The sequence below is a fragment of the Furipterus horrens genome, unplaced genomic scaffold (genome assembly GCF_987537825.1).
Source record: "Furipterus horrens unplaced genomic scaffold, mFurHor1.1.pri manual_scaffold_12, whole genome shotgun sequence".
Classification (NCBI taxonomy): domain Eukaryota; kingdom Metazoa; phylum Chordata; class Mammalia; order Chiroptera; family Furipteridae; genus Furipterus; species Furipterus horrens.
In genome coordinates this window covers 51,796,351-51,934,649 of record NW_028327182.1, presented here as the reverse complement: position 1 = coordinate 51,934,649, position 138,299 = coordinate 51,796,351, and the positions used below count along the sequence as shown (strand labels likewise).

Sequence of the window (138,299 nt, the reverse complement as noted above, 5' to 3'; positions counted from 1 at the left end):
GCAAAAGCCTCCTTTTAACTGACAGCTAAGTGTATGTTGTCCAAAGTATCAGGGCAACTATACAACCTACTTAAAGAATTTAAGAGTACCCCTGTAGTAGGTTGGAGTGTCATCCCATATACCAAAAAAGGTTGCGCGTTCAATTCCTGGTCAGGACACATACTTAGGTTAGAGCTCGATCCCTGGTTGAGGTGGGTATGCGGGGCAACTGATTGGTGTTTCTCACTTCAATGTTTCCCTCTCTCTAAAAATTATAGTAATTTAAGAGTAATAAGACTAATTTGACAATAGAGGAAACAATTCATCGGCTATTATAAAGTACAAAATATCACTAAACATTTTTTTTCTTTAATTTACAGTTGTCCCAATTTTTGCCTGTTGCTCTCTACTGCCCTGCCCACGCCCCTCCCCCTGCAGTCAATTCCCACCTTGTCCACTTGCATGGGTCATTTATACTAGTTCCTTGACTAGATAATCACTAAATGTTAATGCTGTCCTGTTTACATGAGATAAAGATGCCCTATCTCCCAAAGAGTAAAAACACTTAATTTCCTTGTTAAGAATTCAGATGAAAACAAAAGTACATAACCTTATCTTAGAACTGCTCTCTAGCATACTTTATATCTGCCATGGAACAAGATATTTCTTTGAAAGCCCAGAGTGTCTTTATCCCAGTCCTTTAATTTGGTTTGTTACAGAGCGAAAGGGGGTTCTTTCACGTGGGGCCTTGGTGTAAAACCCAACAACTAGTGTTGAGGAAAACAGGTCTTTATTTACAATATTCCAACCCGGGGAGGACAGTGAGCACTTCAGCTCAGAGCCCTGTTTTCCCTTGGGACCCAGCACTTCCCTTGCTCCCCAAAAAGCTCGAAGCCAAAAACATACCCAGAAGTTCCCCATCCCTTATCTGTTAGCTGTCTCCTTCAGGATCTGGGGTACGATGTCATCAGCCTCCGTATAACAGTCCAGGAAAACGTGTCATGTTGCACTGGATCACGCATGGTTCTATCTGCCCTTTCAAAGCCGCATGGACTTCTCTGCCGTCCTTGCAAACCATGTGGATCTCCTTTCCTCCTCTCAAAGCTGCATGGAGATCTCTTCTCAAAACCGCATGGAGAACCCAGCTAAAATGTCTGCGACCTATTTTTAAATCCCTGTCTGCGTCCTGTGATGCAGTGAGTGTGGTAACTGGTTCTGGCCATTCACAGAACCTTGCACAGGCTCTGTATGCTCTTTCTGTACCATTCTATGGTCCAAAACACCTCCCATCTTCTTGGGTCCTTGGAAGAACCAAAGCTATTTGTGTAACAAAGACACTAGCCACTAGCCACAGGCATGTGAAGGCATCTTAAAAGCTGTTTACTTTCCCCATTCCCCAACCCACAGGCTCCGGGGATTTTTGGAGACCCCCATTCTGTAACAGGTTGAAAGGAGAAGACAAAGAAGATGGGAAAAAAAGATGTCAACAAAATTTAAAGTAGAGAAGAATCACTCTAGTTATGAGAAGAGTCAGGCTGCAAGTATAGGTAATGGCTGTCTAATTCTTAATTGACAGTTAATTCGTGATTGAAATTGCTAAAGGTATCCAGAAATGACAATATTTCTCTGTAAATCTTAACCTCTGCCATGAGGACTAATAGTAGATAGGTCCGGGGAGAGGGAGTGCTTTTGTGTTCCCATTTTTAAAAAAATATACATTTACAATAGCTTTTCATGGAGAATTTTTTTTTTTTAATGGAATACAAGAAAGGGACCTATTTGACATCTGTTTTATTTTTTATTTTGTATACTGCAAGTTCCCAAGCAACTTAAATTTGCAAACACAGCTATGGATACACTATTTGCTTTATAGTAGTTACCTGGAAATTTAGGTCTCTTGTTTTTTTATTTTCCCTCTCCACTTAATCAATCATGCATAACTAGTAACATTTATGGTTATAGTTTTATTTACAATTTTTAAAAACTGTGACTGATGGTTTGTAGCCTCTAGTCTGAAGCAAGAGGAGTGGCCAGGAAATGGTAATTTTGAATGTGGGAGGGAAGATACTCACCAGGTTTTCTACCATAAAGCAGTTTCCTGCCTCTAGGTTGACAGGAATGTTAGATGGCAAGACCAAGAATTCAAGATGATTGGTGGCCAGATTTTTGAGGACAGGGATGGTGATTTATTTAGTTTAATCTTAGATTTTTTGAGTACTCAATGGCTTATATTACCCACTGTTATTTTAGACTATCTTAGGCTTCAGAGAGAGGCTTTTTTTCTATAAACTTGATCCTCTAGTTGATCTCTTAAACCAAGAACACCTGCTACAGCCAAGACCTGCTCTTGTGGAGGTGCATTTCTTAAGCCAAAACACTCAGGTTTTTTTTCAGGGTGTTTGGTTCTTGCAGCAAAATAATTGAGATGCTAACTGGATTACAGTGTTTATAGAGCAATCGTCAGCACCAACCTGGAGTAGTAATTCTTGCCCTCCTCAGATGACCTTACTTCCACTGCCTTCACAAAGACCTTACCATGACCTAATTTCGCAGTGAGGCTCAGACAGCATTACTGATAACAAAACTGTGGTCAGGTATTTTGTACTTTGAAGCATCTCTCTTCTATACCAGTTCCTGATGTTTCCCCTCAAAACTGAAAGTTTCTCATGCCTGAAACTCTTCTTGGAAAAAAATGATGATTCAAAATAATGTTTTGTGGTAACTAGTAGAGTTGGGTAGAATGACCAGATAACTATTGTCCAAACTGGGATACTTTTCAGAGTGAAAAAGGGTATTGTTATTATGTGGGACAAGAGGAATAAACCAAACTGTCCAGGAAAAACTTGGACTGTGGTACCTAAAGTTGTAGGAGGAAATAACTTTATATACGATCCATTCATTGCTAGTGTATTTGGCTTAGGAATGAATTTTTTACTAATTTATTATCCCCAGGAGATTCTTTTAGTGGGTGGCATAGGGAAGGTTCAATAGTTTGTCCTGATCTCATACTTCATGTGTATTTATTTTTTCAGGCCTTATTATTTGACTACTGATTTTTCTCCATCCCACTTTATTTTTAAACACCATTAAGACGGATATATCCCATGGCAAATCTGTTTTCCTTTTACATCTTTGGACTCTTAGACATCTAAAAATATTGGGATATTTGTCAGTTTGTTAAGGATAGTTGCTCCTGAGTCAGTTACTAACTTTTTCCCTCTATTGTTCTTAGTTGGACCCTAAGACTAATTTCCACTCTGCTGTCAGGGACCCCCTCCCCCTTAAATATATCTTAATGCTGTCTCACCATTATTTTACTAACTGCGAAAGTTGGGTTGAATTTTCAGAACGAAAAAAAGTCGCATATGTTCTTTACCTACAGTACTTAAAATTACTTTGGGAGGGGGAGTAAAGGTAGACATTATTTTGGGATATTTTCTTCAACAGTAAGCCCTCAGGAACGACGGGCCTTTGTCCCTCCCACAACACACCCCTTGGTCTTGCAACTGGAGAACACTGGGCAGTATATTCTTAACTTTTTATATTTTATAAATATAAAAAGAGGTTGAATGTCATTTTGGGAAAAGACAGCCAGATGAATTAATAGGCTGATTGTGAAGAAAAATAAGACCCTCTCATCTCAAGTGGTTTTAAGATACCTCTATGCATAACTTCATTTTCATTGGTGGGACACTAACATATTGGGTTGGCCAAAAAGTTTGTTCAGTTTTTTCCAGACAATGGCTCTAGTAGTGCTTAGTTGTCTTTAACTTTATTAGAAACAATTTTTGTTAGATTGTATTGTGACAGCTGTCATATCAGCATACTTTTAAAAAAATGGTGAAAAACAAAAGGTGAATTTTTGTGCAGCCATTTTAACATTGAAGATGGAAGAACATACGCAACATTTTCAGTGTGTTATATTATGCTTTATTGTTTCAAGAAAGAGGAAAACACAACTGAAATGCAGAAGAAAAATTTGTGCAGTGTATGGACAAGGTGCTGTAGCTGACCAAATGTGTCAAAAGTGGTTTGCGAAGTTTCTTGGTACTATTGACATTTTGGCCAAATAATTTGTTGCTGTGGAACTGTCTTACGCATTGGAAGAGGTTTAGCAGCACCCCTGGCCCCTACCCACTAGAAGCCAATAGGGGGAGATACCCAACCTATTCAAAATATCCAAATCAATAAAGTTATTGGTGAAAATGAAAAATGTGTTGTTTATTTTTTTAAAAGATTTTACTTATTTACTTTCAGAGGGGAAGGAAGGGAGAGAAAGAGGGAGAGAAAGATCAATGTGGAAAAGATAAATCAATCAGTTGCCTCTCACACACCCCCAACTAGGGACCTGGCCTGCAACTCAGGCATGTGCCTGGACTGGGAATCAAACTGATGACCTTTGGGTTTGCAGGCTGGCTTTCAATCCACTGAACCACATTAGCCAGGGCTGTGTTTTTTATTTTATGGACAAAACTAAACCAACTTTTTGGCCAACTCAAAACATAGAGGGGAAATTACCAGTTTTTTGTTATTTTGAATTATTGACATCTTTGGGGATCTCTTTTGAAAAAGGGATCCTAAGGAAACCTAAGGAAAAATGGGAGTATTGATTTTAAGAAGATAAAAAAGATATACTGGAAATACTAAATGCTCTTTAAAAACTATGCACTTGGAGAAAATAATTATAATCTTGAAAAACAAGATTAGAAACTTAGGATATTCTTGCATATACACAGCATCAAGTGGCTTCCCCTTTGTTATTAAAATGTTGTAGAAATACTACAAATCTTTTTCATCTTAATGTGAGAATGGTATTATTTAAACTTCCAAAATAGATATCCCAAAACCAGAAGCTATTTTTAAAATTAAAAAAAGCTTTTCATCCCCAAATAGTATTCTTTGCCATTACAGTTCAGATTTTTTTCCATCCCAGTTTTTTTATTTTTTAATTTTTGCTTTTTTTTTTTTTGTATAGTACCAATTTCAAAGTAGAGACATACCTGAATGAAGTGACATTATTGGGATTTCAGATGACTGGATGAAACCTGTGGCCTTAAAAGACCCACCTTAAATGACTGCCAAATAGCAATCATTTTTATATCTTGCTCACTCCCTGGTCTGACTCTGTCCATTCAGATGTGATTTGAAGGTGGAAAGTAGAGGAATAAGCCTAATTGCTCCTAGGAGTCTGGTGTGTCATCCAGCCATTCAGTATATTCTACTAATGTAATTTACTACTCAAAGGTCTTGTTAACCTAGCATGTTGCTCAGTAATTACCTCTCAAGTTCAAAGTACTAGAAATATGTAACTTGCATGTTGCAGATGTGGTGACATTATCAAGCTCACATTATGGTTACAGGATTCTAGACCATAGAATTCTGGTAGAATTTAGTTTGTCTCATTTTTCCTTTTTAAACTGTGTCAAATGGAAAAGTGTAGTTGTCTTTTAAGTTTTTAAAATACGTTTTGATTTTCTATTTCTCATTGGTTTCTTCTATCCTTTTCTGGTGCCTTGAAATATCATTTTTCAATCTGGCTTTATAGGGAATTAAGTGCTTCGGCTCAGTGATTTCTTGCGAAGTGCATTCCAGTTTGTTATAACCTACCATATACTATTTGTATCTTAATTTTATGAGATGTTCTGTAAGTTTTTCCCTTTGAAAAATGTTTCTATGCTATACAATCAAGATCTGGGGCTTGGGGGTAGATGGAATGATTTACTAAGGTTAAAAATTTACTATATCAGACATAATCATTTCTTGATATGTACTTTGTAGTTTAATTCTTACATTTTATTATTGAATTGCTTTGCCAACAATGAGCTTCTAAATGTGAGCTACAATAAACCACTCTATTTCAATCATAATTAAAGGAGGCTTGGGATATATCCCTATGGCTCTTTTTACCCCATAAAACTGCTGCCTGAAACTAATTTAAGTTAGCCTCTTCACATCTCATAGACAAATGGTGGGAGGACACAAAGACATAAAATATTCTTGACGATAAAGAAGGAGCAATACAGCTATATCTATGCAAATACATTATGTTGACATTATTAAAGCCAATATACAACCAATCTGCAAAGTTCAAATACATTTTTCTTGAATTATGTGGATTAGTTCTACCAAGTTTCCTAGGAAATAGAAAGTTTTGTCATTTCAACTCCAGAGGCCTTTTGACCCCATATTTTGCTTTTCAACATTATACAGTTATTGGGTAAAAACTGACAATAGCCCTGGCTGGTGTGGCTCAGTGGATTGAGCACTGGACTGTGAACTGAAAGGCCACCAGTTCGGTTTTCTGTCAGGGCACGTGCCTGGGTTGCAAGCCAGGTCCCCAGTTGGTGGCATGTGAGAGACGACAGATTGATGTTCCTCTCACACATGATGTTTCTCTCGCTCTCTTTTGCCCTCCCTCCTCTCTCTGAAAATAAATAAAATCTTTTTTAAAATCTGAGAATAAAATTGTTTTTAAAACACTTGACAATAAATTCTTCTTGATATTTTGTATCTGCAAAATTTACCTGAAGAAAATGCATTTGATAGGAGTATATCACAAAAGAAAGTGGGTAGTATCAGTGCTGATAATGGGTAAATTAGATCTAGGGGGAAAATTGTAAATGTATAAAGTGTTCATTAAATGATTAATTAAAACAATATTTAATATGTTTAATAGTTTGACCAAATTGCTCTAAAAAATAGTTTTTCAATGAAAATTCATCAGTGTTAGTTATATTCCTAAATGTAGAATTAAAATGACTTTGGAAATCATAGCAAGGTATCTATTTTCACTACCTTGAAATTACTGATTTGGATTTATAAATGAAGTGTCAAAAATATCTGATCAAAATGGTATGATACCTTTATGTGAGGTTATAAGTCAGATTTATGTGTTTAGTTTTATAGTTATTAAAGGGATGCTTTATACTTAAACATTTTTTGATATGTGTCCTTAGATATGTTTCTATAAAACCTGGTAACCGAAAATTGGCCAATGGAACTAATGTCCTTGGCTTCCTGATTGACACTTTATTAATGGAAGGCTTCTATCTGGTTAGCACTAGAATAGTATCCTCTGAAGAAAAAACTAAATGATATAGCTTTGAAAGGATAAAAAGGCCCGAAGCTCTCACCATGAACAAAGCAGCGAAACCAGAGGCTGCCATCATGCCAGAGCAATCTCAGAAAAAGAAATGAGTTTTTTGTTGTCTTTTAGAATAAAGAGAAATTGCCACTTTCTTGTATGGAGATTCCATATTGAAGGCATACATGTTAGTCAAATATGTACTAACTTTTTGGCTTTGTCTCCTACCGTGCCACCTGTGGGCAATCATACCTCAACACCCACTCTTAACTGCTTTCTACTTTCTGAACAGGATTGTGCACTTGATGCTTTGACACATATTCTACTTTCAGTGCCTTTTTCTATTTCTCTTTATCATGAAACTATACAGCTTTCAAGAATGGGATCTGGAATCATGGTGATTGATTTCTAATCCCAAATCAAGCACTTACTAGCTCTATGACTGGGACAAGCCATTTAACCTATTTGTGCCTCAACTTCTCCATCTATCAAATGGAGAAAAATATATGTGTTAAAGGATATATGAGGATTAAAGGAGATAATATACTCAACACATTTCCTGGCATGTGGTAGGTATTCAGTAACAATTAATTATTGATGTTGATGAAGAAGATGGAGCCCTTTACTTTGTATAGACTTATATGCCATCATAAATTATTTTTTTTACTTGAATATGAGCTCAACCCAGTCAATAGTGTTAACATTACCATGTGTTAAGTCCTGTGCTAAATATTTAGTGAAAGGAATAATATCTTTGTTACTAATTAGTACCTATATTTGGTGAAAAGCTTTTGAATAACCTCTACTAACATTTAAAATACATATATACTTTGACTTTAGTGTTTCCTCTTGTAGGAATTCTTATGTATGTGTCATTTTAAACAAGATAAAGGAACCATTAAGTCAAAGAGCACCAAGTACTTTGTACTTAGTAGGGTTAAAAAACAACATTGAGTGGAAACAGTTGAACACCATTTTAAAAAGTATAATTAACTCGTTCAAAAACATCTGTTAAACATTTGTTGGGCACCTATGCTAAGTTTTCAGGTTTAAAAATGAGTACGAAAGGAAACCTTATTCTTAAGGAGCTCACATTCAATTGAGAACATACATAACAGCAACAGATTAGAAATAAAGTCAAAGTTCATCAGTAGGAATGGATAAAGTATGGTTCATACAATGAAATACTATGCAGCCCTTAAAATTGGGGCAGCAGTTTACAAACTGATAAAAGATTGTCAGATATTGTTAAGGGGAAAAAAGCAAGGTGCAAAAAAATGTCTTAAGTGAAAAATACTTATTTTCATTTAACAATTTCCATTTGTGAAAAAAAAATTCATTTTCCTATATACCCATGGAATTTTCAGCAAAAATATGGGTCACCTGTGGAGAGGGAACTTGGTGAGTGGGGTTTAGGTATGGGAGAAAAAATTTTCACAAGAGCAGGTAGATGTATTATATATCAAAAAAAAAGAAAAAAAAGAAAAAAAGGGAGAGCCATAACTGAAAGATTGTGTGTGTGTGTCTGCACATGCACTCGCACGTGCAAAGTGGACTGCTTCGGCATAGTATGGCCTATTATCTCAAATACAAATTTTACTCTACCAGCCTTCCTCTGAAAACCCTTCACTTAATAAAGAAATTGCATTCCAGACATTTCTAGTAATTTCTTATAAATTTGTATACTAGGTTGTAAGGAAGATTTTTTTAAAAAATTTCCTAATCTTCAAAAGATTGTGTATAACCTAAAAGTGCAGAATACTTTAAGATTAGAAATGTTAAAGGTAGCAATAGAACATAATGACCCAAATAAGAAAATAAGTTTTCTGAAGAAGTGTTTTTCAAGAATATTTTATTAGACTTCCGGCCAAGATGGAGGCTTAGACGGACACGCTAGGTCTCCCTCTACAACTAGAGAGGAATACAACTACTTCAAAACAAAGGATAACTAGAAATTCCAGAAAATAAAACTACACGGAAGCCCAACATATGAAGTTATAAACCAGCGGTGCCATTTGGGCAGGTAAGAGTTAAAGAGGACAGCGCTGTTTGCGGTCAGCGGCAGGGCAGCGAAAAAGCCCCGCGGCAGTCAAGCCCCTGGCAGTGCGCGACCACAGCGCTGCGGAAAGCAGCCACCGCATCGCCTTGAACAGTGAGGCCCAGGGGGGCGGGAGGACAGATCCCGGTCTCCTAGCTGAATAACTGTGTGAATCCATCTTGGACCCCCGCCCCCAAAGAAAGCACCACAGGGCTGCGAAATAGGTCGCGGACAGGCACCGGTCGCTGAATTGTGACGCGTACACAGGCACTGCCCCCTACAGCAGGCCCAAGAAAACAAAAAGCATCTGTCAAAATGAGGCAGACGACTATAGAAATCCCGGTGGCACAGCTCATCAGGCAACAGATAGAGAACCTGACAGATGAACAGATAAGAAACCTGTCAGAGGCTCAGTTCTGGGCCATTGTTATCAGGTGGCTTACAGAATTCACAAAAGAGCAGGAAAAAGATAAGAAAGAAGCGAAAAACATTCATAACGAAAGGAACAAAACCGCATACGAGACAGATGGTGAGGAAAAAAAATCCAGAGTTCATTTCAACAAACTGGAATATGGAGAAGGAACAAGCAGTCAACCAATGCAGAGAGAGGAAATGGGAAGCAACAATGAGAGGATCAGAAACCTCTGGGACAGCTATAAAAGGCCCAACATAAGAATCATTGGTTTGCCAGAGAGTGAGGAAGATGAACTAGAACTTGAAAAATTGAGTGAAAATATAATAAAGGAGAACTTCCCAGACTTGGGGAAGGGAATAGACTTGCAGGTCCAGGAAGCAAGAAGAGTTCCCAAGAGACTGGACCCAGGGAGAACCACTCCAAGACACATTATAATCAAAATGTCAAAAATTAAAGATAAAGAGAGAATCTTAAAAGCAGCAAGAGAGAAGAAAAGAATTATGTACAAAGGGGTCCCAATTAGACTATCAGCAGACTTCTCAAGGGAGACCCTACAGGCAAGAAGGGACTGGTAAGAAATATTCAAAGTAATGAAAATCCAAAACCTACAACCACGAATACTCTATCTAGCGAAACTGTCATTCAGAATAGAAGGACAGAGAAAGTGTTTCCAGGACAAAATAAAACTGAGTTCATTAGATCCAAACCACTGTTATATGAGATGTTAAAGGGACTGGTTTAAAAAACAGAAGCTAGGGAGATGAAACAAAGGCAAACTAAACAGGCAACGAGAGTGGAAAAGGAACTGTGGGTACGGGAAGCATATTGGGGGGAGGTCAACAGGGAGGGGGAGTGGGGAGAGGGAGGGAGATGATATAGGAATTGGGGATCATGGTAGGAGGGAATGAAATAGACGAAGAGAGGTTGGGAGGAACTGTATGCACAACTAATGGACATAATCTAAAAGGGGGGGACAACTGGAGGGAGGGGGGCCACCGGGTGGAGGGGAGCAGAGGGAAGGGAAATTGGCACAAATGTAATATTTTAATCAATAAAACACATTAAATCTGAAAAAAAAAAGAGAATATTTTATTATGTTACAGTATTCCCAAAATATTTTTCCCCTTTGCTCCCTTCTGCCCACCCCCTCCCTTAGTTCATGTCCATGGGTCGTGCATATAAGCTTTTGGTTTCACCCTTTCCTATATTATTATTAACATTCCCCTATTTTGTACCAAACAATTATGTTTCTTAATCCCTATACCATTTCACCATTTCTCCTCTTCCCCTCCCAGCTGATAATCCTCCAAATGATCCCCATACCTATGATTCTGTTCCTATTCTGGTTTGCTTAGTTGGATTTTGTTCTTATTTTTTAGATTCAGTTATTGATAGTTGTGAGTATGTTGTCAGTTTAGTGTTCATAGTTTTGATTTTCTTTTTCTTAAATAAGTCCCTTTAACATTTCATATAATAAGAGCTTAGTGATGAATGAACTCTTTTAGCTTTACCTTGTCTGGGAAGCACTTCATCTGTCCTTCCATTCTAAATGATAGCTTTGCTGGATAGAGTAATCTTGGTTGTAGGTCCTTGTTTTCATCACTTTGAATACTTCTTGCCAGTCCCTTCTTGCCTACAAAGTTTCTTTTGAGAAATCAGCTGAGAGTCTTATAGGCACCCCTTTGTAGGCAACTCTCTGCTTTTCTCTTGCTGCTTTGAAGATTCTTCCTCTTGAACCTTTGGCATTTTAATTATAATGTGTCTTGGTCGTGGTCCTTTTTGGGTTTAGCTTCTTTGGGACTGTCTGTGCTTCCTGGACTTGTATGTCTATTTCCTTTACTAACTTTTGGAAGTTTTCCTTCATTATTTTTTCACATAAGCTTTCAATTTCTTGCTCTTCCTCTTCTTCTGGCAGCCCTATGATTCGGATGTTGGCACATTTAAAGTTGTCCCAGAGAAACAAGATGGCGGAGAAGTAAGTGGAAGCTACACTAACCTCCTCCCAGAACTAGTCTGGATTTACAACTTAATTTTGGAGAAATCATCTGGAATAACCAACCGAACACTAGCTGGAGAGAAGTCTTATAACCATGGAGAGACAGGAAAGGCCGCTACATCACAACATGACCGGTAGGGAGTGCGGAGACGCGGAAGGCCTGGCTGGGCTCACACGGATGGCAGCCGAAGGGACAGAGAAACAGCTCAGCAGCCGGGGATTCCCCCTGAGAAGGGCAGGGTCTAAACCCCCAGTTGAGCTCCCCAGCCTACAGCAACAGAGTGGAAAGTAAAATAGTATCCAGCTGAGGAAAGCGAAAAGCCACAGGGTTTCTTGCTAGTCGGAGAGAAACAGCTGTAGAAAAAGAGCTCTTAAGCGGATCACATACGAAAATATTTTGGCCCCCACTTACCCTGGGCTCGAGCAGAGAGAAGGCAGAGAGGACTGGAGACGCTTGAGGAGAGTTTGGTGTGGTGCCTTTGAGGGGAGAACTGGGGGAGCAGGTGACCGGGTCCCAGTGCTGATTCATACCCAGTGCTGCAGGCACACTATTCCCTCCACTCCAAGTAGCATCAGCCTGTGGGGAAGCAAAAGCCCAGCCTACAGGAATTAAGCTCTCACACCCAGGGTCCTTAAGCCTGACGGCTAATCACAGATTGAATAGATTTAACAACTAAAGAAGCCAGACAAAGGCAGTAGATCCCTGGAAGTCTCCAACAGGCTCCCTAGGCCCAGACTGGTACAGGATCTGACGCCACCAGGGGCAGATCCAGGAAGTGCAGATCATTCTAAGAAGCACCAACAAACAATAGGAGTCACAAAAATGGGGAGACAGAGAACCCCCCATCGAAAGGAAAGATAGAATCCCCAGAAAGAGTGCTAAATGAAATAGAGGAGAGCAAAATATCAGATATGGAATTCAAAACACGGCTTATGGAGAAGCTCAATGAGCTCAGCAGAAAGTACAAAAAACTCCAGAAAAACTACAAGGAACTTACTGAGAATTACACCAGCATGAAAAAGGACATGGAAGCTATCAACAAGAGCCAGGAGGAAATGAAGAATACGATCTCTGAATTGAAGAACACAGTAGAAGGAATTAAAAGCAGGCTAGAGGAAGCAGAAGATCAAATCAGCAAGCTGGAGGACAACTTAGACAAAAACTCCCAGACAGTGCAACAAAATGAAAAAAGATTGAATAAGACTGAAGAGGCTCTAAGAGAGCTGCAGGATAACATGAAATATAATAATATCCGTATCATAGGAATTCCAGAAGGAGAAGAAGAAGAGCAAGGGATAGAAAACCTCTTTGAAAAACTAATGACAGAAAACTTCCCTCACATGAGGAGAGAATCACGAAAGTCCAGGAAGCAGAGAGGGTCCCAATGAAGAGGAATCCCAACAGGCCCACTTCAAGACACATCATAATTAAAATGGCAACATTCAAAGACAAAGAGAGAATCCTAAAAGCAGCAAGAGAGAGACAACTAATAACATACAAGGGAGCTCCAATAAGGCTATCATCAGATTTCTCAGCAGAAACACTACAAGCCAGAAGGGAATGGCAAAAAATATTCCAAGCAATGAAAAACAAAGGCCTACAACCAAGAATACTCTACGCAGCAAGGCTCTCATTCAAAATGGAAGGTGAAATAAGGAGTTTCCAAGACAAAAGAAGGCTAAAAGAATACATCTCCACCACACCAGCATTGCAAGAGATGCTAAAGGGTCTGCTTTAAGAAGAAGAAGAAACAGAGAGGAACACGAGTACAAAGGGGGAAAATGACAATGAATAAGTACTGAAAGAAAGAAGGAACTTCTACCATTTGCAACAACATTTGCAACTAGAGAGAATTATGCTTAGCGAAATAAGCCAGGCAACGAAAGAAAAATACCTTATGCTATCCCCTATTACGGGAAACTAATGAACAGCACAAACAAATGAGCAAAATTGAACCAGAGGTATGTAAACAAGGAATAAACTAACAGTAACAAAGGGGGAGATGGGAGGGAGATAAGGGGGTAAGAAGGGGAAAGATCTAGTCAAAAAACATGTATAAATGACCCATGGACATGGAGAACTGGGTGGGGACTGACTGTGGAAGAAGAGGGGGCAGGGTGCAGGGAAGCAAGAAGGGGAAAAAAGTGGGACAACTGTAATGGAAAAACAAACAAAAAAAACTTTTATTGGGGGAAAAAAGAAAATATAAAGAATGGAAATGCAAGTTCAGTGAATATTAGAAGGACAAGGATTTTCCTTCACACTGTATATTTTTCTCCCTATCTGATCCCTCCAGAGTTTGTCATTCTAGAGAAGTAAGTAATGACATAGGTTTCTTTGCATAAAACTAATAAGACCAGTTGTTAATAGAGGTTTTTTTTTTTAACTAAGACTTTTACTGGAATGTCATGCCTGAAGGAGACATGCTTGGGCTTTGGTTGTTACCAAAAAGCCCTGAGGAACTGGGATTGACTTTCAAAAGTAATAAAAGTCCACGGGATAAAAGGCCTGGTACTTTGGATGGATGCCCGGTCCATGGCAATCTTTCCAGGGGAGGAATGGAGGTTTGTTTTCCTGAAAACTGGCTTGATGGGACCTTAAGGCACAATGGAAAACCAGAAGGACTTGGAAAAGACAGGTGTTTACAGGCAAGGCTGAATGCCAGGTATGTGGTTCTGCTTCTGGGCCTTGAAGGGCAGACTGAAGGTCACCCTAAATGTTCCTTGCGTAAGTTCCAGCAAAGCGGAACTAAAGATCGTAAGTGATCATTTTCTGCTCTTGTTGTGTTTATGCAAATGAACAGGATAAATTAAAAATGGACTTAATGCAGTCCCTTTAATGACAAGGAGGGTAATCCTAGGGAGAAAAATCACAATTCAAGGAAAATCACAATGCTCAGTGGTGGACTGTAAAGTAGTGCAGCTAACCATCTTTAAGGTTTCTTTTCATTTGAAAGTTAAACTATCTCTGTGGCATTATCAAGGATGTTTAATTTACAGGCAAGAAGAATATCAAGTGCCTTGCAACTGGATGTCTTTCCGATAAGACAGTCCTACAGATTTAGAGACGTGTATGTGGGTTATGTTATATAAATTAACATGTGTTTTCTGTTTTCAAAGGGCATAAGCCTACGATCTCATTACCTGAGTGATTGCCTGTACGTATAGGCCTCACATAATCCTGTCTGCATCGCTGCCTCTTGAGACTCAATGGTTTGACTGAACTAAGTGGCTGGGTTGGTGAAGAATGGGGTGGTCTGTGGGCTTCATTTTAAAACGGGTTTCTCTTGGGGGGGACCAAGATGGCCGCGGAGTAGGAACAGTGTTCTCAGCTCGCTCCTGTTAAGGAGACAATCCAGGAGGAACAAACTCGGGGAGGAATGACTGAGTGAGTGGGAATATCTGATAACGTGAACGGGGAGGAGATCGTGGGAGCAGCGTGGAGGGGGGTGGAGGGGTTTATCACAAACTGCAGGCTGAGTCATTCTGAGACTCCGTGCATTTGCAGTATCAAGCCGGAGAGCTCACTAGCTGGGAGTGAATTCTTGTAGGGAGTTAGGGAGAGGATTTGGCCGAAAAAGCCAGAGGAGGGAGAGAACAGTGAACAACCAGGACTGGGAGAAACTGTGTGACCTGAGTCTAGAGAGAAACATCCTCAGCTGCAACCTCCGACGGAAAGCTCGGCACCCCGGGCGTGCCCAGCACTTGCGCTAGGGCCCTACAGAACAAAGGAGCAGTTTTGGGGCAAGGAGACGGGCCGCACAGAAAAGCTGCTGCGGAACTCCGGACCGGGGGAGAACTGTGTTCTTGAAATCAGTGTTTGCTCTTTAGTCGCGCTAGAATCCCACAGAACAAAAGGCAGGTTTGGGGCTAAGAGAGAAATAGGACGTGCAGGGTGTGTAAGTAGGGAAGAGAGCGGAGGCGGAGGTTCTGGAGGGGAGACGGTTTTAGGGCAAGGAGAAGGGCCCGCAGGGAAGGGCTGCTGCGGAGCTCCAGACCGGCAGAGAGCTCCGGGGAAGGAGAGTGCTGCGCTGACCGACCACACTAGAGTCCCACAGAACAAAGGGACGGTGCTGTGGCAGGAAGAAAGATAGAGCGCGCAGGCTGATAGACAGGGAAGCCAGCGGAAGCGGTAGCTCGGAATAGAGAAAGTTTTGGGGCAAGGAGAAGAGCACAGGCAGGAAAGCCACTGCAAAGCTCCAGACTAGGGGAGAGGCCCTGGGCAGGAAAGGGCCACTGGGCCCGGCACTTTGACCGACTGTGCCAGAGTCCTGCAGAACAAAAGGACGATCTTGAGACAGGGAGAGAGATAGGGTGCGCAGGCATATAGACAGGGAAGAGAGCAGAAGCTGTAGCCTGGGAATAGAGACAGGACCGGAGGCAGGGCGGGGATTGCTGGCAGGCACAGGCTGGACCAACAGGGGGAAGGAGTAGCTGGACAAGCCTGAGGAGGGCTGAGGCTGCCTCAGGAGGGGACAACTAAACGCAGCTCACAGCAGAGCGGTGGTAGGCCCATGAAAAAAAGACTAGCAACCCCAGAATCAAGCAGAACCCTCCCACAGCCAGCCAACCAACCAGAAAAGATTTGAAACTCATGGAATTTTGAATAGGAGCAGACTCAGGAAGGAAGCAAGGAAAAACCAAAAAACAAACAAACCAAAAATACCCAGAGACTGTGCATAAAAGTTGAATTGAGTCAAAATCCTCATTCTTTTATCTCTCACTCTCTAACTACCCCTACCGTCAGTCCCTTCTTATTCTCACTCCTTTTCTCCCCTCCTCTTCCCTCCCTTCTCTCCCCTTAGCATTCTCCCCTGCATCCTATTCTCAGTTAATTTTATAATTTTAAGTTCTCTCCCGTTCTCACCCTCTCCTTTCTCTGCGCTACGCACCTTCAACTTTATTAAATTTCTTTCTTTATTTTGTCCCCCTTCAGTCTACATTCATTTTTTCTTTCATCTCTTGTCCTTATTTTCCTTCTCTCCCTATACATAATCTCTCTCTCTCCCTATTACACTTTATATTCTAATCTCTTAATATTCAAATTATAATTCTAATCTATCCCCCTCTCCCTTTACTCTCCCATTCTTACCCCTTCTCTTTTTCTACCCCACCCCCCCACTTCTTTCCCTACCTCTTGTATTTCTCTCCTTCATCCTATCTTTTGCCAACTCTTCAATTTCAATCCTCCCCTCCCTAATATCTCCTCTTCCTCCTGATTTCCTTCCCTCCTCTGAGCTCTTTTCCTCCCAAATCCTCTTGCTTTCCTATCTCCTATTCCTCTCTCTCTATATTCACCTTTTCTCTCTATCTTGCAACTTTATATCATGTTTTAATCTCCTAATCTTTTTTATAACATATAATTTAAAAAAGAATTTTAATCCAGTCCCCTCTCTTCTACCTCCCCTTCTTCTTTTGTTCTCTCTCCTACCCTTCTCTTCTCTACTTTCTCTCTCTCTCTCCTCTCTCCCTTCCTGTCTTGCTATTTTCTACTCTGTATTTTTATCCTTAAAAAATTCTCTCTCAATCTATTTCCTACCTTCTAACCTCCCCAGCCCTCTCTTTCAATTTCTGGCTGTCTGTCTACCTGGATGTCTGTTGTGTCTACCCTACCTCCCACGCTAATCATATAGTATATACTGATTATATAATCCTAATACTATACACTTCCACTTTCTCTCTCCACACTGTAACCCTCCCCTCCTTTTCAAACAGACAGTGTAAGTGTTAATTGCTCTCTTACATAACCTTGATCCCAATTGCTAATATTAATACTCTATCAACTTCCAGCTCAAAAATTACCCTTCCTTCATTTAAAACAACTCCTTTCTGTTTCTCCTACGAAATAAGAGTCCCAGTATCTCCACAAGTATATTAACACGGGCTCATTTGCAGCCTATAGTGGGATTTTATTTGGGGGAGACATTGGAGGGTGTGGGTTTCTTGCCTGGGTTGTGTAATTATGTTTTAGCAGCACCTTCACAAAAGATCTCAAGACAAGGTGGGCAGAGTGACTCTCAATCAACTAACCAGAGAAAAAGATCCACCGAAAAGTAGCTGAAATACAACCAGACAGATTAAAGAAATATCATCAAGGACAACACAGACCGAGATCCAGAAGGGCGGAGGAGTAAGTGGAAGCTACACTAACCCCCTCCCAGGACCAGCCAGTGCTGACTCAGCCCCAGTACAGCAGACAGACCATCCCCCTCCAAGTGGTGTCATACTAAGGGGAAATAAAAGCCCTGCCTACAGGAATTAAGTTGCCACACCCACGGTCCTTAAGCCTGACGGCTGATCACAGATTGAGTATAGTAACAACTAAAGAAGAGAGACAAAGGCAGTAGATCCCTGGAAGTCTCCAACAGGCTGCCTAGGGCCAGTCTGGTACATGATCTGACGCTACCAGAGGCAGATCCAGGAAGAACTGATCATTCTAAGAAGCACCAACAAACAAAAGGAATCACAAAAATGGGGAGACAGAGAAACAACCCCCCATCAAAAGGAAAGGTAGAATCCCCAGAAAGAGTGCTAAATGAAATAGAGGGGAGCAAAATATCAGATACAGAATTTAAAACATGGATTATGGAGAAGCTAAATGAGCTCAGCGGAAACTACAAAGAACTCCAGAAAAACTACAGTGAACTCCAGAAGAACTATAAGGAACTTACTGAGAATTATACCAGCATCAAAAAGGACATGGAAGCTATCAATAAGAGCCAGGAGGAAATGAAGAATACAATCTCTGAATTGAAGAACACAGTAGAAGGAATTAAAAGCAGGCTAGAGGAAGCAGAAGATCGGATCAGCGAGCTGGAGGACAACGTACACAAAAACTCCCAGACAATGCAACAAAATGAAAAAAGACTGAACAAGACTGAAGAGGTTCTAAGACAGCTGCAGGACAACATGAAACGTAACAATATCCGTATCATTGGAATTCCAGAAGGAGAAGAAGAAGAGCAAGGGATAGAAAACCTCTTTGAAAAACTAATGACAGAAAACTTCCCTCACATGAGGAGAGAGAGTCACGCAAATCCAGGAGGCACAGAGGGTCCCAATGAAGATGAACCCCAACAGGCCCACCTCAAGACACATCATAATTAAAATGGCAACATCCAAAGACAAAGAGAGAATCCTAAAAGCAGCAAGAGGGAAACAACTAATAACACACAAGGGAGCTCCAATAAGGCTATCCTCAGATTTCTCCGCAGAAACACTACAAGCCAGAAGGGAATGGCAAAAAATATTCCAAGCAATGAAAAACAAAGGCCTACAACCAAGAATACTCTACCCAGCAAGGCTCTCATTCAAAATGGAAGGCGAAATAAGGAGTTTCTCAGACAAAGGAAGACTAAAAGAATACATCTCCACCAAACCAGCAATGCAAGAGATGCTAAAGGGTCTGCTCTCAGAAGATAAAGAAACAGAGAGAAACAGAGAAGAACACGAGTACAAAGGGGGAAAATGACAATGAATAAGTACTTATCAGTAATAACCTTAAACGTAAATGGATTAAACGCTCCAATTAAAAGACATAGGGTAGCTGAATGGATTAGAAAGAATGACCCACATATATGCTGTCTACAAGAGACCCACCTTAGAACAAAAGATCTACACAGACTGAAAGTAAAGGGATGGAAAAATGTATTCCAAGCAAATGGACATTAAAAAAAAGCCGGGGTAGCAATACTTATATCAGACAAAACAGATTTCACAGCAAAGTCCATAAAAAGAGACAAAGAAGGGCATTTCATAATACTTAAGGGAAAAATCCATCAAGAAGATATAACCCTTATAAATATATATGCACCCAACTTAGGAGCACCCAAATATGTAAGGAAAATTTTGAAAGACTCCAAGAAAGATATAGGCAGCAACACACTCATCGTAGGGGACTTTAACACCCCATTGTCAACAATGGACAGATCTTCAAAGCAAAGAAACACCAAAGATATTGAGGCACTGAAGAACACTTTAGATCAAATGGACTTAGTCGATATATATAGAAGTTTACACCCCAAAGAAGCAAAATATACATATTTCTCAAGTGCACATGGAACATTTTCAAAGATAGACCACATGGTAGGATACAAAACAAGCCTCAATAAATTCAAGAAAATTGAAATTATATCAAGCATCTTCTCAGATCACAATGCCTTAAAATTGGAAATCAACCTCAAGGAAAAAACTCAAAAACATTCAAACTCATGGAGAATGAATAACATGCTATTAAATAATGAATGGGTTAACAATGACATCAAGGAAGAAATCAAAAAGTTCCTGGAAACCAATGATAATGAACACACAACAACCCAAAACCTATGGGATACAGCGAAAGCAGTCTTAAGAGGAAAGTTCATAGCAATACAAGCCTACCTAAAAAAGCTAGAAGAATCTCTAATAAAAAATTTAACCCTACAGCTACAAGAACTAGAGGAAGAACAACAAGCAAAACCCAGATCAAGTAGAAGGAAGGAAATCATCAAGATCAGAGCAGAATTAAATGACATAGAGTCTAAAGTAACAATTCAAAAGATCAACAAGAGTAGGAGCTGGTTCTTTGAAAAGATAAACAAAATTGACAAGCCTTTAGCCAGGCTCATCAAGAAAAAAAGAGAATCCAAATAAATAAAATCAGAAATGAAAGAGGAGAAATCACAACTGATACCACAGAAATACAAAGAATTATAAGAAATTATTACGAACAACTGTATGGCAAGAAATTTGACAACCTAGAGGAAATGGACAGATTCCTGGAAAACTATAGTCTGCCCAAACTGAATCAAGAAGAAGCAGAAAGTCTGAATAGACCAATAACAGCTAGCGAAATTGAAGCAGTAATCAAAAAACTCCCAACACACAAAAGCCCAGGACCAGATGGCTTCACAAGTGAATTCTACAAAACATTTAGGAAAGAACTAACTCCTATCCTCCTCAGACTATTCCAAAAGATACAAGAAGAGGGAAGACTCCCAAACTCATTCTATGAAGCCAGTATAACCCTAATTCCAAAACCAGGTCAAGACGCAACAAAGAAAGAAAACTACAGACCAATATCGCTGATGAACATAGATGCTAAAATCCTCAACAAAATATTGGCAAACCGGATCCAGCAACACATTAGAAAGATCATACACCACGATCAAGTAGGATTCACCCCAGGGATGCAAGGATGGTTTAATATTCGCAAATCAATAAACGTGATACACCACATAAACAAAATGAAAGACAAAAACCACATGATCATATCAATAGATGCGGAAAAAGCATCTGATAAAGTACAACACCCATTTATGATAAAAACTCTCAGCAAAATGCGAATAGAGGGAGCATACCTCAACATAATAAAGGCCATATATGAGAAACCTTAAGCCAACATCATACTCAATGGGCAAAAACTGAGAGCATTCCCCCTGAGATCAGGAACAAGACAAGGATGTCCGCTCTCTCCACTCCTATTCAACATAGTCTTGGAAGTTCTAGCCACAGCAATCAGACAAGAAAGAGAAATAAAAGGCATCCAAATTGGAAAAGAGGAAGTAAAACTGTCATTATTTGCAGATGACATGATAGTGTACATAGAAAATCCTTTAGACTCCACAAAAAAACTACTCAATCTAATAAGTGAATTCGGCAAAATAGCAGGATACAAAGTCAATATTAAGAAATCGAAGGCATTTTTATACACCAACAATAAAAACTCAGAGATGGAAACTGAAAGAAAAATCCCATTTACCATAGCAACAAGAAAAATAAAATACCTAGGAATAAACTTAACCAAAGAGGTAAAAGACCTGTACACAGAAAACTACATAACACTGAAGAAAGAAATTAAAGAAGATACAAATAAATGGAAGCGTATACCATGCTCATGGATGGGAAGAATCAACATCATTAAAATGTCCATACTACCCAAAGCAATTTATAGATTCAATGCAATCCCTATTAAAATACCAGCAACATATTTCACAGACCTAGAACAAATACTTCAAAAATTTATATGGAACCAAAAAAGAGCCCGAATAGCCACAGCAATTTTGAGGCAGAACACAGTAGGAGGAATCACAATACCCGATATCAAACTATACTACAAGGCCACGGTAATCAAAACAGTCTGGTACTGGCATAAAAACAGACATATAGATCAATGGAACAGAATAGAGAGCCCAGAAATAAGCCCAGGTTCATATGGTCAACTAATATTTGACAAAGGGGGAAAGAACATCAAATGGAGTGAAAAGAGCCTCTTCAACAAATGGTGTTGGGAGAACTGGACAGGGACATGCAAAAAAATGAAACTAGACCACCAGCTCACACCATACACCAGAATAAACTCAAAATGGATCAAAGACTTAAATGTAAGCAGTGACACCATAAAGGTCCTAGAGGAAAAAATAGGCAGGAAAATTTCAGATATCCCACGTAGCAACATTTTCACTGATATATCTCCTAAGGCAAGGGAAATAAAGGAAAGAATAAACAAATGGGACTACATCAAACTAAAAAGTTTCTGCTCAGCTAAAGAAAACATCAGCAAGATGCAACGGAAACCAACCATATGGGAAAATATATTCGCCAATGACATCTCAGACAAGGGATTGATCTCCAAAATATATAAAGAACTCATACGACTCAACACCAAGAAGACAGACAACCTAATTAAAAAATGGGCAAAGGACCTGAACAAACACTTCTCCAAAGAAGACATACAGAGGGCCCATAGACATATGAAAGTATGCTCAACATCACTAGCCATCAGAGAGATGCAAATTAAAACCACAATGAGATACCACCTCACACCAGTCAAAACGGCAATCATCAACAAATCAACAAACAACTTGTGCTGGAGAGGATGCGGAGAAACAGGAACCCTGGTGCATTGCTGGTGGGAATGCAGATTGGTGCAGCCACTGTGGAAAACAGTTTGGAATTTCCTTAAAAAACTAAAAATGGAACTGCCTTTTGAACCAGCAATTCCATTGCTAGGATTATATCCAAAAAATCCCGAAACACCAATTCAAAAGAACCTATGCACTCCAATGTTCATAGCAGCACTATTTACAATAGCCAAGTGCTGGAAACAACCTAAATGCCCATCTGTAGATGAGTGGATCAAAAAACTGTGGTACATTTACACAATGGAATTCTATGTAGCAGAAAGAAAGAAGGAACTTCTCCCATTTGCAACAACATGGATGGAACTAGAGAAAATTATGCTTAGTGAAATAAGCCAGGCAACAAAAGAAAAATACCTTATGCTGTCACCTATTACAGGAAACTAATGAACAACACAAATGAGCAAAATTGAACCAGAGGTATGTAAACAAGAAGTAGACTAACAGTAACAAGGGGAGCGGGGGGGAGGAAAAGAAAGGTGTAAGGGGATGGGTCGAGTTAAAAAATATATATATATATGAATGACCCACAGACAGGTGCAACTGAGTGGGGACTAAATGTGGGGGAGGGGAGGGACAGGGTGCAGGGAAACAAGAGGGGTAAAAAAGTGAGACAACTGTAATGGAAAAACAAACAAAAATTTTTTAGTGGGGGAAAAATGAAAATATGAAGAATGGAAATGCCAGTTCAGTGAATATTAGGACAAAGATTTTCCTTCACGTTGTATATTTTTCTCCCTATTTGATCCCTCCAGAGTTTGGCATTCTAAACAAGTAAGTAATGACATAAGTTCCTTTGCATAGAACTAATAAGACCAGTTGTCAACAGAGGTTCTTTTTTTATGACCAAGTCTTTGACTGGAATGTCAAGCCTAAAGGAAACATACTTGGGCTCAGATTGTTACCAGAAAGCCCTGAGGAACTGGGAATGACTTTCAAAGGTAATAAAAGCCCGTGAGATAAAAGGCCTGGTACCATGGTTGGTTGTGCGGTCCACAGCAATCTTTCCAGGGAAGGAACGAAGGTTGTTTTCCTGAAAGATGGCTAGAAGGGACCTTAAGGCACAAGGAAAGACCAGAAAGACTTGGAAAAAACAGGTGTGTATAGGCAAGGATGAATGCCAGATACGTGGCACAGCTTCTGTGCCCTGAAGAACAGACTGAAGGTCACCCCAAATATTCCTTGGGTAAGTTCCAGCAAAGCAGAACTAAAGATCATAAGTGATCATTTGCTGCTCTTGTTATGTTTATGCAAACGAACAGGATAAATTAAAAATGGACTTAATGTAGTCCCTTTAAAGACAAGGAGGGTAACCTTAGGGAGAAAAATTATTATTCAAGGAAAATCACAATGATCAGTAGTAGAGTATAAAACAGGGCAACTAACCGTCTTAAAAGTTTCTTCTCCAGATTTAGAGACTTGTTTGCGGGTTATGTTACATAAATTAACACGTGTTTTTTGTTTTCAAAGGACATAAGCCTATGATCGCATTACCTGAGTGATTATCTGTACGCATAAGCCTCACTTAATCCTCTCTGCAGCGCTGCCTCCTGAGACTCAACGGTTTGGCTGAACTAAATGGCTGGGTTGGGGAAGAATGGGGTGGTCTGTGGGCTTCACTTTAAAACGGGTTTCTCTTTTCTATCCTAATGGCTTGGACAGAAAAGGCCCAGAGGTCTGAGAGGGGGAAAAACCTAAACTATTTACCTCAGCCCAAACTAAGTATAATGGGCAAAAGGGTTTTGGACAGGCAAGATGTGCCTAGCACACCTTCTTACAAAGAAGCCTTTTTTTTTTTTTTTCCCTAATATGGAACATTGAAAAATTAATCCCTGCCTTTTGTCATCTAGTAGTTATGGATTGAATGATGTCTTTTAACCCTTTTCACCAAATCTGTTGCCCCCAGAACACAACAAGGACACCAGCCTGTTAAACCAAGCACGCCATTGACCGGAGACAGCCAACTGACCTGGAGTCTGCACGATCCTTCCCCATGTGGGAAGGCCACCCTCCCCTCCACACCCCCACTCTTATTAGGGTTTTCTGAACCCAAGGGTAGGTAGGACGATGACCATGTCCAGCTTGAAGCAGCTAGAGGAGCTTGAGACCTTCGCCCATTGTCCTTTACAAGATTACAAAGGGTCCTAATATTTGAGAGGGGGGGGATAGTTAATTTTTACAAACCAGGGGTATGGACTTGGGGGGGATTGCTGGGGGAGGGGGGTGCTGGGTGGAGGGGAACAAGGGGGAGAAAATTGGAACTGTTGTAACAATATAATCAATAAAAAACATTAAAAAATAAATAAATAAAAAATAAAAGTTTATTCAGCCAAAAAAAAACAAAACGGGTTTCTCTTTTCTATCCTAATGGCTTGGACAGAAAGAGACCAGAGGCTTGAGAGGGGAGAAACCTAAAATATTTCCCTCAGTCAAAACTAAGTATAATGGGCAAAAGGGTTTTGGACAGGTGAGATATGCCTGGCACACCTTCCTCCAAAGAAGCCCTTCTTTTCCCTAATGTGGGACATTGAAAAATTAATCCCTGTCTTTTGTCATCTAGTAGTTATGGATTGAATGATGTCCTTTAACCCTGTTGCTAAATCTGTTGCCTTCAGAATACAACAAGGATGCCAGCCTGTTAAATCAAGCATGCCATTATCCGGGGACAGCCAGCTGACCTGGAGTCTGCACGATCCTTCCCCATGTGGGAAGGCCACCCTCCCCTCCACACCCCCACTCTTAATAGGGATTTCTGGACCCAAGGGTACATAGGACAACGACCATATCCAGCTTGGAGCAGCTAGAGGAGCTCGAGACCTTCGCCCGTTGTCCTTTATAAGATTATAAAGGGTCTTAAGTCTGAGAGGGAAGGATTGTTATTTTTTATTGTTAAAATAATTAATTAATTGTCCTAAAAAAAAGAAGAAGAAGAATATATGAAAGGGTGAGGCAGGAGAGCTTGTATGTATGACCCATGGGCATGGACTGGGGGGGGTGATTGTTGGGGGAGGGGGGTGCTGGGCAGAGGGGAGCAAAGGGGAAAATACTGGAACTATTTTAACAATATAGTCAATAAAATATACTTAAAAAAAAAAAAAGAAACCAAAAAAAAAAAAAAAAAAGAAAAGGATCATCAAGCTCCTCACTCCCCAAATCAGCCCTAGAGTGGCACTGTACTACTTCTAGGTACTGAGCTAGCTGCTCAACACATAAGATCCCATTTAACAGGCATCAGAGACCTGCAATGTGGGAATGATTAGCCCATTCCAGATGGGATCACCGAGGTTAGGTAACTTGTCCAAAGTTACACATGTAAGGCCAGAATTGGAACATCACATTATCATTCAGAGGAATACTGAGTTGAGGTCATAAGAGTAAGTCTGGAGTCAGACACCTGGTTCAAAGACCATTCTTACCACTTACAACCTACATAACCTTAAGCAAGGGATTTAACCTCTCCAGGCTTCCATATCCTCATCTGTATAATGGAGATTAACAATAATACTGATCTCATAGTATTATTGTGACAATTAAATCTTAAAATATGTTAACACTGTTAACTAAATGCCTGGCACATTTCAAGTTTTCAGTAAATGGAATATCTTGTTATTAAAACAATAAAACAAAAAATAAAGTTGTCCCAGAGGTTCCTAAGCTGCTCCTCATTTTTTTCAATTTTTGTTTTTTCGTTTCTACTGGTTGACTGTTTTTTTCTTACTTATGTTCCAAATCATTGATTTGAACCCCAGTTTCCTTCCCTTCACATTTATTTTGTGTGGATTTTCCTTCGTTTCATTTAGCATAGCCTTCACTTCTTCCCTTCTGCATTTGCCATACTCAAGCATATCTGTCAAGGCTGTGAGCATCTTTATCACTAGTGTTTTGAACTCTACATCTGTTAGGTTGGCTATCTCCTCGTAGCTTAGTTCTCCCACTGAAACCTTGATCTGTTCCATCTTTTGGGCCATACTTCTTTGTCTCCTTATCTTGACAGGTTCCTGTGTTTGTTTGCCTCTGTGTCTTATGTAGAGTTGTTGCACCTGTTACATTGTAAGGGGTGGAGCCTTAGGTATCTGTCAGTATGCGCCAACTGTTTGACCACATTGTGAAGCTGTATGTGGTGGAAAGGTCAGAGAAGGAACAATGCCACTTGCTCAGCACTCTCCCCTTTTCCAGGCACTTATCCCACTTCCATATGGGACTGGCACCTCTCTACCTGTTGCCCTGGCCGTCTTTCCCAGAGCAGGTAGGTCTGTGGATGGTCTAGGACTGTGGGAGCCCTTTAAACAAACAGACTCTGCTGGGAGCCGGGCACTTTCTTCTTCCGTCCCAACCCCCACTGGTTTGCACAGTGAGAAGCAGTGAGGCTTTACTTTCCCTGGTGCTGGGACTGTGAGCTGCGTGGTCTGGTCTGGGGCTGGGAACGCTCCCCAGGTGTCTCCCTCCTGACTTTTTAAAACATGTGACTGTGCTTTCTGCTGGCCTGTAGCTGCCACCACCACACCGCATCCTCTTGCCCCGACTCTGCCCCTCATACCTGTCTGGATGAGTATTTCTTCTTTATATCTTTGTTTGTTGGACTTCCATGCAGCTCGATTTTCTGGAACTTCTGGTTGTCTCTAGTTTTGAGGTAATTGTATTCCTTCTTAGTTGTGGAGAGAGGTGCAGCATGTCTGTCTACACTTCCATCTTGGCCAGAAGTTATTCTCTTTTTGCAGAAGAGGCAACTTAGATGTTTTAGTGTGTCATCTTAGTTTGGGGGATGATGTGTTTGGTCTGGTTCCCTTGCTAGCACCATATTCTAAGGCACAATATTTTTATCTGCTAAGTTTTTGGCATACATGTGATTAAACTAGTAGGGTATAATTGGCATGGTATAATTAACAGTGTTTAAATAATTCTCTGTAGTGCTTTGCTGGTAAAATTATTAAAAACTGGTAACTGGTTAAAAATACTGAAACAAAAATATTGTAACAGGAAATGTTTAAACTACATATACATAACATTCATTTATTCAATAAATATGTATTGACATCTGCTGTGTGCCAAATACTATCTGGACATTGGAAATACTGCAAGGAACAAAACAATGCCTTCCCTTATAGAGCTTACTATAAATATAATTCATAACACTGACAATAGGTTTAAATTAAAATAACTTAAGCCTTTTATTAGTTTACAAAAGTCATGCATTCACAATGTAGAGATTTTTAGGATACAGACTGCCACACTTAAAAAGTATTCATTATAGCCTGGCTGAGTGGCTCAGTTGGTTGGAGCCTAGGTTGTGGGTTAGATCTTTGGTCGAGGCATATATGGGAGGCAACCAATTGATGTTTCTCCCTCTTTCTCTTTCTCTCCCACCCCCCAAACCAATAAATATATTCTGGGGTGAGGATTTTTAAAAAATTAATTATTAAGGGAAGTTTACTTTCAGAGTGGATTGAGTTTTTTATTTTAGTAAATATTTTAGAGATTATCTCATCTGGAGACACATGTCAAGATCATCTCAGTAAGCCTCTGGTGTTCATTCTAAAATAGTCAGACTTTGTGACTGAGATATAAAGACATGCAAAAAATTGAGTCTTGTTTAACTACTTAACTCTTACCTTCTTGAATGAAGTGATTTATGAATTTTATTTTCAATTATAAGAAAATAATGGCAGAAGTTTGTCTTGACCAATTATGCTGAAAACTTTATCAAATCATATACACCTGTCAGTCTATCTCATATACACAAGTAGGAATCATCACAATTACATGTTAATGTTTGTCAGTCTTAACTGACAAACCACCAATATTCTCCCACTTGTGTTTGTTTCAGCTTCTATCATCCACAGTTTCATTTCTGGTAAGACTAAAAGATTTTAGCTTATTCTTGAACCTCAGTAATTTACCTTATAAGCACTTAAAAGTTCTTCCTACAAAGATTTTCTGAAAAGGAGCTCTTGTGTTGAATTTTACTCTTTGATTTAACATACAAGTCATAAGTAGAAAGAGTTCTTAGGTTATGGTAAATCAGAATTAATTTGGGCTGCTTTGAAAATATATCTGAAATCAGGAGCCCCAAGTAGTATAAAATGTTCAAGGGAAAGCAGTTTGAGAAATATATGGTTTAGGGTAAAATAGCTGTTTCCAATGTCTTTTATACTGTTTACATCTGGCAAACTTCAGCTTTGCTTTGTAAGTTTTTGTATTAGTTTTCTATCGTAAATAACAGAAATGGTCACATCATCAGAGACCTTGCTGGGATAATAAAAGACTTGCTAAGAACACTCCAAGTCAAGTCTTCCTGTGTTAAGGAAGTTGACTTTGTAACAGCAAGTTTAGCAATGTAGAAGCCACCAAGGGGAAATTTTAAAAAAGAAATTTAGGAAATTTCATTATCTTCCTGGAGCCAAAGAAGCCATGGAAGAGAACAATGTGACATTTAACTTCGTATTTGAAACAAAACATCACTACCAACTTTGCCACAGAACTACTACACCTTAAGAAATATTAGTTCTTCCAACAAGACCTACTAGAAATAAAGTTATATACAAATTTCATCAAAAAATTCATCACCTCATAATAATTAAGCTTAGAAAATGCCTTAACATTTATCTAAACCATGAGATAGATCCAACCACAAATGTCTTTAAATGGATAAAAAGCTAACATCTTAGATGGTAAGCATGGCATGGAATAAAAAAGCAATAACATGCAGCAAAATAATTAGGACTTGGCTCTCAAAACTAAAATATGCCTAAAACTTGTCTAACCAGAGAAAGATTCTAGGTAGGCAAAATTCTGCACCTTCAGATTTCATACCAGTACCTTGTTTAAAAGTGTCTTTTTACTCTATCAGTTGAGTAAAACATACCAAATATGAAGTGCTTCTATTTCATGTTACTCTTTCATGAATTTCTCTGGGTTACCAAGTTGGAGGCCAAATAGGACAGGTTTGTCTTACCTTTCTTGCAATAAGAGACCCCAAGGAAGTTTGGCTACAATGTCTGAAATTCCACAAGTTCTTCTAAGATGAGGGCTAGGGCTGTGCTTTATATTGGACTTTACATTCTCCCCCAGTCCTGGACATCCAAAAGTCCAAACTGAACTGATCTGAAAAGTCTGGAACACTATAGTCTTAGTGAACAGGCACTTGGAAAAATAAGAATTACAGCAGATTCAAAGAAGGATGAGGATAGTTAATGTAAAGAGTCTGAAAGACTTGATTCAAGTTAAAGACTACAGTAATACCACAGTATTTTTCTATTAGATGTTTACTTGGGTGATTACAAAATGAGATGAAAATATAGATGTATATAGAAATATTAACTAGTTGAAAGTTACACAAAATTATACATTTAATAGTAAAACAGCCTAGCCAAAAATGGAATACACATAATTTGCTAATAAAAATGCAGTGCTTAAAAGTGCTTAGTATTTAAAGAAATATTAAAGAAATACAAGTTCAGAATGAATGTTACATGACTATGATCAATATTAAATCTTGACTTACCTCCATAATATAGTTATGAAAGAAAATTTAGTAGAAGTCAGTATATCAGGCATGTATTTAGATGTAACTAGGATGGAAATATTAGATGTAACTAGGATGGAAATATAGAAAAATAAATGTTCCCATTTCTGGATAAGCTGATTTGAAGTCATAGGTTCACTGAACTTGGATTAATCAAATGGTTCAAAGATTGAGATGAACTGGTTTACAAGATCCTGGTATATCCAGAAGACATATTACTGAATTTTTAAAGGCTATTTGGAAGCACAGATTAACATTTTAGATTTCCTTACATATCATTAAAATAGAACATATTAAAAATCAATTAAAGATAAAGAATAATATGGTAGTTCCATTTAATGAAATATGGCTTGACTTTCTAAATAGGAATCCTACAAAACAACATTTAGCTCCTAGAAAACCAAAATATTTGCTTTCAAGTTATTTTAAAAAATTGTTTTTTTATTTGGTCACTTTTTAAACTGCCTACAATTTAAGCAGTATTGAATTCCTTTGGCTAATACTTTTCTTCAGAAGCAAACCCAGTTTAGGGTGGGAAAGAGAAAAAGTTTCAGACCTCTTAGAATCTTCTTCATTTCCTCTTAACTGTGTTTCTCCATCAAAAACAAGTATTTAAATAAGGAATCTCAATTATCTAAACCATTTTTGGCCAACTTCTGGAATTTCTTGTTATACCTCCTTTGAAATGCCACAGTTGCACTCTTGAAAAACTTGTCTTTCTGGTTTTCAAATTTGTTTATTATTACAACTCTTTAGCCAGAATGCGAGGTCTTTGTGCTATACTGTTTCTTGAAACTAAAGACCAGTACATTTCCCACAATTCAATTACTTGCCCTTCCATTTGAGATATTAAAGCCATATCAATTTTACAGAGTTTTAACTGACTGAATTATTTGGAGTTTAAATTCTCAGTTTCATTCATTAAGTCTAATACTGGGAAAGATCTTTGTTTTATTAATGGAAATACAGGTTAAGATTCAAGAATAATAACACATTTTAGTCATTGACCTTCATAGCTAATACAAAAGTAGGGATTTTCTTACAAGCACAAACGTGAGATATGACACTTCAAGGGAAAAAGGGGGAGTTTTAATTCAGTTTTGGAAATGTTTAAGATTACATACCTAACCAAATAATCTATTTACATAAACGTGTTTATATATTTCTTTTTAAAAGAAAGAGATCTACTGACCATAATAAACAGTTTCAGTTAGCTTGTTTAACCTTATCTGCTTTATGTGGATACTGACAAATTTACTTCTTCAGAGTGACTTTTACATAGAATTCCAGTTCTACATATTCAGTAACCTTTATTTTAATTAAAGCATTTCAAACAAAATGCCTGTGTATTACCTTAAATTCAGTATTACAGAAATGGGACAAAGCATCTTTCCTTCTCAAACCAGCTTCTCTTAACTGTCCACTTCCAATAATACCATGATTGTCTAGTACAGAAAATGTATTTTTGACACCACTCTTTTATCCAACTCATCATGATGTTCTACAATTTTCCCTTTTGAAATATCTTTATTCATTCTTTTCCATTCTCATGGCCACTATTCTGTTCAAGATTTCTTCATTCATAGATTGCCACATGTCTAGTTTCCTTGCCACTAGACTTTATTTCTTAGAATCCTTCTATATATAGTACTGACATTTAATTTTTTAAAAATCCATTTCTTTGTTAACTTCCACTATGTTGTTTCAAGAGGCTGAATTATGCTTCCTCCCTATTTCTTGCTATATCAAAACTAAAGTCCTCTAATTGGTTTCCTAGGCAAAAATCCAATAACGATTTTAATCAAGTTATCCAAATTAAAGGTCCCAAGTTACTGCACTGTATTTTGCTTTAAATTCTGACCCACAAACCAGTCCACTATTTGAAAACTCACTGTATCTTAACTTACAAGCATACAGGCCACAAGTTTCAAAATGAAGATTTTTTTTTTTTTAATTGAGCCAGCAGAGACCATTTCTAATCCCTCTATAATTTCCCTAAGTTACTTACATTTTTGTGTGGAGGGGATCATCTCATGTGGTATTTATTGCCCTTTGCTAGAGAGGTCTGTTGTCAGGCAATCTGTTTAGTACAGACAATGTCTATTTGCAGCTGCCAGTCTTTCTCCATGTGGTCTAGGTACCCCTGGTTCAGTCAGTTCTCACCTTTATTTTTTGGGGGGAGAGCAGGGGACGATGTCAAAATATATGCCTAGAAAACAGATTGTAAAGTAAATCAATATAGGAAAAGCTTTGCCATACGAACCATTATTGGTTGAATTCCTGACTTTAGGCTAGATGTTAGGCATAATTTATACCTAGATTCTGGAAAACAGACATGTCCTATAGATTTTACATAAGAGCTCAGTGTACATAAAAATAAATCCTTATCACATTATCAATATGACTTAAATGTCCTAGTAGAAAACAAATGCTGAATATTTGATTCACAATTCTCTTTGCCTTTTTAGATTCATAAAGCTTTTCTGGTGTTATTTAGTCTCTTATAAAATTTTCCACAGTTTATAAACCTACTCAATAAGGTAGCTTCAGTAAGCAGAGGGATTCAGAAGCATACCGTTTTCTTTAGAGACTCACTTTAAAGAACTGCAGCTGATACTCAATGCATTTGTTTTTATGAATATGGTGATGGTATCTCTTGAAAAGTATTTTTTAATAGGACTTTTCATTCTACTACTATCTCCCATCTCCTCAGACACATAAATAAAGGCCAAGAGAAAACAAACTATACTTCCTTGGAAAGCTTTAAATGATCAGTTAGATCATTAACAATCCTCAAAAGGGCTATTAAAATTTCACAGGCCTTCCAACTATTTGTACCCTACTCATAGGTTTCTGACTTAAAAAAAAAAATAAAAAAAGTAAAAAGACACTGTAAGGTAGCTAAAATTTGAGGCATGAATTTAATAGGTAGCACAGAATGAGAAGAGTCTCAATAAGTAGTAAATGGTGGAGAACCCCTAGACTACCAGGAAAGAGCCTAGACATTACATTAATCTAGCTGGCATTTAGCATTTCCAGAATGTATTAATTTATCATAAAGGCGTTACTAATGATTTTGAGCAATGAGTTGCCATCTACCAAGAACTGCTATGTTAGCCTTGCAGAGTATACAATTAAAAATAAGATGGTCCCTGCCCATTCTGAATCAGGTATAGAAGCACAAAAAAGAAATGATATTTGTGGCTGAAGAGGAAAATTTCATGCAGGGGGACAGATAGCTTAAGAAGATTTAGACAGTTGAAAATGAGAGAGAGGATATTCTAGGAGTAAATAACTTGAGCTAAGGCTGAATGCAAATTAGAATGGTATGGAAAGGAGTACTTCTATTTGGCTTAGCAGTACTTTGGTATTAATTCACAATCATTTCCCTAGTGGTAGTCAATCTTAGTAGGGCAAAAATGTCCCAACAGTAGATTTTTTCTATGCAACCCTTTCCTCTCAAGATTTTCTGAGTTAAAAGCCATAGATCCTCTAATGTTTAGGGTAAAATTGCTTAATTTAAGCCTAAATTTGCTTCTAATATTTCTTACAAATTGTGTTTTTTCCTTCAAACTATTACACCTTGGCTCTCAAAGGGCTCCAGGCAATCCAAGTACAACAGTCCGTCTCTATATCATGGTTCACTTATCGTGGCCTCACTGTATTGTGGGATTTTAAAAAATATTATATTTAATTTATTTATCGTGGATTTTTCACTGTATTGTGGGATTTTGCGGTACTGTATACGTATGTTGTTAAAGTTATGTAGGTTTAAGAGTGTAGAATATGTTTAAGAACATAAGTAGTGTTTATAAAAGTGTGAAAAAGGTTAATAAGGGGCTGGGAACGGTTTATAACTGTATGGGAAGGGTTTATAAAGCCTTAAAATATATATAAATACTAAAAAAATATGTAAGGTTCCTACTTCGCGGATTTTCCCTATGGGGGTGGGGGTCTAGAATGTAATACCCGCGACAAGTGAGGGAATACTGTCCTTGTTTTCTTCTTTTAGAAATTAGGGCAGCTTATGTAAAGGAAGGAAAATAATCTCAAACATGGTTTCACTACCTATTCCCCAATTCAAATTCTGCTTTCAATTTAGTGTTTCTACTTAACTCTTTCCTACCTGATTATGACTTGGTTCATGTTTTCTGCACTTGAAAGTCTACAATTCCTTCATTTGACTGAATTAATCTCATCTAGTCTTTAAACCCGGCTCATCTTCCACCTCCTCTAAGTCTCTGATGAGTCAAAGTCCACATTTCCTTTAAGCTATTGCACTTCAAGTCAGCAAGACAGACTTTACATTTCACTATTCTGTAGTTGTTTGTTGTATATGAGTATAATGTTCACATTTAGACTAAAAGTTCGCTGCTGACAGGGCCTTTTTTTTAGACTGTAGCGAAATACTGGACATAGAATAGGCTTTTAATAAAAGATTATCTCACTTAAAAATGCAAACAAAAATTTTAAGGCATTTTAAAGTAGTATTTAATAACTATTTTTGATGAAATATTTATAGAACTTGAAATCTCAAATTATCACTTCAGATTTTCACACTATTCAAAAACAGATTTGCGTGAGTAAAACTGTCCCACTCTACCACATGTATGTAATGTAACTGTGACACAAAGAGTAGCCATTCTTGATAATCTAACCCTGTCTGATCCAATTTCTGGCAGTGGAAGAGATTACAGGTAATAAACTTGCTTACAACCAATAGATTAAAATGGAAAGATTTGTAACTCAAATCCTTTACAGTGTACATCTTTTCAGTGTGTTGTCAAATCATGAATACAATATGATTTTGTTCAGTTTGAAATAAATTGAAATTTTGCTTAAAAGTAGAATTCTTCAAATTGAATTCTTAACCTGAATTACTCTATTTGAGAGGAAAATATATTGAAATTAGTTCTAGGAAATATTCTAAGTTTAAGACTGAAAATTTCAGTTAACTAAATCTAGTACTCCATATTGTTCCATTAATTCAATTAAATGTTTTATCTGATAAACCTTTAAAAATTTATTATTTTTCATTTATAGTAAGTGCCTCTCCTCCAAGTTCCAGTGGGGTTGTTCTTTTTATTGATCTTGCCTCATACTGTCAAGGTATCCTTCTGATAACGGGTAGGAAAAACAAACCTAAATTTTTTTTCTGTAACAGTAAAGTTAATCGCATACTTTCCAGAGTTTTAAGATGATATTGAGGTTTCCACATAAATCTACAAGATTTTACTTTTCTCTTTGCTGAAATGGATATACTGGATGGGGCATAAAGGTTTACAGCGAATAAGCAAGTTTATTATTGTATTATCATAATTTTCCATACGAACAACTGTAAACCTACTTTTTCTCCACCCTGTATTGAAAGCTGTTCTAGGATTATAAAAATTTGGGACAAGCACTGACTGGTGTGGCTCAGTGGGTTGGATGTTGTCCCACAAACTGGAAGGCAGGTTTGAGTCCTGGTCAGGGCACATGCCTGGGTTGTGGGTGAGGTCCCCAGGTTAGGGCATGTGAAAGGCAACCAACTGATTGATGTTTCCCTCTTTCACCCTCCCTTCCTCTCTGAAATAAAAAAAATAAAAATAAAATCTTTAAAATGACCCTTTAAAAATTTGGGATAAGACAACCAAATTCAACCTCTTAAATCTGAGGCCTGAAGAGACAGCAACTTGGTTAAGGTCACACAACTAACCAGTAGGAGAGCCAATTTTTAAATATATGACCACACTTAACTGTTTATATTGTCATTCCTCTGTAAAAGTAACCAATCTACCAGAAGAGTTCTTTAGCATAATATTCACAAATATGAATTTTATTTTACTGCATTATAACCTTTTGTTCTGCTTCATTTCATGGTCTTCTAAACCAGTGGGAAAATTTTAGCTTTTCTTCCATGCTTGCTATCTTAATAAAATGTATGTTGAAGACATGGAAGAGATTCATATCAGAGGAAAGTGCATTTGAACAAAGTAACTTAACTGAATAAAACAATAGCTGTACATGCATTACTGAATGAGTGTGACATGATGGAAGTTTCATTGCCTGAGACTTTAAAAATGAGGACAAAATAACAGACAATAATTTAGATTCTTATGTCTAGAATCATCAAATTAATCTAATGGACATATTTTTAAAATCTTTTAAATTTATTGATTTTAGAGAAAGGGAGAGAACCATCAATTTGTTGTTCCACTTATTTATGCATTCACTGGTTGATTCTTTTATGTGCCCTGACCCAGGACTGAATCCGCAACCATGGTGCATTGGGGCCATGCTCCAACCAACTCAACTACACAGCCAGGGCCTCTAACTGACGTTTTCACTTCTAATTTATATTACTTACTTGGCTTTCCATATTATTCTTAATTCTTGCATGAATTCTTGAACGAATCCTAATTCTAAGTTATTTCTTTAGGCATGCTTTTATTAGAATTATTTCTTTTCCATAGGAGAAAACAGCAAAACAAGAAGCATGGTCTAAAGAATTTTTTCTAAAAAATTATTTTTACTGTTTCTATGAGAACTTTAATTCTTTCAACTATGATAAATTAAATATAAAACATTAAATATTAAAAGTAAACACTTTGAAAACAGAGAAGACTAAAATTATGTTACTGATTACAGAATTCTAAAAATTATGACTTATCTTTTAAACCACCATGTTAATTAGTTATTAATTCATTCAATAATTTAAATGTTTATTCGATATCTGCTGTGTCAGAGGTTTTAATTTTAATATTGTCCTTGTATATGTAAGAAAAATTTATTTGAAATTGTATATCAAATACCATAAACTATAAAATTATATTGTACAAATGAATTAAAATTATGAAAACTTAAATAGCATTTCACATAGAGTATCATACTAAAACAGGAAATGAAACAAGAAGAAAAGTAAACATCCAAAAAAAAAAAAAAAAAGGAATTTTTCAACCTCTTTAGACCTCTCCAAGGCGAATATTTATGCAGGTCTGGATTGGAGATGAGATTTTAAGACAATTTTATTATTTGCATGCTTCCTTTCACAGGTCTCTAGATTTACTCAAATGAACAATTGTCTACCTAAAGCTAAGTGTTGGCACTGTGCTATGTGTTGCATTTTAGAATCCTGATGTCAAAATCCTATTCTAATGCAACAATATCTCAGGCTTTTTCCTTATCTGGCAGTGAATAATTTAGAAAACCTCTTAAAAATAAAAATAATTTTATAGAAGTAGATAAGTCAGGTAAGTTATCAAGGAATATACTTAATTATAAAACACCCAAATATTTTACCGACAGGCAGTCATGTCAAATTTGGGAGGAATTACCTGACAACCTCCTCGGTTCCCACGCCACCCCCTCCCCCCCCGCTTGCTTGCAGCTGTCTGGGAATTTCCCATGATAGTGGGGTACCATCAACCCACGCTCCTTTTGGCCTTGATCAGCCCTAGACTCACAGCTGCAAGATAACTGAATTCAACAGTTTCTTTTTTCTTTCCCCTATAAAACAGCCCCCTCTTTCCCTAGGACCCTGGTGTCAGGGCCATTCGCGGCAGGGCTTCCATCCCGCTTGCTAATTCCCTCAAATAAACTTTTCTCCTCGCTGTGTCCTCATGGTTCTCTGAGCGACACCGTTCTTACATTATGATGCCGAAACCCCCGAAACCGGGGATTCGGACTCGGGCCCAATCAGGACCCCTTAGTCAGACTCGGGCCCCAGCCGGCCCCAATCCTCAGACCCGCAGTTGCTCAGACTTCCATAGGTCGGTGGCTCGAGCTTCCCCTCTAGCTTGCTGACCCCCTGCCTCCTTTTTCCTCCAACTGCCATCTACTCCCAGTCAACACCGGCCCTCAGATTTATAGGTGAGTTCTCTGCCTCCGTTTTCTCCAGTGGTTCTGTTTCCTGGTCTAATGCAAGACCATTCTGGGCAATCTGGCCCTAAATCTGAGCGCTCTGTCGGAACCACTCTCGGAAACCTTTGACTCCTTGGGGTCAATCCGGACCCCTCTCTCCAGAGCCTGATGAATCGCAGGGATGCCCAGAATAAATCAGCACCTTTCCTCTTGGCCTTTGGCTCTCCACCCTCTGGTCAAAATGGGGACACTCGTCTTAACGTTTCCGGAAACGTTGTCTTGAACTCGCCCTCCCCCTCTCCTTCCTTCTCAGGCCCATGATAACCATAACTATCGCCATGGGAATCGGCCAGTCCCTCCCACCCAAAAATATCCCTCTTGGGTGGTTAGCCCGTAATCTCAGACCTCTCCAGCTAAATGGAGAAGTCAAGGCACTGTCGCGTAGCCCCAATATCCTCTAAATAACCAAAGTCAGTAGCCAAAAAGAATGGCGCACTTAACTTCGAAGTTCTCAGACCTCCGTAACTTTCTCTAGCAGTTAAGACAGGCGGTCAAAAAAGTTTCCCTATGCTCAGACTTTCTAAACTCTTCAGACCACTCTCTCTGCAAACAGCTCACTGTCCAGCAATTTTGTCTTAAAAAAAGAAAAAACCCACCTTCCTCTCGACCTTCTACACCCCCTTTAACCCCTTCTCCTTCCTTACACACACACACACACACACACACACACACACACAAATTAGTTACTCACAATGAAACGCCGAAACAGATTTTTAGCAATAACCAAGACATTTATTCACGGACCTGAAGCTTTAGGTGCAGCCAAGGACCAAGGGGCTGCCTAGCTGCACTTCCCCATTTCCCAAGATTTAGTAATGAATGTCCTCCTCCCCTCAGACTTCAGATGTCCTTTGTTCTCAGAGGCGTTCGTGCTGAGCCGCGGAATGCCTCTTTTTTAATGCTAGCATTATTAACTCTACTTCGAAAAAAAAAACCCTCTAATTACATTTGCCCTTTACTGCTAAATATTTTTCCAATGGTCTAAAGGCTTCTTACATTTAAACACTAACACTCCCGCGCTGCCCCACCCCGGCTCGCGTGGGAGCCGCCAGGCGCTTGGCGCCAGAAGCGAGAGCCCCTTAGGAATCGCCTCCCCACCACCCCCCTGCTCCTGTCTCCCCTGTCAACATGGCGGCCGAGGGAGAACTCAAGTGCGCTGTTTCGCCTTCCCCCGCCCCGGCGCGCCTCCCCTGGCCCCCAGTGCCGAATCTCCGTGGTCGTGCCACCCCCTAGGCTGGTGCGCAGTAACCCCCTCCCCGCTCTGTCAAGCGTCCAAAGTCGCTGCCTGCCTCGCGTGTCCAGGCCCCTGCCCGCGGAAGAAACCTCCTCCCCACTGCCTTCAAAACCTCCTTTGCCTAACTCCTCAGAGTTCCCAGCCATTCAAAACTCTGGACCCCGCCTCCCTCCACCAGCTTCCGCCCTCCCTGCTGGGTGGGGAGAGGTAGAGGGAGGGGCTCGCTGGCCCCGGGTGCGGTGCGCAGCCACGCTGCTGCTGGGCCGGTTGGAATTGAGGTCAGGCCCTAACGCCAGAGGCCGGTCCGGAACTCCCAACCCCACAGGCAGCCAGGCTGCCTCCCCGCCCCCGCCACGGTGTTACTCTTCATCCCTCCTCCTCCACGTCCGCATCTCCCACCTTCACCGCCGCCACCTTCTCCAGGCAATCCCCGAGGCCCATCCCTACCTCCCCTTCCCCAAATTCCTCCCAACCTCCTATCAGCACCACCCCTCTAGTCTCCACTCCCCACTATAGCCACCATCACTCATATTATAGGTCCTGCCACTCTCTGCATCCCCTTCAGACATGTCAACAACATCCACATTCAGCCTCACTCCTGAGGTGCATTCAACCCTTCCCTTCTCTACAACCACACCCTAGACTTAGCCTTCATACAATATAATAGCCGACCAAAAACTCCTACTCATCCTTATATATTAGCCCAAATTCTCAATCACACCAACATTTCAAATTTTCTACCTCCCTATCCTTTCACACCTGAGATCCACCCTCCAAAGCCAGGTCAATTCAATCCTACCTATCTCATCCACTGATCATAAAAAATTCGCCATTACGGCAGAAGACTATATCGATCTTAAAACCCTTACACCTAAAGCTCTCACTCCCCAGTGCTGTGGCCCACATCTAGTCCTCTTAACCACCCCCAACAAAATACACTTATTCAAATCGCCTTCCAAATATAAAACCGGCAAGAAAAGAGGGAGGAGCCACAAAAATGGAAATACAAGCACTTTATTTTCCTGGCTAATGCCCTAAAAAATGCCTCCAAGGAAAAAAATTAAAATAAGCCTAAAAGCAAAGCCTCCACCATCAGGCAGCCTCCAGGCCCGTTTCCGGTGCAGTCAGGAGGAACATTGGACAAAGCTCTGTCCAAACCCCCGTTTAACTCCTCCTGGTTGCTGCCCTTTCTGTCAAAAGATAGGTCATTGGAAGGTAGACTGTCCATTGACCTCTAACTGAGGGACTAGCCCGCCTACCCCGGCAATGGATCTGGATGCTGGCCTTAAGGTTCCAGACCTCCTTGAACTTTCCACCGCCTGACAGGACCCGGGTTCGAAAGCCATGCCCTTCACCATCATAGCTGCAAAACTCAGGATAAACGTACTGGTGGCTGGTAATCTTGTCTCCTTTATCCTTAATATGGGACCTACATATTCTGTCCTGCCTGAATTTTGGGGGCTCCTAACTCCCTCTGCCATATCAGTTATAAAAATAGATGGCAAGGTGACCCAACCCCTAAGTACCCCTCCCCTAACCTATCTCATTAAACATCAGGCATTCATTCCACCCCTCTCATTCTTCTAATTCTTCTATCCCACACACTCCCTTGACATCCTAACAGTGGTTAATCACGATGTCTGGGACACAATCTTCCGTTGCCTCTCACCATGCTCTGGGCTCTGTAACCTTAAAAAAATACCCCCCACTCTACCATCCTAGACCTCAGAAATACCTCCTTCACTATCCCACTCTCTCCAGCCTCCCAAGACCTCTTTGCCTTCACCTAGACCAACCCAACCACAAAAATAACCCAGCAACTGACGTAGACGGTCCTGCCTCAAGGGTTTTAAAATAATCCCCACCACTTCAGTTAAGCCCTAGCAGCCGACTTACAGCAACTTGACCTTTCCCTAAGTGTCTTCCTACAGCACGTAGATGATCTCCTCCTCTGTAGTCCATCTAAAAACCTTTCTCATCTCCATACTGCCCAGCTCCTAAACTTTCTTGCCAGTCGAAGATACTGAGTGCCACAAGGCAAAGGCCAATTCTCTCAAACTCAGGTCACATATCTCGGACTCTCTATCACCCCTACTTATAAACACCTAACTCCAGAAAGACAGGACCTAATAACGACCTTCCCCCTGCCCCATACTAAATAATAACTCCTATCGTTTTTAGGCCTCGCCAATTTTTTCAAAACTTGGATACCTAATTTTAAATACCTAGTCAAGCCATTATATCAAGCGACAGCTAGAGACTTGTCTAAACCCCTAGAAAACTCTAGTACCCTCCTTAAACCTATCACCACACTCAAAATAGCACTCAGCCAAGCCCCAGCCTTAGCCCTCCCAAACCCAAATAAACCTTTCCTCCTATACACTGACACAAAAGACGGCTTTACTCTCTAGCTGTTAGAACAGCAATATAAACCAGACCAACAGGTTATAGCCTATCTTTCCAAACCATCAATTCTCCCTTCCTAGGGTAGCCAGCCTGCCTCTGTGCCTTAGCAGAGACAGCAATTCTCAGTCAAAAAACCCTTAAGTTAGTCCCCTTTGCCTAGGTAATAATCCACTCCTCTTATACTATTTCCAGCCTACTAACACACCAGGCCATTGCTGCAGCCTCCTCTTCCCAAATTCAGTTCTTACATGCCCAACTACTTCAAAATCCTCAAATCTCCCTACATAAATCAGCTCTCCCCCTCAACCCTGCCTCATTACTTCCTTTCTCCTACTCCCACACCCATACCCATCAATATACTCAACATCTCTCCTTTTGACACCCCTTCCTCAATATACAAGACACCCCTCTACCCCACAAAAAAATTCTAGTTTATACATAAAAGTTCCTACAAGGTCGGCCCCAAAAGAGCATAATATACCATCACTACCCTCACCTCCATCATTAAGTCAGAATACTTGCCCTTCGGTACCTCTTCCCAATAGGCATAACTTATTACCCTAACGTAGGCCTTGGTCCTTACAAAAATCGTCATGTCGCTATATACACTAACTCTATGCCTATCACATCATACATTCACACATAAAAAACACATTGACATTATTGCCCAAGCTAGGGAACAGGCATACAGAAAATCCTAATTTAAAACCATCCTCTCATACTTCTCCTCTCCCTTCAAAGGGATCCTAATGCCTCTCATAACCCCACTGCTTCTCCCTCTATTATTCCTTGCCCTTGGCCCTTACTTCCTCAAACTGCTAGTTAACTTTATTCAGAAAATGGCCCAATCCATGACAGTCTCTACCGTCCATAACGTACTCTTAAGATCTTTCAGATATCTTAAGATCTTTCAGATATCAACCCGTAGCAAGAGATGACCCCGAGCTGGCATTCAATCCCCTTCCATAGTTCTAACTCAGCAGGAAGTCATTAGAGAAAAAGAATAGACGACCCCTCTCCCAACCGGTCTCTGCCACTCACCCCCCCCCCAAAAACCACACCCCATCCCTTGCCTCCTTTTATTAAAACAAAAAGGCTAGAATGACAGCCTTGGTTCCCTCACCGTTCCCCCACCCCTGCTTGCTTGCAGCTGTCTGGGAGTTTCCCATGATAGTGGGGTACATCAACCCAAGGTCTGCTTGGCCTAGATCAGTCCTAGACTCACAGCTGCAAGATAACGACTGAATTCAATAGTTTCTTTTTTCTTCCCCTTATAAAAGAGCCACCTCCTTCCCAAGGACCCTGGAGTCGGGCCATTCACAGCACGGCTTCCACCCACTTGCTAATTCCCTCAAATAAACTTCTTTTCTTCCGCTTGCTGAGTCCTCATGGTTCTCTGAGCGACACCGTTCTTACATTACCTATGAAGAGCAACAGAGGCCACTATGTGAAATTGATCCAAGAGGCAGGGTATTAAGGCTAGAGATTCAGTTCATTTGAGAATATCTTTGGGTCCCCCAAACAAAAGTAGAGCCCAGAAACCAGATGATTCCCCAATGCAGCACAAAGCATCTGAATGCCATGGATAAAGCATAAAAAACAGCCATTAAATAATTTTAACACTTTTAAAAGTATTCAATACTTTAAAAAAGTCCTAATTATGAGATGGTTGCAAACCTAACCGGAATTCTTACCTCCACAGTGCTTTTGCATAACTTCTCAGGAAAAACCATCTAGGAACCCATTTCACTCTGCTGGAGACAATTTTTCTTAAGACTTATTTCAGATATATTGTCAAAGTTTCTCAATAAGATATGAAATATGCTGTGAAATTTTTTATTCCTTTACTAGTGAATCATCTCATGAAAAATAAAGGGCCCTTATACTTATTTCATATATAAAACTTTATATTACCTTTCAAGTACTATTTCATATTCCTCATTCCTTTTGATCCTTCAAAATAGTTGTGATATAGGTGAGCTATATAGATTTAATTAAGCTTGGGAGAATTCCACTGAAAAGTAAGATCTAATTTCTGGCTAGCTGATCAATGAGTTGTTTTGAGCAGCCATATAAAAATTGGTATCATATGTATTCTATAATAAGGAAGTCAACATACTACTAAGTGCTGTGTGAGGTCATCAGCTACATCAGTCACCAAAGGAGCTAAGAACAGTCTCTAGGCTCAAGTCTATTAGGCTTACAGATTGATAGTAAAATAATCATCATCATCATCAAAATAATTAAATATATCATTAGCAATAATAAAACTATTACAGGGGTGATAATACAGAAAAAGGAGTTAATTTTGTGTGTGTATATACAGTGAGTGGGAGGAAGCTCAGCTTCTGAGGTAATACTGAAAATATTTCTGAAAGACCCTACTGCCTGGAACTGCTCTATGAGATAGAATGAAGTTAATGATTATTAGGCCTTTTGAGAAGTCCCATTCTAATACTAAAACAAACAAAACCAAAAAAACCCAAATGTAGCTGATAGTATAATCTCCAAAATAAGTGTACAATATAGATGTATTATGCAGTTTGTCTGAAGACTTTTAGTTACAAAAGGTCCAATTTCCCTTAGATTTTGATGAGCTTCCAAAGAGAGACAGTGTACTTAAGTGTGATGACAATGTTTAATAAGCCTATCTTTAAGACATTCTTAGGAAGTTATCACTATTGTTTTGAGCATTTTATGGCTTAATATTTGTTAATTTTGTCTCCCCTATCTCTTGTTGGCTCTAGGATAGAGGATGTAGATAATTACCAAGGGCATGAGATCTGCAATCAAACCATCTGCGCTTAAATTCTGACTCCACTTAATAGTTTTACAAGATTAAGTATGCTATTTTCCTATGACTCAGTTTCCTTACCTGTAAGAATAATGATGTACCTCCCTCATAAGGTGGTTATGAGAATTAAATGAGTTATTAAATATCTGGCAAAGGATTAAAAAAAATCAATGTGTTGGTTATTTCTTTCACTAATAACAGCACCTAAGGCTTGAGTGTTGGTATATACACTTTAAAAAATTGTCAACAATCTACGGGATAGGTATTTTGACCACTCAAAATATGTAAAAGCTTATTGATTTATTTCACAGAGCGTGAAATAAACATTAACACGTGTCAGGGCTGATGTTCATTATTGTATTTACTATTCTCTTATATCAAGAATCTCATATAGCCCTGGCAAGCATGGCTAACTAAGTTGCTTGGGCATCATTCTGCAAACAAAAAGGTCGCGGGTTTGATTTCTAGTCGGCACATGCCTGGATTGCGGGTTTGGTTCCGGGTCAGGACACATGCAAAAGGTAACTGATTCTCCTCCTCTTTCCAGAATCAACAAAAGAAAAAAAAAATTTAATCTCATATAATTTAGAAGAGAATCAGAGTAGTCTAAAAAGTACTTGAACCATAAAATCTAAGACACCTGCATTAAAAGATGTCAGCCAAGTCATAACATTGTTTTATCAAGTCTTAACAATGATTTGAGCTCAAAAGATTGGTAAAGATATACAGAATGATTATTTCCTATATATTTGATGCCAGAACCAACTAGATCTTGATAATGCGGTCTAATGCACCCATCCAGTTGGTATAAAACTCTTGTTTAAGTGTTCATATTTGCATTCCTGAAACTCGATCTCCCCAGTTTTGTCACCCAGTGCAATAAAGAATAAATATGTCTCAAGATTGTCTTTTTTCAATTACACCTTATTTAAATACCTCATATCTTTTCAATTCTCTGTTCACCCTCCAGTTAGTTCACATCCACACTACATGTGGCGTGACATGTGCCATACACACCAAGACTTCCAATGAACAACAGTTTTGGGGAACAAAGTATTTATTAATATATAGCAGTAAGTTACTTGAATAAATGAATTTTCATGCTAGTTTTCAATCTGTCACATTTCACCTAAACTCTACATTAAATCTATCTAATTTGGCTATCCAGAGTCCAAGACCATCTGGTATGGTTAAAAATAAGATTATAGTGAAGGATTATTTTCTTTTTAAGAATGTGTTTTCTTAATGAATACAGGAAATATAAAATCACCACAAATTTTTCCTGAAGAATATAGCTATGTAGAAATTTGTAGAAAGTCACCAATTTTTACAGCTCACAATTTCTTGAGTTTTAGACACAAACACATCTAAGAATCACCTATTCAAAAGTGGTACAATAACTATGATGGAATTATCATAATACCTACTTGGGTATTTTTCCAAATGATGCAATCAATACTCACTAAAATGCTGACAAAAGTGGAATAACAGGGTCTGAATTGAAATCTGTACCATAGTCCTGTTTTGATCACAAACACAGCTCCCCTCAGTCATATTTTTAAGACTCCCAACTAATACATTTTCTTTATTCTAGTAGCCAAGTTTTCAGATTCAAAAATTACCTTTCCAAATTAAACTACTAATTCTTAAGAGTTTTAAATTATAAAATACTAATGTTACAGAATGGGGGCCTCTAAAAATCCACAGAGCCTGCGGGTTGGGGGATGGGGAAAGGAAACAGCTTTTAAGATGCCTTCACATGCCTGTGGCTAGTGTCTTAGTTACGCAAATGGCTTTGGTTCTTCCAAGGCCCAAAGAAGATGGGAGGGGTTTTAGACCATAGAATGGTACAGAAAGACCATACAGAGCCTGTGCAAGGTTCTGTGAATGGTCAGAACTGGTTACCATGCCCATTGTGTCACAGGGCACAGGGATTTAAAAATAAGCGGCAGACATTTTAGGGAGAGAACACCATGAGGCTTTGAAAGGAAAGGGAGAACCCCATGCGGTTTACAAGGAGGCTGGGAACTCCATGCAGTTCTGCATTAAAAGCTGGAGGGCACCACGACACAGGCAAAACCTCCCCAATCAGGATCAAATGATTGGGAGCTGCTGGTAAAGCTAAACTGTGTCTGAGAAGTAGGAAAACTGTATCTCCGACTTTTCTAAAACTAGCCTGGTTTGGTAGGGGGAGGCAAAACTATGTGTTTGTGGGTATTTTAAAGAAAATAAGACTTAATGGCAGAAATATGCAAATAATCTAAATCTATATAACTATTAAATAAACAATTCCTTTTCTTTTCATCCAACTCTGGTATTGAGAGTTATGCTTCTGGTGGCGGGCAATCGGGCTCCTAATAACTGAACAGCCCGTGGGTTTTGTTACATTAGCACAAAAGAAAGGCAGGTTGAGACATACCATTTTGCTTACATTCTAAATGGGTCACTGTAACAGGTCATGCGCTGTTAATTCATATTTGTGTCATGTTTACATTTTGATAACCATAGCCATGTTTGAACTGAAATGTCCATAATTATTCACAAATGATTTTTGTATATTAAGTGTGAATTCTACACTTTCAGAAGAGCTTAGCTTTTTGATTAATGTAATGACTGGGATACAATAGAGAAAATAAACTCATAATATATTGATCTTAGTCTCTCTTGAGCAAATTTTGAGCAGTACACATAATTCAGTAGTTATTCTTGCTCTCCTATTTAAAAACCCTTCAGTGACTTCGCTGGCATCAGAATGCTTCTCAACTATGGAAAGGTACTCATGCGGATGACATGCAAGTTTGGTAGAGGAAGCCACAAGGTAAACAACAGGCATATTCTTGTATTCTCAAGCTTACTAAAATATCCTGAGAAATTTTACAGTTAAATATTATGGAACAAATTTCGCAATTCATGGTATTTTTATATTTTAGATAAATATAAAGAAAAATTTTCTTAGCCAGATAATATTCTGTATCTCTTCTCCAGAGGGAAATGTTCTTCTAGTCCCTGGTATAGTTATACATTGGATTAAGAAAAGAAAACTTGCTAATCCAACTATATAACTAGAAGGGAATAATTTAAGCCTAAAAATAGTAGTTGCCATTGTGATTTTTAAATAATTTTTTTTTGCTTCTTCCGAGGTTTCCATGTATTACTTTTATGCTAGGAAAAAATTAAAACCACCTTTTTAAGCAGAAAAAATCCTTAATTTTTAGATCTAAAAGTCAGTTTCACTGCTATTAAATATAACTATAAATCAGATTTTTCTTTAGATAATTTATAGTTTCAAATTAAAATATTCATTTACTACTCCCTTTCTTGTACTCAAAGTATCTGGGAAAAAAGGCTTTGGGGGCTGGAAGAATGGGGAAATGACAGCAAAAACCTCTCAACAAACTCAAGAATTCCTTTTTAGTACTCTTTTGAGAGAACACAGAGTAGATTGCTCCCCTGAAGCATATTTTTAAATGATTTTATTTTTGAAATATCTAATTTTTAAATTATCTATTCAGTTCTTCCCATGATAGTTAATCCTTCATTATCGTTTCCACAGTTCCTGAACCAAGTAAGATTTCCATTTACATACTTGTTTTTATAAATATTTCTCAAGGATTTCTCACTCTCCTTTAAAAAAATAAACTCCTTCACAAAAATCATACATACATGCTTATAAATGATACACCCCCCTTCACTCCAGTGAGATTTATCTCACACCCATAGTAAACCAGTTATAATAACAATTCAGCAAATGTATCCTTCTGATTAGTCTGTTCATATTATTAGGTAACTTTTTCACCTAATCATGAACCACTTTCCAGTTCATTAAATATAATAATTAGAAACTAATCAGCATTTTGTTAGAAACTTAACTTTTCCAATTTTTCAATATTATAAACGCTATAATGAACATATGGACTACTTCTTAAAAGAACATATTTACTAATTGCTTTTACAATATGAGACAATTGAAATAGATAATTCACTATTCTTTTAATGTGCTAAAATCCTAAAAAATGTATTATGGCTGGTTCTTACTAGGTGATAACGTTTCTTCATGTAACAGGAAGAATCTTTGGGCTGATATTTAGGCTGGTGTTTTGAAATTCTGAATGTCTTAGTCCACCTGCTTTTTCTTCATTCTGTTCCTGAAATTTAAAATTTTTGTTTCTTTTGTAAATACATTTTAAAGGTTAATATGTATGAATAAATGCGGCGCAATTAACGATTAAGTGTTATGTTCCTCAGGTGTGTTAAGTTAGAGAAAAAGGTTAAAAAATAGGGATAAAAATTGTTCATGCCATGGGAAGGAGGAATCATGCCAGACTGTTGAAGTCAGGAGACAGAACATAGACTAGAGGTCTGGCCTGATTTTTCAAAATGTACAGAAATTAGTTGGGGGAGAATTGGGACAGCATAAAGAAAGGCACAGAGATAGTAAAATGGATATATCAGAACTAGTTCACTTGAAGAAAAATGGAAAAACTTTAGAAAAGAAGGTTGTGGCAAGATCATGAGGTACAAGCTAAGGTGTCTGGAATTTTATCCAATAAAAAGCAGTATTTTTAGGAAGGTTATAAATTAGTGGGATATACTGTAGCAGATGAAACAATAACAGGCAAAGAATTCCTCAGCTAAGATGATGCAAAATAGGAATAAGCAAGAAACAATGAAGTACTTAACTATGGCAGCAATTCCAAAAACAGAGGTGTCAAAGACAATGTTTGGGTAAATGACAAACATGAACAAGTTCTGAGTGTCCCTTGGAGCCATTAACTTTGATTAAATTGGTCAAATGGAAAACTATTTCAGAATCATCAAAGTACAATTTGCAAAAACCAGATGATCACACATGTATCTATTAACCAACCATTCAAACACTGTTAATGTTCTAAATGGGCTCAAAAAAGATTATTAACCTCGAGTCCAATTCATAAAAATATTCTATTCTTTATAACGATCAATAGGCTTAGGCGTAAACAATTTTATGACAAATTAAATGTGTAAATAAACGAAAACTTTAAACAGCAATAAGATCTTGCCTCTACGAACTGTTGGATCCTATAAGCTATGATTCTCCCTTGTGTAATTGATCATAATCACCCAGACCTCCTTTCAGTTCCTTTAACACACCAAAAATGCTTCAGTTTCAAGGTCTTTGTAGTTGCTATATCATATGCCTGAAAGGTTTTTCTCCCAGATACCTAATGGTTTGCTCCCTTATTGTTTAGGTCTTTGTTCAAATGTCATCTCTATGAGGTATTTTCTCATCAGAATATTTAAAAACTATCTATCCTGCCTACAAAACACTTTTATACCATCCTTTGGTTTATATTTTTCCATAAAACGTATCATCATCTGATATGCCAAATATGGTACCTATCAGTTTTGTCTATTTTGTTATCCACACCGCACTTCCAAGATTGGAAGCTTCAGGAGGGTTGGAATTGTTTTGTTCACTGCTGTTCCTCAACACCTATACAGAACAAATAAATTTGTACATTTCTCTCTCTATATAAATGTTCCAAATCTATTTCTTTTTTTCTTTAAAGTCTTCACCTATTTTTATTTAGTCTTAGGTCCTTTTTTAATGTTTTATTGATTATGCTGTTACAGATGCCCCAATTTCTTTTCCCTCTGCTCCCCTACACCCAGTGACCCCCTCCCTACATTTGTCCTCCCCCTGACTTAGTCCATTCCCATTGATTGTGCATATAGTTCTTCTCAACATCCTCCTGTCTACTCCATTCCCTCCTACTATGCTTCCTTCCCCGCTCACCTCCCCCCAATAAGTTCCCCATACCTATAATTCTTTTCCCACTCTCATTGCCTACTTAGTTTGCCTTTGTTTCAATTTCCTAGTTTCTGTTGGTTATTGTGAAACAGTTTTCATTTTAATATTCATAGTTTTGATCCTCCTTCTAACCAGTCTCTTTAACATCTCATATAACAGTGGTTTGGATCTAATGAACTCCTCCAGTTTTACTTTGTCCTGGAAGCACTTTCTCTGCCCTTCTACGGTGAATGACAGCTTTGCTGGATAGAGTAATCGTGGTTGTATGTTTCTGCTTTTCATTACTTTGAGTATTTCTTGCCAGTCCCTTCTTGCCTGCAGTTTCTCTTGAGAAATCAGCTGATAGTCTAATCGGGACCCCTTTGTACATAATTCTCTTATTCTCTATTTCTGCTTTTAAAATTCTCTTTATCCTTAACTTTTGACATTTTGATTATAATGTGTCTTGTGGTTCTCCCTGGGTCGTTTTTTTGGAACTCTGTGCTTCCTGGACCTGTAAGTCTATTTCCTTCCCCAAGTTAGGGAAGTTCTGCTTCATTATTTTCCACATAATTTTTCCATTTCTAGTTCTTCTTCACTTTCTGGCAACCCTATGATTTGGATGTTGGCCTGCTTATAGATGTTGCAGAGGTTTCTGAGACTCCCCTCATTTTCCTCACTTTCCATTTCCTTTTTCTGCACTGGTTGACTGTTTCTTTCCTATGTTCCGATTTATTGATTTGATCCCCAGTTTTCTTTCCCTCGCCACTAATTTCATGTGTTCTTGTTCATTTCAGCAGGAGTAGCCTTCATTCCTTCCCCGTCTTATTTAAGATCTGCTATTAGGTCTGTAAGCATTTTTATAACCAAAGCTCTTAACTGTGCCTCAGAAAGATTTCCTATCTACTGCTTGGTTATATTAGATATTTGCTGTCTGGTCAGCTGCCTCACTGGCATCTCTATCATGATCTGTGCCATCCTGACAGTTTTGTGTTTACCTTTGCTTCCTGGGCAGGGCTGTCACATCTCCTTTGCTATAGGGTATGGAGCCCCGTGCACTCCTCACAACTGGGTGACCCTTCTCACCACGCTGTGGTGTTTTCTATGGGGGTGGGAGTCCAAGGTGGTTTCCCCCCATTGACTCTCCACTGAGAGACCAGGAGCCTCCTCCTCTGTCCCCACCCCCTCTAGGTCTACAGGCCAAGGCAATAGGGGTCTGCCTTCCCTGGCATTGGAATCACAAGCTGATGGGTCTGCTCTGCAGCCAGGGGTGCTCCCCAGGTGCTTCTCACCTCCTCTTAAATGTGGGTGTCTGTGCTTACCTCTCTCCCTCCACTGTCGCCACTGCTGCATTGCCAGCACAGCTGGACCTCTCCACCCCGACTTTGCCTCTCCTACCCATCTGGATGAGCACCACTTCTTTATAACTTCATACATTGGATTTCCATTTATTTTCTGGAACTTCTGGTTATTTCTGGTTTTGCAGTAGTTGTATTCCTTCTTAGTTGTGGAGGGAGACAGAGCGTGTCAGTCTAGGCCTCCATCTTGGCCAGAAGTATAATGTGTGTTTTTGCCTTTGTACTATTCTGGTATTTCAAATCTCAAATCTTATCATCCCCTTCTCCTACTCCATTCTTATCTTTCTCCATCCCTATCCTTCTTTCATTTTAAATTCAAATATTTCCCTATCTTACTCTGGTTTTCACTCCTCACTGTTAGTATTCCTTCTCCCTCTATCATGTCAAAATCACATCCTTTCCCCAAGACATCTCTTGAGCTTCTCTTTCTTTTTTTTTTACCACTTACTCCCATCCCACCTATATTAGTCTTAGCTGATAGGTTACTGACAGTGCTGTGGCGAAACTTTTTCTCTAATTGGGTGCTTATTTTTTCCTTCTCATTCGTCTTCCTTATTTGTGTGTGTGTGTGTGTGTGTGTTTGTTCTCTCACATATGTATGGTACAACTTCTGTTTAAACCTAATACTAAATGTTTCCCTCTATTAATTCTTTCTGCCTTCCTCCCTTCCTTTTTAATATATGGCATAAATTTTACTTTCTTTCTCTCATTGCCTTGTCCCCACTCCCTACTATTATATCTCCTTTTCCTAGCTTCTCAAAAATCATTTTTCTTTCAGTTGACTCTTGTTTTTCATTTCTTATAATAGTCTTAATCTCTACACATCCTTATTAATACGGGTTCATTTGTAGTTGATACAGTGATTGAGGGTGGGGAAATTCTTTGTGAGTGTGCGATTCTTGCATGGACTGGTAGCTGTCTTTTAGCAGCAGCTCAACAACTGTTTACAAAACAGGAGGGTAGAGTCACTCTGTCAGCTAGCTGGAAGAAAGGACCAAACAAAGAGCAACACAGCAACAAACAGAGTGTCTAAATAAATGGCATAAAGGGCATCCCAAGAGCATCAAGTTCAGGAGATCAAGGAATCTGCACCACTGAATCCCACATGATTCCTACCTCAGAAGGTCACTCCACAAAGGCAGGAAATTAAAGTAAGAAGCAAAAACAAACAAGAAGAGCCACCTAAAATGGGAAGACAAAGAAACAATATCCCATCAAAAGGAAAGGGGGAATTCCCAGAAGGAGAGACAGATTAAATAGAGGCAAGCAAATTATTAGACATGGTAATAAGGAAGCTCAATTAATTCAACATACTGAGAGAAACTACAACGAACTCCAGGGGAACTACAAAGAACTCCGGGGAAGCTACAAAAAACTTACTTCAAAATACACAAGCATTAAAAAAGACATAGAACCTATCAATAAGAACCAGGAAGAAATGAAACACAATTTCTGAACTAAAGAACACAGCAGAAGGAATAAAAAGCAGAGGAAGCAGAGGATGGAATCAGTGAGCTAGAGGACAATGGATAAAAAATTTCCAAGAAAGTGCAACAAAATGAAAAAAGGTTAAAAAAGAATAAAGAGGTTTTAGGAGAGCTGCAGGACAACATGAAATGTAATAATATCCATATTATAGCGATACTAGGAGAAGAGGTGAAAGAATAGAAAACCTGGCTGAAAAAGTAATGACAGAAAGCTTCCTGAACACGATGAGAGAAAACGTCTCACAAGTAGAGGAAGCACAGAAGATGAACCCAAGAAGGCCCACTCCAAGGTACACCATAATTAAAATGAGACAACATTCAAAGACAGAATCCTAATGGCAGCAAAAGAAAAACAGCAAATAACATACAAGGAAGCTCTAATAAGACTATCAGCTGACTTCTCAATGGAAACACTACAAGCCAGACAGAATGGCAAAAATATTCCAAACAATGAAAAACAAAGACCTACAACCAAGACTACTCTACCTAGCAAGGCTCTCATTCAAAATGGAAGGTGAAATAATGAATTTCCCAAAGGAAGTCTAAGAGAATACATCTCCACCAAACCAGCATTGCAAGAGATGCTAAAGAGAATGGTTTACGATGGAGAGAGAAAGAGAGAGAGAATACATGTACAAAGGGAAAAAAAATCACAATGAATAAGTATTTATCAAAAATAACCTTAAAGGTAAATGATTTAAATGCTACAAAAAAAGGCTTAGGTGGCTCAATGGGTAAGAAAAAAGGACCCACATATATGCTGTCTACAAGAGACCCACATCAGGACAAAAGATCTATACAGACTGGAAGTGAATAGATGGAAAAAAGTACTTCAAGCAAATGGACATGAAAAAAAATAACTGGGGTAGCAATATTTATAACAGACAAAATAGATATCACAGCAAAGGCCATAATATGTACATTTCATAATCTTTAAGGGAAAATCCATCAAGAAGATATAACCCCGATAAACATATATGCATCCAACATACGAGCACTCAAATATATAAGGAAAATATTGAAAGACTTTAAGAAGGATGTTGACAGAAACACACTCATAGTAGGGGACTTTTAACACCCCATTGTCAACAATGCACAGATCTTCAAAGCAAAGAAACACCGAGGATATCGAGACATTGAACAACACTCTAAATGAAATGGAATGAATTGATATATATATATATATATAAAACTTTTCACACCATAAAGCAAAATATACTTTTTTTCCAAGAGCACACGGAACATTTTAAAAGAAAGACAACATGGTAGGACATAAAACAAGCCTAAACAAATTTAAGAAAATTGAAATTATATCAAGCATTTTCTCAGATCACAACAGCTTGAAACTGGAAACCAACTTCAAGGAAAAAACTCAAAGACATTCAAATTCATGGAGAATGAATAACATGCTATTAAATAATGAATGGGTTAACACTGACATCAAGGAAGAAATTAAGAACTTTCTGGAAACAAATGATAATGAACATACAACAGCCCAAGATCTATGATACACAATGAAGGCAGTCCTGAGAAGGAGGTTCATAGCAATACAGGCCTACCTGAAAAGGATGGAAGACTCTCAAAAAAACAATCTAACCCTAAAGCTACAAGAACTAGAGGAACAACAACAAACAAAGCCCAGAGCGAGTAGAAGGAAGGAAATCATCAATATCAGAGCAGAATTCAATGACATAGAGACTAAACAAACAATTCCAAAGAGCAATAAAAGCAGTAGCTGGTTCTTTGAAAAGATAAACAGAACTGAGAAGCCTTTAAGCAGGCTTATCAAGAAAAAGAGAGGACCCAAATAAAATCAGAAACAAAAGAGGAGAAACCACAACTAATGCCACAGAAATACAAAAGATTGTAAGAAATGACTATGAACAACTATATGAAAAGGAAACTGACAACCTAGAGAAAATGGACAAATTTCTGGAAACATGTCATCTCTCAGAACTGAATCAAGAAGAAGCACAAAGCCTGAATAAACTGCTAACAAAGTGTGACACTGAAGCAGTAATCAAAAAACTCCCGGCACACAAAAGCCCTGGACCGGATGGCTTCACAGGTGAATTTTACAAAACATTTAGGGAAGAACTAACTCCTATCCTTCTCAGACCATTCCAAAAAATCCAAGAAGAGGAAAGACTCCCAAACCCATTCTATGAGGCCATTATTATCCTACTTCCAAAACCAGGTGAAGACATAACAAAGAAAGAAAACTACAGGCCAATATCACTGATGAACATATGCTAAAATCCTCAAAAAAAACACTAGCAACCTGGACCCACAATGCATTAAAGATCATAAACCACAATCAAGTGGAATTCATCCTAGGGATTCGAGGATGGTTTAATATTCACAAACCAATAAATGTAATACACCACATAAAATCAAAGACAAAATCACATGATCCTCATAATAGATGCTAAAAAAGCATTTGATAAAGTTGAGCACCCATTTATGATGTAAACACTCAGCAAAATGAGAACAGAGGGAGCATACCTCAACATAATAAAGGCCATATATGAGAAACCTGAAGTGAACATCACACTTAATGGGCAAAAACTAAAGCTTTCACCCTAAGATCAGAAATAAGACAAGGATGTCCACTCTCTCCACTTCTATTCAACATAGTTTTGGAATTTCTAGCCATAGCAATCAGAAAAGAAAAAGAAAGAAAAGGTATCCAAATTGGAAAAGAGGAAATAAAACTGTCATTATTTGCAGATGACATGATAGTGTACAGAGAAAAGCCTACAGACTCCATGAAAAACTACTTGACTTAATAAATGAATTTTGCAAAATAGCAGGGTACAAAGTCAATATTCAGAAATTGAAGGCATTTCTGTACACCAACAATGAAATATCAGAGAGAAACCAGAAAAAAATTCCCATTTAGTATAGCCACAAGAAAAAGAAATTACCGTATTTTTCGCTCCATAAGATGTACTTTTCCCCCCCAAAGTGTGGGGGATATCTGTGCATCTTATGAAGTGAATATTGCGTCACAAATCGTGATGAGTGTTACCTGACCTGTTAGTGGTGGTGACAGCTGTTAGAAGAGGAATCAGTTGGCCCATGCGAAACCCCTTGGGACACTTAAATGTCCCACTTTACAGCTGATTCTCAGGGCGCCTGGTCAGTTGCTGTCCACCTCTGCCTATCACCTGGGACCTGGGAGAGTACAAAGAGCTGCCTGACACTCCCAGCTATAACTGCTGACCTGTTGAATCAGCTGATGCTAATAATGGGTATGAGACACAGTGCCAGTAGCCAATTGTCTTTGACACTGGGTGGGGTCTGTATCAGTAGAACTGCCTCCAATCAACAATCACTGTGTCTTAAGCTCTGCCAATCATGAGAGGCAGATGGGTGGGGCTGAATTAACATGTTCTTGGCTAGCTACTGGCTTCGTTAGATGCTTCAGCTGTCTCGTCTACCTCCATACTATTTCCACTGCACACCAGATTTCTGTATGAGGAGGCCAGCAGTAACTGGTGAGCAGCCATAAATGCTAAAGTTTGTAGTATATAAAGGGATCACTATTCTAGTAGTAACACAGGCACCGAGTGGATTAAGGGGTATTACTAGCCGTAACAGGCACTGGGGGTAGTCCACGAGAACCTGTAACTAGGATAGTGATACTCTCAGAAACTGTTACAACTAGTGATACCTCTTAACTCCCTCAATGGCTGTTATTAAAGGCCCCCATAAATTCTTACCCTAGCGATGATGAATTCTTGGGGTTCCTGGAAAACTAGAAGAGTACCTGAACCTTAAAGCATCTCTTCATTTTTTAATGACAGTGATGATGGTTCTTAACACCGCTGTTGACTGCTGTTCACTTTACGTGGTTGAAATATTATTGTTATATATTAAATATTTTAGTACACCATTTGGTTCAGAATATTTTTTTCTTGTTTCCCTCCTCTAAACCCAGGTGTGTCTTATGGTCAGGTGAGTCTTACAGTGCAAAAAATACAGTACTTCGGAATAAACTTAACCAAGGAGGTAAAAGAGCTGTACTAGGAAAACTACAGAACACTGAAGAAAGAAATTAAGTAAGATACAAATAAATAGAAGCATATACCATGTTCATGAATGGGAAGAATCAACATCATTAAAATGTCCATACTATCCAAAGCAATTTATAGATTCAACTCAATCCCTATTAAAATACCAATGGCATATTTCACAGATCTAGAACAAATACAATCAAAAAGTTATATGTAATCAAAAAAGATCCCGAATAGCTGCAGCAACCTTGAGGAATAAGAACACAGTAGGAGGAATCTCAATACCTGATATTAAACTATACTACAAGGCCACTGTAATCAAAACAGTCTGGTTCTGGCATAAAAACAGACACATGGATAAAAGGAACAGAATAGAGAGCCCAGAAATAAATCCAGGTCTATATGGTCCACTAATATTTGATAAAGGAGGAAGGAACATAAAATGGAGTGAAAATAGCCTCTTCAACAAATGGTGCTGGGAAAACTACACAGGGACTGCAAAAAAAAAAAAAAAAAAAAAAAAAAAGAAAGAAAGAAAAAACTAGACCACCAACTTACACCATACACCAGAATAAACTCATGGATCAAAGACTTAAATCTAAGCAGTGACACCATAAAACATTCTAGAGGAAAACATAGGCATTAAAATTTCAGATATTCCATGCACCAATGTTTTTACCGATATATTTCCTAGGCAAGGGAATTAGAGGGAAGAAAAAACAAATGGGAGTACATCAAACCAAAGAGTTTCTGCTCAGCCAAAGAAAACATCGGCAAGAAGAAAAGGGAACCAACCATTTGGGGAAAACATACTTGCCAATGATCCCTCAGACAAGGGAATGATCTCCAAAATATATAAAGAACTTATATGACTCAACACCAAGAAGAGACAATCCAATTAAAAAATGGGCAAAGGACCTAACAAACATTTCTCCAAAAAGGACATAGAGAGGACCTACAGGCATATGAAAGAATGTTCAACATCACTTAGCCATCAGAGAGATGCAAACTAAAACCACAATGAGATATCACCTCACACCGGCAAGAATAGCCATCATAAACAAGTCAGCAAAGAACAAGTGCTGATGAGGATGGGGAAAAGGAAGCCCATGGCACAGTAGGTGGGAATGCAGACTGGTGCAACCACTACGGAAAACAGTATGGAATTTCCTCAAGAAAGTAAAAATGGAACTGCCTTTTGATCCAGCGATTCATGGCTAGGATTATACCCTAAGCACCCTGAAACACCAATTCAAAAGAACCTATGCACCCTTATGTTCATAGCAGCACTACTTACAATAGCCAAGTGCTAGAAACAGCCTAAGTGCCCATCTGTAGATGAGCGGTTCAAAAAACTGTGGTACATTTACACAATGGAATACTATGCAGCAGAAAGAAAGAATTCCTACCATCTGCGACAACATGGATGGAACTACTGAGTATAGTGAAATAAGCCAGGCAGCAAAATACAAATACCATATGATATCACCTAATACAAGAAACTAATGAACAACACAAACAAAAGAGCAAAATAGAACCAGAAGCATGTGAACAAGGAGCAGACTTACAGTGACCAGGAGGTAGAGGGGAGGAGGAAAGGGGAGAAAGAAGGGGAAGGGTCTAGTCAAGGAACTAGTATAAATGATCCATGAACATGGACAATGGGGTGGGGATTGACAGTGGGAGAAGGGGTGGGCAGGGTGGGGGAAGCAATGGGGGAAAATGTGGGACAACCGTAATAGAAAAACAATAAATTTAAAAAAATAAATAAAATAAAGACTACCAGCTGATCTCTCAAAAGAAACTTTGCAGGCATGAAGGGAGTGGTAAGAGGTATTCAAAGTGATGAAGAGAAAGGACCTACAACTAAGACTACAATATCCAGCAAAGCTATCATTTAGGATGAAAGGGCAGATAAAGTGCTTCCCAGACAAGGTGAAGATGAAGGAATTCCTCATCACCAAGCCATTATTATATGAAATGTTAAAGGGACTTATTTAAGAAAAAGAGGATCAAAACTATGAACACTAAAATGACAACTCACAACTATCAACAACTAAATCTAAAAATATAAAAATAAACTAAAGTAGCAACCAAAACAGGAAAAGAATCATAGGTATTGGGATCATTTAGAGGGATATCATCTGGGAGGGGGAAGAGGGAGAGAGGGGGCAATGGTGCAGGAATTAAGAAGCAATAATTGGTAGGTTCAAATTAGACAGGGGGATGTTAAGAATAGTACAGGAAAGGGTGAAGCCAAAGAACTTATATGCATGACCCATGGGATTGCTGGAGGGAAGGGGGATACTGGGTGGAGGAGAACAAAAGGAAAAGAAATTGGGACAACTATAACAGCATAATCAATAAAATATACTTAAAAAAAAAAAAAAGAAACAATGGACCTAAACTTTCTTGACATATACTACCAAAAAATAAATATTCTAACTTCATTGCTTCAGGCTAAAATGGTATTTTAAACTCTTCACATGGGAACTTAAAAAAAAATTACTCTGTAGTTTAATACAATATGAATTAAGTCCAGAAAAAAGCTTTAGTGATACCATATGAACTTATATCCTTCAAAATGTTACTTTCATAAAAATAAGCGTTGCCAAAGATTATAAAATAATAATATATGGAAGGAAGCAAACTCTGGGTTAAAGTTCTAGCACTTTCTAAAAACATTTAACAAATAATCCATGCTAGTGGTTAATTTATAAAACAAAGATATATGGAATACTTTTAATAACAACTTAATTTGAGGAACACAGTATAAAAGTAGCTTAAATTTTTTTCCTCAGCAAAATGCCTCACACAAAAATCTAACCCTATAGCATAAGATAAACATAAATAATGACAAGATTCTCTAGGCAGTTTTCACTTTTTTTGAAACACAAAAGTCCAATCATAAGAAAATAATATCAGATTATTCAAAAATCCCACTGAATTGAGGGGACTTATGCTCATCAATATGCTAATCTAAGTGTATTACTCATGAAGTTTTTGCATAAATTGCATTATTAACTATAAAAAAATAGACCCAGAGATATTAAAAATGTTTAATTTAATTTCAGTATAATTAGGCAAAAACAAACAAATAAAAAAAACCCAGTTACTAACTTGTCACATTGTACAGTAATTTTAACAGAAATGGTTTGAACTTATTTTGCCAACATTTTCTTCACTGCATATAGCCTAAAAAAGAAAAGACATCAGAAATCCATGAGATATATTTTGTAAATAAACAAGTTAGAACATAAACTCTTAAATTTTCTGGTGAGAGTTAGTTCTGCATTAAAGGGGCTCAAGTTTCTGTTTTATTGCTATAAACTATAAAATTCTCTTGATAAGAGGTAAGAAAGTAAGTTTTAGCTGGAAATGTACTGATGAGAGTCTATTATTTTTTCTCCCAGATACGCAAGTGATATGTCTAAATATTTACTAGAGCCAAATCTATCTCAAACCTTTCGGCCATTAATTTTTCTCCCTTTTGTTAATACTCAGTGAGAAAGAACACTTAGAACAAAACTTCTTCCATGGATAAGGGATAGTAATATCCACCTCCAAAAAGAAAAGAAATTCAATTAGAATGTCAACTTGTAAATAAGCACATTAAGTTAGAGATCATACTTTATAAAAATATAATCTTGCTAACGCAATTATGACTAACCTGGGCTTGTAGTGATAATACTTAGTGGCTTAAAACACCTATAATTCTATAACCACCAAAGAATACATAAATGTTTACTGTTAAATATAGAATTTAGTCTATGGCCAAATTTTCAAATCTATCAAATATCAACATTTCTGATCTTAAGAGACTTGCATTTGAATATAGGATGCAAATAGAATTGCTGAATGAAATATTCCTCTCTGCCTCCTGCACACTTGCCTACCTCTGAGTTAATGCCAAACTCAAACTATATTCCAAATAACAGATTTAAGATGCTCAATATTTGAATTATTTTACTTAACATCAATGTAAAAAGAAACCTGGATAAAGATTAGGATTTTTTTCCCCAAAGATGGAAAAAATGAAAACAATATATAACCACATATAACTATTTCTTCCCTGTAAAATAAATGGCCAAATTAAGATTAATGTTTTATTTTACTATTTGTTCTTTACATGTTTCAAAATTACATAAAGATGAAAGTATATTAACTTTTATAAATAAAACTTTAGTCCTATTGAGTTACCTTATGAGTTTCATCAGGTCTAACTGGCTATTTCCTCCTTTCTAATAAAAGACTGTAAAGAAGCTGCATACTATTACAATAAATTTAAATGCAATACTGTCTTATCTTCCCAGTATTTTAATTTTTCTTTAATGTATTCTCAGGATTAAGACACAAAAGTTTTCTTTTAGCTATAACAGCCTCCAATGGTCCTTCTTCACACCTGGAGCACCTAGATATAAAGATTCACCTGGTAAATGTAAAATCCAAGTTTTCCCTGTCATTTAGAAGGCCAATTAGGCTGATTAAAATTTCCAAAAATTTGACTTCAAATACATTTAGAAAAACAAAAACAAAACAGAAAAAGAAGGAATCTAATTCCTGGGTTGCTCTGAAAAATATTGAACAAGCTATTAATATGTCATTCATTCAGTAACTATTTCTAAGCATCTATGTGTTAGATTCCAGAATATGTTTACTGAAACCAAAAACTATCGTATATTTGTTATGGTCTTTCATAAAATGGTTGAAATCTAAAAAAATGAAACAAGAGCTTAATGAATGATTTTTAAAAGTACCAAGCAATAGTATTTCCATGTAAAAGCGGACATTTAATTCTAACTATATGTTGTATTGATTGCTTCTTCATTTGGGGGGAAAAAATTTGCTGAAAAAAACGTGAGATTGTTCCAAAAAATGAGAGCTTTATCTTATATTTTCTTTACCTTAAAATTAGAATTTAAATAGAAGACCTTTAAATACAATTCCTTAAATTACATCTGATATACTCTAACCATTTCTAAAATCGACGATTATAATTGGAAATGATTCCTTTAGAACTGTTTTTATTTTGTAGATGTTTCTGCTTAGTTATTACAGAAAAGGGTAAGATATTCCTGGCAGGAAATGTAACATACTTGTCTTACCTTGAACATTAATTTTTAGTTGAATGACTTAATAAAACACCAACAAATAAGAAATAAAAGGTAAAAAAAAATTTTCCTTCACATTTTAATTAAAATTTTTGACTGCTTGCATCTATAAAATTAATAACTATAATAATTTTTGGTCTTACTCTGAAGTTAAACGTTAGGTTATAAAAAAGCAAACTAGACGTTCATATTTTCAATTTGTCATCAAAAATCTTTGGCTAAAAAATTTTAAATGTTTTTAATAAAAAAACAAGAAAAAATATGAGAGCATCAAGTTAGAAGGCATAGGATTAAGATACTAATTTGTATCAAATTACTTAATTTGAGTTTGTTTCCTGAGTTACCCAAGGAATAGGATGGTCATCTGTAAGATTTTTCCTACCTTTAAAATTATATTTAAGTGCATTTTGAGACACAGGATTTCAGGAACTTAATTCATGTGTTTCACTACCTTTCCCCTTCCAAGGAAATATTTAGTAACAATACTAAATAGTCTTCTAAGTTCTCTTCAAAATGTGTATTTTATAATGTTCATTTAACTGTGATATGCAAATACTTTAAATTTCATTTTACTAGAGAAACAAAGGGAAAATGAACATTTCTGTTGAATCATAAGTAAAAATCTGATTATTTACATCAAGCATAAATGTGCATTAAGATAGATTTGATACATAAACTCTTTCAATAAACTCTTAATGGCATTCAACAATTATTAAATTGCAATTATACTATTTTAATATACACAACATATCTGAAAAGTTAGTACTTATTTTAATAGAATCATACTAAACAGGGTTATGAATAATACTGAAAATATATTATCAGTAAAACAGAAAGTATATTAGTAATATTAATAAATATTAAAATACAACTGTAGAACATGGCCAACCTTACTTCAGCAGCACAGTTAATACTGGAGATAATTTTAGAATCTTAACGCCAATATTTACGTGCTGCTAAGGCACTGTTGACATCACTATCATAAGAGCTATGAATAAAAATTCATTTTCTTCAGAAGATCAGATCCTTGTATTTTTGAGGCAGCACAATATGGCCTGCACCTTTTCAAAACTCACAAACCATTATGTGCTGCTACTTTACTCCAAGGTTTTATTTTTATAAACACACATTATCACCTACAAATTTTTTCTTTTAGAAAAAAAGTGGATAAAGCCATCAAAAACTCATATTTAAAGACTCTTAACAATGACACAGTATACACAATAGTTGTTTCTTAAAAGCTTTTAAGTTACATAATAATTTATTTCTACATCAAAAATTTAAGAAAAGCCTACTATGTGCCAATCACATTATTATAAGTCAGGAAGACAGAAATGCAGAATATGAGGAAAAGAAAAGCAGTTTTTCCTGTGTCAATAAGTCAATACAGTTAAATATTTAAGCACACTTTTGAATGTATTAAATATATTGTTTTTCCTTTTATAAAAAGTAAATACATAAAATTTGGTCTTTACCTTGGTAAAAGCATAAATTACAAACAGCATTTTTTAAAATTCCTTAAAGTACAGCTTTCAAAAGACATCTTCATTAAGAAGGTAAGACTTTATGTCAACGGAAAAAAAAGACATGTAAGAGCTCAGTTTCAATAAACTTAAGCTAGCAAAATGAAAATATACTCTAAAGAAGTCACATGAAATATATTAATACTAAAGTAAAAATATACAAAAGACCTAAAATAAAAGCAATTTTCTTAGATAAGACGTTTAAAAATGCAAATATTTTACCCTCAACATTTATCTCCCTATTAGAATAGTTATTCATTCTGTCAAAATTGGATATCACTTTATGTAAGAAGTAATTTTAGAATATGAAGCCTTGGAAAGATGAGTTAACTTTGTACACCCAGGAACACCGTGGCTCTTGATCTTCCTATCCCCTACCAGTCTCCGGTCTTCACCAGGCAAAGAAATATACTCCTAAACAGTTTCCATTTGTTCAGCTTTGGGAATGAAATTATTTCTCTCTCTAAAAGATACCAGAAAACTGCCACCACTCTAGGTCAAGTCTTGACAACCTCTGTTGCCCCAATTTTTTCACCATTAAAATAGCTATGCGAAAGCTAGAATACTTCTACTACAGAATAAGATTATGTGCAATGAAATGTGTCCCTTCTAATATCTAATTGTTTCTACAAGCACAACTGTCATATTGTCTATTTTAATTTTTTGTGAATATTTTCTCTATTACTAAAAATATATGCTGCTAATCTATCTGAGCAACATGTATTTCACATATTACTCTATTAGTGTCTTACTTTTCTACACAATTTTCAATGTGTAACCAAAATTAAAGTTTGCAATAACATGAAAATACTTAATACTTCTTTGTATTTACTGATTACATTAAGAAACTGTCCTTACTATTTTCTCCACTTTAAACTCACTTTCCAGACAAAAACCACACTCATCTTTCAGATAAAAATGTAAGTATGGAATTTTAAATGTACAGAAATTATATATATACACACATCTTTAACAAATGCTTTATTGAACACCCAGGCACTGTCCCAGTTGTTACACTAATTGATACACTAATGTACCAGACAAAATCCTGTCCAACAAAAAAATTAAAATTATTTAAAACAAAAAAAATCATGAAACAAATAAAACAACTGTTCAAGATTACTTATTGTTCTCTGATCCTGCACAGTAGGTGTATATATTAAATGATTACTTCAAAATTAAGATGAAATCAATTGGGTCATTTCAATTCCAATCCTTCCTTTTAGCTAAGTTTATATATTTTAAACTAAACCAAGTGTACTTACTTGAAAGAAATAAACGTGAATAGTGCAAAATACAAAGTTTTTTAAACCTTTAAAAAAACTTCAGTGAAAAATGTCATTATCTTTCTTAAAATTGTAAATATTCCTATCATAAATGTCACCATTTTAAAGTGTACAGTTCTATGTAATTAACACCATTTGGTCTCCAGAAACTTTTTATCCACACCAACTGAAATTATACCCATTAAATACTAACTACGCACTGCCCCAGCCCAGCAACCTCTGAAACCATCTTTCTTCCTGTTTTTATAAATTTGCCTATTCTAGGCACCTCATATAAATGGAATCATACAGTATTTGTCCTTTTTCATTGGCTTATTTTGCTTAGCATAATTCTTTCAAGATCCATCCATGTTGATGCATGTATTAGATTCCCCTTTTTATGGCTGAGTAGTATTGTGTGTATGTACTATATACTGTTTATCCATTTATCTATGTGCAGCCATTTAGGTTGTTTTGATCTTCTGGTTATTATAATTAATGCTATGAACATGGTATACAAATCTGAGTACTGCTTTCAATTCTTGTGTCTTCAACAGTAGCTGTACCATTTTACACTTCCATTAGCAATGCACAAGGATTCAAATTTCTTCACCTTTGCCAACACTTATTTTCTCTTCGTTTCTTGATAATAGACATCCTAATGGGTGTGAAGTGATACCACTGTGGTTTTGATTTCCATATACCAAATGATTAGTAATACTGAGCATCTTTTCTTGTGTTTATTAGCTATTTGTATAACTTCTTTGGAGAAATGTATATTACAGTCCTTTATTATTATTTTTTAACTGGGTTGTTACTGAGTTACATAACCAGTTCTTTATATATTTGTGTATTAATCCCTTACATATGATTTGCAAATATTTTCTGCCATTCTGCAGGCTATTTTTTCACTCTGTTGAATATCCTTTTATGCACAAGTTTTAAATTTTGATGAAATCCACCATTATCTTTTTGTTGTTATTGTTGCCTGTGCTTTTGGTATCATACCTAAGGAATCATTGCCAAGTCCAATGTCATAAAGTTTTCCCCTTATGTTTTACTCTAAGAGTTTTAGTTTTAGTCCTTATGTTTAGGTCTTTGATGCATTTTGTGTTAATTTTTATATACGATATAAATGTTCAACTTTATTCTTTTGCATGTGAATGAATATCCAGTTTTTCTAACATCATTTGTTGAAAATATTGTTCTTTTCCCAGTGAATGGTCTTGGCACAATTGTCAAAAATCATCTAAACTATATATATACAAGGGTTTATTTCTGGGGCCTCTAGTCTGGTCCATTGGTTTGTATGTGACTTTATGCCAATACCATATAGTTTGAAGACCACGGCTTTGTATTGTTTCAAAATCAGGAAGTATGAGATCTCCAGCATTGATCTTTCTCAAGACTGTGTTGGCTATCTGATGACCTGTGAGATTCCATGTGAATTAGAATGGGTTTTCTATTTCCACAAAAAATGTCATTGGGATTTTGATGGGGATTGCATTGAACGTGTACAGCACTTTGCATAATAATCTCATCTTAACAATATTAAGAATCCTAATACATGTGTGTGTGATGTCTTTCCATTTATTTGTGTTTTCTTTAACTTTCAGCAATGTTTTGTAGTTGGCAGTGTATAAATTTTTCATCATCTCGGTTAATTTTATTGATAAGCATTTCATTCTTTTTATGTTACTATAAATGAAATTGTTTTACTATTTTCCTTTTTGGATTGTTTATGGTTAGTGCATAGAAATGCAACTAATTTTTGAGTGCTGGTTTTGTATCCTGCAACTTTGCTGAATTTGCTTATTAGCGGTGAGTTGTGTGTGTGTGTGTGAATGATGTCATCTGTGAACAGAAAAACATTTATTTCATAAATCTTTTATATCTAAAATTGGTTCAACATCTGTCTGGCAACGTTGGTCCATTCACTCTCATTCTTCTGAAAAAATACCAGACAGGTGGCTCCTCTCCCTTCAAATATCTTCCCTTTTACTCTCCCTTTCACTCAGAAAACAGAAGCTATCCAAGGAGAACTTCTGCCAATTTCCACTACATCTATTTCTACATATATCGATGTCCATATAACTCTTCCTTCTCTGTATTATGGATAATCACTGTTCAAAGACCAATCCTTTCTCTTGTACATCAGGTTTTATCCTCTCTTGCTTACTGAAGGATATTCCTCCAGCACGCTCCCCTTTATATTTACCTTTCCCCTTTACTGGATCATTCCTATTGGCAAATGTGCTGTAATTTCTCTAATCTCAATTTCATCTCTTAAAGATTGTTACTTTCTGTGGCAATACATATTATAATTTTATCACCAATATTTTAATAAACACCCTCAGGTGAAGATTTTTTTCTCATTTTTATTTCTATTTTTCACTACCTGAGATAATTAAAAATAACCACTTTCTATTTGAAAGCCTGATAAATTTAAACTAGTAGAAAAATTTATTCCAATAATATAAAAAAATTTATTTATTTTCATAAAATACAGAAATTCTTGATTTAAATTATAAATGGAAAGATTCCAACTGAGCAACCCCAGCCAGATAAGAGAAGGCACATTTCTTTTTACATGGCATAAAAATATTTCTACTACTTTGTTGTTTAGCTATATCCTTTATGTGTCACTATATTACTTTAGATTTTTCAAGTATTAGCCATTCTTTAATATCTTTTTGCAAAGACCTAAATTATGGGGCCAAACCAAACACCATGATAAGTCAATGTACATGGTAATTTTTTCATTACCTTATTAAGAAACTAAAAGCTTTATGAAATTTTCAATATATAAAATTAACAGGCAACAGATTAAAATGTGCTTTTACTTCTGTCTTTTGGATACAAATGATTAAATTAAAAAATTATATAAAATACAGAAGATACATTTAAAATTTAGTGTTGAGATGAGGCATGCAATGAAATATTCAGATATAATAAAAAAAACCTGTCTTATAGTCCAATAAACCTAGTTTTTAAGTGAATATAAAGTTCCACTGTTTCTATATGCCCTTGATATTTTTCTGATGGAGAAATTAATGAACGAATGGTTACTTAGAACCTGTGTGTAAAGTGGATTTCAATTTAGACAATTTATCCTACAAAAGTTAAGAGCTATTTACCCCAAGAAAATGTTATCATTTTGTAATTAGATTCTGTAACAATAGTTTCCTTATATACATAGATTCTCTAACAATAGTTTCCTTATATACAAAGTCAAACTACTTAGAAGATAAACATTCATATTTTTGTGATTTTGAATTTTTGACTTTACTCTGTAGATATGAATAAATTACAAATATACCATAATGTCAACCAAGAAATACAATAAAAAGGTTAAGAACATAAATAAATATGCAATTTATCTTAACATTTTTTTCTTATTAGATACATTCTATTTTTGCACTCAAACTATGGTTACTTGTCCATTTATAAGTACTTTTGAATATAAACAATTATTCTCAGTACTGAGTACTGTGCTGAGTAGATATTTGATTTCATTATTTCATACTTATCCTCCACTCAAACTGGACTAGCTAGCTATTCCTGGTATGGCCCAGGCCACTTCTCCACTCTTATGTCTTAGTCCAAAGGAAATAGTGCTTCCATGCCTAAAATCTCTGCTTCTAAGTTTGCTGACTAAAAGAAAAGCCACTTTCCTAACTAGATATGGAAACAGCCTTAATGGCTAGGTATAGAACCAATAGACTGGCTGGTTTAGCTCAGTGGATTGAGCGTCGGCCTGCGAGCTAAGTGTCGCTGGTTCGATCTTCCAGTCAGGGTACATCAGAGAAGGAAAACTCTGACTCCAAAAAACCTCCGCTGCCTTGCGGCATACCTCTTCAGGGGAAAGGCTAAGGGAGTAAACCCCGACAGAAAATCCGGAGCCGGAGTCCCTAAGGCGGTTTGACGTTGTAGTCAACACCGGCAACTCCTGCGGCGCACCTGAACCCAAGCTGTATCGACTCCGTCTTTCCCTTGGACCCTTCAGCTGCGAAGAGAGGGGGGGTCTGCTGCATGGGCAACAGCAGACCCTCCATATTACCCTGCCCAGGCTCTGTAGCTTCAGCGTCATCGCATGATGTCGATTCAACACGGGAGGAGACAGATACCATGTCACTCCCGAGTCGGACTGCACAGCCATTCTCGGCGGTGCAGATAGACTCTTGGGAAGCTACACCATCGTCTCTCGAGACGGACGGCTGCCGACTGCCGACTGACTGAGAACCAATAGAATAGAGCTATTAAAAATCAGAACACTGCCCTGGCTGGTGTGGCTTAGTGGATTGGGAGCTGGCCTGTGAACCGAATGGTCGCTGGTTTGATTCCCAGTCGGCACATGCCTGGGTTGCAGGCCAGGTTCCCCGTTGGGAGCATGCAAGAGTCAACCAATCTATATATCTCTTGCAAATCCTCGTTTTCATCCCTCTTTTTCTCCCTCCTCCCCCTCTAAAAATAAATTTTAAAAAACCAGAAAACAAAACCATTTAGTTATTGTCTTTTATCTTTACACAACAGTCTTACTTCCGAGTCCGGTATTTTATATTCTGGCCTGTGGGCTCTTAATAATCTCTACTGGCTTTGTTTGTTTGTTTATTTATTTATTTTTAGAGAGAGGGGAAAGGAGAAAGAGAGGGAAAGAAACATCACTGTGTGATTGCCTCTCACTCGCGCCCCCAACTGGGGACCTGACATGCAACATACTCAAGTGTCCTGACTGGGAATCGAACCACAGACACTTGGCTCACAGGCCAATGCTCAATCCACTGAGCCACAGTAGCCAGGGCTTTCTACTGGCTTTTGATATATAAATTTTTCATTCTGATGATCTTCTAAGAAAAGTCATTTTGAAAGGTGAGACAAAATAAATGTTCTGCTTAAGAAGTCAAGTTAAACATGAATCTGAGTAAATGAGAATCTTTAAGTATCTTTAGTTTTCTTTCCATATTAGACAACAGATATAACAAAAATTTTTAAATAGAATAAAAAAGATATACATTTTATATAAATTAATGTTTTTTCCCACCTCACCCCCTTGTAATCAATTTGCAACTCTAATTTTGTGTCCATTACATTTTTGTTTAGGCAAATTTTTATCTTTCACTGCTCTAATTTCAGTTCATCTAGCTTACATAAAGCATTAGTGTATTTAAGAATATTAAAAATCCTAGGCATGTCTCCTAAGTTCTAAAACCATTCTGAGTACAACAGAATTCAATGGTCAATTTCTGCATTTCTAACTTTATCAATATAAGTAGCAGAAATAACTTATTGAGGCAGCAATGATACAGAACAGTGTATTAATAAAGCAAGAAGACCAATGATGGAACCCTGATCTTGGGTATTATTTCATTACATGAGCCTCGTTTCCTCTTTGTAAAATATTATAGGTCTATTAATGTCTACTTCATAGCCCTAGTGTTAAGATTGTACAAGATGAAGCTTTTATGAGCATATCTAGCAGTGAATAGGTATTCAATAAATGCCTACTGAATCTCAACTTATAGTAGGATTTGAAACACACTTCTGACAAAGTTAGGATTTCAGTGGATTGTAATTCAACATGAACAGTAATGATGACAAAGATAGTTTGTGAAATCAAATTGCATTAATAGAAGTATCTTATTCATAAGAGATGCACTGTATTTTGTAGCTCAAACCACATCAAGTATATTGGATTCAGTTCTTCCATACAACATTCTAAAATAAATACTGACAAAATGTAGCAGATCTAAAGTGCAATACCTAAGCTACTAATGGCCAGAATTCATACCATGAGAACCAGTGGAAGGATTTGGGTATGTTTGGCCAAGAGAAAGATATAAAATCAATTTTTAGTTCTGACCACATGACTCAGTTTGTTGGAGTGTTCTCCATGTACCAAAAGGTTGTGGATTTGATCTCTGGTGCAGGAGCACATGGGAGGCAGACGATGGAGGTTTCTCTCTCTCTAAAATCTTTAAAACATATACTTGATTGAGAATTTAAAAGATATAAAATCTTTTTTAGAATATATAAGGCCAAAAAACAAAATTCTATACTAAACTGAAACATACTCTCTTATGAGAATTTTATCCTCTATCAATTATTACTGACAAATATAATTTATAACATTAAGGAAAAAGTTTATTATGGTTCTAATTCTAATATCCCGAGAGCTAAAATAAAATGAATACAGATCAATTAAAAAATTATTTTTAGAAAAATTCAATGTATTTTACTAAGTTGTCTTATTAAGGATTTGGAGGACAAACTGCCAATTTTAAGTTCTGACTCTAGAGCAGCAAATACTAGGGGCATAAAGGAACAATTTGAAGAGCCAAACTAAGGAAAATAAAACTGAAAAAAAAATAATAATTTTTAAATTTTTTGATTGCTTTCTATTACAGTTGTCCCAATTTTTCCCCTTTGCCCTCCCCCATCAAGCCTACCCAACCGCATCCACACTACTGTCCATGTCCATGGGTCATTCATATATGTTCTTTGAAACAAAATAATTTTAATGAATTTATTGGGTATAACAAGAAGAGTGAAACTGACAGTCTAAGCAAAAAGGTGTGATTGCTGAAATCTGGACATATATATTTATTTCAATTCTGCATTCAGTTTATTCCTGTTTTTACATGGAGATAACTTTGAAAACTCAAATATTTCAGACAAATCAGTGACAAAGGTCAAGACTACATTGTATAATTTATTGATGCTACCTACTGTATTTATGCTTAGAATTTGAAATCCCCATTATACCAGATTTCATTATATTTGTTTCTTTTCCTACTTAAATGAAGACCTGTGCTATTAAATTTTCCTAAGAAAACATACAAAGTAACTTCATAAATAAAAAAATTCTCTATCATTCTTCTTTGAATCATCACTCCTGAACTGAGTTATTCAGATTGAGAAAACAAATCCATCACCTTTCTATAATTTTGTGGTTATAATTTTACTGAAACACAGCCTTGTCTTAAACATAAAAACTCAGATTTAACTCAATCATTCTGTTAAACACACACATGTCAAATATATAAGACTTTGCGGTCAGGAACACCTGCTATTTGTTTAAGCACTGTCAAATCCTCAAAAATAGCAGTTATCTGAACAATGACCAAAAAATGGCTGTAGTATATTTTAAACTTTCTCTATGTTCACAAACTATAGAACAATATACAGCTGAAGAGTCTAGATTTGATATATTTACTAATTAATATCAATTGATCATATCAGTAAGTTTGCAAAGCCTTCTTTACCACCAAATGCTGACAGCACCTAGCACCCTTAAATCTTGGTGCTTTGGATTATAACACTCTCTACTACTAATCCAAGTGCCAAAAGAGCAATTCGTACTTTCTTTTTTGGCACACATCTTTCTCCCAGCAACATTCACATTCTAGAACTACTCAAAATAATGAAAATATCCCCATGAGTGGCACAGGAAGACAGTAACTTACACAAGAGTAAATTTCCATGAGAAATAAATTAAAAATAGAAAACTTCAGCTATTAGTGATGCATACCAAAAAATTAATTTTCATTGAAAACAACATAATTTTATATCATTTGTCATATCAATTACTTACTGCCCTACTGACTATAATGTTATTTTATTTGCAGTACTTTCAGTCACTCCTACATTTACACTATTTTTAATTCAAGAACAGACAATATTTTCTATAGTGGTATGATTATGATTACACGCCATTGCTGTTCTATTGCTGATTTAACATTCTAAAACTTATCTTGATAACCAGTCTGAGAGATATAATTTTTGTCATTTCCTTTTACTAGCCTAGCTCTTGAGAGCAGACAAATTTACTAAGTCTCCTAAATTACAAAGTAATTTGTTCCATCGTTTTTTGTTTACAGGATTACTAATACTAATAGCAATAAATGATGAATTTTCTGCTTTATCTTCTGTTTCCTAGTTATAAAGTCAATTTTTAAAGTTTTGTTGTTGATGAAATATAGAAGCAATGAAACAATGATCTTAATTGATCACAATGCAACTAAATATGTTATTTTGTTTAGCACTAAATGATATATTTATTTTAAAATCACATAGCAAAATTATATAATTTGTCTATGTACCAAAAAAATGCAATGAAAAAATCAAAACATAGCTCAAAAAAGAAAAGGAGGGAAAAAGGAAAAGAAATTACTGTTTTTGAACGTTTTGTTAAGCAGTAAAAGTTTAAGAGCTTTAAATTAAAAAAACTTAAAAACCATCATTAACAAATCGACAAACAAGTGCTGGTGAGGATGTGGAGAAAAGAGAACCCTACTGCACTGTAGGTGGGAATGCAGACTGGTGCAGCTACTATGGAGAACAATATGGAATTTTCACAATAAACTAAAAATGAAACTGCCTTTTGACCCAGCGATTCCACTGCTAGGATTATACTCAAAGAATCCTGAAACACCAATTAAAATGAACTTATGCACCCCTATGTTCATAACAGTGCTATTTACAATAACCAAGTGCTGGAAACAGCCTAAGTGCCCATCTACAGATGAGTGGATCAAAAACTAGTACATTTACACAATGGAATATGTACTTTGCAGCAGAAAGAAAGGAAAGGAACTGCTGCTACCTTTTGTGACAACATGGATGGAACTTGGGAGTATTCGTCGTCGTCGTCGGCAGCCGTCCGTCTCGAGAGACGATGGTGTAACTTCTTAAGAGTCTATCTGCACCGCCGAGAATGGCTGTGCAGTCCGACTCGGGAGTGACACGGTATCTGTCTCCTCCCGTGTTGAATCGACATCTTGCGATGTCGCTGGAGTGTCCTCTCCAGTGAAGCTGAAGCTACAGAGCCTGGGCAGGGTGATATGGAGGGTCTGCTGTTGCCCATGCAGCAGACCCCCCCTCTCTTCGCAGCTGAAGGATCCAAGGGAAAGACGGAGTCAATACAGCTTGGCTTCAGGTGCGCCGCAGGAGTTGCCGGTGTTGACTACAACGTCAAACCGCCTTAGGGACTCCGGCTCCGGATTTTCTGTCGGGGTTTACTCCCCTAGCCTTTCCCCTGAAGAGGTATGCCGCAAGGCAGCGGAGGTTTTTTGGAATCAGAGTTTTCCTTCTCTGTTGGGAGTATTATGTTTAGTGAAATAAGCCAGGCAGCGAAAGTCAACTACAATATGATCTTACCTAATAAAACAAACTAATGCAAAATAGAACCAGAGGCATGTAAGCAAGGAACATACAGTGACCAGAGGGGAGGGGGAAGGAGGAAAAGTGGGAAAAGAAGGCAAAAGGTCTAGTCAAGGAACTAGTATAAATGACCCATAAACATGGATAACAGGGTGGAGACTGACTGTGGGAGTTTGGGGAGGTGGGCGGGGCAGGGAGAGCAATGGGGGGCGGGGGGAATGGGACAACTGTAATAGGAAAAAAATAAAATAAGAACTTAAAAAATATTTTGTCTCTACTCAATTTGTGTAAATGAACCCAAAACACTGCCATTATTTAATTTTGAAAGCATCAAATATATATATGAAACACCAATACTTAACAACTTCTGGAACATCTACATTCCATAAGTGAATAACTTTAGAAGAGGGTATATACATACAATCATACAGAATCACTGACTACTATCACCATGTCCTACTTTTGCATCTTTTTTTTTTAAATGGTTTTTATTGATTATATTGTTACAACAGTTCCAATTTTCTCCCCCTTGCTCCCCTCCACCCAGCACCCCCCTCCCCCCCTACTTTTGCATCTTAAAGGGAACTCAAGGCACATTACCTAAGACACCAGAAAGCATTCCAACTACAAAATATTGCAAATGACCTGTTTAAAAGATCCTGGAGAGTATCCAATAAAGGCCATTTGCTTAGAAATTTGGAAAGAAAATTAAATGAGGTTAAGAATGTGACTTTGTTAGAAGTTAAATGATACCTATTTCTTTTTGAAAAATGGACTGCCTTCCAGTCTATAGTAAAAGTGCAATACCAATTGAAGACTTCTTTTTCTAAGTCTTTTAACGTTGGAGAAAAGTTGAGCTGGCTTCTGAGGGACCAATTAAGAAACCTAAGCACAGATTATATAAGATTCTTTGGGAATCTGCGAATGTTTCCATTTTAGTTTTCCAGTGAAAAAATTAGAGAAAGAAGTGACCTGTGACATTTGGCTACTAGTCTTCAAACTGGCTCATAATTAAAAGTTTTCAATATTTAATTTATTTCAACCTTAAAAACTACTTATTGAGTTCAATGGCTAATCACCTGTAATCTTAAGGTCACTCTTCAACACACATTATTTACTGAGTCACTAATGCAACGGTATGAGATAATGTAAGAAAAGTATCTGAAGAAACGTCAAGTTTCTTTTATTTAGAAATGTAGAATTAGCTCAAGAAATGGACAGAAATGAATCCTTTTGGTATAGCGTTTCAGATACTTTTAGGGAAATAAGTACCTTGTGTAGTTACCATGACCCACCTGGATTTGAGAATGTTTGAGGGGTATAATATTAATTTCAGCTAACCTGCTAGAATTATTCCCTTAGAATTTACTAATTTCTCAAAAGTTAAATGAATTAGGGTAAAACTGAAAAGAGGTGTGATTGTGTATATATAAAAGGAAGGAAAAGGGATTGCCTTCCTGAAGTTTAAAGAAGAGCTAAATTTTAAGCACTTACAAAGAAGTCTGACGTGTAACCTAGTGAAAAAATAATAATTAATGAAAAAAACAATTTCTTAAGTGGAGAGGATACTTCCAACTTATAAAACCATAATATAATTGTCAATGAATGTCAATAATGATGATAATGAGAAAAGACCATTCATTACTTACTTGTAAATTCCACTGAAGGAAAAAGGTTTAAAATTGTAATTCTCAGATTTAGAGACGCTAGGGCCTGGCTGTAAAATTCTTTCCCAAATAGAAAACTTACCTATGGCAATGGCATTATTCTGCCCTAATTGGATTAAATAAATACCAGACTTCAATGTGTAGAGTAGGTAATGGGAGTTTAGAAAGTTGTCATTCTAGGATGGTTAAAATAATTAAAAAATCAGAAATAAAGCAAAAAATGACATCAACAGTAACTTTTTATAGCAATACAGTATTCCCACTTATTGCGGGTATTACATACTAGAACCACCCCCCGCCCCCGCGATAGGTGAAAATCCACGAAGTAGGGAACCTTACATCTATCTTAGTACTTATATATATTTTAAGGCTTTATAAACCCTTCCCACACACTTATAAACCATTCCCAGTCCTTATTAACGTTTCCCATTCCCTTATTAACCTTTTCCACACTTTTATAAACACTACTTATATTCTTAAACATATTCTACACTCTTAAACCTATGTAACTTTAACAATATACATATACAGTACTGCAAAATCCCGCGATATAGTGAAAAATCCGTGGTAAATAATTAAATATAATATTTTTAAAAATCCCACGATACAGTGAGGTCGTGATAAGTGAACCGCAATATAGAGAGGGACTACTGTAGTAGGGAGACTATGAGTTAATACTTACACGGTAAGAATTGCTAAACTAGGTATGGGCTGTCTTATTATGGTCTTCATTTTGTCATTATTAAACCTAGGAAAGATAGAAATGAAGACTTTAATAATCTGTTCTCATTATATAAATTAGAAAAATTTCAACTGAGGTTGACAATCAGTTTTCTGATCCCTATGAAGCACAGAAAAATTACAATAATAAAATCTAGCATTAGCATTTATATATTTCAGTCCGGAGTATTCTCATTCATTTTTAAAACTCACTTTTCTGTTACTATTATCTTCTTGAAATTCAAGTCATTTATGTAAGTGTAAATAAAACTCATACTTCAATGTCTAACTTGAAATACACTGAGAACATAATATAACTGCAGATATTTTAAGATAAATTCAAGATCATTCCTCATGACTAATCTCTCACACACACCATTCATACACACAGACATGTATGCTACTGCAAAATCTAAAAATCCACATATTGCCCAATTTCAAGAACTAGTACGAATACAAAGCTTAAAGTGGAATTTAAAATGCATAAAGAAATGTTTAAAATGTTATAATCTATGACAAAAACAAAAGAAAATAGTTGTAAAATTGCCTGACTTCAAGAGTAAATGAAAGAGTAGTGGTAAGAGAAGTTAATTTCATGGTTGCTCTTTATTTAGAAGAGTAGGAAGGATTAAAAACCAATAGGCAAAAAAAAATTACATTTTATCTTTAATAATAAAAATACTTTAAAATATCCTAGAAACCTAAGTTGGTTAAAAGTTTTGATTTCTGTGGAACATATTATGAAGTCTGTCCAGAAGGTATCCAGCCATCTACTATGAAAAAGAGACAATTATTGAAGATATAAAAGAAACATTGTCCATAGGACAATGATGCCTCAGTCCCTTTCAAAGTAGGCACCCTGGGACCTCACACAGTTCTCCCAATTGCTATCAGCTGCCCCGCTGATGCCACCATATTTTCCTGAATCTCATCAATGGTTTGAAATCTCTTCCCTTTCAGAGGTGATTTTAATTTTGGGAAAAGTCAGAAGTCACACGGCGCCAATTCTAGCTGTAGGGGGGGCTGAGTCACCTGGCTGATTTGATGTTTCCCCAAAAAACTCTGAATGAGATATAATGTATGAGCAGGTGTATAGTCTTGATGAAGCTGCCAATCACCAGCTGCCCATAGCTGCAACCTTCTGAATCATCCGAATAGTTACTGTGGAAGAATGTTCAAGCTTTACATAAAATTTGATGCAGAATGTTTGTTCTACTTGCTCAGCTATTTTGAATGCAATGGCCACACAGTACACATGCTCACTCAACAGCTTCACTGGCTAGTACAGTGAAGTTATCATTGTTCACAAATGTGCATTCCAGTCCAAAATCCTTGGCTGCCACGTTACATTGATGTTGTGCAAACAGTTCTTGTTATATTAACAATGGCTGGACTTTTTCTGGACAGACATCATAAAAGTGGTAGTTCTTTTTTTTAATCCTCATCCAAGGATACTTTCATGGATTTTAGAGAGAGAGACAGGAAGAGGGACAGAGATGGAGGGAGAGAAAAACATCTGTGTATCTGTGTGTGTGTGTGTGTGTGTGTGTGTGTGTGTGTGAGAGAGACAGACAGACAGACAAAAACAACAATGTGAGAAAACCGATCAGTTCCTACAACCTAGGTGTACCCTGACCATGTTGAACCTGAAAATCTTTTGGTGGGTGGCAGGATGCTCCAATGAACTGAGCCACCTGGCCAGGGCTAAGCTGTAGTTCTTACATGAACAGTTAAGCACTTACTACAAGTCATAGAATAGAAAGAAGAAATTAAACCCATCCACGCTCTTAGGAAACATTCATTCCAATTATACATCTTATTGTAAAATATCTTCACCAAAGAAGGACATTTTTTTCATTAATTTGGGAAAAAAATCAATATTTTAAATCCAATGAAAAACCAATACTAAAATAATCCTATCCTTAGCCCTCCAATCCAGCTGTATTTAATTCTAATATTCTGCCATGCTTTTATAAGAAGAAAAAAAGACTACATATATCGAGTCCCATTCTCCTCTCTCCTGATATACAATCACAATCCTAAATTTGGTATTTATTTCCTGTGCATTTTTTAACATTATTTCTACAAATTCAAGTATTTAAAACAATATATATCATTGCTTTCAAGATTTATATAAATGTTACTGTACCATATATATTTTACATAAACGTTCTATTGCATGTAACCTCCTGCAACTTATTTTTGTCATTCATCCATAATGATACACACAGCTGTCACTTAAATAGCAGTATAACAAACAAAGAATGCATCATATGACTATGTCACAATTTGCTATTCTTCTGTTGCTTAACTTTACACAGCTCTCAATTCTTTCCCTATTAAAAGTAAAAGTAAACAAAACTGTTTGACACGTCGTAGTTTATCTAGGACATCTAGGAATGTAATTGTTGGGTTCAAGTTTGTGTATATTATCAACCTTACTAGAATTCTGTCAAATACTCCCACAAATAGCATAACAAAAGTTCCCCTTTCTCCAATATTTGAAACTACATTTAAGAAAAATATCTACTATCTAGATGAAAATTTAAAAAATTACTAAGTGGTCAATTCATCAAGTGTAGGTATACTGAAAGTTCTAAAGAAACAGAGCAGGCAAAAATTTTGTCCCGGGTATCTGAACAAAAATAAAGCTTGCATAATACGGTTTTCCTAATATGACTGATAATACCAAGATTTAATTTAGGATGACTGCAGTAGAAATGACATGATTCATAATCAGTTATTGAGCTTAGACATACCATGACCAAAAAGGAAATAAAAGCAGAAAGTGTAAATGGTTCATTGGTGTGAAGAATCCTCCCTCATTTAATTTTGGGCAGTGCTTCTCACAGGTGGTGCTTTCTATTAAAAAAAAAAAAAAAAAAAAAAACATAGCTAGGAAAAAATACAAATTCCTGAACCCCAGGCTCTAGATTCTGATTTAGCAGGTCCAGAAAAATGTTTTATTGTAGGTTATTCTGGTACAGGTAGTTCACAGACACTTTACACGGTAATTAAAATCACTGGTAAAAATGAGGTACTTTTAATATTAAGGATTATGTAACTCAGTTTTGTTAAGGGTCATTTAACAATAATTATTATCTGTTCAATTCATCAACGTATTAAAGAAAACACTTCGGTATTAAGGAAAAAAGCTGTGGTTACTTTTTAAAAGAAATGCTATTACAAATGTCAGACTTTAAATTAAGACATCGTCGGCAGCCATCCGTCTCGAGAGACGATGGTGTAGCTTCTTAAGAGTCTATCTGCACCGCCGAGAATGGTTGTGCAGTCCGACTCGGGAGTGACACGGTATCTGTCTCCTCCCGTGTTGAATCGACATCTTGCGATGACGCTGGAGTGTCCTCTCCAGTGAAGCTGAAGCTACAGAGCCTGGGCAGGGTGATATGGAGGGTCTGCTGTTGCCCATGCAGCAGACCCCCCCTCTCTTCGCAGCTGAAGGGTCCAAGGGAAAGACGGAGTCAATACAGCTTGGCTTCAGGTGCGCCGCAGGAGTTGCCGGTGTTGACTACAACGTCAAACCGCCTTAGGGACTCCGGCTCCGGATTTTCTGTCGGGGTTTACTCCCTTAGCCTTTCCCCTGAAGAGGTATGCCGCAAGGCAGCGGAGGTTTTTTGGAGTCGGAGTTTTCCTTCTCTGATGTGCCCTGACTGGAAGATCGAACCAGCGACACTTAGCTCGCAGGCCGACGCTCAATCCACTGAGCCAAACCAGCCAGGGTTAAATTAAGACATATGCTAAAATAAAAATATCATTTGTAGGTCCCAGCATGAATGCTACAAATGGTATCAGAACTTTAACAGAAATCCAATATTCACTTCCCTGTAATATGGGCTCAGAATATGCCCCCAAGGTAAAAGAAACATTCATTTGTGGACATAGTCAACTTTTCTTTCTTCAATATATTACCTACCTTGTGTTGTCAGCAACTAATTATTAATTTTTCCCAGTCTACTAGCTTAAAAGTGAAAAACATGAAACATCATACATACTTTCAGAATACAGGTTTCCATTCAGAGGAAATAAACTGAATTTTTTTTTACACTAACTAAAATCAGAGTAAATAGTAAAAAATAATGAGTCTAAAAATAAGTATCTACTGTTCTCTTTATGCTCTTTTGGAAAGTATCTTCTCATCAAAGACCTATATATAGGTCACAGTGACAGTTGGGCCCTTCCTACCTAGTCTGTAAAAACTGATGGGTGCAGGCATTTTTGGCCACCATCATTGCATATTTGATGCTATTATGTACAACAGCCAAGTAGCAGCAGCAATCTCCAAGCCCCTGTTCCCAGTTTAAGGGACAAGAACAAAGGGTTGTGGTGATACAGTACTTGTTTTTTCACTGTTGCTGCTGCTGAGCAACAAACGGAAAAGCTATACAACTAATAAGAAAAAGCGAGATGCGAAGAGAGAAGACAAAATTGGTGTATTGATTAGAAAGAGAACCTATAAACATAGGGAAATAAATGACTGACAGATTTGTTGATCAGCAACTCCTAGTTTAGATTTAACTGCTCAATTATCAAAATTCTCAGTTTTTATCAAGGTTCAGGGTAAATTCATAAAGAGTATTATCCCTAGCTGTTCTTCTGAAGAATAAGAAAAGTATCTAAACTTTAATCAAGAAATGAAATTACATTTTACTTATAAAAGGCTCCACGCTCCCAGGTTCCAAATATCTCATCACCACCATATATGTAGGACATTAGAAACTAACAAAGAAATAAGATTTTAGCCCATAACGTTTTTTAAAAAATTCCAACTATTAAAAAATTTCTACATATAATTTAACTACTTAAAATGTGTAATGCAAAGCTAAAACAGTACATAATTATCAGTTGATGATAACAGAAATAGAAATTGTTGTCAAATTACCTTTAAATTTAAATGTGATGCTATTTATGAACTTAAGACTTTACATTTAACAGCAATTCTTATCTTAACATCTAGGGAAATTTGATTCTGAAAAATATTTTAAAAGTCTGAAAAATTAGAAAACCTATAAAATTTTTAATACATGCTAGAAATGGCTGATAAATTTTAAAAGTATTTGGTCAAGAAGGATATGTTTGAGATTAAGATAAAAGTATAAAATACAGTAATGTTTAGAATTCAGATAATACTTTGTAAAAAAAAGAAATAAAACCACCTTTTATTTTTCTCAAAATTGAAAATTTAATTTTCTGCTTAGCAGCTCAATAAAAAATAAACAATATTACTAATAAAAAAATTCTGATGGCACATGATAACTTAATATATGTATTTAGTATAGTTATACAAAAAGCAGCAAATATCAAAGGATTTTCAAAAATTTAGACATTTACAAACTAATGAATAAACTAATTAGTAGGTTAATCAGTATCAGCAGTTACATTTGAAACATGCTGCATGTTTCTGTTCCAAGTGACTCTAACCATGAAAATAGGAAAGTAAAACTAAGCCAATTATATGTTAATGAAATATCAAGTATGGTTTGTGTTGCTGAGAACTTAGTCCTCACATTAAATATAGCCTTTTGAAAATGCTAATCAGAAAATGTAATTTTGATGCATCAGGTCTTATTTGAAAAAAAAAAAATTAAGGATGTATTTGCTAGTCAAAAAAAAAAAATATACACAACAAAACGACTTCAAATAAACATTTAATAAACTTATTAAGAAAGATAATTGTACTACTCTTCAATGAATCCTCGACAACACTATAAAATCTTATTAAAGGAAGTTGTTATAACTGACAAATTGCATAAAACAGAAGTTGTCCTTATAAATTAGCATTATACATCACATTAATAATTTCAAGTCCCTTCATACACAGATATGTTAAATTACCTCTATTTCAGTTTATTCAAATATTTTCCCCCCACCTAATGATCACTATTTCAATAAAATAGGAACATTGACAGCATAACTGTATTTTAGGAACAATTAAGGATTTTTCATTAAAATGAATGTTAACCCTAAAAATGCATTTAACCAAAAAACAGATATTGCAAAAATAAGATATAAATTTATCACTAAAAATGTAACAATAAATCCTTTCTCTCAAAATCTTACATAATGAACTACATATCAAGGCTTAGTTAGATATAGATAAGCAGGTTTGCAAATTTACAACAGCCAAATCCTTATAAAATGTCCCTTGAGAAGATAAAAGATAACCAATCATACTTTGCAGTTATGGCCCTTACTAATTTGCCCCTAAAATAATACATACTACAAATTAGGCTAAAGTTTCTCACCCTGTAAGAACTGACCAAATACAAGAAAACTGTTAATATCTGCATTGATTCTTTTAGATGTTAAATAACTTACCAAAACAAAAAAACCCAAAAATTAGGAAGTTTATATGTCAGTATAGAGGAAACTTTATGATACTAAAAATTTTTGTCCAAACAATAAGTTTTGACAACTTCAAACACAAATCACAAACTCCCTAAATTAGGAACAACTCTGTGAATTTATGTCTTTATCTACAATAAATGCAAAAGCGGTCTCTCTTCACCCATTTAATTAAATTAAGTAAGGCTGTGTGTAAAGATACCTGGTTTGAAAGTGATAAACTGAACGAGGATTTTTTTTTTTCAAACACTCAGAAACCATATATTTTTCTTTTCATCTTAATGTTTTCTAACTTGGGAAACACTGGTTAAATTAGAAGGAAGCAAATTTTATTCTTTCTATTCAAACTAAGCTAACAAAGAAATAAGCTGCTTTTAAAAATAACATTCTCAATCAAAGAAGTCATTCTAATACCTTGTATTTATTTCAAACAATCATCTACAGTATGATGACATCACCACCTGACTTCACCTTTAAATGGATTTCCATTAAATTTTAACATTTTATTGAACTTAACTGTTAATAGATTTGCATTCCTGGATTATCTATCTAATACCTACTCATACAGAAACATCTAATGCTGTATTAGTTTTTTTAGTATTTAGATACATATTTCAACATTCAGAAATTCTTAGATACATATCTGAGAATCTTCTTTTAAAATACTTTAACATTGTTTAAAGACATGTCTAAAGATAAAAGCAGTTCTATGACTGTGATAAATACTCTTCACTCTTAAGACTAAATTACACTTGATGAAATCAAACCTTTGTAATTTTTTATATTTTAAGTATAAAAAGAAAATATTTTAGGTGAAAAAATATTCAAAGAAAAAGTTTAGTACATTTTATTTTAGTAAACCTCACTTTATCAAGCAGTTTTTTTAAAAAATCACGTATTATGGTTATCATGTGAATAATAATTTATTATGCAAATATTAACCAAGTAAAACTTAGCAGTAGTGTTCAAGAAGTTGATTTTCATTATATCAGATTACCATTTAGAAAACAATCAAGAATTTTATTAGCTAAGTATCTGAAATTTTTAGAAAAGATTTAATTTATTTATTCTTAGAGAAGGGAAGGAAGGGAGAAAGTGAGGGAGCAAAACATTGATGTGCACAAAATGCATTGATGGTTGTCTCTCATAGCCAGTTGGGGACCTGACAACACGACCCAGGCATGTGCCCTAACCAGGACCCAAAACGGAGACCTTCCGGTTTGCATGCCAGCAGTCAATCCAGAGCCACACCAGCCAGGGCTGAAATTTTTAACTAAAACTATACAAATCAAAGTGGTTCTGTTATAAAGTTTTGTGGAAGAAGACAAAAAGTCACTAGAAATTTTGGCATTCTACAATTTGTTTTTTAAATGTTTGCAGCTTTTGATATGAACTGTTTAAATATTTTACTTGGAGTACCTATGAGTAAGATACTAGTTTCTACTTAAAGTAGGTTTTTCAGTTTCAACCAAAATGCCACTTTGTTAGGATACTACTTGGAATACTTTAAATGGCCTTAAAATATTCTCATTAATTTTATCTAATTTTGTAGGTTCTCTACCACTATACCTGTCACACAGCCAAGCACTAAATTACATTTGATTTAAACCTTCCATTTTATAAAATTCAAAGTACACTATTTATTTTACATAACACTATAACAGCCTTACCAAAAAGAAAAAAGAAAGAAAAATCCCTATATATACTTATTTTTAGACGAAATAAATTCAGTTGGAGGTGGACCTAATAAAAGATAACATTAACTATATTTTTAAAATCTGGAGTTTTAATAAACAAAAGTCTTCAACCATGGCCACTTCACGGAATGATTTCTGTATTAATAAATCTTAATTGATTCTTAGCTCACCTAAAACTTCTAGCTTTGACAACTGTCTAGGCCAATTGCAAAAATATAAAATTGCATGCTTTTAAAATTCATTAGTATACCTTAATCTCCTAACATGTTCCAATGCATTATGTGAGTGTTCAGTCAAAGAAGTTAGGTTGTTCTCCAGAATTGGCTCTCTTCTAAAGGTCAAAATCTGAAATAAAAATGTCATGCATTATAGCATGAAGACACTCAACAGATTTCCTTCTACCTCTTGCAGTTCCACAGTAACACAAAGGTAAGGTCTTCAAAATGACCTCAATCTTGCCTATGTTAAAAAACAAACACACTAACTTGAAAATAATGTTAAATAGAAATAACTTGATTAGAAACACCTGTGATATGCTCTGTCATTTGAAGCCTCTTCAAATAAATCAGATTAATATGCTTCTGCCTTCATATCTCTTTAGGGTATTCATTTTCAAAGCAGTGTAGGGGTATGCAAGTCTGTGTGTATTTATGGGTGTTAGAGAACTGGTAAAGGGGACTCATAATGAAAATATCAGGTATAGTTTGTGTTTCTAAAAGTCATAAAACCCAATTTAAAAAAATACTCAAGGGATGGAGAGAAACTTTTAACTACCTTTCTCCCCAAATAATCAAATTTTTAATGACAGAAATTACCATTATTTTCAGCTTTGGTCTTCTGCCGTGCCTAAGTGAACAATAATATTGATATTTCCAAATATTTTAAGACATTACAATTCTAACAGAACAAAATTTAGAATTTACTCTTTAAACTAACTAATATATAATGAACAGATGATTATTGGGCCAATTTTTTTTTAATGTTTCCAAGCACAAGTGATGTAACCAAATGTACATAAGTGGCTTTTAAATTTGTTTCACCAGTATCTTACTGATTTTGTGGCAATCAACTATATAAAAATATTAAATTGTTCAACTACCAAAGATTTATAGTGTGCTATATGTGAACCATAATGCTCTGAATTTTCCAGTTTTACTTAAAAATAGCTTAGGAAAAGAAATGGAAACCAAATAAACCCTCTTCCACCAAATATTTGTTTGTTTAATGGCAAAAACCACACACCTACAAACACCAGTTCAAATACCATAACATTTTTAAAAATTAAAATAATACCTACAGTCTTCCTCAAAGACATAAAGTTTTCTATACATAAGCACTCTAAAAATTAAGGTATCCTAACTTTAAAAATCACAAAAGAAAAATAGACACCAATATGTACTCTATGCCAAATGTTAAAATTTTCAATAATAGAAACACAAAATATACTAGATAATAACGAACAAAATGAGTAAAAATACAAGACAAATATTAAACCAAATGATAAAAAAAGATGATGTAAAAAAACCTTGAAATAGTAAAACTCAAATCCATTACAAAATAGCTTATTATTTATACTTAGAACTCACAAGTCTTTCCAGTGCAAGTATTCTTTAGTGACATAAAACAGGATTAACCAAAAGTATACTAAACTTCTTTTAATTTAATAAAAGTATTTAGAAAAAAATTTCATGTATATTTAACATTTGAAACTTCCTAAAAGGAAGATCTTTTAAAGCATCTCTAGGATACTCAAGAAAGGGAAAAAAGGCAAAAGAAAATCATTTCCCCAGCAGAAAGCAGTATTTTTAGTAAGGCATTAGGCATTTGTATATGCAAATAATCAGATAAATATATAAACATATATTAGTAATTGATATTCTAAAACTGGTGTTACTCTTACAATAGTAAGACAATCAACTCTATAGCTCCGATAGTCACTTGTAAAAAATGCAAAACAGCTTAATCTCATTTCTGACACTTATTTTAAAGAAAGTAGTCATTTATTATTGACTTCCTTTGGTCTTAAGAGAGGGGCTACCAAATATCAGCATGTCATAGTTTTAGTTCTAATTACATACCCAAATCAGTCACCTGGCATACAGTATTTTTAAGTTTGCTGAGTAATAAAAAATAAAAGAACAAAACTGCATGTACACTAATATTCTAAAATATGACAATTCTTTCTAAGATATATTTCCTAGTTATAATCACATCAATAATAGGTTTTTTTTTTAAAAAAAGGGTTAAAAATCAATGTGGGGTCATTAAGCTTCATTTGAAAAAGAAAAGAGACACAAACCAATTTTAGGCCAGTAATTTTTTAAATGAGAGACATTTATGTAGACTAAAATTTCAAAATAGTGTATAAATTCATACTCCAATCAATATTTTTTAATTGGAGAAAGTTTATGTATCATGTAGAAGAAATACCTAACATAATCTTCTGGCTATATTTTTTCTTTTTGTAAACTCAAATCAACTAATCAACATTTCTCATTAAAGTAGTTTGTTAAATTTCGAACTGTTCCTACATACACAAGTCTTGATGATACAAAGAATCCAGAATATGGATTTTGAAATTTCCATCCTTAGCTCTAGTTCATGATAAACATTAAAAATGATATTACTCTGATTAGAAAAAATACAGGGTCACATACAAACACCTGAGGCTACATTAATACAGGTGACAGCATTTAAATACAGTCTAAAATTGCACTTTTATTTAGATTTTTAAAAATTGTAAAAAGGACAAATGAAAATGAATACTACCAGAAAGATTGATATCTCTCTAGTTCCCTCTCCCCCACAATATGTAAACACAGCTTTAAAAAGAGTTGAGTTACTGTAGCAACATCTTTCCCCACCATTGTTTTCCCGCGGTATTATGACTTTTCTAGTCTGTATAGTATAATAGAAAATAGAATTATATACATAATAATGATATGCATCTGTTAGAATTCATACCTATACACCCATAAATCTAAAACCAAAATCTTCCTCTTATCTACCGTCACATAAAAGGTAAGATATTTTTTAATGCTGTGGATTTTATTTAGGTGCTAGCCAGCTAGTTCTCAAGATTTAGGTGTAGTATTTCAAATAAAGGAATACTTCACTTCTTTTAAAAATGGCTTGTAAGCAAAAACAATCCTTAACCCATCATGCCCAAAACAAACAAACAAAAACCATACACAAAGCATTAAAAAAAGTATGTTTAAATTTAACCAGCCTGGTGGAATTTGAAAGCCTTTCCCTACCCTCAAAACCCTCCATATCACATAATAATATGAATGAAAATTAAAACAGAAAAACAAAACACAACAGTGAACAAAAAACAAAAACCCACACTAGTTCAGGTATCATAGGCAAAAAATACATTTAAAATAGAAAAGAGGTTTCCTACAATTTCATCAAATCAAATTTTATTAAAAAATTATTAGTATTTTCTATAACATTTTCACGATGATTAAAATAAAACAGCTTTGAAAAAAAGATAATGAACACAGGTTCTCTAATTGCAAGTCTTGTTAGAACGGCCCCAAAAAGGATCATTTATAAACTTAGTTATCCCACTTATTAATGTAAGTTATTACTACAGTCCTGCAGAGATTTATGTCTTAGTATCCTTTCATTTCAATATTTCCTATGTGAGAATACAAAGTTTCAAAATTTCAACTACTATTCATAAAAGGACATAAATTTTTATTAAATTAAAAAAAATTTTTTTAAAGGATCAACAGCTATCTTGTTTATCAGTGAGTTATCGATTTTCTTTGAAAACCACACCGGACTTTTATCAAGATGCCACGTAAATGGAATGACAAGCTTGGTAATAAATTGAAATACACTGACAGCTGTCTCAAAGAAGTTAAACAGAAATCAACTTAAAACCAACCAAATAAAACACACTGTGTACACTGTTGTATGCAATCTGTTCTTCATAATATATTTATACAAGGAATGAAATCATATATACGCACCCGTGTGTACTTACCTGCTGTATTGTGTAAATTAAGCAACATACATTTCTTGTAAATAAGGATTTAAGCCCACTGCAATGGCTGAATTAGTAAAAATGTATATATTTTAAATCAGATGTGAAGTTTTAAAAATGTATCCAATTTTTGTCAAAAAAAGTGGAAAAGCACTTTCTTAACATTAAGAATATTAGTTTCTTTTTTCCAAAAGAAACAATTCTCCCGCAATCTGCATTTAATAAATATATGTAGCTTAAGATGAAAAATGTCTGTCAAAAGAATAAAAAAATCTAAATGTTTCACTTAGTTTTTAACCAACAGAGAACAGGGCAAATATATAAAAGTCTCGTGATTTCTGCCATCAGAACGCTGTTTTGAGAAAATTGCCTCCTTAATTTTATTTTTAATATAAATTTCAGAATTACTCTAAGTTCCTTTATGAAATAAATGTTAAACATCAGCTTTTTTTTAACAATCCGTATTAACATTTTGTAATTATTTCCGTGGTTCTCTAAAAATATAATTTTTCGTAAAGTCGAGTATTATAATCTAGTGTTTAACATTCAAAGCCTCCAGTCCGCTTTCTTCCAGCCAATCAAGGGATTACAAGTCCAGTGTTTTGAGAGCTCCGTTAGACACAATTTGAAAAACATCACATTACGCTCTCCTGTTCTCTTCGGGGAAAGATTGCAAAATGAGGGTAAGTCCCCTGGTCTTTACAGAAATAAGTAATGAATCGTTACATCAATTCGGGGAGACTTCACACAGACTACCCTGAACAGTGTGTGACTGCTGTTCTCCTGAAGCCTTATTCCTCTTTGCGAACAATTGAATGGCTGTTGCAAAAACCATCTCCTGTGTGTTCGAAACACAGAGCCGTGAGCCCCACACGCAAAACATCGCGTCTGCAAAGGGTTAATCTAGTGGCGCCTTCACGGCAGAAAAGGATTCCAGATCCAACATATTTATAAAGGTCAAAATCTGTAAAGTATTATTAAAGGTCACTGGCTCAAATCATTCGAGTTGTCGAGTAAGAATTGGTGGAAACTGGGAGCAAATAAATAAATAAATAAATAAATCGATCACTTTAGTAAAAGACAAATATATCCCTCCTCCCACCGTCTGAATTAAGAGTTCCCAAGAAAAGGTGAGGGTTGCAAAATTACCGCTAAAATGTCCAGGTAAAGACTTTTCAGAAGGAAAACATCAATACTGTTTCATCGATTGTTTTTTTCCTGGGGACATATTTCAAAGGCTGGAGAAGAAAAGTCTTCTAAAAGTGCGACTCCGGGGTAATCGCAAAGAGAAAGAAAATTGCAAACTCAAAGCCCTCTTTCATCTCACCAAAGATCTCCCCCGCCCCCCAAGAAAGGACAACATCGGGTGAGCAAATGACAAAAATCACAAGCAAAAAGCCAAAGTCCAGAATCTTTCCTAGGAGCCCGCGAAAACCTCAGAAGCCTACCCCCGCCCTATCTGGCCCAAATTGTTAAACTGATCAATGCTACCCCGACCCTGACCGAGGCGTTCAAAGCCAGAGGGGGGCATAGCGAAACTCTCTTTCCTAGGGCACCTCACAGTTTAGCTTCAAAGACAGCGTACTGGGCTGGGTCCCGTACTCTGGGTCCTCAGTTTCCGCCGACCTTAACTTTCTTGATACAAGAAGACCGCCGCGCGCAGAACCAGAAAACTGCTATAAGAATGGCCCGGTTCGGCAATGGGGGAGGAGGTGCTCATCCTCCTCCTCCTCCTGTCACGGCGCCGCGGCCTGCGGTGCCTCACTGCACCCCGTCCGGGTCCTCTGGGGTCCTGCTGACAGATCCGCTGGGCGGCGGCTGCTCTGCTGCAGCCCGTCGGCGTCCCGCTCAAACTGCAACTCCCCTCCCCCCACACCCCTGCCTCTCCGCGTTCCCGCCACATTCTGCCCGCCACCACCCACTCAGAGACACGTAGTTACCCCCAATACTAGCTCCTCACACTTTTCGCGATTAAAATGAGGGCGGACCCAGTGACCAGCTCCCTGCACCCCACCCACCGCCTGCCGGTCCAACCACTGCCACCTCCCGAGTCCCGTTCTGCTACTTCGGTCTCTTACCGACTGCGCCAACCGTGGCGAAGCTCCGCGAAGTGTCCTTTCTCAAAGTAATTTTTGGCGATTTTTTTAGTGACTTTTCGGTGGAGTACTAGTGGCAATATACTCTCCGTCGGCTTATCGCATCTCTCCTGCTAAATTGATGGGATCAGGCATCACTCGAAAATGGCGCCGAAAGCGCTGAGGCTCCTCATTCAAATTCGTTATAGCCAACCCCGCCGCCCCAGCGCATGCCGGGAACGCGGGCAGCCTTCACAGCTGTCAATATCGCCTCCAACCACCCACTTCCTCTGGCTTTCCAGACAATTGTACGCACGCGCTGACTCCTCCCCTCGGCCACTCCTTGCACATGCGCAGAGTTATTACTGTTCTCTGCTGTCCCATTGCTTTTTTGGTGGCAGTCTTTCTACCTCTTTTGCTTGCGCGTGCGTGCAGGTTCTTCTTTACTCAGCCTGGGATGTAGAGGGACAGTGGGGACTGAGCCAGAAGGTCCATAGATGATATATCTGTCGGTGGGCATTTAATCTACTGTTTGAGGAAAACAGATAAGGTGCAGTTTAAGCGAAAAAAAAGACAACTTACTGCCAGTGTTTTACAACAATGTGTCTCCGAGACCATCTGTATTGTATGGATACGCGTCTACTTAAAACAGCCTGCCTGTGTGCAGAGCTCTCGCTATATGTCAACTCTTTACAGGAGCTATCGCATTTAAGCCTCAACTTTGTGAGGTAGGTACTACTACTATTCTCAGTTTGCAGACCGGGAAACAAGGCTCAGAGACTAAGTAATTTGCCTAAAGGAGCACAGGTAGCAAGCACGTGATGAGTACGCGTCTGTCAGATTATGGAACCCAGGCATTCCCCTGCTGTGTGATCCAACCTGAGCACCTGCGGCTTAGCCACCGTGTGTGTACCCTCGCGCGCAGCCTGCCTGCTTGGAGTTAAGGAGTACTTATATTCGCCCGAGTACTTCCCGGTCCTCTTGGGAAGGAGCTCTCATAGAACCCAGTTTCTCCCACCATCCTATTTGTGCTTAAGATTCTCTCGGTTTGGGAGAGGTGACTGGGTGAATGAGCAGTCTTTGGGTGTCACTTAGGGCGATTTTTTTCAAAAGCGTATTAAGTGAACTGAATCTAGCAAAGGTGGGTTTCCGTTGTGCGACACACTGATAAAGTAATACCTAGTTACCATGTATTGTCTGTGATAGGCACGGTGCTAAATAAACGATTTGTGGATTGACCCTGTTTATATCTCACAACAGCCCTAAGAAGTAGGTATTATCCTTATTTTAAACACGAGGACACCCGAGACTCAGATAAAGAAACTTGCCCCAAAGTCTTACAACTAAGTGTAGAAACACAAAACCTAGGCAAATCTATGCCCACCTTCAAAAATGGGGCGCTATGATAGGGCTAAATAAATGATAAAATGATAAAAACCATTTTCAATAGTTCGTTTGCTTGGTAGAGTTATCCTATCTGCCAACAGGCTAGTTATGATGGAAAGAAAAGTTTTAAAACTGCTATTGATCCTAAATAATTAATTTAAAGATTATTTTTGATTGCTTACCTTTTTCCTGATTCCAAGTTATAATAAAGTTTCTAAAGAACCCAACAGTTTAAAATATGGGTATTGCTGTTGTTTTTTTTTCCTTCTAGTTTATGTTGCAAAACAATATGTGATGGACCATAACCATTTAAGTATATGAAGACATACATCATTGTGAGGGTTAAAAGAATGAATATGAAAGTGCCGGAAGTGCTAAGAAATAAGGAAATGGGAGAAGGCCAGCATAATTTGCATTAATGAAGTACAATTGCAAAAGACGGATTTTAATAATTTGAGATCAATAAGAAACATGGGTGAGTAGTGTGTGTGTCTTGTATCTCTATGGCACTTTTGTGCACTGGTTGAGTGAACCTTGGAATCAATCCCCTTCTGTTTGAATCGCAGCTCTGCTATTGGTATCTGTGACCCTACATGAGTTACTTTTTCTCATTTTGATCTTCTGTAAAAAGAGTAACGCTAGTAGTACTTCATTTGGTGGTTGTAAGGATTAAATGAGATAATATATTAAGGGCATTGAATGTTGCTTGGCATATTAATAAATATCAATTAATGGTCTTTAACCCTTATTTTTCAAAACAGCATCTGTATTCAAGAGTCCCTTAAATGATAAATTAGCCTGACTTGATTTTTTGCCAAATATGAGGCATGATTTCTGTCAGATGAATAAGAATAGTAATTTGTTTTACCATTTCATAAGAGTAACATGGAAATGGAATGGTTTTATTGCTCTTTCTAATTATTACAGTTAAAGAAAAATCAGGCCAATCTAAAATATATAAAGTAAAAAACATCCAAATTTCTGTCACTCAGAGATAATTACATATCCTTTTGTATTTTAAAAATATACTTGTGGGGAGAATCAGCTAGAAGTCTTATTTGCAAGATTACATTGAATTTCATGAATTGGTAAATTTTTGACCTAGGTCCCTTTTAGTAGTCTTTCCAGAAAATTATATAAAATTGATGATATTGTTGATAAGTAATATTGAGGACAACTATGTGTCAGGTACTGTGCTAAGTATGTATGCATTTTCCCCTTGAATCCTCAGAATCATGAAGTGGGTGCAATTATTATCTTCATTTGCACAGACTAAAGTTTATATGAAGGTTAAGTCCTTTTAAGTCCTGGCTTGTTTTAAATCTTATTTAATAAACCCCAAATCCTTCATTAAAGCTTTTTGATTCATTAAAATGGGAGAAAAAAACAAATAACATGGTTTCTATGCCTGAACAAAAAGCCCCTTTGGAAAAAATGGTATTTTGCTAATGAAAATTTTTATTTGACCACAAGGGGGTGCAAATTCCTGAGTTGAATTTTAAACAACAACAAAAACAACAAAAGGGTTTTTACTTAAGACCATCAAATCCACAGATAAAAAAACTGGTAAAAACACCTTCCCCAAATTTTAATATTTCACAAAATGATGTACATTATGAAAAGAAAGAACTCAATTATTTAGGTACTCAATTGTAGGAGACCGTTTTGTGTAGTACAGGAAATTGTAACCACTGCGCAAGCCAGGCTTGAAAACAGGACTGTAAGCCTTGACCAAAAATGGGAAGCAGCTGATGGCATGCTCCAAATACCACACCACTGGTGAAGGAATAGGAATGCGATGTATCTTTTGAGGCCTGTCCTGCTTTATTCAGCTTTAGATCTATATCAGCAGGATGTTTAACTATTACCAGAATGCTTAACTGAAGGAGTACAGTCCAATCTTTTGCAATGTGCTCTGACGCCAGAAAGTCTAAACCAATTGTTACAATGTATTGATATATGTTCCTCTCTGATAATCCTCTTTATGGTTGGGTGGAGGGCTGCTTCCACAAGCCAAGCACTTCTGCGCCTAGATAACCCAATAAAAGCTCTACTGAGAAAGGGATCATCAGCAGCATTGTCCTCTAAGGGGTGGTCTTCCTTCCTCCCCAGGTCATTCCTCTCTGAGTCAATTTCTTCATCCACAACTGGGGGACTGCAGGTCCAGGAAGCCCCTCACTTAGAGCAGGTTTCAGCTTTCTTTCATCTTGAATACAGTGAAGTTAATCATCCCTCCTCCCCCTCTTTCACCCACACAGTTTGGAGCTCTGCATACTCTTGTGGTAAGAGTAGAACTGGCCGTGGCTAGTGTGGGTCAGTGGGCAGAGCGTCAGCCTGCAAACAAATGGTCAGCCTGCAAACCAAAAAGATTGCTGGTTTGATTCCTGGTCAGGGCACATGGCTGGGTTGAGGGTGCGGTCCCCAGTTGGGGGCGTGGAAGAGGCAACCAGTCCATCTTTCTCTCACACATTGATGTATCTCTCCCTCTCTTCCTCTATTTCCTTTTCTCTAAAAATAAATAAATAGAATCTTAAAAAAAAAAAAAGTAGAACTGAAGTCATAATTTAAAATCTGAGATTTTACTTGGAAAGTGGAATGCAATCACCAGTTAATGAATAGTAAATAAATGTAGTGTGAAGAACTGAGCTCTTGTACTTCCAGTGCTTGTTTTTTCCCTCCTGCTATTTCTAATGAGTAAGCTACAACTGATGGAATGTTGGCTTCAACATATTAACTTAATTAAATGAAATTATGAAAGCTATAGGTCTGTTCATCTTTTAAGAAAGAATGAAGACTCAAGAAAACCTTTTGAACAGTAAGTTGAAAACTTAGTTTTTTTAAAAAACATACTTAAATGGGTACTTTTTTTTCCCTACTGGTCTTATTTCTCTGAGGTGGACTTAATTTTAAAAAACAAGCTTTTTATTTGGAAATGGTTTCAAATTTACAAAAAGTTGAGAAAAAATTAGAGAACACCCATATCATTTTCTTCCTCTTATGCACAGTGTCTGTCTCTTTTCGCATTAGGTATGTTTATATACAATTTGTTTTCTGAACCATTTCAGGTTAAGTTAATATATATCCTGGCCCTTCATTCCTAAATACTTGAGGGTGTATTTTTTATAAACTTCATAAGTTGACATTGAAATAATACTTTGATCTACCATCAGATTCCAATTTTGTAGGTTGAGCCTTTTAGCATTTCCTCCCCCAGGATAGATTCAGTCTAGGGTCAGGTACTACATTTAGTTGTCCTGATTCTGTAACATACTTTACTTTCATAGCCTTTTTTAAAAAGTCATTAATTACCTTGACATTTTTGAAGAATGCAACTTGTCTCTCCACACTCATTTTTAATAGAATATTTCTTATTTTGTTGTTGTCTGATGTTTCGTAATGATTAGATGGAGGTTATACATTTTAAGTGGATTACTGCACAGGTGATATGTGTCCTTCTCAGGATATTACTTCTGGAAGCATGTGTAATCCATCTGTCCCTCACTGATGATGTTAATTTTGATCACCTGGTCCATTTGTGGCTTGACTTTTCCACTGTATAGTTTTTGTCTTCCTGGCAATTAATATGCAGTTTTGGGGGATACATCTGAAGATATATCCCGCTTTTTACCAAAATTTCTGTTTAGCTCTGACTGGTGTGGCTCAATTGGTTGGGCATCATTGCACAAAGTGAAAGATCTCTGGTTATTCTGTTCAGGGCACATGCATGGATTGCAGGCCAGGTCCCCAGTCAGGGCACATGCAAGAGGCAGCCAATTGATGTTTCACACATCAATGTTTCTCTCCTCTTTCTCTCTCCCTTCCCCACTCTTTAAAAATAAATAAACCTTTTAAAATTTTCCTGTTTAAATTTAGCATCCCTTATTACTAATATAATTTTCCTATGATGGTTACAAAATGATCCAACCAATCTAGTACTCCCTACACATTTACCAGTTGGTCCACAGCATTCTACTACAAACAACTTTATTAATTTGTTTGTTTATTATCTGTATTAACTTATGAATTCCTTGTTTTCCATTTCTGTATTTTGTTTTCATGTGTATTTTCTATCTATATATTTGTATATTTTGTACATTATTTTTCTGAACTATTTGAAGGTAAGTTACATACATAATGAACTTTTACCTCTAACTATTTAATTATTTTAGTGTTCAATTTGTCCCAGATTTAGCTAACGGCTCCTGTGTCTTTGTGACATGCCTACATCTTTTTTTCTTTTTTTGAGCACTTCCTAACTTTGTGGTATAATAAGATGTTCCATGTTTATCTTATCCTTACCTGCGCCACCCTTGGAATTAGCCTTTTCTCTAAAGAGCCCTGTTAGTGGAGAACAGTATTAGACACCAAGGCTAGGCATATCCATTGATACTGTGGTGCATCTTCTTCTTGGACCCTTAAGAGGCAGAGCTAGGAAATTTATGCATACACACACACACACACACACACACACTGAATATGTTAATGACATGGGTTTAATTTTAAATTATTTTTATTATAATTGAGATATTATAGCAACATTTATGAATTTCTGAATAAGGACAGTGAAATCATAGTCCACACAAACAATTCACACATTTTAATATTTGTTTTAGTTAATGTCTATATATCTAATTTTATAGGGTTTTAGTGTGAAATTGTTTTCTTTGCCTTTTTCAACTTAATATGTCAAAGCATCTGAGTTACTACATCATTTTTACTACCTTCATTCCAAATTGCTGGGTTACATATTACATAGCATTTAGCTGATTCTATCATTAATCTATTACTGGCATTTAAGTTGTTTCCAATATTTTGCTATTGTAAAAATTCAGAACTGAACATTTTGTGCATAACTTTTCAATTTATTTGCTTATTTATTGGAAGATTTTGCAGATGTGGGAATAGCAGTTCCCCAAATGTAGGTATGTTTTGAAGGGTTTGATATGTACTGGCACACAGAATTAATCACTTACCATATCAGAATTGGATAGAGATGAAAAGGATATAGTTTCTGTTAGCAAGGAGCTAAAAGTCTAATGGGAGAAACCTAATTTTTAAAGAATTGTATTTTAATAAATACAGAAGAAAAGTGTTTAACCCAGTTTAATAGCAGGTGGCTCAGGGAAACTTTTCAGGAGGAGGTTATAGTTGAGCTGTGTCTTGAAAGACAGCTTCATAGAGCTGTCTTTAAGGATATCTTAGTGGAAACCTTAAAAGACTGGAGTATTTCCAGTGTAAAAGAGAGAGGAGAAAATAGGCCATAGAAGGCATTTTAAAAATCACTAGAGTATAAGAAAATAGGGAGGTTCAAGAAAATTTAGGTAATGTGACTTATTGCCTAGTACCTTTGGAGGTGTGTAAGGTTAGCCTGATCAAGCAGAGAGAGGTTAAACCATGAAGGCCCTTGCCTGTCACCTTTATTTTGATGCATTTGAAAAATCTTAAACCAGTGAGTAATGTGATCAGGTTTATATTTTAGAAATTTACTTTGACAAGGGTACTGGAGAACAGATTAGAAAATCCAAGAGACACGAAAACAAAAAACAAAAAAACCTCATCACATTAATGGTATGAATAAGTAAAGGCCGGTGGCAATGTAAATTAAAATACCCTTTTTGGAAAGTAATTTAGCGATATGTAAAAAAAGGGTTGTAAAGACATGCATATCTTTCCTGCCAGAAACTCTAATTTCAGGAACCTAGTCTAGGTGAAGTAAATCCAAAATATGGGGGAAAAGAATCTATATAAGATCCTCATTCAAGCATTAAATATAATAGTAAAAATGTGGAGAGAGAAGAATCAAATGTCTAATAGTAGGAAGATGATGATTATTATTATTATCATTTTTTTTTAAGATTTTATTTAGGAGGAAGAGAAACATTGATGTGACATCAATCGGTTGCCTCTCATACACATGCTGACTGGGACCGAGTTGGCAACCTTTTGCTCTACAGGGTGACGATGCCCAACCAACTGAGCCATACCAGTCAGGTCAGGAAGATTATGAAGTAAATTGTGGAATATCTACTGCATTTACTATTAGCATCATCACAAAATGATGCATGCTAACATGGAAAAATGTTTATAAATGCAACATGTAAAGAAGTGTAATTATTATGATTAAAACTACTTCTAAAAACACAGAGAGAAAAATATACTTAAGCAAGAACACGCAACCCATATTAAAATTTTCTAATCAAAATTAAAAATATACATGTTAAAAGGCTAATTTAAAATTTGGAATTGCTGATACCACTAATATGCTTCTAAGGAACACTGGTATTCTATGAGCTAGTCCAGTGATTCTGAAACTTTGAGAATTTGTTGAAAGTTATAAATTCTTTCTCTAGGCTCGTGCACATATGTGAACAGTTTGCATAATTTCAGGAATGGATGATGGTTGATGGAATTCCTGAAAAAAGACAGAGGAAAAACTATTCATGTATATATTAGCAGAATATTGGTCCTCCCAAAGATGTCATGTCCCAGGATCTATGAATATGTTATGTTACATGGCAAGGGTTGCACATAGAATTAAGGTTTCTACTCAGATAACTAAAAATAGATTATCCCAGATCATCTGAGTAGGCCCATTGTAATTACAAGGTTCTTCTAAACATGGAGGAAGGAAACAGAAGAGTCAGAGTCAGAGTGGTAAGATGTGAGACTCAACCAGCTATTGCTAACTTGGCTATGAGTCAAGGAATGAGGGCAGCCTGGAGAAGCTGAAGAAGGCGCAAAAAAAAAACAAAAAAAAACCAGATTCACCCCAAGAGGCTCCACAAAGGAACGCAGCTCTTCCTACACTTTGATTTTAGCCTACTGAGACCCATTTTAGAATTTTAACCTTCAGAACTGTAAGATAAGTTTCTGTTGTGTTAGGCCACTAAGGTTAGGATAATTTGTTACACTAGCAATAGGAAACTAATAAACACATAACCAGCCATTTTGTTTGTGTATTGATATGTGACTGAGGTAGTGAATATGCATACATACATATATAGAGATATATTTCCTGGTTTTGAGAGTTTCCTAATAGCTGGGACTATGCCTGTTCTTGTTCTCTGTCTTTAGCACAGTTAACTGGCACTGAAAAATATTTAATGGGAATGAATGGTACTCAGCAGAGAGAGACAGGATCACCAGTTTCTCTGCCACCTGAACAAATTTGAGAATCACTTATATATGTGTTCTTATAATCTCCAGGTTAAAATTGTAAAGAATATAAACTGGTAAATATTTGTTATATATTGAATAAATTGATATTTACTGAGTATATATTACAAACAAGGTATTGTGATTTAAGAATGTTTTGTACTTGTTTACCACCATATATTTAAAACACTGCTACAAATAGCTATGCTTAGAATTTTTACCCTTCAGAAATTACTACTCAATTAGAATTAAAGTAAAGGCAAAAAGGACAAGGTTTAATAATAGCTGGTTTAAAAATGTTTCTAATCTGTGTCCTATAGCATAGCTATTTTTTAAATCCTCACACAAGGAAATGTTAATTGATTTTTAGAGAGAGAGGAAGAGAGATAGCAAGGGATGGAGGGAGGAAGAGAGAAAGGGAAAAATAGAGGGAGAGAGAAAGAAACATTGACGTGAATGAGAGACATCAATTGGTTGCCCTCTGTATGAAGAGGGACCCCCCCCTAAAAAACAGAAGTTAAGAAAAGTGCTTATTTATTCTTACATGTTTAAACTTTAGTCACCTTCAAAGTAGTCTCCATTTGATGTAATACATCATTTGAGACATTATTTTCCATTGTTCAAAACAGTTTTTGAACTTATCAAAGTTGATGCCTTTTAATGTTTCTGCTGTTTTTTGTTTCACCTCTTCCACATCAGCAACATGTTTCCCTTTGAGGACTTCTTTCATCTGATGAAACAAAAGTTGCTTGGAGTGAGATCTGGTGAATGAGTAGGGTGGGGCATGGGGGTCTTGCCATTTTTGGTCAAAAACTGCTGAATACTCAAGCATGTGTGGGCAGGTGCACTTGTATTAAGTTGGCCAAAAAGTTGTTTATGGCTCTAGTAGCACTTAATTGTCTTTAACTTCATTTAGAACAATTTTGCAAGATTGTATTGTGACAGTTGTCATGTCAGTGTGCATTTAAAAAAAAATCAAGCCCTGGATGGTGTGGCCCAGTGGGTTGAGCACTGGCCTGTTAACCAAAGGGTCGCTGGTTCAATTCCCAGCCAGGGCACATGGCTAGGTTGTGAGCCAGGTCCCCCATTGGGGGTGCATGAGAGGCAATCACAAATTAATGTTTCTCTCCCTCTCTTTCTCCCTCCCTTCTCCCTCTCTAAAAATAAGTAAATAAATAAAATCTCTAATGAATAAAACATCAAAATTGGTGAATTTTGGTGTAGCCATTTTAATATTGAAGATGGAAGAAGATAAGCAACATTTTCAGGATATTATGCTTTATTATTTCAAGAAAGACAAAAATGCAATGGAAACACAAAGATTTGTGCAGTGTATGGAAAAGCTGCTGTGACTGAAGTGTCAAAAGTGGTTTGTGAGTTTCATGTTGGAGATTTCTCAACAGATGATGCTCCATGGTCGGGTAGACCACTTGAAGTTGACAGCGATCAAATTGAGACATTAATTGAGAACAATCAACGTTATAACACGAGGGACATAGATGACATACTCAAAAAATTCAAATCAATAAAGTTATTGTTGAAAATGAAAAATGTCTTATTTTACGGAAAAAACTAAATAGACTTTTTGGCCAATCCAGTAAATCACCCATCATAAAATAGGCGAACACGTTGAGGCATCAAAAAAATTTCATTGAACGTGGACTTAACTCAGACTCATTTTCTCTGAGCTCAAGCACTTTTAGCATCATGAAAGGCTCCAGTGGCATACAGGGAGGACTGACATGTCTGACATCAAGGCAAGAGCTGAGGGACAGCTTTCTGCCAGACATGAAGGTGGGCAGAGGCCAGTGCCCCTTTTCTGAACCCTCTTCCCACAGAGCAACAGAGCTGAAGGGCAGGTGCTATATCTGAGACTTCATCAACCTGGCTAATACTATTTGCCTCTCCCTGGAGATCCCCTAGAACTCTGACTCACCAACTTATGGGCTCACCCAAGTTGTTAACAGTGGCTTTTCCATGTGAATAACTGGTCCTGGGTCATTCTTCACTACTACTAAATCCTCTCAAACAAGCAACAACCATCTTCAGTGAGCCCTCATACATTTTGCTAAGTGGCCCTAGGCCCAGCACTAGCAGCAGGCTAGGTTCACAGCTTGACTTCACCTGGTAACCTACAAGCCCAGCACAAGTAGCAGCCATCTCGGGTTGCTCATGCAGGGTGGCCCTGGGCAGAACACAGGTGGGGAATGACCTTGGCCTGCACCACCCAGGAAACCACAAAGCCTGCACACACACTGGACAGCTACAGACCCCATTGGAGCACCACCACCCTTCACCTGCATAGCTGCTCCTCCACAGAGGGTTGAGGTTGGTGGTTAATGGTCACAGCCAGTCTTTGCAGCTCACTGGCCTGTGTAAATCCATCCCCTTGACCTGCCAACAGCAATCAAGGCTCAACTACAAGACGAGGGTGTACTCAGCCCACATGAATTGTGCATCTCAAGTACCGAGATTGGGTGATAAGGGAGTCTCTGCCACCGAACCCTATAGGACACATACTTCATTAGGCCATGCTACTAAGTCAGAGAGTCATGGAAGCTCTACCTAATACATAGAAACAAACACAGGGAGGCTGCCAAACTGAGAAGACAAAGAAACATGGCCCAAATGAAAGAACAGATCAAAACTCCAGAAAAAGAGCTAAACAAAATGGAGATAATCTATCAGATTGCAGAGCTCAAAACAGTGTTTATAAGGATGCTCAAGGAACTTAGTGAGGACCTCAACAGCATAAAAAAGATTCAGTAAGAAACAAAGGGTACTTACAGGAAAACAACAGTAGAGAGGATGAAGCCAAGAATCAAATCAATGATTTGGAACATAAGGAAGCAAAAAAACAACCAATCAGAATAACATGAAGAAGAAAGAATGAAAAAGAAATGAGGATAGTATAAGCAGCCCTGGGACAACTTAAAGCCATCCAAGATTTGCATTATAGGGGTGCCAGAAAAAGAAGAAAAAGAGCAAGAAATTGGAAATCTATTTGGAAAAATAATGAAAGGAAACTTCCCTAATTTGGTGAAGGAAGTAGACATAGAAATCCAGGAAGCACAGAGAGACCCAAACAAGATGGATGCAAAGAGGCCCACTCCAAGATACCTCATAATTAAAATCCCAAAGGTTAAACATAAAGAGAGAATCTTAAAAGCATAAAGAGAAATGGAGTTTATTACCTATAGGAGAGTACCTATATGACTGTCTCAAAAGAGACTTTGCAGGCTAGATGGGATTGTAAAGAAGTAGTCAAAGTCATGAAAAGCAGGAACCTACAGCCAAGATTGCTCTACCCAGCAAAGCTATCATTTAGTATCGAAAGGAAGATAAAGAGCTTCCCAAACAAGAAAAAAACTAAAGAAGTTCATCATCACCAAACCATTATTATATGAAATGTTAATAAGACTTATTTAGAAAAAAAAATACTATGAACAATAAAGTGGCAATAAGAACATATCTGTCAACAACTGAATCTAAAAGACAAACTAACCAAAAAGAACAGAGACAGAATCATGGATATAAAGAGTGTTTTGATGGATGGCAGATGGGAGGGAAGGTGTGAGGGAATGGGTGAAGACTTGAGGGGCTTAAGATGTACAAATAAGTAGTTATGGAATAGCCATGGGGAGGTAAAGTACAGTATAGGAAATGGAGTGGCCAAAGAAGTTATACGCATGACCCATGGACATAAACAATGGTGTGGGGATTGCATGAGGGAGTTAGGGGTGCTGGTAGGAGACAGACAAAAGGGGGGAAATTGGGACAACTATAATAACATAACCAGGGAGACTTCTGGCCAAGATGGAGGCCTAGACTGACACGTTCTCTCCCTCCATAACTAGAAGGACTACAACTACCGCAAAACCAGAAATAACCAGAATTTCCAGAAAATAAGTGGAAGTCCAACATATTAAGTTGTAAAGAAATGGTACTCATCCGGACAGGTAGGAGGGGCGAAGCCGGGGAGGAGAGGTCAAGCTGTGCTGGCAGTGGGACGGCGGTAAGCACAGAAACCCGTATTTAAGGGGAGACAAGAAGCACCTTGGGAGCACCCCGACTGCAGACCACAGCCGTCACCTAGCGATTCCAATGCCAGGGAAGGCAGACCCCCATAGGCTTGGACTTTGAGGCCCAGAGGGGGTGGGGACAGAGGGGGAGGCTCCCGGTCTCTCAGCGGAGAGTGAATGGCAGGAGTCCATCTTGGACCCTCCCTCCACAGGAAACACCACAGTGTGGTAAGAAGGGTCGCCTGGTGGTGATGAGTGCACAGGGCTCCGCCCCCTATAGCGTAGGAGGTGTGACAGCCCCACCTAGGAAGCAAAAGTAAACACAAAACTGTCAGGATGGCACAGATCATGATAGAGATCCCGGTGATGCAGCTGACCAGGCAGCAAATATCTAATCTAACGAAGCAGCAGATAGAAAATCTTTCTGAGGCACAGTTTTGGTTATGAAAATGCTTACAGACCTAACAGCAGATCTTAAACAAGACAGGGAAGGAATGAAGGCTAGTCCTGCTGAAATGAACAAAAACAAATACGAAACTAGTGGTAAAGGAAAGAAAACCAGGGATAAAATGAACAAATCAGAACATAGGGAAGGAACAAACAATCAGCCAGTGCAGAAAGAGGAAACGAAAAGTGAGGAAAATGAGAGGCTCAGAAACCTCTGGGACAGCTATAAGCGAGCCAATATCCGAATAATAGGGTTGCAAGAAGGTGAAAAAGAACTAGAAATGGAAAAATTATGTGATAAAATAATGAAGCAGAACTTCCCCAACTTGGGGAAGGAAATAGACTTACAGGTCCAGTAAGCACAGAGAGTTCCAAATAAACTGGACCCAGAGAGAACCACACCAAGACACATTATAATCAAAATGTCAAAAATTAAGGATAAAAAAAATCTTAAAAGCAGCAAGAAAGAAGAGAATTACGTACAAAGGGGTCCCAATAAGACCATCAGCTGATTTCTCAAAGGAGACTGTACAGGCAAGAAGGGACTGGCAAGAAATATTCAAAGTAATGAAAAGCAAAAACCTATAACCACGATTACTCTATCCAGCAAAGCTGTCATTCAGAATGAAGGGCAGAGAAAGTGCTTCCAGGACAAAGTAAACCTGAAGGAGTTCATCATATCCAAACCACTGATATATGAAATGTTAAAGGGACTTGTTTAGGAGAAAGAGGATCAAAACTATGAACATTAAAATGAAAACTGTATCACAACAACCAACAACAGAAGCTAGGGAACTGAAACAAAGGCAAACTAAGTAGGCAACGCGAGGGGAAAAAGAATTATAGGTGTGGGGAACATACTGGGGAGAGGTCAGCAGGGAGGGGGAAGGGGGAAAAGGGAGGGATATGATGCAGGAATTAAGAAGCATAGTAGGAGGGAATGGAGTAGACAGGAAAATGTTGAAAAAACTATATATACAACCAATGGGCATGGACTAAGGTGGGGGGAACAACTGGAGGGAGGGGAGTCACTGGGTGGAGGGAAATGAAGGGAAAAGAAATTGGGACAACTGTAACAGCATAATCAATAAAGCATATTAAAAAATTATAAAATCAATGAAATATAATTTTAAAAATTCATGAAGCTGAATGCAGCCCCTCACAACAGCACCAGCTGGCAGCCTGATACAGATGGTTTCCTAGAACACTCATCTAGCAGGGGAAGCCAGTATTACAAGGGGCCCACCTTCCAGAAGTAATTCTAGGTTTTTGGGGGGTCTCCCTTCTATGTGTCCCACCCAGGGATCTAAACTGTAACATAGGTGTGTACCATGACTACGGATCGAATCCACAACTTTTTGGTTTACAGGATAACACTCCAACCAACTGAGCCACCCAGCCAAGGCCTATAGCATAGCTATTTATATTCTACTATCTTTTTATTTTTTTAAGTTTTAACATTTACCTCAAAACTTCAAATTTAACTTCTAATCATGGTAAGTATATTTTAATACCTAATCTAGGTGTTTTTCTTTACTTTTTTGTTAAACAAATTCATAAAAAGTACTTTTTAATCTTTTAGGTGTGTGAAGTGTCAACCTCAAGATGGACAACAACTTTAATTAAATAGAGCATCTAGTCTATTACTGAAATTATAAATCTACACAGCATTTACTAAAATTGTTGGTAAGAATGTGATAAATTTTTCCTACTAATTCACCATCCACATTACATTTTCAAAGTGCAAGCTTATCTGTTTTTAGTACCTTTGTTCTGTCAACTATCTTTGATAACTTCTTTTCCCTGTAGTGAATTGCTACATGAAAAAAACAATTATAGGGGGAGCCAAGATGGTGGAGGAGTACGTGTAAGTTACACAAACTTCCTCCCAGGACCAGTCTGGATTTACAACTTAGTTGTGCAGAAATCATATGGAATAACCAACTGAACACTAGTTGGAGAGAAGTCTTATAACCACGGAGAGACAGAAAAGGCGGCTTCATCACAATGTGACTGGTAGGTAGTGCAGAGACACGAAAGCGCTGGCTAGGCTCCCATGGGTGGCAGCTGCAGGAACTGAGAAACAGCTCAGCAGCTGTGAGTTCCCCCTGAGAAGGGCAGGGTCTAAAACCACTGCTGGGCTTCCCAGCCTACAGCAACAGAGCAGAAAGTAAAATAGTATCCAGCTGTGAAAAGTGAAAAGCCACAGGTTTTCTTGCTAGCCAGAGAGAAACCTTTGGAGAAAAAGACCTCTTTACAGATCACATATGAACATATTTTAGCACCCACTTACCCTGGGCTCAAGCAAAGGGAGGGCACAAAGGACCAGAGATGCTTGGGGAGTATTTGGAGCTATGACTTTGAGGGGAGAACTAAGGGAGCAGCTGAACGGGTCCCAGTGCTGACTCATTCCTCATACTGCAGGCAGACCATTCCCCTCCAACTGGTGTCAGCCTGAGGGGAAGCAAAAGCACCACCTATTGGAATCAATCTGCCCCACCATCGGTCCTTAAGCCTGACGTCTGATCACAGATTGAATATATTAACAACAAAAGGAGACAAAGGCTGTAGATCTCTAGTAGTCTCCACCAGGCTGCCTAGGCCCAGACTGGTACATGATATGATGCTACCAGGGGCAGATCCAGGAAGTGCAGATCAATCTAAGAAGCAGCAAAAAACAATAAGAGTCACAAAGATGGGGAGTCAGAAACAACCCCCCATCGAGAAGAAAGGAAGAATCCCCAGAAAGAGTGCTAAATGAAATAGACGGAAGCAAACTATCAGACATGGAATTCAAAACATGGGTTATAGGGAAGCTCAATGAGATCAGCGAGCTGAAAAAAAAAACTACCAAGAACTCAGGAAAAACTACAAGGAACTTACTGGGAATTACACGAGCATGAAAAAGGACATAGAAGATATCAATAAGAGCCAAGAGGAAATGAAGAATACAACTTCTGAATTGAAGAACACAGTAGAAGGAAGTAAAAGCAGGCAAGAGGAAGGAGAAGTTCGGATCAGCGAGCTGGAGGGCAACATAGAAAAAAATTCCCACACAGTGCAACAAAATGAAAAAAAACTAAAAAGGAATGAAGATTTTTAGACAGCTGCAGGACAACATGAAACGTAATACTATCCGTTATCATAGGAATTCCAGAAGGAGAAGAGGAGCAAGGGATAGAAACCTGTTTGAAAAACTAATGACAGAAAACTTCCCTAACTTGATGAGAGAAAGACTCATGCAAGTCCAGGAAGCACAGAGGGTCCCAGTGAAGATGAACCCCAACAGGACCACTTCAAGACACATCGTAATTAAAATGACAACATTCAAAGACAAAGAGAGAATCCTAAAAGCAGCAAGAGAGAAACAACTAATAACATACAATGGAGCTCCAATAAGGCTATCATCAGATTTCTCAGCAGAAACACTACAAGCCAGAAGGGAATGGCAAAAAATATTCCAAGCAATGAAAAACAAAGGCCAACAACCAAGAATACTCTACCCAGCAAGGCTCTCATTCAAAATGGAATGTGAAATAAGGAGTTTCCTAGACAAAAGAAGGCTAAAAGAATACATTTCCACCAAACCAGCATTGCAAGAGATGCTAAAGGGTCTGCTTTAAGAAGATGAAGAAACAGAGAGGGACAGAGAGAAACACAAGCACAAAGGGGGAAAATGACAATGAATAAGTACCTGTTGATAAAAATATTAAATGTAAATGAATTAAATGCACCAATCAAAAGACATAGGGTAGCTGAATGGATTAGAAAGCATGACACACATATATGCTGTCTACAAGAGACCCACCTTAGAATAAATGATCTACACAGACTGAAAGTGAAGGGATGGAAAACAGTATTTCAAGCAAATGGAAATGAAAACAAAGCTGGGGTAGCAATACTTATATCAGACAAAACAGATTTCACAGAAAAGGCCATAAGAAGAGACAAAGAAGGACATTTCATAATACTTAAGGGAAAAATCCATCAGGAAGATATAACCCTTGTAAACATATATGCACCCAACATAGGAGCACCCAAGTATGTAATGAAAATTTTGAAAGACTTCAGGAAGGATACAGACAGCAGTACACTCATAGTAGGGGACTTTAACACCCCATTGTCAACAATGGACAGATCTTCGAAGCAAAGGAACACCAAAGATATTGAGGCATTGTACAACACTCTAGGTCAAATGGACTTAGTTGATATATATAGAACTTTTCACCCCAAAGAAGCAAAATATACATTCTTTTCAATTGCATATGCAACATTTTCAAAGATAGACCACATATTAAGACACAAAACAAGCCTCAACAAATTCAAGAACATTGAAATTAATCAAGCATCTTCTCATCACAATGGCTTAAAACTGGAAATCAACCTCAAGGAAAAAACTCAAAAACATTAAAGCTCATAGAGAATGAATAACATGCTATTAAATAATGAATGGGTTAACAATGACATCAAAGAAGAAATAAAAAAGTTTCTGGAAACAAATGATAATGAACACACACCAACTCAAAACCTATGGGATACAGTAAAAGCACTAATGACAGGAAAGTTCATAGCAATACAAGCCTACCTAAAAAGGACAGAAGAATCTCTAATTAAAAATCTAACCCTGCAGCTACAAGAACTAGAGAAAGAACAACAAAGAAAGCCCAGAGCGAGTGGAAGGAAGGAAATCATCAAGATCAGATCAGAATTAAATGACATAGGACTAAACAACAATTCAAAAGATCAACAAAAGTAGGAGCTGGTTCTTTGAAAAGATAAAAAAATTGACAAGCCTTTAACCAGGCTCATCAAGAAAAAAATAGAGAAGACCCAAATAAATAAATTCAGAAATGAAAGACGAGAAATTGCAACCGATACCACATATATACAAAGGATTGTAAGAAATTATTACGAACAACTGTATCACAAAAAATTTGACAACCTAGATGAAATGGAAAAATTTCTGGAAACATATAACCTTCCAAAACTGAGTCAAGAAGCAGGAGGAAGCCGAACAGACCAATAACAACTAGTGAAATTGAAGCACTAATCAAAACAACTTCTGGCACACAAAAGCCCTGGCCCACATGGCTTCACAGGTGAATTTTACAAAACAGTTAGGAAAAAACTAACTCCTATCCTACTCGGACTCTTCTAAAAATTTAAGAAGCGGGAAGACTCTCAAACTCGTTCTATAAAGCCAGTACTAGTCTAATTCCAAAACCAGGTCAAGACACAACAAAGAAGGAAAAGTACAGGCCAATATCTCTGATGAACATAGATGCTAACATCCTCAACAAAATATTAGCAAACCAGATCCAGCAACACATTAGAAAGATCATATACCACGATCAAGTCGGATTCATCCCAGGGATGCAAGGATGGTTTAATATTCGCAAATCAATGTAATACACGACATAAATGAAATGAAAGACAAAAACTACATGATTATATCAATAGATGCTTAAAAGCATTTGATAAAGTACAACACCCATTTATGATGAAAACACTCTGCAAAAAGGGAATAGAGGGAGCATACATCAACATGATAAGGCCATATATGGGACACCTGAAGCCAACATCATACTCAATGGGCAAAAACTGAAAGTATACCCCCTGAGGTGAGGAACAAGACGAGGATGTTCACTCTCTACACTCCTATTCAACATAGTCTCAGAGGTTCTAGCCACAGCAATCAGACAAAAAAATATAAATAAAAGGCATCCAAATTGGAAAAGAGGAAGTAAAAATGTCATTATTTGCAGATGACATGATAGTTTACATAGAAAACCTTATAGACTCCACTAAAAAACTATTCAACCTAGTAAGTGAATTTGGCAAAATAGCAAGGTACAAAGTCAATATTCAGAAATCGAAGGCATTTCTGTACACCAGCAATAAAATACCAGAGACAGAAACTAGAAAAAAAATTCCATTTACTATGGCAACAAGAAAAATAAAGTACCTAGGAATAAACTTAACCAAGGAGGTAAAACACCTGTACTCAGAAAACTACATAACACTGAAGAAAGAAATTAAGGATGATTCAAATAAGTGGAAGCATATACCATGTTCATTGAAGGAAGAATCAACATCATTAAAATGTCCATACTACCCAAAGCAATGTATAGATTCAATGCAATCCCTGTTAAAATACCAATGGCATATTTCACAAACCTAGGACAAATACTTCAAAAACTTAAATGGAACCATAAAAGATCCCAAACAGCCACAGGAATCTTGAGGAAGATCACAGAAGGAAGAATTACAATACCTGATACCAAACTATACTGCAAGGCCACGGTAATCAAAACAGTCAGACATATAGATCAATGGAACAGAATAGAGAGCCCAGAAATAATCCCCGTTCTATATGATCAACTAATATTTGACAAAGGGGGAAGTAACATAAAATGGAGTGAAAAGAGCCTCTTCAACAAATGGTGTTGGAAGAACTGGACAGGGAAATGCAAAAAAATGAAACTAGACCACCAACTTACACCATACACCAGAATAAACTCAAGATGGATCGAAGACTTGAATGTAAGCTGTGACACCATAAAAGTCCTAGAGGAAAACATAGGCAGGAAAATTTCAGATATCCCAAATAGCAACATTTTCACCTATGTATCTCCTAAGGCAAGGGAAATAAAGGAAAGAATAAACAAATGGGACTACATCAAACTAAAGAGTTTCTGCTCAGCAAAAGAAAACATCAGCAAGATGAAAAGGGAACCAACCATGTGGAAAATATATTTGCCAATGATACCTCAGACAAGGGATTCATCTCCAAAATATATAAAGAACTTATACAACTCAACACCAAGAAGACAGACAACCCAATTAAAAAATGGGTAAAGGACCTGAATAAACACTTCTCCAAAGAGGATATACAAAGGGTCCATAGACATATGGAAGAATGCTCAACATCACTAACCATCAGAGAGATGCAAATTAGAACCACAATGAGATACCACCTCACACCAGTCAGAATGGCAATCATCAACAAATCAACAAACATGTGCTGGCAAGGATGTGGAGAATAGGGAACCCTGGTGCACTGCTGGTGGGAATGCAGACTGGTGCAGCCACTACGGAAAACAACATGGAATTACCTCAAAAAATTAAAAATGGAACTGCCTTTTGAACTGGCAATTCCATTGCTAGGATTATATCCAAAGAATCCTGAAACACCACTGTGTGCATAGCAGCACTACTTAAAATAGCCAAGTGCTGGAAACAACCTAAGTGCCCATCTGTAGATGAGTGGATAAAAAAACTGGAACATTTACACAATGGTGTACTATGTAACAGAATGGAAAAAGGAACTTCTACAATTTGCAACATCATGGATGGAACTAGAGAGAATTCTGCTTAGTGAAATAAGCCAGGCAATGAAAGAAAAATACCTTATGCTATCACCTATTACATGAGACTAATGAAGAATACAAACAAATGAGCAAAATTGAACCTGAGGCATGTAAACAAGGAGTATACTAACAGTTACAAGGGGGGAGAGGGAGGTAGTAAAGGGGATAAGAAGGGGAGGGTCTAGTAAAAGAACACATATAAATGACCCATGGACATGGACAACTGCGTGGGGACACCTGTGGGAGAAGGGTGCAGGGAAATAATAGGGAAAAAAGTGGACAACTGTAATAGAAAAACAAACAAAAATTTTTAGTGGGGTAAAAAAATGAAAGCAAAATAAATTAACAAATGAACCAGCAAATTCTGCCCCCTCAACAAAAACCCTTACATGTAGGACAGTGAACAAAAGAATATGTAAAGAATGGAAATGCTATTTCAGTGAATATTAGGAGGACAAGGATTTTCCTTCTCTGTATATTTTTCTCCCTACCTGATCCCTATAGAATTTGGCATTCTAAAGAAGTAAGCAATGACATAAGGTTCTTTGCATAAAACTAATAAGACCAATTGTTAATAGAGGTTTTGTTGACCATGACTTTTATGGGAATGTCATTCCTAAGGGAGACATGCTTGGGCTCTGGTTGTTCCCAAAAAGCCCTGAGGAACTGGGATTGACTTTCGAAGGTAATAAAAGCCCATGAGATAAAAGGCCTGATACCGTGGTTCGTTGTGCGGTCCATGGCAATCTTTCCAGGGAAAGAACGAAGGTTGCTTTCCTGAAAGATGGCTAGAAGGGATCTTAAAGCACAATGGAAAACCCGAAGGACTTGGAAAAGACAGGTGTTTATTGGCAAGGCTGAATGGCAGGTATGTGGCTCAGCTCCTGTGCCCTGAAGGGCAGACTGAAAGTCACCCTAAAGGTTCCTTGTGTAAGTTCCAGCAAAGCAAACTAAAAGATCATATGTGATCATTTGCTGCTCTTGTTGTGTTTATGCAAACAAACAGAATAAATTAAAACTGGACTTAATGCAGTCCCTTTAATGACAAGGAGGGTAATCTTAAGAAGAAAAATCGCGATTCAAGGAAAACCCCAATGCTCAGTGGTAGATTATAAAGTAGTGCAGCTGTCTTTAAAGTTTATTTTTATTTAGTTTGTTTTCATTTGAAAGTTAAACTATGCCTGTGGCATCATCAAAGATGCTTAATTTACAGGCAAGAAGAATGTCAAATGCCTGGCAACTGCGTGTCTTTCCAATAAGACAGTCTTGCAGATATAGAGACTGGTTTGTGGGTTATGTTGCATAAGTTAACATATCTGTTCTGTTTTCATAGGACATAAGCCTATGATCTCATTGCCTAAGTGATTGTCCATACATATAGGCCTCACTTTAGCCTGTGTGCATCGCTGCCTCCTGAGACTCAACGGTTTGGCTGAACTAAGTGGCTGGGTGGGTTAGGCATGGAGTGGTCTGTGGCTTCACTTTAAAATTGGTTTCTCTTTTCTATCCTAATGGCTTGGACAGAAAGGGCCCAGAGATCTGAGAAGGGGGAAACCTAAAATGTTCTCCTCAGCCCAAACTAAGTATAGTGGGCAAAGGTGTCTTGGACAGGTGTGACTCGCCTTGCACACCTTCCTCCAAAGAGCCTTTTTTCCCCCCTAATATGGGACACTGAAAAATTAATCGCTGTCTTTTGTCATCTAGTGGTTATGGGTTGAATGTTGCCTTTTAACCCTGTTGCCAAATCTGTTGCCCTCAGAATACAACAAGGATGGCAGCCTGTTAAACCAAGCCTGCCGTTGTCCAGGGACAGCCAACTGATCTGGAGTCTGCAAGGTTCTTCCCCATGTGGCAAAGCCACCCTCCCTTCCATACCCCAACTCTTTTAGGGATTTCTGGACCCAAGCGTAGGCAGGACAATGACCATGTCCATCTTGAAGCAGCTAGAGGGGCACGAGACCTTCAAACATTGTCCTTTGTAAGATTGTAAAGGGTTTTAAGTCTGGGGGGGGGTTGTTATTTTTTATTGTTTTAAAAAATCAATAATTTAAAAAAAAAGAATATAGGAAAGGGTGAAGCCAAATAACTTATATGCACAACCATGGACATGAACTAAGCAGGGTAGGATTGTTCAGGGAAGCGGGGGTACTGGGTAGAGGGGAGCAAAGAGTGAAAAAAATTGGAACTATTGTAAAAACATAATCAATAAAATATATTAAAAATTATAAAATCCTCTTCAGAGGTTAAATAACTCTTAATTATGTACTTTAATTAATTAGGTATTGGTTTAAGAGAATATACAATTTAGAAAGATTTATTCTACACTGGGGTAGATTCCTTTAATGAAAGATCAATATATGTATGTTATCTATAATATTTTGGTTGACTCTATAACTCACATAAGGCAAAAAGAAACTAAAAGTAGTTTAGAAACTACTAAAAGTATTTCTTTTTTTGCCTTATATAATTTTTAAGTATGTCAATATTAGTTACATGGGAGAAAATTTATACACACATCAGAAAATGTATTTCAGTTTTGGGAAATTTACTTTGTATGGCTTATAGCCTCAGTTTTTGGAAGTGGCTAGAACTGATTCATATACATATGGCATTTTCAACTCTGATTTTATTAAGTATGGAGTTATAAGTTTTTTTCCCTATATGAAGAATTGTTTTGCTTCCATATTCTTGGCCACAGATTATGGGATTGGACTGAAATTCCTTTACAGTTAGTAATAGTTAATGTTTATTGAAGAAGTTTAAACTTTTCCTGCTCTTTTCTAATAAGGATACCTGGAAATGGACAAATCGATTTGTTTCAGTATCTACCTTCTAAAAGATTAGTGTGACAATGATGGTCTTTGATGAAATATTAAATACAGTGTTTTGAAACATTGTTTTAAAAATAATTAAATTTTTGAAGGGCTTAAAGAAAATTTAGCCTGTTCAGGTTTGGAATCATAATTTTTTTGTAAAGATTTTATTCATCTACCTTTAGAGATGAGGGAAAGGAAAGGAGAGAGACAGAAACATAGATTGATTACCTCTTGTGTGTCCCCAGCTGGGGACATGGCCCCACAACCTAGGCATGTGCCCTGGCTGGGAATCGAACCAGGAACCCTTTGGTTTGCAGTTCAGTGCTCTATCCACTGAGCCACACCAACTAGGGTTGGAATATAGGAATCTTAAAGACAAAAACATGACTCTTTGTAACTGTCCCTATTGTCAAAGTGCCCCTGTACGTACTGAGAACAAATTCATTTCTACCTACATTTGATAACCCTTTAAATATGACCACTGTGATTTTCAACCAGAAGACAACTGAAAACCCCATTACCAAAACAGCCTTTTAGTTTCTTCAATGGCTTTATAATTTTAAACCCTTCACTATCTTGGCTCCCTTATTCTGATCACTCTTCAGTTTAATAGGGTTGGTTAATTTTTGTCCTAGCCATTAAAATGTTTGTGTTTGGGGAGTAATTTTAGATAATAAACAAAACTGTGAATAGTAGAAATGGGTCTATTCTTGGCTGTTTATCAGAAGAAAATGGAAGGGTTTTAATAAAGTAAACTTTGCAATGGGTAAAAACTTTTAAAAACTACAATTCATGACTTTCTCAGAGACTTTATTGACTTGGGAGGAGCCTTATTCTGGAAGTTGAGAGGATGGGAAACCAGGAATCTATTAACATTAATTTTTTCTTATTTTTAGTAAAGCATATCACCCTCCATATCACCCTGCCCAGGCTCTGTAGCTTCAGTTTCACTGGAGAGGACACTCCAGCGTCATCGCAAGATGTCGACTCAACACGGGAGGAGACAGATACCGGTTATAAGCTCATCCGATTGGCGAAGGAAATGAGCGTCAGGGGTCTCCTCTGACGGTGGGAGAGGTCATCGCACCTCACTGGACAGCTACCGCCCGCCTCAAGCTGGGCAGCCCCAGCCAATTAGGTGCCGTCTCGCCATGGCTCGCCTGCCCCACTGGGTGCGTGGGGATCAGAGAGGCGCCTCTCGAAAAGTGGGCCACAAAACACCCGCACCAGTTAATTCCAAGCAAACAACAAGAAAGAAACCTCCAGCTCTTCGTCTCGCTAGCTGGAACATCAGGACCATGTGCCCCGGACTTACTGCAGACCTTCCGTGGATCAATGGTGCCAGGAAAACCGCTGTCATCGATAGGGAACTGGCACGACTAAACATCGACATTGCGGCTCTACAGGAGACCCGGTTGGCCGACAACGGAACTATCAGAGAAACCAACTACACCTTCTACTGGCAAGGGAAGTCTCCGGACCAACCAAGACAGCACGGTGTTGGGTTCGCTGTGAAGAACACGCTTGTTAACTCCATAGAGCCACCCACAGGAGGCACAGAGAGATTACTTACCCTCCGATTGTCAACAACTTTCGGCCCAGTCAGCATTCTTAGCGCGTACGCCCCAACCCTCTGCACCACCATCGAAGAGAAAGAACAGTTCTACCATGCACTGGACGAAGCGTTATCCAAGATCCCCAGAAGTAACGCTCTCTATCTCCTTGGAGACTTCAACGCAAGAGTAGGAGCCGACCACATGGCCTGGCCCACCTGCCTTGGAAACTTTGGGAGAGGAAAGATCAATGAGAATGGTCAGCGACTGCTTGAGCTTTCGTGTCACCACGGCCTGTGCGTGACAAACACATTCTTCAAGTGCAAAGAGATCCACCAGGTGTCATGGAGGCACCCCCGCTCCCGCCATTGGCACCAGCTTGACCTCGTCATCACCAGAAGAACGGATATTGGCAGCACCCTCCTCACCCGCAGCTACCACAGTGCAGACTGCGACACGGACCATGCCCTCGTGGTAAGCAAGGTGCGCATAATGCCGAAGAGGTTGCACCACTCCAAGATGAAGGGTCGCCCACGCATCAACACCAGTTGTGCCAGCAACCCAGTTAAGACCCAGCAATTCATCAACAAGATGGAAGATGCACTCGGCGAGGGAGTGGCGGCAGATGACATTATCGAATCCAATTGGCCACGTCTCCGCGACGCCATATACAACTCCGCCATTATTGCTTACGGGAAGAAAGAGCGGAAGAACGCTGACTGGTACGAGGCTCACTGGGAAGAAATGGAACCCCGTGATTGAGGCTAAGAGGAAGGCCCTACTGGCTTACAAGGTCACGCCCACTCCCAGTACACTTCAAGCTCTACGGGCTGCCAGGAACAAAGTCCAGAAGACCGCCCGCCACTGTGCCAACACCTATTGGCTAAACCTGTGCAGAAGCATTCAGGAAGCCGCCGATATAGGCAACGCACGAGGAATGTATGAGGGTATCAAGAAGGCAACAGGCCCAATCCCCTCCAAGATCGCCCCCCTTAAGTCCAAGACAGGTGAGGTCATCACTGACCAGGAACAGCAAATGCGGCGGTGGACCGAGCACTACCTCGAGCTGTACGCAACGAAGAACACCGTAACAGACACTGCTCTTAACGCCATCCCAGACCTACCAGTCATGGAGGAGCTAGACACCCCACCTACTGCGGCAGAGCTCAGCAAAGCCATCGACCGCCTCGCTTGCGGGAAAGCACCAGGAAGCGACGGAATCCCTCCAGAAATCCTAAAGAGCGGGAAACCAGTCCTGCTACAGCCGCTCCATCATCTATTCTGTCGCTGCTGGAAGGAGGGTTACATCCCCCAGGATATGAGAGATGCCAACATTATCACCATATACAAGAACAAAGGAGACCGCAGCGACTGCAACAACTACCGGGGCATCTCTCTCCTCAGCGTCGTCGGCAAAGTATTCGCCCGGGTCGCTCTTGCCCGCCTGCAGACCCTTGCTTCCCGCGTCTACCCAGAGTCCCAGTGTGGCTTCAGAGCTGGCCGTTCAACAGTGGACATGATCTTCTCCCTACGCCAGCTGCAGGAGAAGTGTCACGAACAGCATAAACCACTCTACCTCACCTTTATCGACCTCACGAAGGCGTTTGATCTGGTCAGTCGAAGCGGTCTCTTCAGCTTGCTACGGAAGATTGGCTGTCCACCACATCTGCTTGCTGTGGTCATGTCCTTTCACGACAACATGCACAGCACGGTGTCCTACAACGGCGCAACCTCTGAGGCCTTCCCAGTCAGCAGCGGAGTAAAGCAGGGCTGCGTCCTCGCGCCTACGCTGTTCGGAATCTTCTTCTCCATGCTCCTCCAATACGCCTTTAAGGACTGCAGCGAGGGTGTCTTCATTCACACCAGATCCGATGGCAAGCTCTACAACCTGGCCCGTCTACGAGCCAAGACCAAAGTCAAAGAGGTGCTCATCCGTGAGATGCTCTTCGCCGACGACGCAGCTTTGACATCACACTCCGAAGAGGGACTCCAGCAGCTAGTCACTTGCCTTTCTCACGCATGCAAGGAGTTCGGACTAGCCATCAGCCTGACGAAGACGAACGTTATGGCTCAAGGCACGGGGACTTCCCCATGCATCACCATCGACGGATACACCCTGGAGGTTGTCAACGACTTCACTTACCTCGGGTCCACCATCTTGAGCTCTCTGTCAGTCGACCTGGAGGTCAACCGGAGAATCGCCAGGGCAGCCACAGTTATGGCCAGACTGAACCGGTGAGCGTGGAACAATTCCAGCCTCACTGAGAAAACCAGACTGCGCATCTACCAAGCCTGCGTACTCAGCACTCTCCTCTATGGCAGCGAGACGTGGACCACCTACGCAAGGCACGAAAGGAAACTCAACAGCTTCCACATGAGGTGCCTGCGACGCGTCCTGCATGTCGCCTGGCAGGATAAGGTCCCCAACACCGAGGTGCTGAAGCGAGCCAATATGAGCAGTTTGCATGCAGTTCTTAGCGAGAGACGCCTCAGGTGGCTCGGCCATGTCAAAAGAATGGATGCAGGCCGTATCCCCAAAGACCTCCTCTACGGCGAGCTAGCAGAAGGCAAGAGGATGACAGGGCGCCCAAAACTGCGGTTCAAAGATATCTGCAAAAAGGACATGACACAATGCTCCATCAATCTCAACACATGGGAAGTTCAAGCAGACGACCGCCTAGCCTGGAGGCTCGTGGTCAGGCAAGGTACGTCACGTGCAGAGGCTGCGCGCAACGAGGAGGCGGTCCAGAAAAGATCGAGGCGGAAGCAGCGTCAACAGCAGCAACAACGGCCATCTGCCTTCACCTGTAACAAGTGTGGCAGGGATTGTCACTCCCGAGTCGGACTGCACAGCCATTCTCGGCGGTGCAGATAGACTCTCAGGAAGCTACGCCATCGTCTCTCGAGACGGACGGCTGCCGACGACGAGTAAAGCAAAATTGAGAGCTTCTGGTCTCTAGAAGATATGACTGAGGATGTATGACCAGTTCTGTATGACAGTTGAGAACTGTGTTTCTGTACTTAATATGTATTTCTTGTAGAACAAATCCATAGAGAAATGAGAATAAATACAGCATATTCTCTTTTGGCAAAGAAATGCATATGTAATTAAAACTAACTTTTTAAGGCAGCTCTGAATAATTAATTTATTTTACATAGATGAACAGTTTACAGCTATTGTGGAAACACTTTTTCCTTACTTTTCCTCATCATAGGAATAGGCCTATGCTTTTAATTTAAATACTTTAATTTTTGCTGTTAACATTTAATTTATTTGATTACCCCATAATGTTAAGTTTTGACCCAGTGAACTCAGGATGGTATAAACTGCAAAACTAATATAGTATAGTAGGTACAAAACCTTTTACTGATAAGAAATTCTTGTAGCATACAGAAAATCTTAATAATCCCTCATGTACCTTTAGTCAAATTTCCTTTCCTAAAGTTTAATTATTTAGATGTAAAAAATGTTAGTACATATGGTCATATATAACTTTTTAAAGGTATATTTTATTATGTTGTTAAAGTAGTCCCAATTTTTCCCCCTTTTCTCCCCTCTGCCTAGTACCCTCCTGCCCCCAGCAATTCCACCCCTCTTAGTTTATGTCCATGGGTCGTGCATATAAGTTCTTTGGCTTCACCCTTTCCTATATTATTCTTAACTTCCCCCTGTCTATTTTGTACCAATGAATTGTGCTTCTTAATCCCTGCACCATTTCCCCATTTTTCCCCCTTCCACCGACAGCCTCTGTTCCCATGCCCTCCCCCCACCCCCTGCCTGCTTGCAGCTGCCTGGAAGTTTCCCGTGGTATCGGGGTATGTCAACCCGAGCCCCATTAGGCCTTTATTGGCCCATCATGCTTACAGCTGCAAGATAAATGACTGAATTCAATATTTTCCTTTTTCTTCCGCTATAAAACGCCCCCTCCTTCCCTAGGAGTCCAGAGTCGGAGCCATTCTCTCACGGCACAGCTCCCAGCCTGCTCGCTAATTCCCTCAATAAACTTCTTTGTCTGCTCACTGCATCTTGATGGTTCTCTGAGCGACTCCGTTCTTACACCCCCTCCCAGCTGATAACCTTTCAAATGATCCCTATACCTATGATTCTGTTCCTATTCTGGTTTGCTTAGTTGGATTTTGTTCTTATTTTTTAGATCATTTGTTGATAGTTGTGAGTTCGTTGTCATTTTAGTGTTCATAGTTTTGATCTTCTTTTTCTTAAATAAGTCCCTTTAACATTTCGTATAATAATGGCTTGGTGATGATGAACTCTTTTAGCTTTACCTTGTCTGGGAAGCACTTCATCCGCCCTTCCAGTCTAGATGATAGCTTTGCTGGATAGAGTAATCTTGGTTGTAGGTCCCTGCTTTTCATCACATTGAATACTTCTTGTCAGTCCCTTCTTGCCTGCAAAGTTTCTTTTGAGAAATCAGCTGAGAGTCTTATAGGCACCCCTTTGTAGGTAACTCTCTGCTTTTGCTGCTTTGAAGATTCTCTCTTTATCTTGAAGCTTTGGCATTTTAATTATGAGGTGTCTTGGTGCGGTCCTCTTTGGGTCTAGCTTGTTTGAGACTCTCTGTGCTTCCTGGACTTGTATGTCTATTTCCTTCACCAAATTTGGGAAGTTTTCCTTCTTTATTTTTTTACATAAGCTTTCAATTTCTTGCTCTTCCTCTCCTCCTTCTGGCACCCCTATGATTCTGATCTTGGCACGTTTAAAGTTATCCCAGAGGTTCCTAAGCTCCTCATTTTTTTCAGTTCTTGTTTATTCATTCTGTACTGCTTGACTGTTTTTTTCTCCCTTATATTCCAAATCATTGATTTGAACCCTGGTTTCCTTCCCTTCACCATTGGTTTTGAGTGGATTCTCCTTCGTTTCATTTAACAGAGCCTTAACTTCTTCTCTTATGCATTTGCCATACTCAAGCATATCTGTCAGGTCTGTGAGCATCTTTATCACCAGTGTTTTGGATTCTGCATCTGGTAGGTAAGCTATCTCCTCGTCTTTTAGGTTGGCTATCTCCTCGTTGCTTAGTTTTCCCACTGGAACCTTGATCTGTTCCCCCTTTTGGGCCATACTTCTCTGTCTCCTCATCTTGATAGGCTCCTGTGTTTGTTTGCCTCTATGTCTAAGGTAGAGCTGTCATTCCTGTTATGTTTTAAGGGGCAGAGTCTTAGGTATTTTTCAGTACCGTTTCACCACCTTGTAATGCTGTGTGTGGGGAAGGGGTCAGAGAGGGAACAATGCCACTTTCTCAGCACTTGCCCCTTTTCCAGGCATTTCTTCCACTTCTGTATGGGACTGGATCCTCTCTAGCTGTTGCCCTGGCCATCATTCCCAGAGTGGATGGGTCTGCGGATGTTCTAGAACCTTGGGGCCCTTTAAACAAGTGGTCTCTGCTGAGAGACCAGCAATTTCTTCTGCCCCAATGCCCACTGGTTTGCACAATCAGAAGCAATGAGGCTTGATTTTCCCTGGCGATGGGACCATGAGCTCTACAGTCGCTGGGAACACTCCTCAGATGTTCCTCCCCACTTTTTAAAACATGTAACTGCGCTTTCTGCTGGCCTGCAGCTGCCACCACTGCCACCGCCACCACACCGTGTCCTCTCCGCTCGGGTTCCGCCCCTCCTACCTGTCTGGATGAGTATTTCTTCTTTATATCTTTGTTTGTTGGACTTCCATGCAGCTTGAATTTTTGGAACTTCTTGTTGTCTCTAGTTTTGAGGTAGTCGTATTCCTTCTTGGTTGTGGAGGGAGACCCAGCGTGTCTGTCTAGGCCTCTATCTTGGCCGGAAGTCCCATATATAATTTTTATTTGCTCTTAAAACTAGACCAGTAGACTTTTAAACATTTCCCCCTAATTATAAAATAATGTGCATTAAATAAAATTCTTTTAAAAATCATGAATTGGAAGGCATTGCTTCTGAAGCCTCCTTAATAATATACCACTTTCCTACGTCCTTCCCAATTGACAAAGAGAGGCTCTATATTTGTCTCGTATATAAGCATTATTGAGTATTATTAATTTAGTATTATTGAATACTGTACTTTGTTTCTCTTCTTCAGGAATATTGCAGTTTTTATCTTGTGGACTAGAGGGTCCATCTTACAGGCATCAGAGAGCAAATTAGGAATGACCTGAGGAGGCAATGGGATCCCTCTGATCTGCCTAGGTCACACTATTCTTACTGGAAAGGTATCCATGAAGGTACATTCACTTTCATCATTTTGGGTATAAGGAATGTGTAAACAGAAGGAGCATAAATAGATTAAGTATTGACTATGACAGTAGCATAGGAGTGAAAGGAAGCTCAGTTTATAGGGAATCCAATTCCTGAGGTAGGGCTTGTGTATTATGTTTTAAAGAAATTCTGGTGAACAAGGTGTAAAAATTGTGTTTTTTTATATAAGATTTGAATCCTATTATTACCCAGCTCTTTAACATGCATCTTAATTATTATGGTTATGTTTAAATATGCCATATTTACTTTAATCAAAAGTGAACAGATAAGTTAAGCCAAAACTGCTCTGTGCTAAATACTATTAGGTATTGAGGTATAAACAAGGTTTCTGATCTCTTGGAATAGTGCAAGCTGTTTGTTTCTGTATATACCTTCATGGTTTGCTAATAAGGTAACATTTGTTATTTCATAATTTAAACACTAGTGGTAATGTAAAATTTGCTTTATTATTATTCTTTTTAAAATAAATGGAAGTCTGTTTATGTGGTTTTACAGTCACGGTGAGAAATAATGAGACTTGGGGCTAGTAAAGTGCTAAAGATGAGGGAGAAGTCTAGAATGACTTCCCAGTCCGTGTCTTGGTTGTAGAGTTCAGTGGTGGTATAATTAACCAGGATAGAGACAAACAGAGGAAGAACAAGGCTTTGGGGAATGTGTGTGTGTGTGTGTGTGTGTGCATGCGTGTGCGCGTGTGCATGTGCGTGTGTGTGTGTAGGGTGTGGTATGAAAAGCTATGTAAGGGAAGGGAGATGAGAAGCTCAATGAGGACATATTTGAATATGGACAAACAGAGGAAGAACAGGGCTTTTGGGAATGTATGTGTGTGTGTGTGTGTGTGTGTGTGTGTGTGTATAGGGTGTAGGATGGAAAACTAAGAAAGGGAAGGGAGATGAGAAGCTCAATGAAGATATATTTGAATATGGAAGATTAAGTGGCGATGGGATATCCATGTAGAGATGTTCAATAGGGAGCTCAACATATGCAGCTTAAGATAAAAGCCTGGGCTGGAAGTAGATACCACTAAATAGGTGATATTAAGGGGATAATGGGCCCTGGCTGGTTTGGCTCAGTGGATTGAGCGTCGGCCTGCGAGCTAAGTGTTGCTGGTTCGATCTTCCAGTCAGGGCACATCAGAGAAGGAAAACTCTGACTCCAAAAAACCTCCGCTGCCTTGCGGCATACCTCTTCAGGGGAAAGGCTAAGGGAGTAAACCCCGACAGAAAATCCGGAGCCGGAGTCCCTAAGGCGGTTTGACGTTGTAGTCAACACCGGCAACTCCTGCGGCGCACCTGAAGCCAAGCTGTATTGACTCCGTCTTTCCCTTGGACCCTTCAGCTGCGAAGAGAGGGGGGGTCTGCTGCATGGGCAACAGCAGACCCTCCATATCACCCTGCCCAGGCTCTGTAGCTTCAGCTTCACTGGAGAGGACACTCCAGCGTCATCACAAGATGTCGATTCAACACGGGAGGAGACAGATACCGTGTCACTCCCGAGTCGGACTGCACAACCATTCTCGGCGGTGCAGATAGACTCTTAAGAAGCTACATCATCGTCTCTCGAGACGGACGGCTGCCGACAAGGGGATAATGGATGCCATTGCTCATAGTGACTGAATGTAGTGAGAGGAAACGAAAATAAACACTAGTAAGTGTGCAAAGAGGAAGCAGCAAAAGAACTGAGAAGAAATATCAGAGGGATGGAAGGGAGCACCAACAGCACTCAGTATTAACAGAAGCCAGTGTGGGGGCGGTTTCAGAATGAAAGAAATCAGTAGTATCAAAAGATAAAGACAGGTCAAGTAAATTGAAAATATCATGGAATTTGGTAATTCTACTACTAGTAATATTTGCCAGAACACTTTCAATGGATTGATAGTGGCAGAATTCTGTTTGTGTTGGGTTGAAAGGCATATTAAAATTGAGAGGAGTTACAATAGATCTATATTGTTTCAAGGCTCTTTATGTCTTCTTTAAAGCAGAAATAAAGGGTGATAACTGTAAGGGAGGAGGTTACAGAATCGAGATTCTACAGTGAAGAGGGCTTAAAATGTGGGGAAATACATTTATAACTTGTAAATGTGGAGCAAGAAGATGAGGGAGGTTCATAGCTGACAGTTTTGATTTGTTTTCTGATAAAGGAAGCATAAAAAGATAAGGACATAAGTGAAATAGCAAGTTGGAGTTGAAATAAGATGGTACAAAATATATACTCTAAGTAATGGATAGGGAATTAACTAGGGGGCAAGGTTACTAGCAGGAGAGACTGATACACCTGGGAATCTAGCCTGATAGGAATAAGTATAAAGCTATGTGGAAGACCATAGTTTAAAAGAAAAGGAAATAGTTGAGGAATAGAGGTTTAAAAAGGTAAGAAAGCAGTTGTTTGGGGAGTAATGAAGTGGGAAAAAAAAAACTAGGGCAATAAGTGGTTGCAATCAGAGATCAATATATTGGAGACTACGGCTGTAGAGCAATTTCCTGGTAATCAAAAGATTGAGGTTATAGCTCTGGGTATGGATTACTGAGTGAAGTAGATTTAAGCTGGTGGAGTCAAGAATTCAAAGTTGTTGGATGTGTTGTCTGTATGAACACTGAAGTGCCACACAATAGCAGAAAATGCAAGTAGAGACTTAAAGTGCAGCACCAGAGTTGCTGATGAATAAGGGAGGGAATGATCGGGCAATTAAGTAATGAGAATGAAAGGAATAAAAATTTTCCAAGATTGTTGATCATGCCATTTTTTATTTTTTCACAATTAAGGGCCATGAGGGCAAGGATTGTGTCTTATTTAATACTGCAATTATTTGTTGAATTAATGAATAAGCAGATGATGTCATTATTATTGAATAACTATTTATATTGAATAAGTATTCTGAAAACTTTGGGTATTTTTGTATTACAAGCAATTAATGTTAAAAATGCAAATGAGCAAAATGTATTACTCCTAGAAATAAATATCCAGTTATAATATACTATAATATACTTTAATAGATGAAATGTATTCTCATATAGACTAGAAGAATGTATCATAATTAAAACAGTTTCTTGTTGGGGAGTATTTATATTGATTGCAACCAATTTCTTTTCTCCTTATAAAGGAACAATCTAATAGTTAAATTTTTGCCTTATTTATTTCCTTAGGATGCAGTCTTAGAAGTGGAATTTTTTGGTAACGTCTTCATAGCAAGCACATTATCTTTATTTTAAGCCTATTTCTAACAGGTTTGTTTAGGTGCATTCTTATTCTATATTGGATTGGAATTAGAAAATTGAACAGTTTTGCTAACATTCAGAAGAGTGAGATCTGGTCCTTCTTCACAGGAATAATGATGTGTGTTTTAAAAACTTGGAATAAAAATACACTTTTCATGAGCACAATTAGAGATGATTCATGAGCTGAATAACAGGATATAGTGGTTAATTCAGAAATGCATATTCAAATTAAATAAAAACCTCTATAAATAACCTATATTTGTTGAGAGCATCCAATTTTAGGAGACATTTTAATCATGAATAATCATCAAAGTCATTGCTCCTCAAACTTTTTCACAAAAGTATAGTTAACAGCAGAGAAGAATGAATAATTGCCTAGATTTTTTTGTCTCAAGCTAGAATTTTTAGTTTCATCATGTCTTAAATTTAATATAAATGTAGCATTATATATTAAATAATCCTATGTGTAATATAAATATACTGCTTATAATTTTTTTCAAAATTTTTGAGTAAAATTGATATCTGAGAAGACTCCTCATGTTTATTCAGTCACTTTTAACACCCCGGCATACCACAAGTTCCCCTTTCTCCAAACTGCTTTTAGAGTCAAGGTTCTACACTATTTCATGGTTGTTAAATATGCTTCTTTTCATTTTTCTTCTTCTACATTATAGCCAAGGCTATTTATAGTATTGTAGGGAGTAGTTTAATTGATGCTTACCCACTTTGAACCTGAGAGTGTCACAGAGACTATGAAAATTCAGAGGGCAAATTTAATATTACCTCAAACAGTCTTTGCTAAAAGAAATGATCCAGCAAAGCTATCATTTAGAATGGAAGGGCAGATAAAGTGCTTCCCAGACAAGGTAAAGCTAAAAGAGTTCATCATCACCAAGCCATTATTACATGAAATGTTAAAGGGATTTATTTAAGAAAAAGAAGATCAGAACTATGAACATTAAAATGACAACAAATTCACAACTATCAACAACTGAATCTAACAAAACAAACAAAAAAACAGACAAACAAAAAAACAAAGCAAAAAACCAGAACAGAAACAGAATCATAGGTATGGGGATTATTTGGAGGGTTATCAGCTGGGAGGGGGAAGGGATAAAATGGGGGGAAAGGTGCAGGGATTAAGAAGCACTATTGGTAAGTGCAAAATAGACAGGAGGATATTAAGAATAGTATAGGAAAGGTTGAAGCCAAAAAATGTATATGCATAACTCATGGACATGAACTAAGGGGAGGAGGATGGCTGGAGGAAAGGGGTTACTGGGTGGAGAGGGCAAAGGGGGAAAATTGGGACAACAGTAATAGCATAATCAATAAAATATACTTTAAAAAAATACCTATAGAAGAAAAGAAAAAAGAAAGTCCTTCAGACAAAAGGAAAATGATAGAAATATAGGTATACACAGAGGAATGATGAGCACTGGAAAAGGTAACCAGGTACATATGGAAGTTTTTTTTTTTAATTTCAGATAATCAATTGTTTAAATAAAAATAACAAGTGTATTATGTTTATAGCACACATAATTAAAATATATTGATAACAATAGCACAAATGTCAAGAGGACTAAAACAGAAATATGATATAAGATTCTTTTGCTACTTGTGAAATTGTGTATTATCACTTTAAAGTAGACTGTGGTAAGTTCAACATATATATTATAAACCCTAAAGCAGTCAGTAGAATAACAAAATAGTTACAGCTAATAAGCAACAAAGGAGAAAAAAATGAAGCACAAAAAACCTAAAAGAAGGCAAAAAAAAAGGGGGAAAAGGAATAATGAAGAGATGTAACTCATAGAACAGATGGAACAAATAGAAAATAGCAAAATGATAAAACTTAAGTATAATCATATCGATAATCACATTAAATGTAAATGACCTGAGAGAGAAGATGGCAAGAAAGTAGAAGCTGAGTCCACTTGCTCTTGCCCCAACTCAAATACTTGGCTGAACTACCAACAAATAAACTGAACATTCAACGGAATCTTGGCTGATATGAAATTTGGAAGCTAAGGAGAATAAAAGATGCTTCACAACTGGCAGTAAGGAGATGTTATAGGTTGAAGGGGAATACTCCTGTAGCTGTGGAGAGCCTAGTCAGAAATCACAGCTTTGTGTCTCCCTCCTCTTCCAGGGTGGAGAACTCTCAGATCCCAGTGGGAGTGACTTGGATACACAAAGTTGGGGAGATCCAGCCTACACATATATACACAGTGCAGCGAGCAGCACACCCATAGCGGCAGTGGCAAACACCAGCCAGGAAAGTGCCAGAGAGATTCTATCTGTACCTGGGTGGGGTGGAGGCAGGCCACAGCCAGCCGTTTTGGTGAAAGACTTGACTTTTTGGAGCAGTGCTGTGTGTTTGGAAAACCTGACAGTGACTCAGTACAGCAGTGGGTGTGCCCAGAAAAACGTTTTAAAAGAGGAGCTGAGTGTGTTGGCAAGGGACCCCTTGTGCAGCTGTCTTGCCAACAAAGGGAAAAGACTGAAAGCATGGTTTGCTCCCACTGAATACAGCTGGGCAGAGATCAGAAAGGTACAAAGTGAAGAGATTTCTCAGTCCCAGCCCAGCACACTTAGCAGGCCAGAAGTTGTGCAGAGTGGAGACTATGGGGATATGTCTGCTCTGAGGGCAGTGGGCTGGGCACTGGAGGGGCAAGAGTTGAGCACCTGAGATTGTTTACAGCCAGGCATAGCTCCATTCCCTGCAGCAAAGGTCAAACCTCTGGGAAGAGAAGGACAGACCCAGCCCCCACCTTCTGCAGGATTGCAAGAACCACATCCAGCAGGGAAGCTCTACAAAACACAGGACAGGCTCAAGAACCCTCTCTGCAGGGTGCATATCCATAAGAGAAAGAAAGAAAAACGACTACGGGACCCATTTTGAACTTCTCTCAGGAAGACAAAATACACCGGTTCCTAGGGCCCTATTCCACTGAGGCCAGCAAAGAAGGGAGATCAGAAATCAGTGCAGTAAGCGGAAATCAGGGTCCCACCCAGCCTTGGCTTGCACACAGAGCTGCCATTAGCACCCAGCAGGAAAGAGCTGACCCTCTTACACAGATTGGCCTCCCTCTTGAAGAGGACAGCTAATTCATCAAACTCTACATTATTGGAAATACGCTGGGACAAAACAAGATGAGAAGTGCAGGGGCAGGGGGAAAACACTCACAATTTTCCCAGAAGACTGCAAGTGCCTACCAGGGTAGACCCAGGGGTCCCACCCTCCTAATCACAATAGAAGCCCCCTCTACATACAGGTGAAGGTGATACAGGCAGTGCTACTAGAAGTTGGATGGCCCATCCTGGGACCTTGAGCTGATAAAAAAACAGAGTCAGATCCAGAAAGAGAAGACAGAAGGCAAACACCAAACTCCACCTTGTTCTTCAGAATTTGTGTTATTTTATTTATTTCTTTCAGATAGCCATTTAATATTTCTTCTGTTGTGTCAATTGTGTTCCAACTAGCTCTGTATTCTTTGTCTTTTTTCTTTTTTAGACTTTAATATTTTTATTTTATTTTTATTTCAAATCTTACAGTGTATCCTTCCCTTGTTTTACTACATTTTGCTTTCTTCCTGCCCTTTCTTATTTTCATTGTAAATGTTATTTCCCCCCATGCTACACCTTGTTCCTATTCCTTATTCCTACTACTTCTCCTCCCAATATCCTTCCAAAATCATTCTTCCTTCCTTTCGTCAGATCACATTCTTTTTCCCCTTCTTATAATATTATTATTTTATTTCCACCTTTATAAATTATGGCTCGTTTGGCATAGATATTATGGTTATTGCTGTTCTTCAATTGTATTCTTATTTGTTCACTATTTTTTAATTTCAAAACTCACAGGTTACTCTCTCCTTATCTTACTCCATTTTGCCTCCCTCCTACCCTTGCTTTTTTGAGTTTGGAATGTTATTTATTCCCTTTCTAAGCCTAGATTCTATTCCTTGCTCTTATTATATCTCCTTCCTCTATCCTCTCAAAATCATTTTTCTTTACTGTAGACATCTTATACTATCTTTACCCTTTTGTATAATTTCATTCTTTTTCCACCTTTATTAATCTTTGCTCAGCTGTCATTGTTATTGACCCTATTGTGGGTTTTCTGCAATTTTGTTCCCTTTAGTGCACTATTTTGAAAATTTTATTTCAAACCTTATTATACTCTTCCCTTTTCTGACTCCATTTTGCCATCATCCTTCCCTGTTTTACCTTTATTTTACCTTTGTTTTAAATTTTCTCCCTTTCTTCACCTTGTTCCTATTCCCCACTCTTTTATTTCTCATCCCTCTTCCTTCTCAAAATCATTTTTCTCTCCTTTAGTCATCTCATATTCCCCTTTTCCTATCTTATAATACTCTTAATCTCTTCCCACCTTTATTAACCTTTGCTCAATTGCTGTTGATACTGCTGATGTGGGAGGAGGGTATTTTTGCTGGCATGGGTTTGGTTTTCTGGGTAGTATTGCTTTATTAACCAAGCACCTGTATAAGAGCATACAAAATGTGGTGGGGGTTGTGACTCCCATTCAGCCAGCTGGAGGAGAGAATCCACCAACAAATGAGCCATCAGTAATCCAAGCCCAAGTACATCAAGACAGCCCACATAAACTGAATAAAGGATAAGCTTAGAGCATTCAGTTCAAGAGGTCAAAGGGACTGCACCACTGAGTCCTGCAGAACTCCTACCACAGAATTTCACCCCATGAAGACAGGAAGGCAAAGCAGAGCAACCTGAGATGTAGAAACAAACAAAAAGAGTTACCAAAAATGAGGAGACAAAGAAAAAAAAAAACCAATATAAAGGAAAGGAGGAATCCCCAAAAAAGAGCTAAATGAAATTGAGACAAGCAATCTGTCAGACATAGAATTCAAAGTAATGGTTATAAGGATGCTCAAGGAACTCAGTGAGAATTACAAGAATTTTTATGGGCACTACAGGGAATTTAGTGGGAACTACAGCAGCATGAAAAAAGACATAGAAATTTTGAATGAGAACAAGGAGGAAATGGAGAATATAATATCTGAAATGAATTACACTAGAAGGAATTAAAAGCAGGCTAGATGAAGCAGAGGACTGAATCAGTGAGCTGGAACAAGGTAGAAAGAAATACCCAGTCAGAGCAACAAAAATGAAAAAAAAAAAATGATAGTTTAAGGGAGCTTCAGTACAACATGAAACATGACATCATTTACATCATAGGAATATACAAAGGAGAAGAAAAGGAGAAAGGGATAGAAAACCTGTTTGAAAGAACAATGACAGGAAACACTCCTAACTTGGTGAGGGTAAAAGTCATGCAAGTTCAGGAAACACAGAGGGTCCCAATCAAGATAAACCCAAAGAGGCCTACTCCTAGACATATCATAATTAAAGTGGCAAATTTTAAAAACAAAGAACCTTAAAGGCAGCAAAGGAGAAATAGCCAGTAACATACAAGGGAGATCAATAAAGCTATCAGCTGATTTCTCAACATAAACAGTACAAGCCAGAAGGGATTGACATGAAATATTTCAGGTAAAGAAAGGCAAAGAACTACACCCAGTACTACACCATTCAGCAAGGCTCTGATTTAAAATGGAAGGTAAAAAAAAAAAAAAAAGTCTTCCTAGATAGGCTTCCAGCCAAGAGAGGAGTAGGTAGACATGCTTCACTTCCTTCCACAACCATAAGAAAGATTACATCTACCTCAAAACAACCAGAACTGACAGAAAATTGAACTGTATAGAAGTCCAACAAAGATATAAAGAAGTAATACTCATCCAGATGGGTAAAAAAGGCAGAGACAAGGACCCGGGTTAGAGAGGATGCAGTGCTGTGGCCACAGTGGCAGCATGGCAGTAGATGTGGCCAGTCAACTGAAAGAGCAGTCAAACATTATAAAAACTGGGAGGGAGGGACACCTGGGGAGCAATACCAGTCCCAGGCAAGACCTCACAGCTCACGGTTCCATCACAGGAAAATAAAGCCTTATTGTTTCTGACTGTGAAAACCAGTGAAAGCTGGGGAGAAAGCACAGGTCTCTCGGTGGAGTCTACTTAGAAGGCCCCCATGATCCTAGAATGTTCACAAACCCACCCACTCTGGGAATCACCACCAGGACAATAGCCAGAGGGGTGGCCAGCCACATATGGGAAGTGTGTGAAGAGACTGGAAAGGGGCAAGTGTCAGGGAAGTAGCATTATTCCCTCTCTGACCCCTCCCCCATATACAGTGCCACATGGCAGTGAAACTGGTCGTCCCACACTGACAAATAGCTAAGGCTCCACCCTTTAACATAATAGATGTGACAGCTCTACCTAATACACAGAGGCAAACACAGGAGGCTGTCAAGTTGAGAAGACAGAGAAGTATGGCCCAAAAGAAGGTGCAGGTCAAGACTCCAGAGGTATAACCAAGTGACAAGAAGATAGCCAACCTAACATATGAAGAGTTCAAAACACTGGTGATAGTGATGCTCACAGAAATGATTCAGCACAGCAAACGCATAAGGGAAGAACTGAAGGCTATACTAAATGAAATGAAGAAAAATCCACATGAAACGAATGGTGAAGGGAAGGAAGCTCTTGTTCAGATCAATGATTTGGAACACAAAGAAGAGATAAACAGCCACCCAGTAGAGAATAAAGAAACAAGAATTGGAAAAAACAAGGAGAAGCTTAGGAACTTCTGGGAGAACTTTAAACATACCAACATCCAAATCATAGGGGTGCCCAGAAGGAGAAGAGGAAGAGCAAGAAATTGAAAACTTATTTGAAAAAGTAGTGAATGAAAGCTTCCCTAATATCACAAAGGAAATAGACATGCAAGGCCAGGAAGCACAGAGTCCCAAACAAGCTAGACCTAAAGAGGACCACACCAAGGCACAACATAATTAAAATGCCAAAGGTTCAAGATAAAGAGAGAATCTTAAAAACAGCAAGAGAAAAGAAGAGATTTACCTACAAAGGAGTTTCCCTAAGACTGTCAGGTGATTTTGCAAAAGAAACTTTGCAGCAAGTGGGGACTGACAAGAAGTATTCAAAGTGATGAAAAGCAAGGACCTACAACCAAGATTACTCTATCCAGCAAAGCTATCACGTAGAATGGAAGGGCAGATAAGTGCTTCCCAGACAAGATAAAGCTAAAGGAGTTCATCATCACCAAACCATTATTATATGAAATGTTAAATGGACTTATTTAAGAAAATAAGATCAAAACTATGAACATTAAAATGACAACAAACTCACAACTATGGACAATTGAATCTAAAAGATAAAAACAAACTAAGCAAATAACCAGGATTTGAACAGAGTCATAGGTATGGGGATCATTTGGAGGGTTATCAGCTGGGAGGGAGAAGGAGTAAAAATGGGGAAATTATGCAGGGATTAAGAAGCATAAATGGGTGATACAAAATAGACATGGGAAGTTAAGAATAATATAGGAAAGGGTGAGATTGCTGGAGGAAAGGTGGGTACTTGGTGGAGGGGAGGAAAGGGAAAAGAAATTGGGACAACTGTAACAGCATAATCAATAAAATATACTTTAAAAAATCTTTTTAAAGAAACAACTTTGAGTCATTATACATCTATGGATTGATGTTATGGCAATTAATGTGCCCTAATTACTTAAATATACAGCACTTTTATTTGCAATGCTCCAAACATGCATAACTACAGGGGTCACCATTTACATCATAATGTATGTACATGGCATTTCCTGAAGCACACTTAAGAGGCTACAGCTATGTATACATATGGATAGACATAAATGTTCTCCCCCAAGAAGTTTTGCAATTACAAGTTTCCATCAAACTAACTCCGACCTCCCTCTTGGGTTTTACTGTATACGAGCATCAATTTATGTAAAGGTACTTCCCTTTTGTGTCTGTGGTAAGAGATTAAGGTACAATGGATCATACAATAAGAATCTTAATTTGTATCTCTCTGGTGGCTAGTGATGTTGAGCCCTCTCAGAATGGCCATCATTAATAAATTAACAAACAACATATGCTGGTGAGATGTGGTAAAACAGGAACCCTAGTGCACTGTTGGTAAGAATGCAGACTGGTGTGGTAGCCACTCTGGAAAGCAGTATGGAATTTCCTCAGAAAATTAAAAATGGAACTGCCTTTTGATCCAGCAATTCCACTGCTGGGGTTACACTGAAAGCAGGCTGAAACACCAATTCAAAGAACCTATGCACCTCTATGTTCATAGCAATGCTATAGCCAAGTGTTGCAAATAGCCTAAGTGCCCATCAGTAGATGAATGGATAAAAAAACTGTGGTATATCTGCACAATAAAATACCATGCAGCAGAAAGAAAGAAGAAGGAATTCCTACCCTTTGCAACAGCATGGTTGGAACTGGTGACTATTATGCTAACTAAAATAAGTCAGTCAGTGAAAGACAAATACCCTATGATCTCACTTATAAGAGGAATGTTGTAAACAAAATAAACTAATGAGCAAAACAGAACCAGAAGCATGGAAACAGGGAACAGACTGACAGCTGCCAGAGGAAAGTGGGTTGGAGAGGAATGGTGGAAGGAAGGGGAAGGAATTAGTCAAAGAACATGCATGAATGACCCATGAACATGAACAACAGTGTGGGGATGGACTGTGGGAGCTAGAGATGGGCTGGGTGGAGGAGGGCAGAGGGGGAAAAATTGGGACAACTGTAATGGAATGAACGAGAACTTAAAAACAAAAAAGAAAAAAAAGACTCTTAAGGGGAAAATGTACACTTAGGATCAAATCCTTGGATTTGTTCAATTGTGTTAGCCACAAACTCTTCTTAAAAACTATGATCCTCTGGCATGCATTAGGCCACACTTTAGGGCGAGGAAGATAATCACTTTAGGGTGGCAATTTCAGGGTGGGGAAGATAATCACTTTAGGGTGGCAATTTCAGGGTGGGGGAGCTAAGACTATAAAACTAGTTTCCTTTGTCTACTTGGCCTGCACATTCTCCTGACTGTGAGGTGCGCCTGGCTCTGCAGACTCGTGAATAAAGGCCTCGCTTTACTGCTCAAGTCCTGTGTCCCAGTTTTTATTGTGAGTGTTTCTCACATAGCTGACAGAAATGAATCTTTACCTGTTTGTTTGCTGATGGGGTTTTGGTCTCATGGACATCGACTTTGGTTAAAACTAAAATATACATTATCCAGACTTGATGAAGGCATGGAATTGGCTTTAATTCACAATCTTTTGCTGCAAGAGAGCTACAGAAAAATGGATCTCACTCAGGGATGCTCTCTTTTAAAAAGGAGAAAGGACAGGCTCTACAACATTGTCTAAAATGGAGATTTTAATGTTAAAAGAAAGCCATGTATATAAGCTGGAGTAGATAAGAAGGAATCGCAGTAACTTCTTTTTCCACAAAAGAGCAAGACAAAAGAGAAAGCCTGCAATATTATTTTAAGTACCAGTAGACAAGTATGGATTATAAAATATCATTACATAATTGCAGAAATTAGGAAACAACCTAAAATGAGGTATGGATAAATAAATTTTGGTATATCCTGTGTTGGAATGAGAGGCAGACATTAAAAACATGTTTTCAAAATATTCAATAATATGAGAAAGTGGTCATTATAGGCTATAAATTCATTGTTCCTATCAAACAGGAATCAACCTTTTTCTTTCCAACCCTATATTCTTCCTCATGCTATTTCTTTTCCACTGCCAGTATTGTTACAGAGTCAGGGTCTCCAAAAACATCCCCAGAACCTGCGGGTTGGGGGATGGGGAAAAGGGAACAGCTTTTAAGATGCCTTTGCATGACTATGGCTAGTAAATAGTGTCTCAGTTATGCAAATGGTTTGGTTCTTCCAAGGCCCCAAAAAGATGGGAGGGGTTTTGACCGTGGAATGGTGCAGAGGAAAAAGTGGTCCGAAAGCTTGTTCCTGAGAGTAAAACACCAGAAGAAAGAGAGAATGAGGAAATAGCCTTCATTAACACTCTCAATCCAGGGGACAAAGACTTGCAGACAAAAGGAGCTGTTTTGGCACCAAACTGCGCCCAGGTAGAGGCGGTTTCTGTGGCACCACCCTCTCTGCGGGTGGAGGCTGCTTCCACCGCACCACCTCCTCCACAGGTGGGAGTGGCTTCCGCAGCACCTACCCCTCTGCAAACTCAGGGAGCTTCCCTCCCACCACCCCTTTCAGTTATGGCCTCTGAAGTGACCACAAAGCCCATGGCTCCACCCCCACAGGAGGAGGAATGGGTCTCCCCCACCAGAACCCACCAAGGAACCCAGTATACACCGGGGGCCTCCCAATTTAAAGCAAGCCAACTAAATCATGTAAGTGCTTCACCATGGTGGATGAGTCACATGGTTTCTCACCATCTTGTGGGTGGTACATACAGGTGCCACCATCTTTGAAGATGCTGCATGTAACACTGCCGCCATCTTTGAAGTGGGCAAAATGGTGAGTTAGGTATGCTCTTCAGGTGATGTGCCTTGTTAGTATACAATGGCATATGTCTAGACATTCAGGTCATTGCTGCATGACAGGATGTTTGCAAGGTCTAAGCTTCAGAAAATGCAGGATATCTACAAATCTATGGAACTTTTACCTACCAAATACTGAAGTTAAGTATAGTCCTTTACAGTGTGGAAAAGAACAAGAACTGGAAATGGGTTATGGTTAAATCTGAATTTGTAAATATATGGAAAGATTGTGAAAGTTTTTAAACTTGGGAAGAGGAAACCTCAACTACTTGTGGTCTGATTGTATGGTTACTGTACTCTGTATTGGTATTGGCCAATGAGACCTAGGAAAGGTCATCTGGAATCCTCTGTATTGGTATAGGCCATATGCTCTGAAAGGAAAATTGAGGTTTCCCAGGGAAAGTTAAAACTTCACATGTGTATACTTACCTGGCAGGGGAGATACCATGATCACGAAGGTGGTTTTCCGAGGGCGAGGCTTATCCATTGCTCTCCGGATGTGCTGACCCCTGTGATTTCCCCAAATGTGGGAAACTCAAGTGCATAATTTGTGGTAGTGGGGGACTGCGTTTGCGCTCTAAAAAAAACAAAAACAGAAAACAAACAAACAAACAAAAAAAACCTTCACATGTAGGAGAGTGAACAAAAGAAAGTATAAGGCATGGAAATGCAATTTTAGTGAATATTAGAAGGACAAGAATTTTCCTTCACACTATATTTTTCTTCCTACCTGATCCCTCCAGAATTTGGCAATTTGAAAGAGTAAGTAACGACATTAGATTTCTTTGCATAAAACTAATAAGACCAGTCGCTAATAGAGGTTTTGTTAACCAAGACTTTGACTGGAACGTCATGCCTGAAGGAGGCATGCCTAGGCTCTGGTTGTTACCAGAAAACCCTGAGGAACTGGAATTAACTTTTGAAGCTAAGAAAAGCCCACAAGAAAAAAAAGCCTGGCACCTTGGTTGGTTGTGCGGTTCATGGCAATCTTTCCAGGGAAGGAAAGAAGGTTGCTTTCCTGAAAGATGGCCAGAAGAAACCTTAAGGCACAATGGAAAACATGAAAGACTTGGAAAAGACAGGTGTTTACAGGCAAGGCTGAATGGCAGGTGTGTGGCTCAGTTTCTGTGCCCTGACGGCAGACTAACAGTCAACATGAAGGTTCCTTGTATAAGTTCCAGCAAAGCAGACTTAAAGATCATATGTGATCAATCACTGCTCTTGTTGTGTTTATGCAAATTAAAACTGGACTTAATGTAGTCTCTTAAGGAGAAAAAATCATGACTCGAGGAAAATCAAAATGCTCAGTGGTAGACTGTAAACTAGTGTAGCTGTCTATAAAGTTTATTTTCATTTAAAGTTTGTTTTCATTTGAAAGTTAAACTAGGTCTGTGGCATCACCAAAGATGCTTAATTTATAGGCAAGAAGAATGTGAAATGCCTTGCAACTGGATGTCTTTCCAATAAGAGAGTCTTGCAGATATAGACTGGTTTGTGGGTTATGTTGCATAAATTAAAATGTGTGTTCTATTTTCATAGGGCATAAGCCTATGATCTTATTACCTGAGTGATTGTCTGTACATATAGGCATCACTTAGAAATCCATCTGCATTGCTGCCTCCTGAGACTCAACGGTTTGGCTGAACTAAATGGTTGGGTTGGTAAAGTATGCGGTGGTCTGTGGGCTTCACTTTAAACAGTTTCTCTTTTCTATCCTGATGGCTTGGACAGAAAGGGCCCAGAGGACTGAGAGGGGGGAAATCCTAAAATAAAGAAGCCATTTTCTGTCATCTAGTAGTTATGGTTTTAATAATGCCTTTTAACCCTGTTGCCAAATCTATTGCCCCCAGAATATGACAAGGATGCCAGCTTGTCCAACAGTGCCAACCCTTGGAAACTGAACATTTGGCTACCTGGGGACAGCCAACTGACCTGGACTCTGCAAGATCCTTCCTCATGTGGGGAGGCCACCCTCCCCTCCACTCCTGCTCTTATTAGGGATTTCTAGATCCAAGGGTAGGTAGGACAATGATCATGTCCAGCAGGAAGCAGCTAGAGGACCATGAGACCTTCATCCGTTGTCCTTTATAAGATTATAAAGGGTCTTAAGTCTGAGAGCAGGGATTATGTAGGGGCTTCGGCCATTCCTTGTAAGGAATTCCCATCATCTCGTAAGGGCCCCATTGCCTAAGGTTTGTAAAAATTTGTCAATATCTGCTGCTAGCATTAAGTAATTGCCTCTTTGAGGCTTTTCTCTTGCAGAGAATCTGACCTTTTTGCAGAGCTGTCTGTCCTGCAGAGAATTCGGGTAAGCAGCTGACTACAACTAAAGATAACCCCGTAAACCTTGACCCTGTTGCTGCCAGATGTCACGTACACACCTACCTGCAGCTGCCTCACCGCCACTTCCTGCCAGGGTTGTTTTCTCAACGAAGGAAAAGACCCTATACAAACCCTGCCCTAAACCACATTCGGGGTTGGCGCCATTTTGGAGACTTGGTCTCAGCCTGGCCACCTTTGCTTTCCTTATCCACTGTCTTTGAGTGGTTTATTCTCGCTTAATCTGCTGTAACAATATAAATTGGAGCATAATGAAAGATGTGTTTTAAGGAGACATGCATAGACAGTGAATTTTAAAGCTTGAGGGGATTTCAGAGATCATTTAGCTAAAATTCATCATTTTGCAAAGGAAACTGACACTGGAAAATTAAATATCTCATCTAAGGTCTCAGTTCCAGCATTGACACTTGCTGAAACCTAGGTTTCCTTACTCCCAAATTTAGCACATTTTACTTTCTACTACAACATGCTACATTTGAGGCTGGGTCAGATCAGATTACAGTAGTCCCCCCTTATCCATAGGGGATATGTTCCAATGCCTGAAAACTGGGATTGTACTGAACTCTTATTTATATTATATTTTTCCTATACATACATACCTTATCACTTCAAGGAAGCACTTTATGGCTTTTCTTTGGCACATCCAAACTGCGAAGTGTCATGACTCTTGTACTTGGGGGCTGAAATAAGTATACATTTGAACTTATATCCTCAAATTAAGTGTAAATTTCAAACCTGACAAAAAGAAGTAAATAATATTTGATTTTTTAAACTATTTTATTTATTTATTTATTTCTAGAGAGAGGGAAGGGAGGAG

At 37.9% G+C, this 138,299-nt stretch overlaps 1 protein-coding gene, 2 long non-coding RNA genes and 1 other non-coding gene across 6 annotated transcripts; 3 read left to right on the top strand and 1 right to left on the bottom strand.

The window, feature by feature from the left end:
• The first annotated feature begins 2,010 nt into the window (after nucleotides 1–2,010).
• Nucleotides 2,011–7,176, top strand: KCNRG (potassium channel regulator). Its single transcript, XM_090258452.1, is given in 6 exon segments — nucleotides 2,011–2,107; nucleotides 2,110–2,255; nucleotides 2,257–2,364; nucleotides 2,366–2,414; nucleotides 2,417–2,573; nucleotides 6,936–7,176. Coding segments are annotated over 6 exon segments (792 nt in total). The 5' UTR covers nucleotides 2,011–2,016.
• A 35,363-nt stretch (nucleotides 7,177–42,539) lies between these two features.
• On the bottom strand, nucleotides 42,540–90,699 carry LOC149996198 (uncharacterized). 3 transcript variants are annotated; one of them, XR_016507447.1, is made up of 6 exons: nucleotides 90,480–90,699; nucleotides 84,658–84,752; nucleotides 79,107–79,209; nucleotides 76,310–76,375; nucleotides 75,710–75,803; nucleotides 42,540–42,895 (listed from the first exon to the last, which is right to left on the bottom strand). It is a non-coding gene; the product is annotated as an uncharacterized LOC149996198 (long non-coding RNA). The 3 variants fall into 3 exon arrangements; XR_016507446.1 differs by lacking the exon at nucleotides 42,540–42,895 and adding an exon at nucleotides 60,017–60,097; XR_016507448.1 differs by lacking the exon at nucleotides 42,540–42,895 and adding an exon at nucleotides 70,465–70,773.
• Nucleotides 90,700–90,892: 193 nt separating this feature from the next.
• LOC149996197 (uncharacterized) lies at nucleotides 90,893–99,090 on the top strand. Its single transcript, XR_016507450.1, has 3 exons — nucleotides 90,893–91,204; nucleotides 92,134–92,337; nucleotides 97,718–99,090. It is a non-coding gene; the product is annotated as an uncharacterized LOC149996197 (long non-coding RNA).
• Nucleotides 99,091–135,563: 36,473 nt separating this feature from the next.
• LOC149996196 (U1 spliceosomal RNA) lies at nucleotides 135,564–135,722 on the top strand. Its single transcript, XR_016507520.1, has one exon. It is a non-coding gene; the product is annotated as a U1 spliceosomal RNA (small nuclear RNA).
• Nucleotides 135,723–138,299: the final 2,577 nt, after the last annotated feature.